Genomic DNA, 118391 nt, shown 5'->3' with positions numbered 1-118391 from the left:
AGACGCTTCTTTTGAGGTATTCATTTAAGATATCAAACACTTTCCTAGCACTTCAAATAAAAAAGTCAATTTTCAATTTTAATTACGTAATTCCGTTATTACAAAAATCTTTTAAATTGCATATCTCCGCCACTTACTAACATTTTTAATTAATTCTTTCGCCATAGTTCCTTGTTTACTAATACCTATCTATATAGACTATTTCCTCCCCTCTGGGAATCCACCCCCTCCCCCTCAACATAGTAATTTAGTTAAGTTTAAGAAACATGAGTGACTAGTGTAAGGGTTATTAAAAGACATTGCGAGCGCCTGTATGGCCTCCCCCTTTCAACCCCAAGCCACTCCTGGCCTTGGCCGAGGACGTGAGTGACGCTGGCTCGCTGCACAGCGTCGTTACAGCACTCGCGGCGACCCTTATCACGACGGTCGTCGAAAATAAGAGTGTCACCTCCGCGGCCAAAACACACATCGTGCAGGCGGCGGAGGAGATAAGGAAGGCGATTTCGATGCACGCGAAGCTGCCTGCCTCCTCCGCCCCTGCGGACTCCCTGAACATGGTGCCCGTAGAGGACGCCATAGTGACATCGGTGCAAGAGCTCTCCCGATCTATCGCGAGCGTGCAGGCCGAGCTCAAGGAGCTCAAGGCTCTGCACTCCCGCCCCGCGCAGGCCCAGCCTGCCCTCGCCGCCGCCGCTGCCCCCGTAGCGGCCGCCGCCGCCAACCCCGTAACCACCGCTGCCGCCGCCGCCGCCTCCGTGAAAGCCGCCGCCGCCGCCCCCGCCAAGACCCGCAACGCTCGTGCTCCCCGCAATACTCCAGCCTCCGCCTCGAACCTAACCCCAACCCAAACCCCCACCTATGCACAACAAGCAAGTCGCCCGGCACAGCCCGTCAGGCGCACACCCCCCGCTCCCGTTCAGCCCAAACCCATCCCAGTCACCCGCCCCGCCATCCTAGTCGCGACTAAACATCCCACTAAAAGTAGACAGGAGGCCGTTGAGGCCTTCAAAAAGAGCATCTCCTTCAGAGATTGCACTTATGCTCCGGCGGAGGTCTCACCGGTCTCGAACAATAAAATCAGAGTAGAGTTCGACACACAGGCGCAATGCGACGACGCTCTCACGAAGCTTCGTAGCAAATCAGACGCGCCAGTGACAGCCGAACCAGCCAGGAAACTAAAACCAATGCTCTTGCTGAAGGGAGTCAGCTCCGACATGGCACCTGAGGATATGGTGAGCACCCTCCTGCGACAAAACCCGGAACTCCATACATTCAACGACACCGACATCACTTTCCGCTTCAAAAGAGGCAACAACAGAAGCACTCACCTTTACAACGCCGTCCTTGTGGCTAATCCAGCTATCTGGAAATGCATAGTAAAAATGGGGAGAGTCTGCCTGGACTTCCAGAAGGTCCACGTGGAAGACTTTTCCCCATTCCTACAGTGTCAGAAGTGCCTCAGCTTCGGGCACGTCAAAAAACACTGCCGGACTGAAGTCACACGATGCTCTCACTGTGCATCAGACAACCATACACTAGACCAATGTCCAACCAAGGATACTCCGCACCCTCCTAAGTGTTTCAACTGTAAGCAACACAATGTCAGATTCAACAATAATCACCCCACCATACACAAGGCTACGTCACAGACATGCCCCATCTTACGCACAGTCAAATCCAGAACCCTGAATTCAGTCGATTATGGATCTACATCAAATTAAAATTTTGCCGTGCAACCTAGACAGATCCAAACACTCTCTTAAAGAGTTCATCACGTACTTTATCAATAGCGAACACAACGTAGCCTTGGTGTCTGAACCGTATACGGGAAAGGGTATCGAGGTCGGGGCCATTAGAGGGCTTGAGATCTTTCAGTTCCCTAGCGGACCTGATGGGAGGGTCAAGGCGTGCATATTGGCCAAAACCAAGACCGCATTCCTCGGGCTCTCCCAATTCTCTACCCCTAACCTATGTGTGGTTCGGGCACTACACAGACACCAACAGATACTCATCGCCTCCGTCTACATCGAGCCCAGTGCCGATGAGGCGGATACACTACACTCACTAGAACACCTTCTCAGCAACAACACCAACACCCGCTGCATCATCGGTGGCGACTTCAATGGTTGGCACCCACTCTGGGGGAGCGAAGGCATGAACGCAAGAGGGAGAGATATCATCGACCTCTCTCTCATTCACGATCTTCAGGTGTGCAATGTGGGCAAAACACCCACATTCGAAACTATCACCCACGGCCACGCGCGCTCCTCCATAATCGACATCACACTTGTCTCGTCACTAATCTACGGACAAGTATCAGACTGGAAGGTGAACCTGGACGCTTGTCCCTCATCGCAACACAACGCAATCGACTACACATATACACACTCCCATTCTCAAAACAAATCACAGACTTCTCAACATCTCAACACAACCACCTTCCTTTACAAGAATAACAAAGCGAATTGGCGCCTCTTCAAGGAGTCAATTCTCACACAATTCACGAGCAGTGACACATCTGAATTAGACATCCAAGCACGGGATACTGGACAACTTGAGTCTCTTATCGACACCATCACCGAATGTATACACACCGCCTGCAGGGACTCCATGCCCGTCAGATCGGCCGGAGCGAAATGCAAACCTCCTTGGTGGACAGAGGCCTTAGAGGCTCACAAGCAGGAGGTCATACACACCCATCACAAATTACACGCGGCCAAGAAATCCCACCAACCGGTGGATGCCCTGGCCCGACAGCTACACACCCTCAGAGAGCGATACGCCGCCGCACTTAAAGCGGAGTCGACCGCCCACTTCAAGGAATTCTGTGAACTCCAAACGAAGGAGAATGTCTGGTCTCTGACCAACAGACTTCTCAGGGAATCGGCTCCACGACGCCCACCAGTCACGCTTAAGGTCGGCGACCGCTACACCACAAATACAGCCGAAACCGCCAAAGCCCTACTTGACCATTTCTACCCTGACGACTCAACAGACACGGACGTGAGACATGACTTACGGGCTCACATGAGGGAACTTCCCGAGACTCCGGATGACCCCCCTTTTACTGAGGGGGAGATTCTGGAGGCACTCAAGGGAATGCACCCGAAAAGAGCACCCGGACTCGACGGACTGACCTCCGACATCTGTTTACAGTTCTTCCGACTCTTTCCCAAACTCATGACAGACATCATGAACAGATATCTGTCACTCCAACACTTTCCTCGACAGTGGAAGAGGGCATACGTTAAGATCATCCCAAAACCAAACAAGACTGACCATACCGACTTGACAGGCTACAGACCGATTGGTTTGCTGCCGGTGTTCGGAAAGCTTCTCGAAAAGCTCTTTATCGGCCGGGTGACTTACGCCGCGGATAAGGCCGGTAAATTGAGCAAGAAGCAATTCGGATTCCGGCCACAGACTAGCACGACGGCTGCTATCTACGCAGCCATTGACTCGATTAAAAGATCTAAGACTGACAAACTACTCACAGTCGCTGTCTCTCTAGACATAAAGGCCGCCTTCGATAACGCTTGGTGGCCTGCCCTTTTCCACAGACTCAGGCATATCGGCTGTCCACTAAACATCTACGGACTCATTCACAGTTACACAAAAAACCGCACAGTCATGCTTGACCATTCCGGCTCCAGGGTGTCTAAGACCATGTCCAAGGGCTGCATCCAGGGTTCGACCTGTGGCCCTCACCTATGGAATATTATCCTCGATGAGCTCCTGGAAATCGAGCTGCCAACTCCAGGCCTTCGCGGATGATGTTCTGCTGGTTGCATCAGCGAAAACCGCGTCTGATTTGCAGGTTAACATTAACTCTGCACTTCACACAATCACCGGCTGGGGCAAAGGAGTCAAGCTCTCTTTTAGCCCCGCCAAGACACAGGCTTCAGCATTCAGCGCCAAAGCCAAACAAATACTCATCACCATGTACTCGCACACAATTGACTTCCAGAAGAGCATCAAGTTCCTTGGTGTGATTCTGGATGATAAACTTAACTTTCGCGAACACATCAACCACATCGTCTACAAAGCAACAAAAATTTTCAACACACTCTCCTTCTTCTGCAGACATACATGGGGGGCCCACCCAGAAAACATACGCATTATATACTTGCAGGTGATCCAGCCTATAATTACATACGCAGCCGGAGTGTGGGGACATGTGGCCGATAAGAAGTGCGTGAGGAAGAAACTTCTGTCTATGCAGAGAGCCTTCGCCCTAAAGGCCATCAGAGGATTCAGGACAGTGTGCACCTCTGCTGCTCTCGCACTCGCCCTGTTCACCCCCCTGGATCTTAAGGTCAAAGAGGCGAACCGGGTGGAAGCTACGCGCCTCACCGGCTCGTCGCCACTACTTCCGGCTCACATCACACTGGAGTCTCCAACTCCTCCACATCTTCTCCTTCATCCAGCCCACAGACATACATACGACTCACACACGTTCTGGACCCAAAACAAGGTCCATGAATTCCAGTCAAGAGCTCACCCTAACACCACCCACACCTTCACCGATGGGAGCAAACTTGAGGATGGTACGGTCGGGGCGGCCTTCGTCAGTTATGATCGAGGACGCAATCCTGTCAGTAAGAAGTTCAAGCTCCACAACAGTTGTACTGTTTTCCAGGCTGAACTTCTAGCCATCCTCAAAGCTTGCGAATGGGCCTCTTCCAACCAACATACACGCACGGTTATTTACTCAGATAGCAGCGCTGCCATTCTCGCCATCCAGAACCGCAGCAACACACACCCCTTGATTGCGAAAATACACTCGACAGTACACCACACGTCTGGGTCCATCGAGTTCGCGTGGGTCAAGGCCCACGTGGGCATAGTGGGGAATGAGGCTGCAGACACCGCTGCCAAGCGGGCGGCTAAGCTTCACAAAGCCCCGGACTACACACAATTTCCTATCACCTTTATAAAATACACGATCACTCCACGCCTCAGTCTGGCAGTCTCGATACGAGAACGAGCCACAAGGACAACACACTAAACAACACCTCCCTACAATTAAACACATCATTAAATTACACTCACTTGCTCACAACACATTCACACTTACCCAAACACTTACAGGACACGCCTCCACGAAACAATATTTACACCGGGTTAAGGTCACGGAGGATGCTGTCTGTCCGTGCGATGGCACCACGGTGCAGTCAATGGGTCACGTGCTCGAGGACTGCCCGCGGTTCATCGCTCCGAGATCCGACCACCAGATAATCTGCAGCCACGCCGGGGTCTCTCCGTTCAACATGGCCTCCCTTCTGGAGGACAAAGAAGCAACCGTATCTTTTATTAAATTTTCCGAATATATTATCAACCACCTCAAAGGTTTTAACAACACCTAAACTCAATGTAAATTCTTTTCCGTTTCTTTCTTGCTCCATCTCAACTGTAAATTATGTATAAAACTAATCATTAACATGTAAATACAAATCGTTACACTTTGGTTGTCACTGGACGTGCACCAGCAGCCATAACCTATTAATGTAAATAATCTTTCTTTGTTTCCTTTTGCTATACACGTATACTTTTACAAACTTATATATCATTTTAAATTTTATGTTATGTTTTAAATGTTATGTTATGTTATCTTATAATTAGCACTAAGGTTTATCGAATTGTTGTAACTTTCCCTTCTCCTGTATTTTTATTTGATATCAGCTGTAGTTATTAGACATAAGAAATTTTGTTAACATTTTACCTCATCCTTAGCTATAATTATTAATTGTCTCCTTATACTTTTACTTCTTTTTATTAATCTTTGTCGGCTCAGACTCTTAGATATTAAGTTAGCATAAGTTCATTCATCTATCACCCTCATTATCACCCTTTGCACTTGGGAGCTGGAGGATCGCTGTATCAAATCGCAAAAGTCCTCGAGCCCCTCGGGCGCCTCATTAGCTCATCGCTTAGTTTTAGTCGTGTCTCCAAATTTAATCAACATTTTTATGTTCATGTGTCTTTTTTTTTTACTATTACCGTGTTTGTTTTATTTACCCTATGTGTACAAAAATTTATTTACCCGTAGTCAATATATTTAGTTGTGGCGATGTCTCTGGATATCGCAAACGCCTTCAACTCGCTGCCCTGGAGCTGCATCCTAGAGGCACTCCGATATCACCGGTTGCCTGCCTACCTCCGCCGTGTAGTCGAGGCTTACCTGATGGAGAGGTCTGTCATCTACCCTGGTCAGCGAGGCGAGTGGAAGCGCAGAGATATGTCGCGCGGTGTTCCACAGGGCTCGGTTCTGGGCCCACTCCTGTGGAATATCGGGTACGACTGGGTACTGCCCACCGACCTTCCCGGAGGAGTCTGAGTGGTTTGTTATGCTGACGACACGCTGGTGCTAGCCAATGGGAGGTCGCACCAGGCGGCGGCCAACCTGATGACATGTGCGGTTGAAACACTCGTTTCTAAGATCCGGCAGTTAGGACTCGAGGTGGCGCTCCATAAGTCCGAGGCCATGAGCTTTTACAGCCAGCGGAATGCACCACCTGCAGGTGGGTCCCGAATAACGGCAGGAGGGGTTACCATTGGCGTCGACCTCTCGCGTTCGGCTTTAGTTCAGGCCATGGTGCGGAGCAAGAGGCACTGGGAAGCCGTCTCCTCCTTTTGCGAAGTCGTCATGCTAGCGCGGAGCGCATGAGGGAACGATCCTCCTCATGCCCCAGACGCTGCAGGGGACGCTCCAGGCGTTGGGGATCGCGAGATGACCTTCAGCCACCGTAAGCGCGGGTCTGCGGACGGCGAGCAAGGGTAGCTTGTCGCCCGATCAGAACCAGACCTAAGCGTACGGCGCGTAGCGTACTGCGCGCACCTCAAAGAGACATCTGACCACCACAGATGGGGCCCGAGAGCCGTTGCCAAGCCGGGTTGCGGGTGCAAGCGAAATGATGTACCGCGGCCTGGCTCGGAGCAGGGGAAGGTACGGGGGGTTTTTAGTCAGTAAGAGTCTGACACTCCCTCTTGCCCAACCCAGGACAAGAGGGGTCATATGATGATTTTCCCACTTATAAATAAAAAAAAAAGATGCCACTGATGAGCTGCTTAATAAATTAGATCGGCTTCAGAATTTAAGTATCCGTTTTATTTTCGGCTTGCGTAAATACGCACACATTTCTGAATTCCGCAGTAAGTTAAAGTGGCTCCCCATCCGCTTCCACCGGAATGCATGTTTTAACGCTAATGTACAATATGTTCAAACATTCTTCTCCCCCGTACCTACTTGAGCGTTTTAAATTTTCCTCTACCAGAATACTTCCTTTTCGCTCTTGTGTTACACAAAATCCTCTTGATATCCCCTCCTTTAATACAAAATTTTTCCGTAAATCCTTCTCTGTCCTGGGTGCACAACTTTGGAACACACTATCACCTCCTGTCTACAAAGAGAGTCCAAGTGCACCTGTATTTAAACATCGACTTAAGAGACATCTTCTGTCACTTTCACTATCTGATATGTAATGTTTATATACCTATACTATTTGTATATATTTATGTGTATATTTATATATATATATATATATATATATATATATATATATATATATATTTTATGTATATATCTATGTATGTACAATATCTAAATTTCCTTTTATTATATATATATATTTTTGTATGCTTATATATAAATCTCTGTATTTATTTACTTTTTTCCTTCTCTATTTTATTGTACCTACTCCACGCTGTCTCATTTAGTTTCTTTTATCAATAGGGTTTCTGGTAGAGATCTCTTTTAAGAGATAACTTATCCTTTGTACATCACTTTCCTTTTGTAAATTATTTTGTAACTCTTGGTACATAAATAAATAAATAAATATGGCGCCATACGTAACTTTACTAAGAAAATGAGATCTTTATTCAAATATACTTAAATATTTCCCTTTTTTTTTCTTATTTCTATTAATTTGAATAAACTAAAAATAAAATCAAATAAATAAAATAAATTTTAATAAATTTAAATTAAGAAAATAGAATAATAATATAATAATAAAATCTGGAGGTTTAAAGTGGGTCAAAATCGCGCCCAAAGAAGTCGGTTACAAACAAACATACACACATACATGTGAAGCTAATAAAAAGCTAATAATAAAAAATTAACCCTTAACCACCTAGCTGAAGTCTCAGAGACCGCAATGATTTTTCAAATTCAAATATTTCTGCGTGTGAGCGTCGTGCATTTTCTACACACCACTAGATGTGGCGCCAGCGCTCGGCGAGTGTGTACGTGCGCCTGTTTGGCCAGGGCAAGTAAAATAAGTTCGCCAGCTGTCTCCATGACCGCACATAGGTTGTAGTGTGACATGACGGCGGTTGATTGACTTTTTATTATAATTATTTATTATTACTGTTTTAGAGTCAAAATGAGTAAAAATGACCAAAATATTGAAAGATGGCTTTAGCAAGAGTTCTCGGACGAAGATGACATTTCTGGCGAGGATTGCAGCGACGTCGAACCTGATGTAACCGTTGATCAAGAGCAGGCTGAAAATAGCTTAGCGACACCAGCAACCCCTTCAAGAACACGATCTATATCCAAGTCTCCAGAAGAAAGCGACTTGTTGGAAGATAATATTCCGCTTTCACGCTTGCAGTCCAGAGGTAGGCCAAGGAAAAAAAAAAACTAATAGTAATCGTTTTCGCTGGTCATCTGTGCCTAACGTCATTCGTTCAAAGACATAATATTGTACAGCATAATATTGTACAGCAAACGCCGGGTGTATAAACAGCATTTCGCAGTATTTTTAATAACTTTACTAGACCACTTGATATTTGGAGTCTCTTATTTACGGATGAGATGTTGGACAAAATTGTACTACACACTAATAATAAAATAAAACTAATGAAATCAAAATATAAAAATCAAGCATGTGTTCATGGATCTTACAGAGCTCAAAGCATTTATAGGATTATTGTTTTACTCTGCTATTTTCAAAGAAAATCATGAGCACCTCATGGTACAGCTCTGATGGCACAGGAAGAGATATTTACAGTTGCATAATGAGTAAGAACAGGTTAGAAGTTCTACTTTATACCATTCGATTTGGTGATGCAGAAACTAGAGAGCAGCGTCGTCAAGTGGATGCCGCTGCTCCTATTTCAGCTATTTCAGAACTTTTTCATTATTTTTTTGTCAGTTTGTAAATCCTTTTTAGTAGGTTCATTTTATGACAGACAATGGACATTCTTTGTTACATGTGTTAAGTTTTGGTTTAAATAGCGTTAGAACTTTTGTTTTAATTGCAACGGTTTCCGCGTTTATTAACAAAACGATTCCATAATAGTGTCACAAGCTGTAATGTGATATTTAATTAACGTTTAATGTCCGGCTTGAATATTACCTAATAGCTTTCAGGTATTTTAATAAAACTAATAATTCTTTATCACAATTACATATATGGTTTAAGGTATAAGATCACTCATTCCTCTATATCACATGTTACTAATTAAGTCATTAGTCCAGTTAGTGAATTGCTAATAGCTAGAACATTGTACAAAAGAGACAGAATATTACTTACAAAGTATAAGCCCTCGTTGAAACACAAAATATACTCAAAATTTTGTGCACACTTGCTGAAGTCTGCGGGGACCAAACGATAAGAATTGACTGACTGTAGCATTAAACACATTAAAACACTTGGGAGTTTTTTTTTAAACTACCTTCTCATAACTTCTATTTATATTTGCAACAGTGATTCAATTCACAAATAAATATTAACTATTATTAAACAACTTACGACTACAATTCATTAAATCATTACAATATCTAACACAACGATATATACTTATAAATATATCGAACACTACTTGATTTTCTAGCTCCAGAGTCATAATACAAGATTATAATTACTTATATATTTATTACCTTATATTAGCTTCATGCCAACGACGTTTTCACTTCCGAATAACCGGAATGGAATTCTTCGTGAAAAATAAAACATAAAATTAAATATAACGACACACATACTTGTTTATTTTTAAAACGTATTTTAATATTAAATCGTTTTTGAAATTTTCAGTATTTCAACAAAAACATCTAAATGATAATAATGCCAAGATCTACTTCATTTAGTTTATTAATTTGTTGGTTTGTTTTTGGTAAAAAAGCAGCCTTTTTTAAAGCTTTTTATATCATTTTTAATTGAAACCATAACTTCGTATACGTCTGGCGAAGTCGTGTGCTGAGATTCTAGAATCTTAATACATTTCATAAATAAATTTAAATTATTACGCACAAATGCAAACGTAATATGTTCAGGTCGTCATTACTTTAATAAGGAACGAAGGACCAAATACTGTTATTGCACTCATTTTCACGCTCTTCATTAAAATATCTTTGATAGCATTCGTTCAAGCAATACTTTCCACAGCTGGTAATAAAGTGGTCCATCCAACGGACATACAGCGAAGTACAACACGATATTCTTGATTAACAAAAGTAAAGCACTCTTTCAGCACCTCATCCCTCTTGTCACTTTTTGAAAATTCTTCAAAAACTTTAAGCTCAAGGCTTTCAAGGCCGCGACGTAGTAAAATAATTTCATACAATATTTTACAGCTTTACACAGGACATAACAATTGCAGTTTGCTTCGACAATTTTATGATTGAACTTTTCTAGTGCTCCGATTAAAGAGTCCATGACAGACTGTTATGTTTCATCAGGTTCTTCATAAAAATCTACACTAGTAGTAAACTACACCGTTTCTGTCTTCAAGTAATGTGGTCTACAGATAATAACTTGTCCACTCGATAAACGATATTTGTTTTCACTTTTCCAGAATAGGATACTGATAACAACAAAACCTTATAAAACAATTTAGGTTTTGGCCTCGAACTGCACTTAAAATGTCCGTTATTTTGTTTGATCGTATTGTGGAGATTCTAGTAAAATTTATTACGAAACAGTAAATAAAATCCTTTGAAGTATTGAGCTGGTGATCATTTTTTTCAGCTAACCAAATGATTTTAATATTTTCACTTTAAATATTAGCAAGACCAAATTTAAGGCATCTGGTTTTCAGATACTAGATTATACATGTACAAAAAAAAACCCTAAACGGTATGTGGCGGACTGCTATATTATTTCTTTTATTATTTTTTTTAATAAGTATATTACAATGGAAAATATTATAAACCTAGGTTCAAGCATATTAACTGTCTTTAGAGACATTTCTCATGAATATAAAATTGAATAATAAATAACAAAAAAAAAATTAATTTTCAAAAGTCATTGTTTCAACTTCATTAAATAAACAGTTAATATTTATTTAATATACTAATTTATTAAATCATATAAGGAGGTCAGGTTATCGAACAGCAAGGGACCGGTTGTAAAGGCGGACACTCAAAACTCACTATCACAATGAGTATCGATTTTTGGAGACGTATGTTGTAGAAACAAAGTCAATTTCATTTTTGTTTATTTAATAATAAAATTTATTACAATTTTATGTACGGATTTAAATATGGTCGTCTCAAAACAGTCTTCTATGAAATTTCAAGATTAATCGAAGTTTGGATTTCCCCGAAATAGAGATGTCTACAAAAGGAATAAAGTAACTGACGAACACACTGTTTTTAAATTTCTAATTACATCAGACAGGTTACAATGTTTGAAAAACAGATGTCGCTAAACTGGAAGGTGTAAGGAACAATAAACGTTAAAGATAAATGTTTATATAATAACATGTGTGTGGTACATTTTATATACGCAAAGAAAGGTTATCTACAGGGCCGGTACCCAAGAGATCTATTTAACTTAATAAAAAAAACATTTTGTCAATATCTTAGGTCTGTTTGTTTGTTGCAATATAATTCTGTCACACAGTGGCGTAACTTTTCAAACTTGCCAGTAATGTTATTACACTTTATAGTTCCACATAAGTCGCCATATTTGCCACCCCGCAAATATTCAGTCCTCTTCTTATCCTTAAAAAAAGTTTATTGGTTGTGTTGGTCATTTATTAATTATTTTTACTCTACTACTATCTTTACGTTCAAAGCAAACAGTCACCTCATGTATCCGTTTTCCCCCCACTGCTCTCCCCACCAGTTAAGTAGTATCCAATAGTCTGGCGTGTATCCCACTAGCAACATGGCGTGGTTGAGGTGCCAGGAGACGCAGAATGGATCATCGTATATGCCACTTCTGAATATCATAAGAACTTATTTAATTTTTTATACCACAAGTAACAGGAACTTCTCCTATCAATGTGAATTTTAATCATCGGCTTGTCTTTGTAATAAACTAATCATGTTAAGTTTGTCTAACTTTAAAACGGTTTTGTTTGTGAGTTTTCTATCATCTCAACATTCTTGGAAGCTTAAAGAGAATTAAACAGTATCAATAGTTTTTGTATAATTTTCTAATGTTCACATTTTCTAATGTTAGACATAAACACATTGGCTCGGGACACACCACCACCCACCAGGGAGGCCCAGGTGTCTCAAAATGAGAGTAAGACGCAAATCACCTAAAATAAATGTTTTATTAATCCAGTTTAAGAAAAATATCATCAGAATCCATTTAGTAGTTTCTTGGTGTTAGTTCTCTGTATCCCTCAATATTAATTAAAAATACTGAAAAATTTAAGGATTTTATATAAAAACACTATACTCTATGATAAACTAAGGGTAAGTTCATCACACGAGAAAAATATACTATTTTTTACATTCGTTATCATCTCTATCATTTATCAACACACATGCTAAAACAAATTAGTCATTTATAATAAAAGTGTATAAATTAATTTTAGCAAGTTTTGTTAAAGTTGGTATACCTTTGATCTGGAATGAATATGAGTTTTAATCGGAGCTCAGTCCCGCCCCCCTTACCTGTATAACTGGAAGGTGAACGGCGCTGCATTGACGGCGACGGCTAGTGGTCCGAGCGTGGCCAGTGCTCGCTCCATGGCTGCTTCGTCTCCCGGAGGGAGGGAGGACCAGCGCCGGACGCGGGCCGACACGGACTCACTGTTGTAATGACAAGCGCCTCTCTACCGCACATACATACATTACATGTGTTTAAATAACAAATAAATTGTACTTGAGTGTTATTGTTTCTGACGTTAAGTGGAAATGTAGCCGTGGCTGGTGGGCATACCATCTCAAGAAAAGTAAATTTTCACCATTTTTATAGTGCGTGTGGCACAAATATTAAATATAATGTTTTTCGATTATTCTACGCGTATTTTATTATTTTAAAAACCACATACTCCCGACCCTTCGTATTTCGTATCACGGACAGACGAGATGTGAATGAAAGGCACAAATATTATACGTAGGAAGAGTATATTTGTAAAGTCCTTTGGAAGCTATCAGGAAACTCTTTTAAATAAAAGATAAATCCTACCCATACACTTTTACAAAGAAAATACTAAATGGAATTAAGGATGTAAAAACTCTTAGTTGTACGCTCGTGGCGTAATGTGAAAACAAAACAAAGGAAAACATTTATGACTTGGACCGATATTCTAGTTCTTGTGCCAATGATTCTCGTAAGACCTCATAATAGACTAAATATCCTCAAATAATAAAAGTTTACCTTAACCTCCCGACGTGCTTAATAAGTAGGCTAGAAGGATGGATTAAATATTAAAGTGGTCTTTATAAAACTTGAATATACCTATAAGAAGTGACGACACGAAGAAGCATCACATATATCAAAGTCTTCACTTACTTGACCGATGTAAGGGTAATATGTCTCCCTGATGAGACCATCCCTCGCCACGTACCTCAGAGCCGCTTGTAAGGAACCTCCGTCGCAGCCGAAGTTGCCATCCTTAAAACTACAATCCACTATCTGCTGCGGGCTGGAAAATTATGTAACCACCTCACTTTATAAGGAAAATAACACGAAAACAATCCACCGGCCTTGTAACAAGCAGTTACTGTACAATAACCTCAACTCCCTCCAGTCTCCGTGTCGCTTGTAGACTTGAGCCTGAACAGCGTGTGTGATGGCGAAGGCGTAGCACGCTCCACAGTGGAACTGCTCCTCCAAACGAGGACGGAAACCCTTCTCCCGCCAGTCCACCTGATCGAGTTATTGTTATTACTCGTGCTTAAGTTATGAACTAACTTCAGATGAAATTATGAAAGAAAAATGTTAATTACATTAGGACGAGCTAAATACGTAGGAAAAAAACAAAACAACATTTTTGGGGCTCAATGTGTTTAGAAAAACTGAATAAATGACTATAAAATTTAAAAGTTAATATATATGTTTTAAATATCAATATATTTTTCGATTGTGTATATAATAGTATGTAGTTGTAAGAGTAACCCTCTCTGGCAGTCGGGTGTCAAAGGTGTTCCGGTAGGTCGTCCTGCGGCGGTCCTCTGCCGGGTCGAACAGGGGTAAGGTTCTGATCAGTTTCAACAACTGCTTGATGTAACTAAATATGGACTGAAATACAAGTAATATTATGTTATGTTATACCGATTTTATTTTAAACACCACAATCCATGTAATATTACAAATCAATAAATCCTTCCAACAAATTTACAACGCTAATGTACCGCTGCTCTTACAAAAGTCACGACTGTCTCATGTGTCCACAGCTTTTAACATTACCTGTTCGTAGTTTGCCTCTCGTAATGAATATATTCCCTCACCCAGTCCCCGAAGTGGTTCAGGTGCAGTGTGTACGCCTGTTTGCCGGCGAGGTACTCCTGGTTGTGACCCGCCACCCTCTTCATATTGCTTCTCCAAGTCGATAACGCTGACCTCTCGTGAAACCTGCTCTGATACTTTTTATTGTATTTCGTCTGTAAGATATTAAACTTTAGTACCTCTCTCTCCGTTAAAGCACACTGTTTGTTTGCTTCTGTATATAATAATATACAATATTAATATTAATGTTCTAACTCACTTTATACTCCTCCCAGTGTACGTCCAGCAAATTTTCAGGAACTCGAACAATATAATCCTTTCTATATTTGCATTTCTCTCGACTTCTTTGCACTCCACTTTCATTGAACGGCGACAGATAATCTCTAGTTCTGGCAGTTTTTTTAAACAGCGGTAAAGAAGTCATTTTAAAAGTTTCTGTATTCGAGTATTGTTCTTCCAAATCTGGAGCTAAGCAACGTTTTATTAATTTATTTCTATTTAGATGACATCTCGGTTTAAACATGGTTTCGTTTAACGGAAAATGTCCGTTTACAAGTGAAATGAACACTAGGAATATAAACATGTTCAGATTAATTAATTATAAACAATTATAGAATAACAGCGTCCGAGTTGTCGCTGAGAAATCCGAGAGTAGTATAATAAGAACTGTTTAGATTAAGACATTTTAAGATTCAGTGAATTCTCTACCTTATTACTGCAATAATATTGAGTAAAATCATTATCATGGTATATCTGCTTACGCCGCGACCTGTATTTAAAACGTAAAGTAAGCAGATACTTACATATTTCAAAAAAACAAAAAGACATTGTTAAATATAATGTATATTTTTTTCTGCTGTCGGTCTCATTTACATTGCCTATATTGTTTGTTTGTTCTTAGCCTTAATAATTATATATTTCAAGATAGTTCTAACTTATCGTCATAACATAATATTTTTATCAGAAAACTGTTTCTTTGTTACATAAGTATTGAACGTTTTAAAGTTATCAATCAAGTACCTAATCTCTACCGCTGTCGTTGTAATTTTACCTTATTTATAAGGACATTTACTTTACTTTCTATGCTTTAGGTGTTAGATTTAACCTTTACATTAGTAAACATTAAACGAGTTTTTATATTGACTTCGTAAGATACTTTATGTATATTTTACTCACATTCTTATGACTTATAATGTACGTAGCAATACCACGATGAATGATGATCAAACTAACCCAAAGTAAGTGTTTTTGTTACATAGTTAACAAAGTTCAAACAGAAGGCAACAGATATCCTCAATACACGATTGAAAATATAATTTGCATCATTCGAAAGTTTTCCAAAGGGTTCTCCTTGACAAGTCTCGAGTGCATCTCTACGGATGAGTCTGAACTTACTATGTGGCACTGGTTTTATCCATGTAGATCAGTATGTTAAAAATTATCATTTTTTTTAATATCATTTCAGACACACAACATTAACTTTTGAGGTTCCAAAACTCTTGTAGAAATGAAGTAAATCGCATCATTTTAGTGAAATTGAAATGCAAAGCAAATAAATATGTTACAAGTTCTTTTTTTCTCTTTTTTTGTCTTTCATTTATCGAGAATAGTTTTATTAAAATTAAGTAAGGAATCAATTTATTTCACATATTATTTTTATATAACAGTATGCCGAGTCCAACTCTTGTTGAAATATTTCCCATTTGTCATCAAATAGCTCAATACAACAATGTGCGAACATTAAAATTAAGAACTGTCAATGCGTCGTATGTAGCGGGACGTTGCAAACTCAGAGTAAGCGTGTTATAGGTACATCAGAATTCGGTTAGAAATACGGAAATCATTTCAGAAACATTGAAGTTATATGTTCAGTGATCAAAATGAAACGGATCTGTCTTAGCCTTGCCTGAACAAAGATTACTTATATCAAGCTGGATGGAGGGTTGAGGTGGACGATTTAGTGTGATGTATACTCAATAGATCACTAATATCCAAACGCAAGTCAAGTAGCGCGATAACAAATTCATCTCCATTGCAATATTGTTCTGACGAATAGAACCATTCTAGTTCATAAATAAGTAATTTCAATTTTAGTGATTTAAATAATATTACAAATTTATAATTTAGTTTCTGGATAAGGCCTCTTCTAAGAAACATTAATCCCACGCGATAAATCCGCTAAGCCACCTACGTGAAAATCAAATAAGCTGTTATAACTGTATAACTTCTCACAATTCTTATCAAAGTAGTCTCTACGATGATTCGAGGTATGCTGAAATGCTTCTGTTACTACTTCATGATCTCACGTTCTTAAGAATTGATAGTTAAAGGTTAATAAATAACTTTTTTCACGGCTCGTCGATTTGTGCGTGAGAATGGCTACGCCTGTTGTGGACGTCGGAGCACCTGATGTATTTACGTAAGACTGACGGTGGACCTGCAATCGTAACGTTAACGAACCATGTCTTACTAAACTTGTAAATACAAAATGACTATATTTAACAAGTTTTGTTAGTTTACTTTACAACGCTTGGAGTTCATTTCGTTGTCGCTATGCCAAGTTTAATCGCATTCTTATTTAAAAACATTACATATCCAATATTACACGGATAACTACACGCCTTACATTTATAAAGCCAACACTACAAACATTTACACGACTATTTCAGAATCATACACAACGAATGCATCTACGTGCCACAGCAAATACTTTTACGTTCAGAAGAATAAATAGCTTAAAAAATACTAATTACAAACAAAACAATTTAATGATTCTTACAATTTATTGAAATAACTTAACTAAAAGGTTTTTTAATCACACTTATACACGATGATGATTGATACCTCACAGAATCTAACAATATGATTATCAGATGACTCACGCTGTGTAATTTATAGAGCTGCGACTGTACCGACCGCAAGCAATGAATAGACTCGACACAGATCTTTTTAAAAATAAGTAGTGGGTAGTTTAATAAATCAAAGCGACGGGTCGCTTATTATACATACTGAACACAACAATACAATTTCTTACTTTAAGTTAATAACTAAATATATGTATTTTCCCCTACTTAAACGGACAAACATATTGCTATTATACCAATTTGTCAAGAACTCCGATCCATTACTATATTTACTATCCGTATTCGGATCTCTAAGGCTTTTACATAATATAGACCACGTATCTGTATCACATTCACAAACCGTAGAATTAAGGCTGTCATAAAATCAAACCGGCGATACAGGAAGAGTCGTTTGCTTTTATGATTCAAAATTGTTAGTGATAATTATTTAAAATTATTTAAAATCTGATGTCCTTTGTAATTCTAAGCTTATTGTTATTTCTTATGATAGTGAACTAGCGCCATCTGGATATTTGTTATAATAGTGTAAATTAATGTTGATAATGTTTCTGTACAGTAATTTAAATATCCAAATACTTAACAATTGGTTTTATAATTCATAATGAGAGCCTCAGCATGTTTTACGTAATGTTCAGTGTTTTTTATAATTTAATGGAAACTCTTATGAGGGAAACTAGCGCCATCTATATGATATTGTAACTTACCTTCACCTAAAATGTTACCTTTGGATATTATAAATAGGATGTAAGTGCTAGACTGGGGATTCTGTTACGAGCTGTGGAGCAATAAACATCTGAGTGGAAGTGCTGCCTAATTTATTTCTAACAAAATATACGTGGCATAAATCATAACATATCAAAGATGGCAGTTCTTCTAGCTCGCTTACATCTGAGTTGTCATATAATTAATATTGACCGACCGTTGGCTTACTTGCACATCTGCCATATTCCTGTGTCATCCGGATATTTTCAGGCTGCAAGTACTTTAATCAAATACAAAATGATAGAGTAGTTGTTTATTACAAATAAAACGTCAACATACCCATTAAAGAACAAATCTTCCTTGAGTGGACTTCCTCCGTTTTGGCCACTTTGGGTAACCGCACGGCAATCTTAAGTTTGTACAGAACACCGCCTCATAGCGACAAAGGCCTGTTCCTTTCCTCATTAGACAGTACTTCGCAAAGCATATTATTTTTTACGAATGTTATAATTAAGGGTGACCTGAACATTTCTATAAATCATAACAACATTGATCGAAATGGGAAACGATACGGCACATCACCAGTCACTCGTGGCCTGCTAGCTGTCCACAAATAAATCACACGACCCAGTAACGGATTTTGTATAAATCATGTCTTAATCAAATCAAATTGCCCATTGTTATCTTAGTCCCCCAAGCAACCCTGACAGATCATCACTCAGTGTCATTAAATATGAAACAAAATACTACCCGGCACCACACTACGTCGGCGTTAACTAAAACTAATTATAAGGGAATTGGCGGACAAATTTTACAAATTGACTTCATCTAGATGCTTCCATCAGAGAACAAAAATATTAACTTGAAACTTTACAACAAATAGTAAAATCTAACACATCTATCTCTCAAATGACGCCAAGAGCGAGCAATGACTAACGCCAGGTTTAGCAATACAGTTACAGTTGTAGAACTGAAGACAACAGCACTAATATACCACAGAGAGGTGATACAGCGGCAGACCTGCTAGAGGCCGCTTGGGGCCGCTAGAGGCCGCTGACCAAACCAGTTGTAGTATATTTGTAAAGACGTAATAATTCCAGACAATACAAAAATAAAACACATTCAACACAATTCAATATTTTATTAGATAATAAATTTATTACACAGATACGTCAGGAGGACAATAAAAATATATAAATAAATAATAAAATTAACTAAAACAACGATCACTACAAAGGAATCGACGAAGTTGAGAAGACGGTTAAAAATCACACTTTCATAGATAAATGCAAGCAAAAATATGTACAAGGAACAGTTGGCATGGTCTACTTACGGCTACCACTAACATCTAGACTAATAATACTTCGTTAATACCAATCTACACTATACATACAGTCTGACTACTGACTTTGTTCACTCACATGTTGTAAACATGACCTTATCCATATACAATAGTCCATGTTCGCAGCTGAGCACATATCATTACAGATTATCACAATTCTGGTGACAGAACGCCCGCTCATTGAATATTTAATATCTTGTTGGTTCGAAACGAAAAAGTCGCCAGCGACCGACGAAGTGTCCTCTAACTAACACTTTATATAAATTATAAGGACAATACACATGTGATTTTTAACCGTAAAATCAGCGATGGTTTTTTTGGCAAACGTCTCGTCATGATAATGTAAATGTAAGTTGCGTAGCAGTTCAGTGATAACCAAGGCCGCATTGAAATACAACGCAACAATAAAATGTTTACTTAGAAATTAAGTTCCGACCTTGCGTTAATCCGCCAACTCGATATAATGAGAATCGGTTCCAGACATGAAATTTGCCAAAAAGTCTAAGCTCTGTTATAATATGAGTTGTATTAACATAATGAGTTCAGATGAATTTTACCTAAAATCCCTTTGACTCCTTGAGTTCAGTCTGCTCAGAGTGATCTTGGAAGCACCTCACATTACATTCGTTCCGTCAATTCGACTAAATTAAACTATTACAGATTTCTCTGAAGAACCTTCCTCATCACAAAGACGGTTTCGTTTCTCGACGCCGTTATAATATATTTAATCTAATTATAAATTATCACTTTGATAGTATACTTCTGATGAGCATCCACTGTTGAGCAGCTTACTGTGTGTGTGACCTTTCCAGCGGTCGGTGCCGACACGCGACAGCGTTTGTGGCGGATGTAATGTGTGACATCTCTATATGTCGAGTGGTGTGTGTCTGGTCAGTGAGGTATCAGAGGTGTAGTCGGTGGCGAGGTGTGTTCATATTCACCGCAGTCTCGTGTCCGAGGCTCCGTTGATAGACCTCAGCTCGGTGTAGGGGCGCTTGAGGAGCTTCAGATCCTCGCCGGTGACGAGGGGAGTGTAATCACGACGCTTCCTGTACACCATCACACTGAAATACACATGCAAATAATTATATTACTAACAAAATATATTTACAGACATAACAAGACGCTTGGCAAATACATAAAGTATCTCTCTTCTCTAGTTGAGGTTCGGTATCCGCATCTTACATCGTCATACATCGGATCTTTACAGATCTGTTTCTTTATTGATACTTAATAAAATGGTAATATTCTTTATACAGGTTTTAAAGAAGCTTTTTCTTCGGATCATAGACATTAGCTTGAAAACGGTTTAACACTTATTCCATATAGTATGACGATCGCATTTGTTTTGACCCAATAATTAGAAAATGAAAATCGTTATGAGAAATTATAACAAAAAATATAAATAACCGATACAATTTGATTTAAATATGTCAATAATAAATACAAATATTGAGATGACAAACGTAAATTACAAAAAAAAATATCACTGTGTTGTAACTGAGCAATGTATTTTAAACTCGTTAATAAGACTCAAATATCAGAAAAAATATGCGCGAACGAGTGAAAATACAAATACACTTTTCAGGGTCACTTGTTGACAGCCAAGTCGAACCCTGAATAGTTCCTTCCACTCTACCCCTACCCCTCGACCGGCGACATGCGACATGCGATAGACAAGTAATTTTGAGACGGTACTGCGGTGTAACCATCACGGATAGTGTCCAGTGTCCAGAAGTGTATTTCCTTAACCGAATGCGTAATTTTCTAGTTTGAACTATTAAAACCTCAGTGCTGTGTGGCACCTGTGTGCTGTTTAATATACAATTCTGCTTTGTGTTGATTAAAAGATAGTAAAACTGATATTTGTTTAGGCGGGGGACGTCACGTGCTGTGTTCTAGAAACTTGTTTATGACAGACGATTATAAAATGGAGAGGAATACTCATAAAATGCGTCAGAGCAGTAAACAATACATTAATATACAATAACAGCGTTATGAGGTTGTATGACGGTGCATATTGTTATGCTGAACCGTTATGATTTTTACTTTTTTTAAATTAAGCCGAATTTTTAATCTCATGACAGTTTTCTCTACATGATTACCACTAAAATGAATGTTTCCTTGTCCCTGTCAGGAACAATATAAACACGCTCACCACAAACATAAGGGTTAACAATCATCCTTTTCGCTTCAATGACTTCTCCCTAGTTGAGTACCAAAGTCAAACACACCGAGGCCGAGACACACGCACCGCGCGAAACATTCCTCAATATAGTTTGACTGGAAGCAGATCCGAACCCAACAACAGTTATGTAACGAACTTTTTTTGCTCTAACTATTTACAGCTATTTTTGAGATCGTGGTTACCATCAACTTGTGCACAAAGGTGAGATAATTGAGCGAGCGACACGCTCCGCTACACTCCTCAGGCCCCGCCCTCCCAGGTCCTCGCCGCTCAGTCAGTCCACGACGGTCCACACGGGTACAAGTCAGCAGTATTCATTGTATTATTTAAATATTCCGTTATCAGCGAGGACTATTAAGATCTACCCATATCATATTACGTGAGTGATCCCTTCTTATCGATAATTTTATTTTTTTAATGAGGTGAAGTCATTCGAAGTCCATCCTTATCGTTTATTAATTATTACTTTTTTAAATTTCGGCGTTTTATTAAAGTCGTTAGTAAGAACGAAAAGCAAAAAACGGAGCCGCGAGTCAAAGGCGACTGATAGTTTCCCGCCTCGGTGTTAAAAATCTTTTGCAAGTTCTCAATAAACGAACACCAACCGTTCATGTAAAATATATACTGTAAAGATTCTGAAGCCTCAATGAGTTACTTTTATTACAGAGACGTCTGTTCCTGAACCTCCGAGGGGAGAGAAACACAGACGAGTCTATACCAGATGGCAATATTTACTTATTTGTTTGATTAAAGGCTGTGGTGTAGTATTATGTATTATTTGTATGTGATTTTGAATAAATATTGCGAGTGTTTTAGTTTCATTTGACACCTTCCCACGAGTTAGTGTGCGCACACGATACGGTTAAGCCCTTGGTCAAATACAGATATCACTATAATAATTAAGGAGATTATGAAAGGTAGAAAGGAAATCATCACAATGAATTACAACAAAGAAAGTATTATAAAGATGAATTTGTTACGGATATAGAAAATATATCGTTGAAAAATATGGGATGAACGTGTGAGGATAACCTAATTTAAACTTCCATGTGATCGTATATTTCCACAATGCAATGAAATAATTAACATGTTAACAGGAAATAATACAAAAAAATATGATACGCTAGATGTTATGAAAAACACCACACATCATTAGAGGGGAAGTAAAAAAAATAATGAAACAGATGACGTCACGACCTGTAGCAACAATAAGGTTGCAAGTAATAATGAAGATAATACTCGAGAGAGAGAGAAAACTACTCCGCAGAGGAGAATATACGATTATGATTATGACGAAGACCTGTTTAATAAAATCTAGTAGCATGGTAAGTACTAAGCTTTGAGTTGTAAACAGTTTACCAGAAAGTCAGGAAAACCAAACGAGCTAGTTCTAATCTTGCAATGAATCAATGCTAACTTGAAAACTCGTGACACTCTAGTTAGAAATACGTGTGTATGCTTAGGACGAGTTTGCTTCTTAACACTACAAGCGATGCGTTTTCTCTTTCACATTCAATAGATTACGGTAATACTGTAATGTGAGGAGACGCTTCAATGAAAACTCTTAACACTTCGTGTGTAGTGAGATAATGCCGAGTTGGACCGAGCACGCTGGACTAAATAGTTATATTTGCACAATAATCTTAACAAATACTGCGTCATATGCTCATATTTATAGCGAATAGTCTGTTATTAAGGAAGGAAAACAAGATACGAGATAAAACATTTTGTTTAAAAAACCTTAAACTTTTTTTACATCTTGAGTATGTCGTAACGTTTCAACGAATATCGCGAGTGGCGATTTTTTTTTGACAGCTGACCGCGACTGAGTTCATGGAACTCTGTATTATTTATAGTATTTCGTACACCAGTCATCAGGGAGTCGAGGGACCAGTTCACGTCTCCCCGTCAGGAGTACTGTGAAGGTGATTCGGTTCGTATGCCTATCATAGTTACAAATATTACGTAGTTTGAGAGTGTGAAACACTTTGTATGCTAACTGTGTAAAGAGTTTATGTAACGATTCGTGTACAATAATATTATATGTTGGAGGAATTTGAATAAGAAAAAGAAATATATTGAAATATAATAAGCGTCTTTTATTGTAATAATTAAGTAGGCATCAGGATGCGCGGACATTCAGTGTGTTCATCAGCTGTTTTTAATGGTTACATATAAATTCCCAGTTTATGTGTCAGTGTCGATGCATGTACAGTTAAAGGATGTGATCTCTTAGTGTGTAAGATGAGCTCTCGACTGTTCTGTCCAGTACCCTATCCATCACTGACTGATGATCCACTCCATCAGTGCGTGTTTCCTGTCTGTCTTTGTCAAGGTGAGTGACGTCATCACTACCTACTAATAATAGATTTCAAACCTGTGTCTGTATATGTATGGGTGTCTGTGTGTCTGTGTCGTCCGTAGATTGACCGAACAATGGAAACTATTAAAGTGGAAAATTAATGTTTTTTATTAATTGGACCTAGTTGTAAGAATAAATTTTATCAAAGTAAAGAGAAATCCTTTATTAAATACGTAATCAAAATGAACGCTAGGTACATAAATCATTAATGTAAGGCGGTTATAAATCGTTGAGATGTCTGATAACAGAATTACATCGAGATAACTCCTATTGTAATACCAATATACACGCGCCAGTTTGTGTGTCTATCTGTTGTACACTTCAAGACAAAACCTACGAAACCAAAATATGTCACGATCCCAAACGATAGCATTAATGCTAAACTGTAGGAGTTCCAGAGTGAACTGAGTGAGTGACAGAGTGATAACCAAGCGAGGACAGCCGGGGGCAAACGTATGTGGTTGGAATTAAATGTAATGGGTTTATAGAACGGGATGAGACGTAGACGATTACGCTGAGGCGAGATGGGGCTCATTAAGGGAACACGTGTCGGATGGAACTTATACGATTACATCAAGATATCAAGAGACAAATAAATGACACAACTCGTCGTTATGAACAATAAATATGATTCAATAAATTATTATCATTCATGGATTTACTCATACGGTACACGAGAAGGGACCGAGACGAGCTGAGCCTCCGTGGACCGCTCTGATGTATAACATTACATACTTTTTGTAATTCATAACGGAGGTCTCTTTGAACTATTTGATAAAAAAACGGCAACGAAATAAAAAATAATTCTATATTTCTAACAGCCTAATATTACACTAACATGAAAATCATGAAGTTAACCTAGTTGTATCGGTAACTCTTGTGGATCATAGTTGTAACGTGTTTATATCAACACATCATGAACTCTCTCCGTGTGTCTGCATTGTGTGTCTTTACTGAACTCTCCTTGCATCAATACACTCGCTAGAATGTACCGGACATATGGATCCTAACAGAGGGATTTCCCACAGGAGGATGAGGGATATAATTAGACTTTATATTTTTGGTGGACGTTTTAGAGAAATATGTTTTTTTTTTAATGTACTCATAAAAACAAATTAACTGATTTAAAAACATAACACAAAAAGCATAAAATGATAAAATTTATCACGTCTGATTCGCAAAATTAAAATTGACAATAGTGTTGGGGTAAAAGAGTTCCTGGGATCTCGATACATATTATCCGCCTCGGGATCCGTATCCGCCCATAACCATGTTAGGACGAGCCCGCACGTCGCTGACCGGGCCTACGTATCAAGGGAACTGATGCAGGATGGCCAGTTACATAACGTTTCGGTAGCTACACGCGGCTCCTCAGTTAATATCTATCATTTTTTGGGAATTTTACATGATAAGTGATATACTCGTAAATATCTTTATATAAACTAACGTACAAACATATAATAATAAAATAAGCTCGGGAGCGTATTGTATCCCCGCGGGCGTCGCACACGATGTGAACCAGGTTTAGTTTTTGTTTGTATCCAAGTAATAAGTGAATAATCTTACATTAACAGCTTCTGCAGCTTAACGATAGCTTTAAACCACCAAAGAATATAATCTGAAACAAGAGAAAAAAACATGTAATCATTTCTAAACGGTTCACAGGAAGGAAGTTAGTAAGGAATCGGAGTACACCCCGCAAACCCTCGGCCCTCGGCAAACCTGCGAGGAGATAAAACTACACAGGAATAAGTCGGCGCTACGACGAGCCCGCGGCACAGACGCTGTGGATAACGAGTCGACAAAAAGCGACATCAAGTCAAGGGCCGGCGATCAAAGGCTTCTGCCTCCACGACTACAGTTGTATGGACTTGGGTCAATCGTTAGCTCCAAAAATAGATCCCATGATATTTCTCTAATATGAACCAGTTCCGCGGGAGAGACGCTCTACGTTCATTGGTTCCGTACTCTCCAGTAAAGCGCTGAAGTAAGATAAGGGTTTTGTTATTTGGTAAGTGAAGGTTAGGTGATGATTATTATGATTAGTCCTCGTAGTACTCCAGCTAGCACTTCCAACACTAATAACAGAAAGTGAACGTCGATTCTGGTCATCAGGAGCTTCTGAGATATGTGAAAATAAGAAGTAGCGATTCGGATCAGGAAAACGGAAAGATATATGTATGAGACGATTTCAATTTTTCCAAAATAAAGGTGGACATTTGAAGTTTCAAGAAGTCTTTATGATCTTCAGCCGTTGTGAACGAAAAAATAATAAGTCGAAGATCACATGATGCAGTTAATATCTGGGATCAACATACCACCAAGGACATAATGTTATACAGAATACAGATTCCACTAAGTTGCGGAGCGTTCTATACCGGAACCCTTAGAAGAAAATATAGGAATATTTTTGTAAATGATCACCCAATCAACGATTTGTTCTGTTTGGCAAATATTCTGAAAACGATTTTGGTGACCAATTCACCTTGAATTTTTTTTTGGCACGATATCGATGGGGACCTTTCAGACATCTTCAGCCCGACATCCGAAATGTTCTTTGCAATGTTTTATCACATCGACAACTTATATACATTAACATCATCTTTTGTTTCGCAAGATTTTTGATCATGGTCTTTAGCTGACAGGATCGCTGCGACTCATTCGATACAGAAATGTTGAAAAAATTGATCATTTTCAATTTGACGATGAAATAAATCTAAATAGAAAAGATTTCGGTACCGACCTCACCCAAGCGTCCCGGCAGCGAGCGACGCCATGACCACCAGCAGGGCGGTGGCGACCCCTCCCGCCCCCACCCCCGCCCCCTGGACGTGCAGCCCCGCTCCCCCTTCCCCTCCCGCCCCGCCTTCCTCGTCCCCTCCGCCGAACGCGTCCTCTGCCGATAACCAATCTGTCAAACACACCACCGGTTACGACGTGCGTCACCAGCGGGCACTGAGGACTTTGGGAGTCTTCGATATTTGGAAAATCGGATATCAGATTCGTTACATTTTCTTATGTTTAAAAATTCTTATACACCACAAAAAAAAAATATTATATTTGAAAAAAAAAAAATGGTAAAAATTGCATTTAAACAGTATGTCATGAAGGAGAGGGCGTCATAAAGTTATAGTATTAATGGCGGGTAGTTGGCCAACGACCAACGACACTCATTGTGACACATGTGTTTATGGGACTATCGGCTACAAACTACTCGGTATAAAGAAAAAATATTTAAAGCTAGTATTGAGAATATATACATTACATTGAATACTATAAAAATAATCCCGCACCGAATGAAATAAAACGTGAAAACTACAAAGCCCGTCCAGAAACCCGCTGTGAGTAAGTATAATAAACATGCAGTGCCTTGAAACAAAAGATTAGTTACGTACACATATAGAGATAGATAAAATATATTGAACGATAATAAAGTAAACACATGACCTAGGCATGTTACAGTCAAGATAACCGAACTGGAGACGAGTAATACGAAGAATATAACAAGCGACCACACACTACTGTCTAGTGATGAATGAGACTCACCCAGCGCTTGGACTTCTCCGACGAATGATTCAAGAAAAAAAAACAATACATTATTATGAAAGTCGATGCGAAAGCGAATGACGACCTTATGTACATATGTATGAGTCTCACCTCCGTACTCGTTGAGCAGCACCATCACCACTCCGTTGGTCCAGCCGAAGCCGGTCTGCACCACGTACTCGCCGCCGCCGCCGAACCCACCGAACACCGTGGCGTCGTACTGGAACACACAGCGACACTCAACATCTACGCACACGCACACGCACGCACACCTCACACTCACACACACAGACCGCACTACCTCGCCGCTGGCCGAGGCCGGTGCACTCCACTTGTACACATGCCGAGGGATGTGTTTAAACACGCCCCTTACATTTCATATCTTAATGTGCTAATCGTCCAAAAATGAGCTTTAGCGACTCGGTACACGCCATGTGTACTCATGACGAGAGTCTGCGGGTCGTGAAACAGAAACACTCAATAATACTTGTGTTTCCGAGGTTTAACGTGTTTTGAAAATTATATTTTGTTGAGGAATCAGATCCGAACACGCCGGATATTATTTTAAAATAAAGTGATTATTAGTTAAGGAAACTACACAAGCCCTCGAAAGGCACAGCTCTTTGGCAGCGGTCGGACTCTGTGGATGGACCGTGAAATACGATGTCGGTAACCGTTTTCCTTCCTGTATTAGTGACCGCTGGCGTACCTTCTCCAGCATGGCGGTCTTGTGTCTCCAGACCTCGTAGTTGGAGCGCACCCACTTGGCGGCGATCTCCCCGGCCAGCCTGTTGGCGGCGGCGTGCCTGGTGCCCGCCAGACCCTCCACCACCATGTGCTGTAGCGGCGGCCAGGCGTTCGGATAGTCCCACTGCTCCCCGGAGTGCTCGAACGTCGCCGGGATGCCGCCCTCGAAGATGTCCACCTTCATACACGGAACATACAACACATACATAAACACTACTGACGATTATCGTAAGTTATTCAAGTTCGTTCTCGTGAATCTCGGGCCTCGTTTGGAGTACATAAGAGAGACAAGATCACGGCGCCGGTGTAATCATGCTCTCTCTACCTCTCTCCTTTATAGAAAGTTTTAGTGGAGTGCACAGTAAGAGCGGAACACTATGTATCGAGCATACCTTGACTTTATCGAGGTAGTTGATGACCCTATTGACGTAGTATTCCTCGCGGCCGCGATCGTAGGCGCCGGTCCAGAGCGGCGCCACGTTCGAGGGGTAGAAGTAGTCCCGCGCTCGCCCCGACTCCAAGCTGAAGTCCAGCCACGCGCCCACCTCCTCGTGCCACAACACCTGACATACGGACACACGTCAAATATATCCCCCTGATAGCATCGGCACGACTGTTCGTGTGGGTGAGAGGCGCCGTGGAAGGTTGCGTCACTCACATAACAACCATTGCATTAAATTTCATTAAAGCCCACAGCGACGCGGCCTCGAGCTCAGGACAAGGTGAAGCTTGTAAATTATTCGGACATTCCCTGCGGTTGGTGTTGTATGAAGTCACGTGACACAGACTGTGGACGTCCCTGCCACATCTCTTACTTTAACACTTCTAATTCATATTCAAGTTTGATCAAACTTAGTTATAATAAAAGTAGTTTAAAACAACAGGATAAGGAGATCCTGCGATTCATTATATTTTTTTTGTCGTATACACAATTATAACAATATTCCATAAAAACAAAAATCAAATCGTGCTCGAGTCTATTCATTAGCGGTCGTCAACTCGTCATATTCAACACATTTATATCTATGGTCATTATTCACATGGACACCAGACTAATTCCTTACTTAAAAACCTGTGAAAGCAAAGGGAATATTTTCTTTACGTGAAACAGTTAATATGTTTTTGTGTTATTTGATAACAACTGAACAAGCCATCCTTCCGACGGTCAGTTAGAAGCTGAACTTTCTCAACATAACGTTATGTTCTTATGTGCGAGACGCCAGCTGGTCTCAACAAACTACCGAGCTATCACAGACTCGAGTACTTTCCTCGGTAATATTAGTTGTGATCTATCTGTAGTTCTGAGTACCTTCTCGATGGCCTCCAGCAGGCGAGCCCTGACCTCCCGGTAGTAATCGGCCCGGGAGGTGTCCCCGAGCCGCGCGTGGAACTCTGACAACAGACCAGCGTTCCAACACAAGATGGCGTTCAGGTCCACCGGGACTATGGAGCGAGTCTTCAGGTTCGTCAAGTTACCTACACAGAATATACACACGTTTTATACAAGAAGGACGTCGCTCACCCTGAATTTTAAATTATTCAACAAGTGACAGACACGTGACACCTCTAGATACAATATGTACTGTTGTGAGGGCAGTGTTTTATTGATCGTCTCGTGAACGCAAAGGATACCTTTATTGGTTCCGTTGAGTATGAACCATCTGGAGGAGAAATCCCACCCTGACTCCGCGCCCGCTTTCAGCTCTGCGTATAGCTCCTCCTTCAACTCGCGACTGTCCAGATGTCTGAGAAAGCGGAAGAAATTACACGTACTGGCAAACTGACATGGTGACTGTGTCTCATGACCCGACTAAAATGACCTCAGCGGAGAGGTAAGTAACTCAGAGAGAATAAATTAGTACTGGGACATTAAGACTGAAGCGTCTTATGTGTGGTGTGGCGTGTAACTCACTTGGCACAATCTATGTCCTCCTTGTAACTCTCGGGTCGCGGACCTTGAGACATGTCGTTGTATCGAGCCATCTGATACCTGCAACGTCACAGAGCCGTGAAGAGACTTATCGCTGTGTATGTCCTGACACACTTTCTGTGGCGGTGCTTGTCGTGAACTCACTTTTTCCCATCATAGTCGACGCTGACCGTGTGGTTGTTCATCCAGAACTCGAACTCTCTGTCCAGCGTGTGTATGTGTGACCGGAGGAAGCCCAGGTCCTCAAAATCATCCATCAGCAGCTTCACCATCGGGATCAGTAGCGGAGGCTGGGATCTGGGAAGTGGGTTAATATAAATTTCATTGAGGTACTCCCAAAAAATGTCTCAGTTTCGTAATTCATGCGCTTAGAATTAAACAGGAGTGTTACTGGAAAATAATACCTACACCGGCGACTATAGTTCAGAAAGTTCACATTTACTACTGAAGATGTTGTGATCGACCTTTACTCGCTCACTTGTGAAACTACTCATGAAAGTTCTTATCACTGGCACATGTCTGGAATCCTTTGAAGACATTTAACATTGTTTTACTCTTAATAAACTTCTGTTGCCAAGAGGAAGGAATAAATACAGTTTCCGTGATGCCAAATAAATCGAATAAACTAAGGATTATGTGAAGAAGATACCTCATGAGGTAGTAGATCCGTCCTCCGTTAGGTATGAATCCGAACCTGTCGACTATCTCCAGGAAGTTGGAGATCATCCCCATGGCGGTGGACCTCATCTCCGATAGAAGCAGACCCTTGATAATCCAGTAGGAGTCCCAGTAGTAGAACTCGCGGAACCTGCCACCTGACATCACATGTTACTTCCATAGAACTGTCAATGTTAATGATAAATATTGCTAATACGACTCGGACATTTCTTCTGAAGTCCGGGCCGGCAACTGGTATAAACTGGTCAAAACCGATAAATATGTGGCTGTGTAAGTATTGTTTTTGTTGGCATGTCTTTATATAATAATACCTGGTACTATAACCGGGTTGTGTACGTATATAATGGAGTAGAGGTGCTCGTTGTTTTTGACGTCGTCCTTCATCTTCCTGCCGAGCTGAAGCCACAGAGCGTTCAGGTCGGACGCCCACTGGTGGAAGCGAGGGTCCTTGATACGAGACAGGAAGGCTGGAAAGATCGGGATTTCACACTAAGAAATATACTCATATAAAGTGGAGAATGAAATGACCATGGACGCGAGCAGGATTGAACCTGCAGCTTCACGGGATCAACTGGGACGCGACATGTCGGGTTCAGATCCCGTTCGTGTGCATGAATGTTTCTTTCTGTATACATAGGTAGAAAATAAAAAAAAAACCGCTTCTGCCAGCACTTTAGATCTAATATAGGATCTCACAGTGTTATACATTATAAATGTGACAGATAAGAAAAAAAAAGTAATATTTTTCGTATTTACTACGCGATTACTTTTCAGCAACCGTGTCACGGGGTTATGTAGTTTTCAGAACAATAAAATTCGCGTAGTAAATCCGAAAAATATTAATTTTATTTTAATGAATACTCGCGAAAGTCTTAGATCTCATTATATATCAAAAAAATAATTAAGCGTTCTTAGTTTTTGTCTTAGTCGCTTCAGGTTTTCTGGTTGAGTATGGAAAATCAGAAATTATCTCTCATTGTATATTTTTAGACAAAATTCTTATCGACATTTATCTTCTTGTTTATTTACATAACGTTAGTATTATTAATGTTAGTAAACTTCAATGTTATCAACTGTTGTTTGAATGTCTTTATCAAATCAATTTATTAATGGTCTGTTTAGTTTCAAATACAAACGCCGCTAGCGGTCACTGTGAGAACTTTAAACTTAGCGTGACCATTTAAGATGGACTGTAGCACGTTGGTTCAACAAGCAGAGATGACAATCGATGGAATCTTCATTATCTGCAGACGGGTTTACATGAAAAGCTACAAGAGAATAACTCCTTCATTACCTGGGTTGTCCTTCCAATCCGTGGGTCTCCACTCTTCAAACTCGGAGCCCGCAGGGTCAAAGTTATTGTCTACGAACTCCTGAATGTCGGCTTTGGTCGGTCGGTCACTCGTCCTGGGAACACATTCAGCGATCAGCTTCACCGTCAATGTTTATCGTTGCGGTGTCGTGGCGTGAGGTGTCGTGTCGTTACCTGGCCATCATCTCGTGGAAGTGCTCCATGGTGATGTTGGCGGAGAGCTTCAGTTTCATATCCACGAAGGTCTTGGAGTCCTTATAGAGGCCCGCCATTTGGACCGTGTCCAGCAGCGGTCCGTGGCAGTAAATCATACTAGACAGAAGTCACTCATCAGTATATAGACTTCTAAAATAGATTACATTAGAAACACAAAATACACGCTAGTGAAGAATCTTAATTGATGTTTGTATCAGTTGTTCCTAAAGTCTCTTCTATCGGGGACACGGACGTCACGTCACTTTATACAGATCTCTACGACAGATTACATGACTTATGTTTCACGCATCACTGAAACGCGTACCTTTTAATAATTTGTGCGTTTTTGTCGGGAATAGTATAAAATTATTTCACAAGACGCATCAGTAAATATTTATTTATACTATATTTTTTTCGAGATCATTTTTATTGTATTTAGCGTTCAATCTTTGAAGAGGACAGTTATGAGCATCATAAAACATGTATTGTTATATAATGAGGTCCTCGAAAACAATCGGAATCATAAATACTATTATTTCTATCATAAAAAATGTTATTAAAACCTGATGTTTATCTGTGTTCTATTGTCATAGTACTCCCAGAGAGACTTGGAGCTCCTCATAAACATTCATTGTACATCTTGAGTACAGCATGGCATATTTTAAGGAGATCCGTTCGGAGCCTAAGACTACCTTCATTTTCCTTCATCTGTAATCTTTAAATTTAAGGGTTTTTTTATTACAAGAAACATTGTGTACAGTACAGTTACACACACACCTCGGACTGTAGTGTCTTCTAAGTCAGCTTCTGGTATTACATGATATAATAACGCGCATCGTTCTAATGAACCGTAGCGACCGTAGCGTGTGCTGTGAGCGGTCTGCTTTATGTTCTGACTAACAATAACCAACATACTCTTACATAACACCGTGTGGCTGTGTTCCAACGCTTGCCGTCACCTGGTCAGTGGTATCGTTTATACACATACCGACGGACACACTTCCGACGCCCAAGGTCTCAAGCGGTTCCGGTAGAGTGTTATTGCATATATTTATCGTATTTGTTCCGCTTGTACGAAATCGGATTCGTTTCAAACTTTGCACCGTACAGATTAATGCATCCTTTTAGTCCGTAGCATGTTAATATTTAAAAATGATAATTTAAAAATGATAATGATAGTTTATATTTAAAATCGTCCTTTGTTCTTTACAATAATGAAATGACTTTTTTTTTGTTCCGGTTCACTAGATAATATTGTTTCCAGCAACCTTCACTTTAAATGAATTAATACATATTTAGCAACAAGCACTGTTATCTTCTTTGTTGTATAATTTAATGAATATTTAAGAAAAAATATGTTATAAATTGAATTTAACGAAATCTCGATCTTTTTTAACGGAATTATTCAAAACACGTGAAATTAAAAATCAACAACATTAATAATGACTATTTGTAAATAAATGCTATTAAGATTACTTTCTTATAACATTGTAAATTTCCCTTCCTTTAAATCATCGCTTTACTTTTCATTGCCTTTATGTCTTATATGTTACAATTATAATTAAGTATTGAAGGCTTTATATCTCGTGTCTTGAGAAAGTACTGAGATCCAGGACACATAAGCACGCGCTCCTATTTAGTGGGTACTTTAAAGGAACTAAACATGTGATATACATTTAGATGAAAAGATAAAGAATAATAAAACCTTATTTATTGAACTTGAAGGCAATTGTTCAAGAGTATTTTGACAGTTATATAGCGAAATGCGAAGATATCATTGAAATCCATCAGCCTGGACGAAGTTTTGTTGTTTGGAACAACTGATACATGATGTGTGATGATGATGTGGATCAGTGAGTCTCACCTATCACAGGTGGGCGGCAGCTTGGTGCGGTCCCCGGCGACCAGCTCCAGGGCCACTAACATTATAACTATAAGTTTCATTGTCAGTATCACTATGGCACTTAGCTATATACACTAATATCACAACAAGGAGGTGCAGGAGATGCAGGACGAAGAGACTATCCTCTCGTCTACGTATTGAGGAAGGTGCTGATGATCCTGCAGGGCGTCCGTCTCCAAAGGTGGATCATTGTGTTAGAAACGCGATCATGAACAGGCCGCAGAGGCTGAAAATAAACATTGTAACACTTAATACTGGATTATACCTTATAATAATTTCATTAAAATTCGATTTTCTATCAAAACACACTTGGTAGATATAGCAATGAGAAATATATTACAAAAACTCAGCAATCATTAAAACTTAAGCGATGCGAGTACTGGGAGACCAGAAAATGAAGGAAGTCAGAGTAAATCAGAATAATTATCGAATTTACAGAAACCTTTTATTGTTTTATAAGTGTCTACAGAACGGAGGAGCAGTTTTAGAATTAGTGTTATCTCAAGGATCTGACTGAAGTTTTATTTATTTATATTGACACTAAGTAAATATTTTAAGGAAAATAAAATATAAAATAATACAAGCAAACATGAATTGCTTTTCCAGACAAAAATCGTTAAAGAACAAAAAAAATCAAATAAATATATCATAAAGGCGAACTGAGAGTTCAAACAAATATATATATATTAAAAACTCAACGTAAAACAGAAAAGTGCGAAGATGTTAAGAAGAGAATTATATCTGTAGACAAGCAAATACCATACCTACGAGTATAAACGAAGACAATGTCAAGGTCCCGCGTATAGCGTCTACAACACAGATTATAAAACGACGGGAGAGAGTTTAGTGACGTTTTAAATATTTAAAACAAAAAAGTAATTTTAAGTAATGTCAATAATCTCTTGTAGGAGCTGTAATAAGATGTTTTGTAAAACTAAATCTATTATTTTCGGAAGCGTAGTGAAAGCAGTCTCCGGGTGTTAGGACGTCTTTCTTCTCTCAGTCGCTCTTAGCCTGAGTGGAGATTTTTTTGAAAACTAGTACAAATCGATATATCACCAGATGTGATGACTTAAATTGCAACATTTTTATTATGCAATAAATACGTAAGCATCCCATATAATTATTATAGTACATGTATTGTACAACGTCGACAGCATACACCTAACATTGAAACGTCTGCGATTTTATAACTCGGTTAGAAAACACGAGTTAATGATGACTCGACTGAATTGAAGACGCCTCGTGGACTCTAAAAATAACTGAAATTATGTTGCGTGAAATTTATTGGCGAACGGTTTTAAATAAATTACAAATATTTAGTCCCACACAAAAATCATACCATGATTTGATAGTCATCACTTAAATGAGGATTTGGGGTCCCGGAGAGGGGAACAGACCTGGCTAGTTGGTCTTCCAGTATTCATGGATCCCCTTTGTAATATATATATATTAAAGACTAGAATGTCCCCTTCAAAAGTTAGGGACTAGCCCGGGGAGTAGTGGTTGGTGTTAGCTGACGGAGCACAGGACATGTGGAGGGGGATCGTACTGAACGGTGCGCGTGTGTAAGTCATAACAGATGATTGCAAGGTGTCACACAAACACTTGACGATTCTAATTTAAGAATTATTGCGAGGAATGTCGTTTTAAAATATCAAATAAAAATTTTGCACGCGGCTCTGCTAACGGTTATCGAGCCAAAAAATAGCTTTGTGCTGCACTGTGTTCTTATTCACAATAATTCAATAAAATCCATTCAGCTGTGAAAAAGGAAACAGATGTAGCGGTAGAGCGAGTTCCTTTGGCTTTTTTTTTAAACTGCAGAGGACACTTATGTATTGTAGTAATTCTGAAAAGTTACAAATATTCGTACAAAAGCGAATAACATTTCAGTAAAATTTGATTACATTACAAGTAATACGAAAGGGTTCAAATTTTCCAAATCATTAATGGGACACAAATCATCATCAAAAATAAGTTAACCTTAAGAAGTGATAGCAGACTGTGAACCGTCTTTGAAGTGTCACTATGTCCAGCACCGCGCCCGTCAAACTTAGCATTCTGGTAGCAACACGTGTTCAACTAAAGGTCACCAGTTAGACCAAAAAAAGATCGAATCAAAGTCATGACATTGACATAATAATTAAATACATATCGAAATATTCCTCGTATTTAAAATATCCATGTTGAGAATAGCTCACGGGAGCGCAACGAGTAGTGTTCCGTTGATTTACGACCAATTGACTCCGCGGCAATTGAAAGATTACTGCTTACCTTTAACCAACCTTGGACGCGAAGACGATTTTTCACATGAACTGGAACACTCTTCTTTTTCATTAATACATATTGTTTTATAAACATGACGGTATGTGTCACGACGATAATAAACTCTATTTTATACGAATGTTCTTTCCATTTGCTTTTTTTATTTATATTAGACTCAAAAGATGATGAAGAAATTTCCATCAAACTTATACCAAATAATTGTTACTTGAAAGGCATGAAAAATTTAATATTTATGACACGATGATGTAAATTAAAAAGACTTTCCTGGAGAGGACTGAACGTTCCGAAACCTCAGATAATCTCAGAAACGAGATGGAACCTCCTGTTTAGGAGTGACTATAATGAAGAGCTCTAAATTAATTAAAATAGCAGACTCACGTCATCAAAACTATTAAGTGCGACAGATCACGTGTGTTACACCCAAATACCGTTCTCACCCACCGCCAGACATCCTGTCACACACCTCTCGACGTCACATCTATTATGGAAATCGGATGATCAAAGGAATTACAACTATGCACAATGTATTGTTCTGCCAAAAACACACATGAATCATCTTTATCTGAACAAAATTTTCCAAATAAAATGTTCACATATATAGCAAATATATACATATATATATATATATATTTGTGTCTTATCAGGATTTCAAAGAATATTTTCTTCATACGTGACTTTATTTGCCATAAAATATTGTCATAATTTTAATTGTCATGAACCGATCATAATAATTATCTATAGTAGGGGGTGTGCTGCGTGTCTGTGTGTTTTGAAATAACGGCTAAGTGTCTGCAGTTGTTGTAACATGTATAATATTGGCAAGTTCTGTACGATGTCCGTTAGTGGGAGCGTCCTCAGAATGAATTTAGAACTGTTTAGACCTGAACTTGGCATCGCCCGCTGGCAAAGAACATTACTCGATACCGAAGATTTGATAAAGCTGATCGTGACGACCTCCTCACACATCGTCAAAGACTCAATGATAGCTAAATGTTGAATACATTAAACTGTTACGTAATAATATAAAGTTTACTTGTTTATATGAAACAATAGTAATAAATCCTTTGACATTGTCATATGAGTAATATTATTTACGCACATAAATATAGTGTAAATAAGAAAATCTTTAATCCTTAACACCTAACACACAAACTTACCGACTGCCTTTCGTATGGATTATACTAGGGGAAAAATATTGAAGCTGTCAGAGATTAAGTAAATCAAATGCATAACGGAATAGTTGATGAAATAAAAAACCTCCATGTGGTGATAGCTATGTATATATTTAATTAGTTATTTTTAACGTATTCTCTCTTGAAAATGGTTAATTATTTCATACCAATGACATTTTTTTCCTACTTTATCTTTCTCTTTCTCTTACTCTTTCCTACCCTCCAAAAACATCAACATCTATCTCTTGTATTTGTTTCATGTATGCAGAGATTTTTAATTTTACTCATCTTTTCCACAGCATTTTGAAAGTCAATTGAGAATGCGTATTCCAGAGAAATGCAGTTCCACTCGTTGGCCATAGTTATACCAGGCAGGATGCATATTAAGAGTTGGGCGGGCTAGTAAGGTAGTCATACCGTACCAACCCCGCTCAGGGGTGCATAGTATTTATTACTCTTGATTTTTAAGCGACGACTCCTAACAATTATAAAGGCACTAAACTCCTTACTTCTCACTCTTTTTTTCCTATAAATTCCTCTACTTTTAAGGCAATATCACCCCCTAAACCCAAAACCTTCTGGTTTCCAGGCAGTAACATCTACAGGGAGAGCATCTACTCTGCTTATCTCTTTTAAAATAATGTAAAGATGACATGCATTTAGAGAGGAATTCGAGAAATGAGTTAATTATATTTTTTTAATGCTTCTGAATTGACTTGTCTAATTAATTGTATTGTTTGATTGACACAGTTACATGTTTTTTATAATAATAAATTTAATAAAATTATATTAATAATAAATGACCTCAGCTACCGAACTAATCGGCAAACAATTTTATTAAGTCACGCTCTAAAAAAAAAATTAAATTTTCTGTGATCCCAAATATTTGTAAAAATTAATTATACTATGTTTTCCTCCAAATTAATCCAGAGATTATTACATCAAAGTCGAGCCAGTCACAATGGTTCCAATATATTTTTATTAGATAACATATTTTTCATGTTTTTGATTTTCGTGAAACTGTAATGGAATGCATCATTACAGAGTTTATTGACACTGCTTCATTAAACGTATGTTCCACATAGTCCGAGGACGTGGCCTTCGATGACCCTCACGGGAATGTAAATATTCAGACATCACTAACGACAGCCATCAAACAATTGTTATTGTAGTATTTGTGACTGAAAATTAGTCTGTTTGTAACAATGAAACACGTAAACAGCACCGCCTCGAGGACTCTGTATGAACCGAAAGACCGATATGCTTGAAATGTTATATTATATGTAATGATCGCGGACGGATCACTGTGTCAATATAATAAAAACTATTTACTTTGAACATTTCATTATCTCACTCGCCGTGAACTTTCTCGAGTAGGATATTGCAAAAATATTAACTAATTACAAAAGTACTAACTACAAGTGTGTCTTAATCGTTCGACACTTCATTAAAATATTCAATTATCGATACGTCGCTCCGATACACATAGGCCTTAAATTAGTTGCAATACTTGAAGCGAAACACGTATCCAAAATAAAAACTGTCGACAAAAATATGACAAATGATTCTTATATTATATAATTTGCGTATTATTCAATTGGAAGGGTATTTATAGAAGACTGGACGTACGGAGACTCGGGCGGAGAGACGTGGGTGTAGACGACGAGAGGGAAATTAGCTTGGAATAATACAACTTGAAGACAATACATAGTATAGGTTGGACACGACTGTCATTAAAATATATAAGTATGTTGATTACACGTTGTGCTCAGTAAAAATATTTCAATTAACCTCAAATATATAATTAAGTAATGTTTTACAAAAAATAAGAGACAAAATTAAAGTTAAGAAAAAAAAACCGGATGTATCGCAAACACAAAGACGAACAAACTAACGTCAACACACAACATGACAGACAATCATCTACATCTACTTATAAGATGTCTTAACTTTTGGTCGGTTCTCGGTGTAAGTAAATTGCTATTTTCTCTTCTATAGTCTTCAAAGTTTCCATCTATCAATGAGTTAGTCGTTCTTTGTAAATCAAGTATATTTTACAAACATAACATATCAATAAGCGTACATCATCTCTCACACACGATAAGATTCTCGAGCTCCCACCATGACACTGCACTATGAGACCAGTACTAGTAGACATCCTGTGACTACTGATACATAGAGAAACATGCAAATTAAATTCTCAGCGAAACGAAAGGCAAAAAAATATAGACTAGCTGCCACTCGACGTCAGAATGTTTAAGTTACAGAACGTTGGTATTTTAATATTTATCGACTAACTATGAATATTTAACGTCATTTTTTTTTTCTATAGTAAGATATACATTTTTTTTTTCTCTATAACCGGTTTTTATCGAACCTAGAACGTGTACAATAATGGATCGAAAACTCGACCGTCACTTCAAATAATGTTTATAAACTCATGTAAAGAGATGGAATAGAAAAAAATCCGATTATAACAGCGTCCTGCCACGTGCGCGAGATTAGACCCTGCGCTGTACGTGATAAGGTTTCAACGGTGACGGCGGGCACGTCACAAACAATAAACAGCGCCCGGCTCAGATCAGGAAACAGAAAACGTGAACACGAGCAGCGGCAGCGGCGGCGGACAAGACCGTGCGAAAATTAACAATATACAAAGAAAACGTATCATATAGAGCTGACGGCGACCGCTGCTGAGGACACGGGGATCAATGCAACAAACGCACAACTCACCTACAGACAGTCGAGAGAACCAACACACACCGACGAGCACGACACACGGGCAGCCACGGACAAACGGACGGGCGAGAGAGAGGCGCGCGACTGGTCGGTGTCACGGACGATTATCAACTGACTCAAATATGATTGTTTCGCGACGTATAACGACGAGGACACACACACACCCTTACTCTCACACTCACACACGTACACATCAACCACCATCAGTAAGTGAGTGAGTGAGTGTCTGTGTGTGTATCGAGCAAATATAGTTATAATGACGCTCTGTGAACATCGTCCGCGGAGGGATCAAGTGGAGTCGGAATGACTAAGGAGGACTAAGGAGCTGTTCCGCGGAGACTGTTACAGGTTAAGAACATTACGTAACTCTATACGGTATTGCGAAAACTTCAATGTCGATACGGGAATTGACTGCACATTAACCAACATCATGATCAGTATCATGATACAACGTCAGTGGAGGTAGGTTTCCACGGCGGAATGTTTTCTTTCCGCTCTCCGAGACGCCCTCTATCAGCAGTCGCGATAACGTTTCCTGTAATCTCGAACTGATCTGTGGGAGCGCACGTCCTCATCTCTGAAAACTTCCTCTGACCATGTTTCTACATCTTGTGTTATCTTTGATCTCATTACCCTGGTCTCAACTCTGGTTACTTACTCTCTGTCAGCCGTTTGTCAAAGTTTTGATCTTTCATAACTATCACTTCCTTTTTCATAACATCGACAGTTTCTGTGAATTATTTTCTGTATAATATTGCAGTCAGTTCATCGTAGACTTTTAATTTTCCTTATAATGATATTCACTCTATTAATTCTATATTTGCACCGAATCGGAAACAAGCCGATGAAGCGCTGTAATTTTCTAACAACTTCTTGATGTAAATTCCTCCAGCGCTGGTAAGGCGCTTGTTTGTCTCTATTTATCTGCGTCAACGTTCTTCTTGCCCATTGGTTCTTATAACCTGCGGCCATCGTACGATGCTCCGACGGTACTCGTATTGTTTTTTAACATAATATTTATTTACTAAATGTCACTAAATTTACGATCGATGGAAAAAAAAAACAATAAAAAATCCAATATATTCATTTCAAATAAAAAAATATTAATGTTTGGTTAGACTACCTGTCAGAGATCGTTATAAAACTCATAAGGAACTTCCTTATAGAGCACATAGAACTGAGATGGGCGCGAATTATCTTGAACCGTTACAACTAGGTAGAGGACCCGTCACTGGGGTCATATATAATTAATTTATATGAAAGGATACTAACACGACATTAACTACTACAGAGCACCGGAACACGGAAGACCTAAGAATTTTAATTGTAATTATTTTACCAATTCAATCCTTATATCATGAGCGACTTCATCAGCACATCAACTGTCACATCACAAGCGACGAGCGACATATGTATATAGCATGGATTCATACGATGGTTGCTGCAACACATTTGATGTCCAACATGCTGGGTGAGGTCCATTTTGAATAACGTGTATGAAAACGAACCCAACTAGCAGAGCAGTTGAACAGATCGACTGATTTGTTTGGTTTTTATCATTGCATATATAACATTGATTACTTCAATAACTATAACGTGTACCTACTGTACGAGCTCGTGTAACCCACGTGTAACTTCCTACCGGGATATGTGTTTGAAGTGTGCGAAAGACACGGGCTCAAGTTACGTGACTGACCGCACGGAGACTCGGCTGACGAGCTAGAGGGGCCGGCAAGGAGCATTAGATACGATAATAAATCTTTAAATAACGAAAGTAATACCACGAATTGAATTACCTTCATAACGACGTATTTAAAACTGAAACCGCAGAAAGTATCTGCCGTAACCGTCGTGAATTAACCGTCGAGAGATAACGTGGCCGGCCCGGCGGTGGCGAGCCCATCGGACCTCGACTCCTCATTGGCGGAGAGGAGCGAGCCTCCTGACGTCAGGCCCGCGCACGCGACCACCAGAACGTACCACAGTTGCATTATTATAAAGCGAACCGTTTGATACTTTCATCTCACACAAACATACGTACAGCACTCACTCGGGCACAGGCACGACATGAGATTGTTTCAATTCACATGTAACGACGAGTACTAACTTGGTTAAGACACATTTTTTTATTAACATATAATCATAGTCGGGTACACCAGGTTGCAGTTGTTGTTTAAATTCGTTCCAGTAGTTGTGAAGTCGTTAGTTTTATCGTTGTAAACATCGGCCCCTCTGTACGCAATAAACTGAAATACAACATGTCGGAGGCGTGTTATTAACACATTACTTGCTAACAGCCATTTTGAATTTCGTTTGAAGTTTTGTATTGATATAATGATACGAGATCTGGTCGGAGGTCGCTCTGTTTCCGCATTATTCCTCGCTCGGCCGATTGTACAACCGGTTTTAAATTAACTTTATTTCATTTAAATCACACAACTGAATATTTAAATTATAGATTTGATATTCAAAATGTTATTTATAATGTCTCCGTCTCGTTATATTCTATTATTTGGCTGATTATGTTGTAAATTCTTGTAATTGTTATTTTTTTATATTCTAAGGAAAACAGGATTCATGGAATTCTATTATAATGATCCATCATAATATTGAGATATGTATAGAGGGAGAGACAGAGAGAGAGCGAGGATGAAAAAAGTGCAAAAATAGGCAACATTGACGGAGGTTTCCTTGTAGACAATATATAAAATACACAAGAAAGTGAGCCAATTCTTAAGACCGATTAAGAGTTCCTTTACAAGAAGCGGGTGTACAGACAAAGAGAAGCGTCGGTATTAGGGCTAAAGAACATGTCTCGGACTTAAAACAAGGTGTGCTTCGAAGTCAGCAGTGTGTGAACACACCATGGACAAACCAGGCCTCTACATTCGGTTTGACAAACCATAGATCCTCGATCGTAAAGACAAGAATGTACCGAAAATAATCCGCGATGCTATCGAAATCAAAAACATCCTAATTTCAATAGAGAAGATGGCTGAAATTTATCTAACACCTCTTATAAAAAATAAAAATCCCATGTCCGTGACCACACTGCAAGGTAAAGAAATCGTTCTCGGTACATGACAAATAACAAAACTAGCTGACAGATACTTTTATCTCGTCTGCCCGTAATCACGGTCGCTGTTAACTGTAAAGGAACCGAATCTTCGGGAACGTGTAGATATAAAAAGATTTAAAATGATGCGATAAATAAAATCTAAGTGTCCTTTATATACAAAACATCCAAGATAGCAACACTTGGATGCAGGTGAACTAATGTGAACAATCACTAGACAAATTGATTCGTAGAAGCATAATATGAACAGTTTTCTTGAAGTAGATCTATTAAATACTTATATAGAGTACTTTAAATAATTATATATTTTAATCGACTTCAAATCTAAGACTATTGAGGACGTTGAAGTTCTTTTATGGAAGTGCACGCGATTATTTTATTTACTTAAATCATTGTTTGTTGCGGTTTTGTTTCGTTTATTTATTATTCTACAGCCTACATACTTGATCGAGGGAACAGAAGATGAAGGTGTAGCGAAGTTAAGCCGAGAAACCGTAGCTTTATTTGAATCAAAACTTTCGAACCTTTTGCGTAATATTTCATATACCTCCATTATATTTTATAAGTTCGTTATGTAAAACATAACACTCTCGACATTAACGATTAAATGATTATCTCATAAACTTTATTTAGTGATTTACAGACCTATGTATGTGTTTGTGTCTACATGTACCCATCTGTCTCGCTGTCTGTGTGTGTACACGAAGGTGCGGTGCAGTTGTCACAGTGGAAGATGCCGCTCTCAGATCGATCATCTGTTGTTGTTATATGACACGACAGCTCACCTCTCTACACTAAAATATTTCTCGAAGATTTAAACCAGCCAGTGTTCGTTGACGGGAGGTTGACTGTCAGGTAGTTATATCATCAGACATTTAAGGATTAAAAGTTGTCAACCACATTATTGGGAAGGTACATTTATAATGTATGCTAAAATGCAAAAAAACTATCTCATCCCGAACACTAAAACAAAACTACGTTTGCTACTAAAACAAATCTTTTATATGCGCTACAATTCAGTAGAGGCTGTTAATAACTCAAGATGTGTCTCGTGTTTAGATTGGTATCGGTTGCTTCTGATTATACATATATCTCTGGCTTGCTGTTTGTAATGTATGGACAGGAACCCCACCTGTCTTCCTGTTCCATAACGCCAACACACCTGATCGTTCAGCTTTTCCATTGTAGAATCACACAGGATTCAAGAAGTCTTCTGAGTCATAGAGGTCTCTTTTTTAGTTTATTGGTTTCCATGGACTTCTTGTAAATAAACTTCAGACAAAACCTTAATTTACCTTTTTTTTAAACTCTTATTGCTGTGTTGAGTAATGTGAGTGGAGTAGTGATAAGCATTCGAGTTGTGAGGCTCGAATATGGCTACGGTGGCTTGGTTTAACAAGTGGCGGGAACGAGATGTTCTCGATGATGCAATGTCAAATCTTATCAGTTTTTAGTCAACATCAATGATTATGTATCACACGCAATCTCTTTTTTAATCATTTTAATATCTAATTATTATGATTTTATTATAATTTATATCAATACTCTTGTGTAGTTGTGAACTTGTGACAAAACTATTGCATAGATTTTAAACAAGTCCTCCTCTCAAATTCCAACATTTAATATAAAGTTATTAATGCTCTCTATTCTATAAGTGTATTAACTTACTAAATATTAAAAACAACGCGGCCAGAGTCCCCGGTGTCGACTGGTATACTCTACATAGTACATATATCGATGGTCACGAATGCTCTTCATCATCACGTCATGTATTAGCTTCGGTTATTGAACTAATGTATGCCATTTTCTGTTTTACGCATCGCATTCAATTGTCTTAAGAAATGAACACTTTAACAATAATAGTCGCTGACGTCAAACGAATCTACATACTTATGTGTGTGTGTCTGTGTGTACCTACTATAGGAACTGCTGTAAGAAGGAATCAATTATAAATGCGGACTATCTACTATCTTAAATTTCGGTGTGCGATTATTAAATTATCAATGAAAACGTTTGCATTACTAGAATTATTTTCCTAAAGGTCATAAAGTCTTTAGTTTTATAAATAAATATACATTAAGGTCTGCTTATATCAACAGGATGCGTCGGAACGTTCACATGGGGAAAACAGTAACGAGGGGCCTGTTCTTATATAAAACCAACATGGAATTTAAAAAATTTCAAAATTATAGTATTTAATAATAATTCAATAATTGGAAACGTTTAAAGATAAGTGAATGTTAACAGTGTGATGTTCATATTGAATACGAGCAGCTGATACAAGCCGGGAGGTGCCTAACCGAACTCTGTCAGCTACTGAGCAGCCGGCTGTAATGCGACATGCGAAAAACAAAAAATAAAATGTAAAAAAATCCTCTCTAATAGTGATTGTATACGTAAATATTATAGAGGAACTAAATCCTTACAAAACCGCGAGTAATTTCTTTGTGTGTAGTTTTTCTGTCTATGCTAGGCTAGGTCTCGTGATGACTACGTTATTGTATCGTAAAGACGAACCGAACCATTGTTTCTTTTCACACTTATCTCATTCATGGAAATATTTGCCAACGTCCATATCATGTTGCGTCATTTTATTGCAACAAGTGAATCGGCGTTCGACACTCACTTATTAAGTAGGGATTTTATAATTAGATTCCGATACTGAGTATCTTCAAATACTGATTACACTCCTCCGAAACAAAATAAAAGCTTCTACAATAAATAACGAAAAAGAAACTATAGCGGCAATTCCAATAATATTATAATGATAAAAACTATGTATAGCTCTCTCAAACAAAAACTACCCAAGTGATTTTGATTACCTTAGACATCAGGACAAGACACAGAATAAAATTAATTGATAAATTCTATGAAGGTGCAGCAGGATCAAGGCATAACAGTTGTATATATTAAATACAAGTAGAAAATTTAAATAAGTTTTAATGTGGCGTGAAAAGCAAGAAACATTGTATGCATAATTTATAATGTAAATATGCAATTCATAGAGAAAAAAATAATTAACGAAAATAACAAATTCTTGATGTCAATGTGAGTGTTATCTTTTTGATACGATATGATATGAAATGAAATTACTATTAAATATAGTAATCAGAATTCCGAACACTCGATACGCCTGTAGTATGTCGTACTGTCAGTCGCCGACCAATGGCGCTCGGCGGTGTAGAGGCGCGGCGGTGACGTCACAGCGTCATATAACGGAGCGCTCGAGGTCACCTTGGACAATCCACTGTTCAAAACTAACACTAAGATTTAAGGCAACACAGGTTTAAGGTCTTTTACAATTATATATTAATATACTGGTGAACTCTACCGAATTAAATGAAATAAAAAGTTAAAATTGAAACGACTGTATTTTCACGATTTATCATGAAATAAATACTTTTTAAAAGCAATCCCTTCCCCCGCCAAGTCAACTTTTTCTATCAAAATGTAAAATCTTCTTCGTCCTACAGTTATTTTATTGTGTATGAGTAATATTAATTAGTCCCTGTACTATATTTATTAAAGTGGGCGTCCAAATGCGGCACACCTCCAAATTATTTGACGTCAATTGACAATTATTGTAAACAACACGTGCACAGAGAACAAATAAAATGTATAGTTTATCTATAAAAAGAAAATAATATTATATTGATACGTATATGTTAAAACTTTATTATAGTATTGGTAATAGCATTGATGAAGAATATGTTACATTCAGATTCTACTCAAATATAACATTGTTTTTGTTCGAGACCATAATAAGCTTGACATTTCTTAAGAGCCGGACAATAGATCGTACTAAATAAAAAATCACATTAATTTATAATTTAAATTATTCCAGGTTTAATAAGAGAAGTAAAAAACATAATATATGTGCAAAAATTTTACGTCACCTGTGTGTCGTGACACAGAATGTTTTTGTAATGTATTTATTCTGTAGTAATGTAGCTGACACTGCCGCGAAACATCAAATGATTTCATTCAAAGGTCTTTTGTAAAATACAATAAACCTACTAATGTTGACGACGTCTGTGGGGTTCCTGTTATTTTGTTTTATTTTTATTACAAGTATAGTATAGTTTTTGTAACAATTCATTAATATTTATACATAAGTTAAACTATTATAATTATGTGATGATTTAATTTTTCATTAAGTTGTGTCAATTTTATGGATTAACCTCTGTAGTGTAAAATTCATTTATATTTGAAAAAAACTAATTACTATTACTATACCGCGGATTTACTACACGTGAACACGGTTGTGCAAAGTAACCGAAACGTCAGGAGTATGTAGTTAAAAATGATAAATGCGTAGTTAATCCAAAAATATATTAGTTTTTTCAATAAATACTCACGAAAGTCTTAGAACTCATTATACATAAACATGTATGTCAATGTACGCCATAATATATGTGTGTAGTCTGTTCAATTAAATTGTATGTCATCGTACTATCTCAAATAAAATTAAAATGTATTTTTTACAATTGACGTCATTAGATGGTCCGAGGTGTTCGTAACACATATCAGATATCTTTACATCTGCTATCAAAAGTTTTCGGACAAACAACTTGTTCTCTCAGACGAGTTGTTTGTCAAAAAAATAATTAAAATGTAAATAATTCTAAAATGCAAAATCAAGCGGAAACACTTGAATTTGACGGGAGTTTCTTTGAATTCATAAATAAATATTGTTTAAAATAAGTTTAATGATCGCTGGGCTCCCGTTCATCCGACGAAGATCCTCAATCTTTACAATCTGAGTGGAGTCACGGAACACCGCCACAGTTATTATGAACTAGTTTCGCATCTTTCTCCACTCGCTTGTAAAGGTTGCTTTCTCGCAAGTAACCTCGCCGTTGCAATTTATTGCACATTCTCTCACAATGGCTATAACCTTCATTTTCAGGTCAATAAAGCGTTCATTTCATCAAAAGTGACAGAGTAGAACGCGTAGCGGAAAGTAAAAGGGTTGACGTGAAAACAGAGACATCTAGCGACAAGTAGTAACAACTAACGACACCTAGCGACGAGGTCGTGAACTTTGTACATCAAACACATTTTAGCCTTATTACTTATTTGGTTTTAAAATGGTTTTGAAAGAATAAAAGTTAATTAGGAAAAGACGACAGACGAGACGAAACCTCTTGGCATTCAGAGGATTCACCGTGCGGGTGCCGGTTCCATTGCGTAAATTAGGGAGAAAATTTATGTAGAAAATATTATAAATTATTCAGTTCATACTCATTCTAATTCCGAAAATCAAATTCTATGAAAATACGCGATGATATATTAACTTTATACTTTTTTAAGTATTTTTTTGTAAATATATCGGGACAGATTCCTCCTTATCTAATATATTAAATAATACCACCTTTTATACGTTTATTGATGAGCGATATTTTATTTGAGCCGAGGTCATGCTACAGTTTTATGTATTAGTAACAGATTATAAAAATAAACAAGTAATTCTTGTAATTAAATGGAGATAAAGATGCCATAGAAACTGAAAGCATACCCTAAAACAATCTATTACTGGGAAAAAGGTCTAACAAGAAAATGTTGCTCAAAATGAAAATGTTCCCAACAGTCTGGGATCTGTCCTACTTTAATCCTGTTACTAAATGAGACGAAACCTCTCAGCATTCCATGGATTCACCATGCGGGTGCCAGGTCAATCGCATTGCAGGGAGAGGAGGAGCTTCATCAGTGCCTGGGACTTGCAACCCAGGGGTAGGTTTAAGGGGCCCCTTTCAAACTGTAACTGTCTGTAAAATGTAACTGTCTCTTGACCTCCATATTATCATAGATTTTAGCTGTCTTTAACCCAGTGATCTTAACAATAGTTTAAAACTAATCTGTGAACGAGCCAGATCCTATACAACTATATATTGGTCGACAGATACCTACAGACAGATCTAATGGAAGGGTAATTAATATTCTTTAATACTCAACTTTCATAAATACATCCAATTATTTAACTTTAAGACTCTCAATCATATGGGAAAGTCTAATGTTAGAGGAATACCTACTTTCCTATAAAATATAAGATATGGTGTAAAATTTGTGAGCAACAGACAAATATTGTAAATAAAAAGTTATCAACAAGCTTTGAAATGCAAATGTGCACTGATCGCAAACTTAAAGAGAGTACACTTGTAATAAATATTGTAACAGTATTACCATCGGTAAAGTTTCAATAACACCTGCAGTTGGTTAGACATTAAAGGAAAGTCATGACAGTTTTATTTTAAGCCAAAGACACAGCACCATAAAAGTTCTTATAACATTTTTTTTTTTTAATATTTCAAATTTATACACATTATAAAACACAGTGCCTTTGACTGACATGTTTAGATCATTAAGTGGATATAGATTTGGAACAGGGTATCAAAAATAATTGAAAAAATTAAAATAGATATAAATAATAAAAAAATATTTTAGCAGAGTCAGTGTACAGCTGATTTGCAGTTAATAACAAAAGTGGCATGTATCTTCATTTCAGTTTTCAGTTTTAGGACTTGACAGAATGCATTACATAGATGAACACTATGTATTATGTTTCCAGATGCCAGAGTTACATCTCAGAAATAAAATTGTGACATAATTTTTTTTAATCATCTGATCATGAAATATCCCATAACATTTTGTTTCTACATTTAAATGTTAATAATTTGTTATAAAAATTTAGAAATTGAAGAGTTATGAATTTACAACACACGCTGTCACTATTAGGTATGAATCATAAATTCAAATAAGATAAATGCTATGTGGTTTTAATTATCATTGAACACTTAAAATCTTATGTTACTCGAAACACACTGTCTAAGAAAAAGGACATAACAATAATGAATAAACAAAATTGAGTACACAAGAGACTTGTAGAATACATAAAATACATTCTAATCGGTGAAAATGAATTGCAATACTTACCAAACATATTTTGAAAAACGAATTTATCCAGACTGTACATACTTAATAACACAGCATTATCACACTTTTTATCTAATTATTAACACAAATTACTTTTCATTACTTTACAGTTAAGTCAATATTGTTAAAGTGTCGAAGATTTAATTCATATTTTCGTTATAATTACGTACGTGAAGCAAAACAGCAATGGTTAAATGACAAGCAGCTGATCAGGAATGCCGGTCCTCCAGTACTAAGTGTTGTCAGCCGAGTAAATGGAATCCTTTGGATTATGAATTGTTTATAATCCGTTTGGTTTTTATATCAATATTGCTTATCCATAAATTTCGTCGAAGTGCTAAAGTCATCAATTAAAAAATTCATTAAAAATAAAGAAATAAAAAGAAGCTGAAAAGAAATATTCTTATTGGTTGAGAAAAAAAAACATAATTTGGTTACAAATAACATTTATTTGAGAAAGTTTATGAGTATATTATAGTTTCCCTTCTTTTTTTGCTGTTTTATAGATATATAATTTAGTTACTAATTTGTTTTATATTGCTGGATCTCACCATAAGTTTATAGTTCGATACAATATATTACAGAGGATAAAAACAAGAAATTTAAAATATTAGTGTCATATTAAAAAAAATGGAACTCCTTTTCATCTTTTTCAGTTATAATAGAGAACAAATATCTTAGTTAGATCTAAGATTTTCGCGAGTATTCATTTAAATGAAACTAGTGTTATTCGGATTTACTACGCGGATTTTATTATTTAAAAACTACATAATCCCAACGTTTCGGTTACTTTGCAGCAACCGTGATCACGGGCAGACGAGGTGTGTCACCACACAAAAAATTAAATAATAAAATCCGCGTAGTAAATCCGAATAACACTAGTTTCATTTAAATATCTTAGTTATTTAAATATTAGTACTATATAGTGCTGAGATAAACTCTCAGATAATGGTTAATTTAAATGTAGCCTTAGATAGTAAACGACCTATCTCCATAAAAGTCAAATCACTCTTTCTTTGGAGGCATTCAAACCTAAGCTAAACTAAACCTTTCTACTATAGAATTTTTAATTTTTAATGTTTTTTCTATTGATTTAATTATTTTTTATTCTCCAATATTTATTGGATGATTCGAAATTCTCTCTTTCTGACATTCCTTAAGATAACATAACTTCGTTAGAAGGCGCCGGTGCCAGATCAGATAGAACGCTTTTACTGTATCATATTACGTTAAATAGCGGAAGTCCAAAGGCGATGGAAATATACTACATCACCAGTTGAGCGACTTTTTCTAATTTATTAGGTGGTAGAGCCTAACTGTTGTGGAGTAACTACAGCTGGAACATGTGCTGGCTCGACCGGAGAAGTCCTCTCACAGAATATAGGCGTGAAGTAGCTTTAATGGCTCCCTTTCGTCCGATGTGCCAGGGAGCCGGTTGCCTTTTCCCTGTTCCCAACCTTTCCTGCCATTTCCGTATTCCCACCTCTCCCTCTTCCTTAATAACTAAGGTTGGCAACGCATCCCCAATAGAAATGGATGTCCATGGGCGGCGGTCTCTACTGCCGATCAAATTGGCCGTCTGCTCGTTGTGCCACCTTTAACATTTAAAAAAAAATACCATATTCATGATTACTAACCAGATCCTGTCTTCTCGTTATGTCAGGAGCTTCTGGTTCATCACACGAACGATCACCTTAATGAGAAAGGAGACTGCGAACATAGACCTGTCGAACTATCACCATTTTTAAAGACGTGGGCAATATTCGACAACTTCGGAATTTGCCTTTTGTGGTAATATAGTGTAAAAATAAGTATTAAGACAGGGAATATCGCCGGACCACACACTTTAAGCATCACTGCGGGTCACGCCCACTCAACTTAATGATTTTAAATTTACCCAGTTCTTGCCCAACATTACTTTGCAAGTCGCTTATTTCAAGCATTGAGCATTCAAATCATTATGCTACTAATACTGTCCAAGGTCGATTTCCAAGCAGAGAGAGTATTCAGCAGATCGGCTTTCTCTGTAGCGCTGTATTCAAGTTAACATAGGCTTTTCGTAGTGTTGGTATAAACATCAAAACAAAATTGGCGCCTCAGCAGGCGACTAGATGTAACGGCCAAAAGGGCAGCTCGCCAGTCGTAAACCAATTCAACCGATGAAATCCGATTGAGCTCTGGCGATCGGTCTTTGACGATATGTCAAGACAGCTTCTGAATTGTATATCGATTCTCGTATAGGATCATATCTTCCACGTAGTCGCTTATTTCAATCAGGTGTCAAAACCGTTCCAACCACTCCTTTTCACAGATAAGCCAAAAATTAACGAGATCTAAGATTTTCACGAGTTTTATTCATTTAAATGAAAGTAATATTTTTCGGATTTATCCGATTTCATCAAAATGCAGGATAGTGTGGAGAACACATTACATCTATCTATGCTATAGTAACCCATAACATCTTCGTAACAAATTAAATAAGCAATCTCTAATTGAGTGTTGAGATATACGTGACATTAAGCTTGTATACAAAACACAAAATCGCTCCCGAATTCTATCTAATAATTCAGCTTAATTTTCCTTTATTAATAATTTATTTTTGGTTAGACTCTTCCCGTTTTTACGCAAATTTTCTAACAATAACAATGAGGAGGTCGATATTCACTATGATAACTGTAAAATATTATACTATCTTTGATCAAACACTATTACCAATAAGTATCTTTTTTTTCTTATGACAAAGGGGGCAAACGAGCAGAGGGCCTACCTGGTAGAGGTACTAAGCGTCCCCCATGGACATCCCCAAAATAATTTTTCGGATGTGTTGCCACCCTTATTTGGGGAAGAGGGAGAGGAACGGTTGGAAAAGGGAAATGATGGGAAAAAGGAAAGAGCAACCGGCTCTCTAACTCATCGGACGAAACGCAGCCGTTAAAGACTGCTTCACGCTGATCTTTTGTGACAGGGTGGTATTTCCCCGGTCGAGCCAGCCCATATTCGAGCTGTAGTAATTTGACCACAGCTAGACTCTACCACTTTAAAAATCTCTGCTATTTTTTTGTATTATTTATTCTTTGTAATGATTTAGTTTAAGTACATTTAATATAATGATTAGAGTTGTATTCTGGTTATAAATATTAAAGTTTATTATTTTTAGTTATTATAATATGGTATATGTGAGAGCGAGGGGATCCTCGTGGAACCTTGGCCAAGACCCTAGTCCTTTAAAAGGCTTTCGAGTCTGGGCGTTAAGTACCGATGACGATGGACAGGCTTCCATTTTGAAGCAAAGATAGTCTTTACTCAAAATGATACTTGTTTATTGCTAACAAATTCTTACAATGAATGTCAAGAATTGTATAGCGGAGATTCTACCACTGTGACTCCTAAGAGCGACCAATGTAGAATGAATTCAGTACGATTATGCTTTGACTTTTATATGGTAAATTCTGTATTACAATTGTGGGTACTTGGAAAAAACTAATCACCTGATGTATTAATAAAATTATTAACATCGGTGAAGTGGGTAATTTGAAAACAATTATAATGAACGAAAACACGAAAAGGAATATTTTCGATACGAGAAGGCTGTCGGCGCGACACGGCCATACTGACGGTTGGTGCGTGCTCAGCGCCAACGTCTAGTTCTCATAATATATTGTGACTTCGAAATCAAATCTAAATATTTCTAGAAATTTCTTTCGATTTTCGATGTAAGGATGCGACTAGAATTTTGGAGAGGTCTATATGTGCATACACTACACGTGTTATGCCATCGGTTTGTAGAATTTTGTAGATGTGATGTGCATACACTACACGTGTCATGCTATCGGTTTGTAGAATCTTGTAGGTGTGATGTGCATACACTACACGTGTCATGCCATCGGTTTGTAGAATTTTGTAGATGTGATGTGCATGCACTATGTGTCATGACATCGGTTTGTAGAATTTTGTAGATGTGATGTGCATACACTACACGTGTCATGCATCGGTTTGTAGAATTTTGTAGATGTGATGTGCATACACTACACGTGTTATGCCATCGGTTTGTAGAATTTTGTAGATATGATGTGCATACACTACACGTGTCATGCTATCGGTTTGTAGAATTTTGTAGATATGATGTGCATGCACTACGTGTCATGACATCGGTTTGTAGAATCTTGTAGGTGTGATGTGCATACACTACACGTGTCATGCCATCGGTTTGTAGAATTTTGTAGATGTGATGTGCATGCACTATGTGTCATGACATCGGTTTGTAGAATTTTGTAGATGTGATGTGCATACACTACACGTGTCATGCCATCATTTTGTAGAATTTTGTAGATGTGATGTGCATACACTACACGTGTCATGCCATCGTTTTGTAGAAGTTTGTAGATTCAGATGCGCATATCCTGTACGTGTCAGAGAACCTGTAAAGTTTTGGAGAATTTAGTAGATGTTGTTTCAGTTGGTATTCGTAAGCTTGTTGTCATCAAACTCATCAATCTGCGACACTGCCATCCGTTCGTGTGGGTTAGTTGCTTTTTGCAAATTTTCGTGGTTTTCCTCTTCCTGTAACATGCTTAGAAAAATAACGGTTATTATTAAATCTCTTAGGGTTCGCCAAGACCTAGGTCTAATGTTATATTCCCATCTATGTTTATAAAATTTAGATATTCTAATGGAGCAGTGATGATAATGGAGCAATGATGACGTCGTGTCAGTAAAGTTAATGGAGAAATGCTAATGTTTTATGACTTGTAAAATTTTAACGTTAGCTAAAGTACAATGCAATATGCCATTCAGAAGTTACCAATTTCTTGATCAACACGAAACAATTTTTCAAGATGGATTGAAGCACTTTACTGATCCATTTGCTCGGCTAATACCTGGCTATACGGAGTAAATACTAATTCCAAAACGATCACAGAAAGTTTTAACCTCTCCTAACAACTTACTACCCCTGTCAACGATTATATTTCTTTTGGTATACCAAGTTTACTAGCAACGTACACGCGGATGACTTCAAATGCCGAAGAGTGATTTGGTATGGAAAGCAATCTGAGTTGTCTTGATACTGACAAACTTAAACATTTTCATCCATATTATGACCCGAGGGTAATAATATTCACCAGTGATTCTTTAAAATGGACAAGATTCGGACTGAACTCAGCATTCTGTAGTCTATCACATTTCTTATATTCAACACCAAAATCAAAATTATGAAGGAAATCTCACCAACGGTGAATACGTGAAAGAAGAGCATCAGTAGTTCGTATTCTCCTATAACCGACAGCGTGCTGTCTTTTGTTTTAGGACTTGAATGAGTACTGCCCTATAACCAAGAGAGCTTGCCACGACATATGTTTCTATAGAAGGGTTTTCTTAAAATATGGAGACAACAGGCTCAGCCGTTAGGAATTATATTATCATATTACGAGTCATCTCTTGTTCGTGAATCGAATTCCAATTATACTTTTCTTGGTTAAGGCGTTATGATGTATACAGAAATTGGGAATAGACTTTCTAAAACTCCTTGCAAGACCGTTGAATTGTATTTCTTGGTTAATGGTTATGGAATTTTTTTTTTGTCGGCTGGGACGCACTTTTCCTTTTGAAATTACGTTACAGAGTTATTCAACACACTTTTTAGAAGAAAGAGCACTCAATATTAATCGAAAAACTACCGAAGCCATCGGCGAACATATGTCCAAAAAGAGCAAGCAGATGATTTATTTTCGTCTAAGGTATTAACTATTTTTATTACGTCTATAAGTCTGAATCAATATCAATATTTATGAATGACTACGTTGAAGTTTTTAAATGGATCATTTTTAAGAACGAAACAAATACCAACCCCATATGTAACAATAATTGTGAGGCCGGTTTTTTTTTTTTTCTAAAAATTTGTTCCCAAGAACATCTCAACAGAAAGGTCATGAGCTGACAAAACATAAATAAACCGATTATAGTATTATCCGAAAGGAATATGACCAGAACCGAACCGACTCCATCTAGTTCGTTAGTAAATGACGACCAAGGATTTTTTTTTTTTTTAAAGATGTTCTAATAACGGCACAACCAGTACCACTATCAAAAAGGGCAGTAAGAGATAAATTTTGAACTTATTTTACCATAGTGGTGAATGTAGGACTGCTATGTTCACTTATTGCGAGGAAATAACTTTAGTAATTGACATTACTATTGCAGTAGCATCCTAAGGGTGACGTTGTTTTGCATCTATAGCAAAATAAGCCCGATCCGATGATAAAATGATAAGATCTAATAATAGTTTGAAGTGAAACGGGAGGTTTCTTGTGATAACCATCGTTAACTCGACTTTTTAATCTTGCAATGGCAGCTACAAAAATCAATTTAGGTACGGAATGAGTACTTACGTTCTTAATTTTTGTCACCTGCATTTTCAATAGCAGCTTCCACAAACGGCATTTTTTTTGACTTAATTTGTCGTTGGTAACTCTTCGCCATATGTTTCGAACTTCTTGAAGAAAGGAAATTACTTTCATCCGAACTTCCTACTCGTTCAAAGATTCTGGTTCCTCAATAGGAAACAAGATGCCCCAACGTCTTCATCTCAAAAATTGTGGTGCAACGGTTCTCGAGTCTTCAAAAACGTGCGGAGTTGTATGTTGAACCATGCGATTTCATGTAGACGATCCGGCGGTTGAAAGTGTGGCGTAAGACGTCCCTGCTTCTGATGTGAGAGCGAGGGGATCCTCGTGGAACCTTGGCCAAGACCCTAGTCCTTTAAAAGGCTTTCGAGTCTGGGCGTTAAGTACCGATGACGATGGACAGGCTTCCATTTTGAAGCAAAGATAGTCTTTACTCAAAATGATACTTGTTTATTGCTAACAAATTCTTACAATGAATGTCAAGAATTGTATAGCGGAGATTCTACCACTGTGACTCCTAAGAGCGACCAATGTAGAATGAATTCAGTACGATTATGCTTTGACTTTTATATGGTAAATTCTGTATTACAATTGTGGGTACTTGGAAAAAACTAATCACCTGATGTATTAATAAAATTATTAACATCGGTGAAGTGGGTAATTTGAAAACAATTATAATGAACGAAAACACGAAAAGGAATATTTTCGATACGAGAAGGCTGTCGGCGCGACATATATTAATAAAATTCGAGATTAAATTCTACTTGAACAATTGATTTAGTAAATTGTTATATGGAAACAAAACTTCTCACATTGTTTGACAAACTGTTATGTACACGTGACCCGTCAGTCGTCACCAAATCCTATGTATCTTTACACTTGCTCATCAAGACGTGAGGTAAACCTTTAAAAATAAAATTACTTATTACTTAACATTTTTTGAATATTTTAAAAATGTTATCTTGATAGTTTTCTATAGACCTGTCTTACCTGCGTCAAAGGCACGATGAGGTTAAGGAAACTACTAACTTCTCACTAAGTACTCTCTTAATATGAAAATGTTAAAAACTAAAATAATAATCATCTATCATAAATATTTCTCTCTGTACCAAATCTTTTTTGTATCATATCGGATCTATGCCTTTTTTACTAAACAACCTTAATATCCAAATAAAAAACAAACCTGCTTCATTCAAGGCAAAACTAAATAGATAGATAATGAAACTAATATTTTCGGATTACTACGAGTTATTTTATTATTTTTAAAACTACCTACCTCCGACATTTCGGTTACTTTGCACCAACTGCATTTCCACTCTCATCTCGTCTGCGCGTGATCTCGGCTGCCGAGTTGAATGATTGTCAAGAATGATAAAACCTCATTTAAAATAAACCTCATTTCTATTCATGTTTATTTTTTCGTATCCGTCTGCAGTTTGTGATCTCATTATTCATATATTTAGTTCCAACAGTATGTAATACACAACTGTCTACTGTAATATTTTAGTAGTTGATGGTCTAACGAGACCCAGTTGTATTAAAACAGAGATTTATTAGCAACAAAAATATTTCTCATTAAGCAATAAAAATTGATAAATCAATTAAAATAAAATAATTCTTCTGTTTTTTTTATGTGAAAGGTGTCAAACGAGCAGACGGCCTACTCGCCGGGTAGGGGCAGTAGTGACCGTCGGCCGCGGACACCCGCAACACGCTCATTAGGCACAGTAGACCAGGTAACAAAAAAATAATAAACAGAATATTTTTTTATATTAAATGAGACGTCACCTTTACAATCAATCATTGCAAAGGAGATCTTCATAAATAGTTGAAATAAAAGGAAATATACGTATTTATTATTTAATATCTTATTCACTTTTTTTGTTTTTTTTTTGTTTGCTTCATTTTCTAATCTAAGCCTATAATATATTAAATATTAATACTCTAAGTATTTATCACAAATAAAAAACATATAATAATTATACATCAGTAATACATACATTTACAACGATACCTACTCTTATTTTTATACATGTAGAGAATATTATATTATAATTATAGAGTAACATTTCATATAATGTAGATACATACATAAATAATAAATATTCATAAACATACATATGTACATATATTGTGATATTCTTTGTCCGTTTTCTAGCCATTATTAATTAGTTGTAATCCAAGTGATATAGGAATTTAACAATAAAAGATAAAATTAGGATTTGCAAGAACTAGGGACTCTGTAGTCTACAGTTCGCGGCTCTCCGCTGACTTTGGGACTTTTGCCTAGTTTGATTTCATCTCTGTAAGATTGGAATTGAGAGTCCAGCTTGGAGCGGCAAACAACTTGTGTCGACTGAATCTTGTAGCTGCCTCCGCTACAGGAAGACTGGCAGGACGGTAAGGAACTGGTGGTTATACAGATCTGTGATTGGTTCTCATAATACTGCACTTGAGGGACTACTTTACATTTTCCCTTACTCTTTCCATAGTTCCTTGCCCTGTATACGATCTGAGAGTCCCAATCATCTTCAGACGAAGAGAGCATAGCACTTTGCCATTTGTTATCAGATTGCAAGATTGTGGTGTATTGTTTTCTTGGCTCGTACGCCTTTCTTTTAGCTTCCGATTGCAATTCTTGTGTTCTGGGATCATTCTCGTCTTCAATAAGAGCGTAGGAAGCTCCATAGTATTCTGGTTTATCTACGAGACCACTAGGTGTTAGGTAGTCATCGCGAGGATCACCGCTCATTCTTCCACAAATTCCCCTGATGTTTTTGCGGTTGTCTCTCGAAAGAACTACGCTCCTTTCTCCGTCATACACGATTCTGAGACGATTCTCACGCAATTTGATCATTAAGACATTGTCGCCAGTACTGTAGTATTCAAGTAACGGACTGTCATTGACGTCGTCCCAGTAGGTTGTAAGTTCTCCTTCAGACACTTTTTTGGCATTGGTCTTGACTTGAACAGAGTGCTTCTGTTGAGTGTCCGGGGCTGGTTGAACTTCCATCTCTATGTATTTGCCAGTGTAAGATCTAAAAAAAAGTACATCTCTGAGCAAAAATTCATTAACAAAATGTATTATAAATAGTACTAATTTATCACTAACTGTTAGTGATAGAGTATTTTTTATAAATTATTTATATAGAAAATAACAGGTTTACCTGTAAAATAAGTATATTTGCATTTTCATTTCTTGAGGTCTTCTGGACAGCACGACTAAATCCTCGTTTCTGCCGGGTCTGTCATCGTGCATCACTACGTGCCAGGAAGGTGACAGCGTGTAATCATATTCACGGTTACTGAAGGTCCTTACCCTGTTACTGTCCACACTGCAATATGCTATAAATAAAACATAAAATAATTATTCTTTTGTAAAAAATAAAACACGACATTGTTTTATTAAGGCAAAACTTACGTTGATACTGATGCCAGGTGTAATAATTTAGAATTCGCTCATAGGCGCTGATCGGTAAGTACATAGACACAGCTCTAGAAGTAACTTCAGGTATAGGTATATTGTTTACCCGCAATTCCCCAAAACGAGAATTTACAATAAGATTTAAATTTCTTGTCCAGTATAAAGCATCAACGTTCAATTCAAGTTTTCCAGCAGGTAACGTCTTTGCCATATTAATATCCGATCTCCATAAATTAAGCCCGTCTAAAATTCTGTAAGCGTAGGCTGCAGCATTTTTAGTCCCAGAGCTGACGTCTTTGTAACTTACACTGAATTTGAAGTTGTCTGGAGCATGGGCCATAACAACCGCTTCATGACAGTCGTGTTGGTAATAATTACCTCTGGCATAATTTTCAAGACATCTCTTTACTTGTGGTTCTTTCTGAAGTTCTTCTATATATCTCTTTGTTCTTTCGGCAGAGCCAAGAATGTGGATATTTTCTTTCTGGTTGTAAAGGATATCGGCCTCAAAATCCATTTTCAGTTCTTTTTCTAGTGCTTTTTGGAAATTAATAGGGGAATCTGACAATGGTTTCGTAACTCTACCTACGGCATTTAACTGATTTGATCCGTATTGATCAGAGTTTCTACCAGCAAATAAAGCAAACTGAATTTTTTGATCGACGACACTCGCGCCGATTGCAAGGGTCGCAGTATACTCCAATTTTTGTTCTGTCTCGAATTTTGCGCTCAAATCAACGACGTGGGCTCTAGATGATTGTATGCCAGCTATAACACGTTTAATTAACTCCTCTCGTCGTGATGGACTGTTGGGTGTCGAGTCCTTCACATCCGATGCAGTTATTGGCATAACGCCTGTTTCTTTCTGATTATACAGTGTGTCTGAAAAAATATACAATTTTGATCAACATTTAACCGAGATCTGTTATTTTATAAATATCTATATTTTATGCAAAACGACATTCTAAAATATTTTGAATCGTCATTATATTTATTTGGTCGTCAATCCGTGGGGAAACGCTCTGAATACTATCTGTATTGACTAGAAGTGACGAAGACCTAAAATTTTTTTAATAAACAATATTAATTGATGAAAAATATTTTTATGTCCTACCGTAAGCTACTGTGATTGTGACTCCTTTGTTCTTAGATTGCTTTCCCAAGTACCTCAGATTAAAGTGAGTTTGAGCTATATCTTTTTGCTTGAACATCCTGATAATACTAGTTAAATAATTGTAGGACTTCAGCATGTCTCCTATGTACCTGTAATCTTCAGAATAAGAATAACCCTGGAGTTGGAATATGGATCCAAAGTTTTGTCCAAACTTGCTATCAATCTGGGCTACTTTTTCGGGTCTCATAATAACTCTTGATATAGGATCCTGAGAAATAGGTGTTAAAGTGTCCTTCTTTTGGTTTGCGGAATATGGCCAAACACTGTAATGAGCTATAGTATTATCTTGTTCGGGTTCCATTGGACTTAAATGGAACTTCGCTTCTCCAGATTTCATTTCAAGATCTATTTTAATTGGAATATTAAGTTGACTTTTTCTCACTAATCCAACGCTTGCAAGTTGATTACCAAGAGTGTCTAGAAAACCAACATTGCCATCATGATTTTCAGCGTAAATTATCCGCAGCTCGCTATTGATTGAAGCACTAGACCTATATTCCTCTCTATCCTTAAAATCAACGTTTCCTTTAGTTACAGTACGAACATGTAGGAGAACCGGTTCCTTATATTTATAAATAAATGGTACTCCTGTAGCTATAGGGAACATGACTGACACTTGGTTCCTGTTAACGACTTTAGTGTATTGCTTAGCAACGTCTTTGAGATTTGTTAAGTACTCGCGAAGTTTAATGCCTAATTCTTTTACATCATTTTCATTGAAAGCAAAGTATCTCCTCTGATTTAGTAAATTTATATAAAATGAGCCCTCTGATGATTCTCGGTCGTCTTTTTTTACGTTCAACATGTCAGCAATCTTTTCAGCGGAGTATTTAGGATTGTATTCGGGATATTGATCGGGTTTTCTTTGTCCAAACATCTGATCTGCGAAGAGATCAAATAGTTCCTGCCAACTTGAAGCAGCTCCTGAGATCTGAAAGTTTAACATCTTTCATGAGAAAATAAATATTCTTTAAACCTTAAGAAGTAATCCGAAATTTAAATAAAGTCAAATGACTCGTAATGCTATGTAAAACGATAAAAAAAACATAATCTCTCTACGACACGTTTCAATAACTCTATTTTTTCAACTTCAGTAATGCTGGTAGCCTTATTGTCTTTAACTTCATTACTGGGGACCGTTAGTTAATTTTTATAAAATTTACCAAATTTTACTTTAGGAAGTTTAAAAACATTACTTACAACTGTTTCTTGATCCCAACCTCCGTCTCTTCCTTTCCATGAATATCTCCAATATTTCGGAAGCAGACTATCCTTGCTTCCCAGTCTTGAGAGTACTGACATAGAACTTGGTTGCTCATCCCTGTCGTAGTGTTCCAGGGAGTTTTTACCAGAGTATTGTAAACCAAACTCTTCACTTGTGAGCATATCCTTAACAGCTGCTGCTGTTCTTGCCCTAAAACAAATTATCGCTTTATTTTATTTCATACTTAATAAACGTCACGTTGTAAAAGAAAAAATCTCTTTCGGATACTAACAGGTCATGGAATCTTGGATTTTTAAGTTCTGATGCAGATGTAATTGCCGATTTAAGCGCTGCACGGACTTGGATACTAGGGTCGTCTTTAGTCATTTGTGCCATTGCCATCATCATCGCTGTACTTGGTCGTGACATAAAGATTTTATCGATGGCTGCTACTCTTACTTCATATGGTTCAGCAGTATTTTTCAAAACGCTAAATAACACAGCACGTACATAATCATCCCTTCCTTTGGCCAGAACATAGAGATGTTCTATGATTCTGGTTCTAAGATAAGTTGAAGCCGGAATTTTGCCTTCAAGGTACGGTTTAAATATATCCAGGATAGCTGGGTGACCAAGTTCGCCGATAGCCTTAATATATACTTGTGATTTTCGACTATCCCCATTTTCAATAGCCAGTTGAAGCTCCTGACTCAGACGGGGAAGAATTTCATTAATCACGAAGGCATCTTCCTTAGGTGATGGACGTCCGTACATATGTGTCGGATAGTAACGATGCACAGTTTCATTGTTTACTTGTCCCATGTTTATTAATTTAGCAGCAGCGATTAGTGCAGTGTCATTAAGGAACATCTGTTTAGTTACCTCGGGGTTCATGGCGAGATCAAAGAATTGTTTCATGACCACCTTCGTGGGATACCTTAGAGATACTGCAAGCACGGAAATAACTTCCGCCGCCTCTTCTCCTTCTAATTTTTTGCTTTCAATCCAAGCCTTTATCTGTTGGAATGCGGGCAGAGTACCGGCTTGGGCGACAGCATCTCTGTAGATCATCCACATGTTAGACTTCACGACATCATTAGCCAACTTAGCAATTTCAATGTTGCGGCTTGTCAGACTGAGCTGTCCATAACTCATACTGGCGATGACACGAACTAGAATATTAAATTTGGATAAGGTATCCGCTTTCGGCATATTGTTCGGATTTTGCAATTGTTGGGCGATTTCTTGTAAAAGCTTCTGAGCATTCATGGGATTCTGTTTCTTATCACCATGAAGATCTGGGTTCATATAGAGAGAAGCATAGGCGGGTTCGTTGATATTGGGAATGTCATCATTTACATATACTGAGTCTGATTCACTGGAACTGGAAGATCCATGTGTTTCAGTAACAATCTTCTTATTTATGGAGACGAAAGATTTCATATGACTGGAGCGACGTTGCCTCGGATGTTTCTCAATTTTTATAGACTTTTCAGACGACGAACTATCACCGATATCAATTGGTTTTGCCGTCAAAGCATATAATAAGTTGGTAACTTCACGCGCACCTTCGGGGTATACCCATGCCGGTTCATTATCATCCCCATACGACATTAAATTAAAACGCACTTTGCCGTGTACCTGTGCCTTTTGTTCCCCATATAAATGGGGATGAGCAGTAACCGTACTGGTTGTTTCAGCTTTGTATATGTGACCATTCTTTCCAACCAGCATTCTTGAGACCGTAGCACGATTTATGAATTGTTCCTTTCCAGTTTTGTGGGCAGTGCCAGACCATTCTGCTCCTTCCGGTACACCGAAGTGATAATCTACACGATGATGACAATGACCGTAGTTCTTGCTTTTAGTTATTTCAATTGGTTCATCGTCGGAAGCAAAACTGGGAAGTTCACGTCTCCATTCAGACGCAGCAGGAGATACTGTGTAAAGAGTTTCACAATCGCCCGTCACATCGATTTCCATCTTGCGGAATAATCCCTGTTGTACTTGAGTATCGTACGTGTCATGGGAGCTTTTTACATTACGATGACTGGTGAGATCTACTTGAAGCGAACCGATTAGACCTTTAATCAAGTTTTCTTGCATGAGTGTTACAGAAAATGGTAATTTTACTGAAAGTATTCTTCCACCTTCTATGTAAATCTCAAACGGTTTGTCCAAATTTGCCACAGGTACGTATTTCAGATCTTCTGGCATGGGATCGTGTTGTTCTAGCTTTTGGTAGACTTTGGCATATTCTGGATTCTCCAACCGTGCCTGTAGGTAGCCGTCTGACTTAGCTCGCACTGTAAACTTGGCTCTGAAAGCGTTGCCCGAACTGAAACTGTCTAAATAACGTGCCAGGGTATGTGTTTCCACATCGTAGCGATATAATTTTCCGACTTGCCAGGGCCATGGCGACTCCACAACAACGTCACTAAGTTGACCGGATGAAACGACCACTGATGGAATTTTAAGAAAAAAATAAATTAAAAAAATTATAATTTACGTATTATTTTAGACGGGCTTAGTGTAATATTATATTGCATTCGATTTTAAAATCAGCATTTGAATAAGTAATTGTTTCTTAATTGCTATTAATTATTTGTAACTGATATACATTAAAATATTAAAATCGAAATCGAATATCGAAAGTACAGACTCACCAATAGTGGCCGCTAGGACCAACAGCTTCATTATTGAAAAACCTTCCAATCCAGTCTGATGTTACAAGATCTTCGAGACTGATCCCTGGTCGTCGAGGCACGGCTTATATAGATTTAAAAACACGTGTAGTCAATACTCATGATAACTACAATGTATTAGATTTATAATTATTATAATACATTGATACGAGATTGATTGACCTCTGAACTTATTGTGAAAATTACTTCAAATTTGCAGAAATGCAGTTTTCAAGTCACATGAACTACCCATATGTGACATAAGAAAAATTAATATATTTTAAAACGTGTAGTCTTATTTAGTCCCGTCCTCTCTTAGACCTACTGCTAAAATTTGAGCATAAACGGATTTAAGAATTCCTTAAAAGGTCGGGCCTCTGCTGGAGAAGTAGGTGGGTGAAAGATTTAAAGAAGGTTTTATTTTTTTCAGCACTTACATGTTTTTAAATTTCATTAAACGATCCATAAAACTCTTTCTTGCAAGGAACTTTTGTTGATCTGATAATATTTAAAACCGGAATACATTCCGACAGTAAGATAGACTATGATAGATAGAAGTGCAACTTTCAAGAAACCCCTTATAATAAGAAAGACTTTATAAAAATAAAACTGACAGCAATATTCGTCGTTAGAATTTATTAAGAATGTATCAAAGTATTAAAATACTGTGGACACAGTGTCAACACATTCACCTTAAACTATCATAAGTCAATCGAGATCTGACATGGAACATTCTTAAAAACTAATCTAACGAAAGAGATTCTTTGGAAAGCATCCAACTTTGTACATTGTCTCAATGATTTTATTAAAACTAAAAATTGTGACAATTCATAAGTACGTGGATCATTACAAGCTAAATAAAAATATTTTTATTTGGTTTTATACTTAGGATATATAAAAATAGACTTGGAAGACAATTTAAGATCCGTTGCCATGTTCGTCAATATAAAATAATAATATTTCTATGACACATATCATGTGACAAGAACAATCCCTCTAAATGATAATTCATATTAAATATAAATGTACAATAAACAAAATATAACTAAACAATCGTAATATTGTATTTAAAACACTTCTAAACTATTGAGCAAATATAGGTGTTACTAGAACAACAATAGAAACAAACTATTTTATAATATTGTTCATAAAACAAATAAATTAACAAAAGCTTTGTGTTATACACAAAATTGCTAGAAAACACTAGCGCTCTGTATAAACAGTAAAATATAATTCATATAACTAGAGTACACATTAGTGCACTTTCATCCGTAACAATATGAACTATGAACTGGTCCCTATGAACCCCGTCCCTCCAACCGAGTGTATCGTGTTTAGAACATGATACTGTGTATAAAACATCTTAAACTACTTGAGCCTGTGGAAGACAGTCTTTGGATTGAGCAAGAGTATCTACAGCCTTAAACATTAATAAACCCTACTATACGAATATATAAAAATCCAATATCGTGAAAGCTCTCTCTACTATAACCATTGAGAGCATTCATAAACATCAGCTTTCCTCTTGTCGTCGTTACAAATAATACCGTCTTTATTCCGTTTCATCATGTCATGATGTTCCTACATGTTCCGTAGTCGGGGAACGGTGAGTTTGTCTCTGATACATCTGAGTGTGTCGAGTTTGGCGGGTGAACTCGGCACAAGCTGTTCCTCGTGAGGAGGAGGCCTGGCCGGGGGGAGGCGCGCGCGAGGGGGTGCATGCGGGTGGGACTTGACGTGCTTCCGCAGCGAGGAGGGGTCCGTGTAGCGCTTGTTACAGCCTGCAGCGCCGCACGCATACGGTCTCTGCCAAACAAAAACGATCCTTGTTTAGACAGTTTACAATAGCCGTATATTAAATTATTCACAGACTAAAAATTAACGTATGTCTATTAACTCTATGCATTTATGCGTAAATGTGTGAAGATTTCAATATAACATGAAATTCCCATGACATTAATGTTAACCTATCTGGGAGACTGACATATGAAGAAAGAAGTTGACTATTATTTGAAAAAATGTTTCGATGAAAAATAAAATAAAATCTAGGAAAATTTTATCTTCAAAACCGATAAAAAAACTCACGGCATTAAAGTGAGTTCGCTGATGCTTGGCTCGGTCTGAGGAATTAGAGAAGGCCTTCCTGCAGTGAGGAGCGGGACAGGCGTAGGGTCGCTCGCCCGTGTGGGATCTCACGTGGATCTTAAGGTTTTCCAGGCGAGAGAACGCTTTGCCGCAGCCGGGATGCTGGATAATAAAGAGATACCGTTAGTTTATAAGAGGGATATAGTTTGAAGTCCCGCTTGTAATAAATAGGTTTCAAGGAAAAAAGCTACATTTTAATAAAGGTACGTTTTGTGACAAGTCTAAGTAAATACAACTGACGGGCTGCTACTAACATGACATCTATTGGGTTTGTGTCCCGAGTGTACTCTCATATGTATGAGTAGCTTGTAACGCGCGTTGAACGGACGGCGACCGCGCGCACAGTCCCGCCACAAACAACTGAACTCGTCACCTGAAAATAATATATACGTTTACAGAAAGAACCTGGAGACGAAATCCTCTAACTGCCCAAATATTCATATTATAACATGAAACATAATAACAAGAATGCAGTTAAAGAGACGCTGATGACTCAACGTTACATTTTTGCCCTTTCAGTCATCACATTTGAATGTGTAAAAATGATTCATTGATATAAGAAATCTATTAGCATCCTTAACACATGCTTAGCTCAGGACTCTTTTATGACACGACTTTTATTAAAAATTTTAGAAGGTATGTATGTAGGTATGTAGGTGTGTAGTGTGTGTGGTTTACCTTTGTAAGTGTTGACGTGTGCGCGCTCTATGTGCTCCACGAGTGTGTTTTGATTTGGATATCTTTCAAAACAGTGCTCCCATAAACAAACCCTTTCGCCTGAAACATAAATAAGCATAAGTTGATTTATAGTTAGTCTTCAGGGATAACAAATGAAACCTTTAATATTTCAACTGAGACGTTTATACTTCTCCATACCTTGAGTTTTGTCTTTGTCATTTCTTTTCTCGGCGTGATGGCTCTTTTCGCAGTTGTTTCCTTCATTCTCCGTTTCAAAGGCGATTCCGAAGTCATCGAGGTTTATGAACAGGTCGTCTTCGTCTAAGTTTTCTGAGTTGTCGTCATAATAACCGGCGCTCTGGACGTCACTCTCGATAGAATCTGATATCGATACTTTTCTAATATTTCTGTCAAAATTAAAATCCTGGCAGCTTGTCGGTGTGTCCGGGAGCTCGTAGTTCTTTGGATTATCCAAGTTGTGAAGAATGTTATTAGGATAACTGTAATGTTCCAAACTGCTGACAGTCGGTGTGTTTGTGTTCTGAGATGGGTTCGCTTCGTAAGCATTTTGTGTGTTATAACTGTCCAAGTTGTTAAAAGCTCCGTATCTTTTAGAGAAGGCGGTCTCTATGGATGGCAGCTGCGTGTCGTTGTTCAAGATGTTGGTGCAGTCATCGCTAAACACGTCTGGCGTCAGACGACACGACTCTCCTTCCTCTCTGCACAGCTCGTCGATGAGACACTCGTCGTCTATGTAGTCGTTCGTTTCATAATTTGCTTCACTTCTCTTACTTCCTTCGCAAGAAGCTGACTTGAAGCTGTTATCATCAAACTCAATGGTGTCCAGGTCTAGAAGTACCTCTTTGATATTTTGCTCGCTGACGTTGTTGTCGATGACTTCGTCTATGATGTCGAAGTCTGTTTTGGTGTTGCAGTTCCAGCCGTTCCAGTTGTCCACAACTTCGAAGTCGAAGCTCTCTTCGATTCCAAACTTGAAGCCGTCACTTTTCGGCTTTCCTTTCCCGTTTTCTAGTTCCAGGTTAAACTGCGTCATGTAGTAAGCGTGAAGGTCGGTGACGTCTCCTCGGTCCTGGAACATGTCGTGGTCGTACGCCATGAGGTCGTATTCCGCCATGGCTCTAGGGTCATTCGCCTGACGAAGTTCAGTAATCCCGAGTGCCTGAGGTGGATGTGTTACAAGTGCTCGTGTCTCGCATATGGTTAGCTATTATTATAAAAATAAACTTTCTCCGTCCAACTCGCGTGGCTCCAGCATCTGCGAATTATAATTTTAATTACTATTATTTTCGCACACGTGTTAAATGCGGTCACCGATAGATGGAAGGAAGTCGTTTGTGGCTCATATTATTATGGAGGAATTAAGTTTGTATTATAATATAATATGCAATAATAAAATAAACTACCAGTAAATAACGTGTGACTTCTTCAATAGGATGACCTTTTTTATTTCGATAAAAAGTATAACAAACTCAGTTAAAATAAAAATAAAAAATTTCAAGAAGTGAAGAAATAGCTTCTTCAATCAGTTTTACACGGATTTTTTTTTATATTTTGTTATTAAAATTTGACCTGAGGTTCCAAAAGGGTTAAAATAATAAAATAAAGACGAAATATATTAATAAAAAATTTTAAACGACTTTTATTTTTGTAGAGTAAAATATATAACAAGTAAAAATACATATCACATCAAAAAAAGCTGTAGATATTAGATAAAAAACACATTAAAAAGATGTAAATATGTAGATATCAGATATTGGATCGAATATAATAAAACCAGCCGAATACCGAATAGTAACCGAATATTCGTGCAAGCCTACTGAAAATGTTTATAATTGAGGACAGTTTTTAATTAAAAATAAAAAAACAATAAGAAAATATGTTCTAATAAATTGGCCTAAAACACTTACCAGTTGCGGAAAATTGTGAAAATTCACAAAATAAAAAACCAAGGAACGTGTTACTGTCTGAATGACACTTGAATAGGGCACGTCTCAGGACACGAGCGGCCTGTTCAGGACGTCACTCGGGAATAACAGGAGCTGACAGGAAAAAACACACTTACTGGAGACACATGTGCTGTAACCACACCACGTACATGACATAAAAACATCTTTATTATTATGATAGTAAGGTTTGAGATGCAAACGAAATATCACCATTTAATTTTAAAAAATTTACTACCTTTTGGCGCCATAACTGTTCAATTATTAAATTTTAGATCAGCATTCTTAGTATAATTTACTGTTTAGATTTCTACCTGATTTTTTCTACCAAGCTAAAGTCTGAAGGTGAATATTTAAAGATTCACTGTCTGCAGACTGAAACTTAAAAAGACTTTTGTACCTATTATATTCTCTGGGGTCGCTTTTATCAGAATTTAATTCGATTGTTATAGCGTTAACAGAGGTGTTGATTTAGTGATAGAGCCTTTATTACGTCAAATAAGTATATATTATAAACAAATATAGATCTTTAACAAGTTGTAAGTTCTATTAGTTGTCTTATTAATGTATGTAGATATATCTGAAACAGCGCCAACATCACCTATATTTTTATTTCTTGCTCATGGAGATATTTTCAGTCAAGTCAGTCTACGATCAATCCTTCTGTAGACTGCAACTGAGATACTGCCTTCACCAACTAAACCTTCATTGCCAGGAACAGGTGGAGCAGCTATTACAATAATAATATACATAAATCCAGAGTTTGAGATATTTTTTTTAACATATTTTAGAGTTCAAACTAAACATCTCTCAACAAATTGCCTTTCATTTTCCGTATCGTCCGCTTACAGACACATATCTTGTATTATTTGTAGGTTTCACTTCCTATTTCCAAGTGCTGGTTATGGTAAATTTATTTTAATGATGACTGACTAAATGTCATATTCAACGTAATTAATTGTCAGTATAACTTATTTTTCTCTTTCATATCGTTAAAATGAATAGTTAGTGACTGAGAGAGTATTTTAAAGACAGCAACCGAATTTATTGATCCTGATATTAATAGGTTAAATTAGATTTCTTTATTCCTTCATTAAATAAAACAGACACAAACTAAGAAAACGTAAATTTGGATGTGACTTGTATTACTGAAAGATTACGGGGCGCTTAACTTCTTGGCGGTTAAGTAATTAAATTAAACTTATAAATATAGTGGCGAAAATTATTGCAAAAGTTTGTTATTTAGGGAATTCTTGCAAAGACATTTCCCAAGAACGGTTCATGCAAATAAAACAATAAGAAAATTTGTTCACAATGTTCAAGTGTTTCATGGTTGCGAAGAAAAGTTTTAAATTTTAATAATTCATAATTAATTGAACGAGATTTGTATTAATAGAATTAATGTGAGAATACTAACATGCCGAACTCCTTACCTTCGTCAGAGACGAGGTTCGATGTCGGTGAAATACAATAAGAAGTGGAATCAAAAAATGACTTTAAACATAGATTTAAAACAATGTGTTGGAACGAAGTATTCCAACGCACAAGTTACTCTGATTGTTATTCTATACTATAAAGATACAATCAAATGTAGCTATCGCAAAACTGCTGCAGGTTCTACTAACAAAATATAATTATAATTTCACGTGTGACATTTAACATGAAATAAACATACACCGTAACGAACCACTAACAGGGATATTAAAGTCATCTCTACACATATAATACACAAAAAATGGAAAAAGCTTAAGAAATATTTTATTTCAGCATCATAATGATTTAAGTGAGTTGTAAAAACTTTTTCGAAAACAAACTTTTTCCATCAATAATTCGAGCGGCCCTTCGATCGTTGCTTTATGTGTTAGAGCGAAGGAGACAAACGCACAAACACGTGTCCGACAGAAAAAAACCATTCCTATTTAGTTTTTTTAAATAACTGTTGACGTCGTCATGAGTCGTCAGGGATCGTTGTTTACAGATCGATGTTAGTGTCGCCGCTCGCGTCTTATTAACATTATACAGATAATTATAATTATAATTAGTACCACACTGATAATACATCTAAAAATTAATGATTTTTACCGACTTTTTATGAAGCGTAATATTGTAGGTAACGTAATATGCCTCTGATAAGACATTTTGGTCAAAATTCTGTTTTGATTTTAAATGAAACCTCTTAAACATTAATCCTTAATTTACCACGAAGAGATTGTTAACAATCCGACATCAGAAAAGGAGGTTCTTAATTAAAAAAGTTTGTAGTTGTTCGTCTGTCACTCCATAATAACGAGTAACAGGCATATCCACACATCGTGAAACTATTTAATCTGCTAGTGTTTTCAACAAGGTCAACATTCTATTTCAATAATCAGTGAGCGAGATGTATTCTGAAACCTATTTACTTTTAAAGAAATAAACACTTTACGAGAGCTCCACCTTTATACGGAACGTTCTATATGTTGGAGTGTGAGCAGACTCGTATTATTATGTCCTTTCCAAATATTTTGTTATCCTCTACGACAGGTTCTCAACACGTCACCATCCCGTGTGTGTCGTGTGTTGTCAGTAGTGTAATCGGCAGTTCAGCGACGTATCTGTATAGCTGGCGCGTGGTCGCGGTCGGTGCAAGCAACCGAATGTCAATACAATGTTGTAATCAGTAAGTTCGTTCTCCTGTTTATTACTAAACATCTCCAACACGTGTAGTCTGTAATCTTTGACAGAAGTCAAGGATATTTAAACAATTAAATCTATTTACTAAACATGTTGCACCGAGTTCACAAACGACAACACAACACTTCGGAATGTGTGAAAGCCACTCTACCTCAAAATTTTTATTTAATTTTAATAAAGAAAATATATTAGATTATGTTAAATGTTTAAATATATAATTTTAATGAGTTAGACTGTTAAATATTAATTAAATACTCGATTAATTCATACGCGCCAAGACTTCGGTCACACGTAGCGTACCTCATTAAGTTTAATGTAAACTAAATAAAGTAAAATCTTATTTTTGTTATGTTTATAATAATTTTAATAAAAACATCTTTAATATAATGTTCCTCCATAAAATACACATGTTATTGTTTAATATCAATAGCAGCATCCGAGATGAAACAAGACGAAAACGAGCGAGACTAAGGGTGCATCTCGTGCTGAGGAGGCTGGACCTCTCACAAAGACTGGCCTACAAATAATATAAATTGATACTTTAGGTTCTTAAACAAAAGCATTCGAGTAAAGATTATAAGCAAGGATATATGTTGGTTTCGTTTTAATCTCGTGGTTTTCTTTTCATAAGAGACATTTTAAGGCATCAGGTTCATACAATCATATTGACTGTACCATATGTCATCCGGTGAGTGTGTGAAGACCCCGGCTCGTGTCAGCAGTGTGTATGACACGTGTACATACATACATAAGATTTAATATATATTTAATATATACAACATACATAATGAAACTTATACACAATACAGTGCTGAGCACCGTGAAACAGACTGGGAGATGACTTTTCCGATGACTGTATTATAATTATCTTTTATTGGACGAAAAACACTATTTATATTTATATATAAGACAGTGTCCGCACTGTATATTATAAGGACGAGTATCTACTAACAATAACAAACGATTTCTTATATTTATTTCTGCTCCTTTATTTTCATTTTACTGTTATTTCTCCAAGTAGGAAAAATAGTTACAAAATATTATGACTAGATATTTTAAAGAGTTTTTCGAATGACATAATGTTAGTTTACTATTGACAGGAAACTATCTCACAGAGATACAAAAATTATCCACATTTTCAGCGGAGAACGACTAGTCAGTAACGATTAGGGAATGTGAAGTGTGTTTCAATAAGAGCAACCTCGACAAGGAACGGCTCTAAGTTATTTTTTCATACACATCATTGTAGTGTCCCCAGAATCTCTTGTTTGAAAAATCATGAAAGATTCGATATTAAGAACTCAGGTTCATTGTTCTAGACCTCAGACACGATCTGATTTTAAAACAACCCTATTTACATAATTCCATCCTAAACGTCAATTACATTTTTTACTCCGTTTTTTTCCGTAGTTATAATGTAAGGCTTTCATATGACAACGAACAGCCCGACGATCGTCTGGAGCTGCCTGCGGAGCTACGTTTCTCTGTTAACATTTAGACTGACTCCACGCGTATGTATATCAATGAGTAAAATCAAAAGAAGTTATTTCGGACACGTTCATCTCAAGGCTGAACGAACGGAGTTGATTAATGACAGTATTAAATTAACTATTGTTTTTATAATTATCTAGGACACGATGGAAATGCTTACACTTGTTGAGATCGCAGCTTCCCAAACCTCTCCGCACAGTTGGCAGCGGCTAAGAACGAGAGCGAGAACCAGATCAAGTAGAAACAACAGGCGACTTGAGGAAACAATTAGGTAGAGCAAAATAAACAAAACAACACCCGAATCCGTGTTTCTTTCTGTCATACATTTCTCTCGTTCAGATAAGCTCTGTTCCTTCTTTTGCCTATGATGCATAGCTATTTATTTTATAAGCATTTCAATGCATCGTTGCAAGTTTATTTGAGACATTCTCTATGATTAGTATTAAACCTAAACAATAAGTGAAAGGCGAACACTTTGAGAGACTGGGATCGTCGCGGTGGTACACTAAATTAACAGTCGCGAGCCGGCGGCGACCAACACGAGGGCCGCTGTTGCGTTAAAATTTACAATGTATTTTATTTATCCACACAAAAATATACTTATCACGTTGTTTCTGTTATGAAATATGGATATTACAAAAAAAAAAATTACTTGAAAATAAATGTTCTTATCAAAATGTAAATATGTATAACCTTTTGTATAAAAAACACGAATGATATAATACAGTCAAGGAGTTAGAGACAAACAACCAGTTTATTTCTTTTAAATCTCTTAATAAAATTAAAATTTATAAGGAATACATTAATATACAGTAATAGTTTGCTCGGACCCGGAGTTGGTAGCATCACAATAATAAGCACGCGCATGTGTTAAGAACAGAAATAAATATCGTACAGTAAGTGATCGCGGCCATCTTCAATACAGCACACAAACAGCACACACACAGCACGCACACAGCACAGAACACAGAACACACCACATGCTACTATATTATAAATAAACTTTCTTTGAAAACTAGATATTATTGTTTTTTTAATATTTCATTTACATTACGATGTTTGTTAAATCCACTTTCGGTTTTGGTTTATTCTTAGGGAAATTTGTAAAAATATACATCATGTAACACTATAGAGACTTCAACAATTTTATTATTTTATGGTTTACCTGCGGATTGTCGATACAAATAATAAAAGCGTGAGTTCTAGACGTAATAAAGACATAACAGAGAACTAAAATCAAATAAAATAAAATTAACTTGGGTCAAATAATTTGTCTGTTGTACCAACAGAACTATGTTTGAATGTTTTATTATAGTAACATATATAGACATACGTCAGTGACTACTTTCGAGTTACAGGTATAACTGAAACATATCATAGTAAGTGTATATTACAACATAGAGTGACAGCCACCCGGACGCCCCACCTGACAGTTTGTAGACAGCACACACCTGATACAGCTTCAGGTGTGGAGACCACCTTGCCCTTTATAAGTCTGCTGGAAATGCAACGTTCTCCTGTGAGAGGGCGTCTGCTGCAGTAACCAAAACTATCAGACAATACAATCAGAAACCAAAACTACGACAGCAATTATATGTTCAAGATACGTGAACGTGTTTGGTGAATTACATGTTATAATCACAAATCAGAAGGACTGACAGACGGACCAAACAAACAAACGGACAAACTTTACACGGAAATGAGTTTAACTTTAAAATTATTATTCATCGATATCCCTTCAATTCAACCTTACAATATATAAGCCTAACCCTCCGCTTCTGGTTCGCGCGGTCGGGTAAACCTATGACGTTAATAATCTCCAAGGAGCTTATTAATACCGAAAGCTCGCAAAGTTACTATCTTTACATAAAAAACGTATTTCTCACGTGCATCGCATGACAACATGATTATTACCACATGTCATAATTTCTTAAATAACTTTCCATTTCATGAAATGACATTTAAGTAAAAAATGTCTAAGTTTAACCCATTCGTAGACATGTGCGAGATGTTGTAGCTTTTTTTTATAAAGTTCAGTAACCAGATTAAAAACAATGTTTTTTGTCGCTTCAGCGGCTTTCGATCGATATGATTAAGTGCCACATGTGTCGAGGGATGGCCGCGTGTCGATACATGAGATATCGATTACTGTGAAGGGATTTCGTTAGTTATTTATATTTTTTAATAATTGCTCTAGTTATGCACTGGTCCTGTTAAATTTGAAAACTCAATGTAATTATTTGTTCAAATCATTGATTAAAGCTAAAGGTCAGATTAGTTTTATAAAAAAATATGTTTCATGACAGAGAAAAACATTTTGTGCTTAAATTAAAGATTGTTGATGATTTTTTTTTCCGGTTTGTAAAGTTGTGGGAAATCGATAGTACACAATTTATCCGACTACATGTGCATTATAATTACAATCTGTGTGTTCTGTATAAAACAGCTAACATCATAATTGCAGTCATTCAGACTACAGATGACTCTGAAAATATGTCAAAAACGTCGTTACTGTTCAATAAGACCAACTCAATATTAATATGTTATAATAACTATCGTAGAAGCGACGGGTATGCAAGTGTCATATGATTATATGACAAGTTCACTGTTACCGACAAAGAAGAAACAGAATTAAATTTAGAGACCATATCGAGCCGCCGCAGTCACATCTCTAAGATGCACTTTTCTGTTACATAAATAAATCAAGCGAAAGAAGCGAGCTCGATAGAATTACAAAATCTCGTACAGAGGTTCAGTTTATTTTTGTAATTACTAATAATTGAGACAGCAGTCAGCGGCAGGAAGCATACTTTTATGAGTTTAAATATTAACAGGTTTATTGATATTCTATGGAGGGGAGATACTTGGATTGATTAAAACTATAATGTGTCATATTAAACGCACACTCGGTAATATAACACAAAGGCTATATGTTTTGTTTGGTTTGATAAGAGTAGGCGTTGGTACCGATTTAGTATTTTATAATTAATTAATACTTGGTTGTTGTGAGTCGCATCGTCTGGTCCTAATTTTATTATTAATGATACAATGCACTGAGCCGTCAGCCACATCCGAGTTCCGACTGAAGACTGAAGGTTGTCCTCGACTGTCGACTGTTTATAACATAAGATATTGTGTGATTAATATTTCTTATCATGGAATAGTTGAGATGAATTGAGATCATTATAACACGTCGAGCAGGAATGTATCCAGGCTTTGTTTTATTTCTTCTGATAACTATAACAATTACCAAGTGAGCTGATATGGTTTATTTTGTATAAATGTGCTTGGGCTATCCTTGTTTTCGTTTCCGTTATACCTAAAGCTTGTCATATCGAAGTGTAATACTTTATTATTTCTAATACAAGTAGCGTATTCAATGAGATACGGGAAACTGTTTTGTATGAAGTGAGACTTGTGAGGGTGTTCATGGTGCTCACCTCCATGTACACGTATCTTCGGAGATTACTATAAACGCTGAGACTGTCAAACAAGAAGCTGGCGAGTAGCAACTTACAAAAAGTTTCATAATTTCCATTCTATGCACTTTTCCTGTCTTCTTCCTTCTCTTAATAGATTAAATAAGTCATGGACGGAAAAAGCAAAGAAACTCTATGAATTATTTAAATAACTAGGATATCGTTATATTAACCGCCGCGCAGTATTATGTGTTATTGGAAACAGCATTCAAAGTATTCCTTCTGTATGAAGCATTTTACTCTTCTTTCTTAAACCAGCGTCGCCTTACTCCTCTTCATCAATAATATGTAACAGTAAAGTCTTTTCAACTCTTTATTTGTTGATCTTATATTCAGGTGAACTATTCCAACCCCTTTTCCTTTAACTCAAACGAAGTTGATAATCCGAGGACTGGTGACAATGCGATCGTTTTCATCAATTCTTTCGCCTTAACTCAAATTTCTTTTTTTGTTGATTATAAGAGTAGGTAACCTTCGCGTGTTTTCAACTACATAATTTACAAAACTCTTTCACTGTCTATCACAGAACGTGCAAAATATATTTTTTTATGTATTTAATAATTAATTATTACATTACAATGAATTGAACTACGCATAGGCTCACTCGACTGTGACCTGACTGTTACCTGACTAGAAATTCAAATCTGTAGATTTTTTATAAATTTGATACAAAGGGTTTCTTTTAATCTACTTAATTTGCTAATTTTATAAAATTGTCAACATAGCGATCACAGAATGAAGATTTGAATTTAGTGAACTTACCTGCCCCGAGTTAACAAAGAAAAATAAATGATGAGTTTCAAAATTATGATAATACAATGATTTATTAGTAAGTAGTTTTCATTTTTGTTAAAAATATATTTTTTTATAATTCGATATACACTACAATATTACTTAATTATGATTTCGCCGGTCGGTTGATTCAGTGAAACAAAAATTCAAGTGACGTAATTTAATTTTAAAGCTAAATGACAATTAATTGGTTCAACTACATCGAACGAAGGGTGAACAAATAGTGACACGACTCATAAAAAGAAATATAAAACTAAAAAGTCTCTTCACACGGAACTACTGAGTGCTGAGTCAAACCCGTGTAGAATGAACAAGTTTACTATTATTCAATTTAACTAACACTATGACACCGTCGCGTAATACCTTTGATAAGAGTTTAAGTTTTTTATACTTTTTCATAATAAAAAATTATTTAAAGCCTTGGACTCCCCAGCCTCGTGACCCTTCTGTCCCTATGGTTGAGCAAACGATTCATGACTTTCCTCCGAGTCCAGGTAAAAACGTGTTGTGAATTGTAACTGCTTTCAAGAGAAAATTGTGTTCAAGTTAAAAGTAAAAAAGGGAAAGCACCTAATATGCAACGAAAAGAAAAGATATAGAAAAAACTTTTCATCATATGAGAAGGGAATTTTAATCGATATTATTTAGAAATACAAAGAAATAGTCCAAAACAACAAAAAGTAGATTTTGTTACTATGGCTACAATAAATCAGTGGTGGGAATTGACATTTGAGTTTTGACATACAACAGATTAACAGACCGCCAGCCTTTTGACCGACCTCCAGGGCAGGAAGCAATATGAATGTCTTGCTAAGACATTTAAACAGACATTAGTGCGCGGTGGGACGCCCGATACATATAGCCGTCCATCAAACGCCTTAACAAGAGGTTATTCATTGAACAGTGTTTGCTGAGACTTGGTCTCATGGAAGTTTTCCACAAATATATCAACCACAGAATAACGCTACAGACTCGCTGTTGTGATCTGACCCTTCAATCTTTTTCAAGTTCTATTCAACATGTAAAAACCCGTTTTTTATTTGAGTACTTTGTCTATGTGGACCACGGAATTGGGGTCCGAGAGGAATATATAAAATGCACTAAACAACATATTTGGAAGCCGACTGTTAGCGACATTAAAATGTTTTGACCCTGCGATGACAACACGATAATTTTAGGATAATTTATAATTTGTATAAGAAACTAAATCCTGAGTTGTGTAACGCGGTCTCGTGTCAGATACACGCAACATTCAAGTTGTCGGTTAAAACTTGTTTCGACAACAGTAAAAGTTTCAATAGTGCAGTCACTACTGCCCCTCAAGTAGTCCGTCTGCTCGTTTGCCACCTCTCACATAAAAAAAGTGACCAGAACCGCATGAAATAGAAAGACCTCGTATGTGTTAATTTCTTTTACTTTATGGTCATCATACGACATCTGATGTCAATAATAATAATATATATTTTATATCATACAACATTTAAGAAGCAAGATCTAGTGATATTGATATAAGTACAGATGTATGTATGTATGCATGTATACTGAGTAGGTACATGGTGTGTTTATATTTGTTGTTGTAGTATATTGATAGTTGTACTTATATATATATGTATATTGACAAACATATAACACTATGTTTACTGAATCATGAGTTAGACTTTAGGTAAACGACAGAAGACGCGTTAATGTTCCCCCTTCATTAACGTTCTTAAGAACTGTAGCAACTTTGTATCTTTATGATTAAAAACTGGAAACGTCCTGTACGTAGTGCGGAGACGAGAACTTGTGATAACTTACTGTGCTTAAAATGTCTTGGTTTGTTCGACTGCAAGCAGAGGAAATGACTTTATAAGAATATCTTTCTTACCAACATGTCGGTAAGATACGGGGCTATGGTTTCCAGCATGAAAATGACAAATAAAGAGTTACGTAGATATACGTTATTATTATATTTTCATATTCCCTGTGGACTTCAACGCCTGTCTCCTGTGATCGAATCACTACATCTTGTGCGGAAATGTTCCACAAGAGTACTTGATTAATAGATTTAAATTTTAAATTGAAATAACAGCAAATAAGTCATGTAAATTATTCTACTCACCTGCAGCCCGTTCTGTCACCTTTTCTGATCATTTGAAGGTTTCTTTACAATATTTATTATAGAATTAAAATAGGAAATAATATGTTCATCATTTTTCTATTGTTTTGTGAACGGAATTAAAAATATAGGTATTTTGAAATCCAGCAAAATTTTGAGAATTTATAGATTGTTTTGGAATAATTCAACTTAGGTTTTTTTTTTATTAACTCTTTTTTTATGTTTTCTGAATCCTCCTTAAATTTTTTTATTAAAAGTAACGTTAATTAAATAATTATTTAATTGTATGAATACTTGATCCGTATCGTTCCTCTCGCCGATGAGCCGTTAGAGATCATTGTCATAGATTTGTTCTCAGTTCACGGTTAAAAGTATATAACCTTATTAAAAGTGTTCACGACACGTGGCCAAGCATATTATTTGCAGGATCTTACGAGCTTTATGACATTTCTGTGTTTGCCTCGGTGTGCCCGTAACTATAATGACAGCTGAAGTCACAGTTGTGGAGTGGTATTAACCCAGTCCCAAACCCAGTCGAATCAATTAGAGCTAGAAAGAGAGTCCATGGCAGGCGCGTTACTCCCCCACTCCAGGCAGTCCCCGAACGGGGCGATGCCAGTCTTGTGAAACGCAAACGAGTCTGTTCAGCGCCGAGAGAAGTTTACCTTAACTCCAACTTTCCGGATGTCTAATTGGAATCCTCAGACCGATTGCAGATATTGGGTATTGAGGTATCCGGAACCTTAACTTCGGCCGCTTCCTTGAGTTTAAAGCTAAGACGGATGCAAGGAAACTCGGGGTCCTCGCAAAAGCGCGGCGATACTACACAAAGCATACATTCGGCCAGGTGTGGAATACTGCTGGCATAACTTACAAGTGTTGATAAACACCACCTTAGGTGCTTGGAATCAGCGGAGAGGAAAGGAAAAAGACTCATGAGTGACCCCTACTTCGTCAAACCCAATCTCGTCGGTCTCCAGCACGGGCTCCAGGTAGCCAGTCTCTGGGTGTTCTTGGGGGTACACGCTGGAGAGTGTGTAGTACTGGCACGCCTTAATTCCTACATCCGCCTTCAGAATCCACAACATTACGTGAAGCATCAACAAATCGTTGTGTTGCTGTTTGTTTCTCGCTGCCTCGTGTCGCGCGACACTTCCCTTGATGCTCTGCGGCCCCACACGTAAGGCCGCTGTGTCCCTCCATCATCAACGGCTCCTGAAAGCCGCCGAGTATTCAAATACGAAGCTCGGATTAATGTTCAATGAACACGTCGAGCGGACCGCAGGCGGGAAATAAAACAAGGGATGATTTGTAATGATCTGTTTTAATACAACACTAATTAAGTATAATTTACAATGACCGTAGATACACGAGCAGGCCCCGGCTCACGGCGGGCTGTGCCGCGCGGAATAAACTCAAAGATAACGAAATAAAAATATAACAAATCGTATAAATAACAAGGACGCTCGGGCGCGCGGCCCGGGATCCGGGTATCAAAAATAATCATAAGCTCCATTGTAAAATAAAACAAAAAAATTGTATAAGTGAATATAAAACTACAATTCCGTGATTGTACCCGGCGAGGCGCAGTGTCCTGCTGCCGCTACTTTAAATGCAGGTTCCAATAACAGTGGTCTCTAGGAGCTACAGTACTCGTACATTATGTGATATGATTATTCCCACCCTCATAATACTCGGACACGCAGACGGCTATCGATCCTCTAGTAAATGCTTAAATACGAACTCCTATAAAAGTCTGAATCATCTAAGTGTGTCTAAGCCGTGCTCCCGCGCACGCGGCGCCGGGGCACGAGCCTACTACGAGTATAGAACAATATACATCTGAACCCCGCTAACGTAATATGTACAGAGACGGAGCCGACACACGCCACGAGCCACCGACCGCGCTGGACTCGCACCGCCAGCACCGGGCCAGCTCCGCGCCGGCCGGAGCTCTGGCGGGCGGCTGCCGGACGCACGCTATATACTGATATGGACCTTTTAAGGTTGCGTGTCGGCGACCGGCCGGAAATTAACCTAGCTTACACTAACGACGCTAACGATTACCGCTTACACATACTCGGAAAATAATAAGTCGAAGGAGAACGGAAATGTAAAGAAACAGTAGTATACATATATGTAACGTTAAAAACTATAATACTTTGAAGTTCCCGTTAAAACCGGGCCAAGGAAAGTAACGAACGAATATTTGGTTATTCCTAAATCGATTCATTGCCACTTCGATCACGACCGTCCCCACCGGACACCCGGCGCGGCGGGTCGCGGGCCGCTACACCCGTATATATATATCGTATTGAATACCCTCGGCTACGTACACTACACTATAAAACGATCACTTTATTGTTGACGCCCCCCCCCCCCTCCAGCTCCTCATCCCCCTACTTGTCGGACCTCTGCTCGTTGAGCGACAGGTTCTCGGCCTCGTCGTCGCGGGCGGGCTGTCCGTGGCCGGGTCGGTATCGGTCGTCTCGGGAGTAGTCGTCGTGGGGAGCGCTCTCACAGGAGCGGCTGCCGGGCTCCTTGCCGGAGGTCTGGTAGTCTCCTGGGTCGGAACAGACATTCGAACGTGTATGGATAGTGGACAGTCGAAAACGAAACGTCGAAAGTCCGGCGGTCACGGCGGCGTACCTTTGTTGGAGTAGTCGGAGGCGTGCAGCTCGTGCTTGAGCGCGTACAGGTTAGGCTTGACGTCCTGCGCCTCGCCCGCGCTCAGGTCCTCGGGCTTGGGCTCGTGCGAGGAGCCGCCGCCGCCGTAGCCGTTCAGCAGCGGAGGACGACTCTGACTGTTGTTATATTGACACACATATTAGCATTCTAACATTCTTGGACTACAAACGCTCCGTGGACACGAACGGTCCTTACACACGCTACAAGAGGCAGAGCCATCCCGCTCACGTTAATTACATTTACTACAACATTCATTCGAACACTCATCTAGGGACGGCGCAGAGGACTCGAGAGTCGCCCTGTCCGAGCTGCGTACCTGTAGTCGTCGTGTGAGGATGGATACTCTTCAGTCTGCATCACGTGGTCGTCACCTGACATGTACGACAGGTTACAATCCTCCATCATACCCTAAAATTATATTCTTTCATTGATATCAGTCTCTGGCGTCACCGGGTGTCCCAAATTAATGGAACATTACAATTAACACTATTTTTTTAGGCGCGGTGGAAATCTGTCATGAACATTTTGCAGAAATGTGTCCGAGTTACGTTCGTGCAAACCGGTTCCCCCCTACCAGGCGCGGCTGACACGCACCTCTCACATCGCATAACCCCATGAAGTATGATGTTCTTAAAGCACGCGATCAGGCGGGATCACGGACACAAGAACAGTACGGAGAGATAAGTTGTTGGACGAGCATTGACAGTTGACGGAGTTCCTATGATATTTCCTATGAAATTTTGTTATGGGACACAATAATCCCTTATTTTTAGGATAATGTCAGCCCTCAAGCAGTGGCTTCATGGGACAGAATGGATGTAAAAAATTGTGTTTATTTTTTTTTGGGAATCTTGGCACTTTACCGCACAAAGGACGGGAATTAAAATCGTGCATACATTTTGGGACACCCTGTATAAAAGTAATGAAATGAAGAATTTCCTTCGATACCTGTAGATTCCTCTTCAGAGCTTCATTGTAACTGTGAGGGCTGGTCATCATCGGCGGACTCTGAGCTCCCATGAATCTGTTGCGATTTAATATAATACTTAAAATTACAGACAAAAAATAAAATTCTATCGAAATAAAATATTAACTTATGAAATTTAATTGATCACTTGAAAGTTTTCGGAACAACAGTAATTTATAATTCTTCAAAATATGAAAAAAAAAATGAAAAGTATCATACCCGGCCATCTCAGACCTCTTCACAAGTAAACCATTAAAATATAAAACCGGGTGTTACAAGGACGAGTGTGGAACTGTGAAGTGTTAAATTTTGAAGGATGGCACCAATCATATGTGACAGTATCAGGTGTGAGAGTAACCAGGTGTATGTGTGTGTATGTTAAAAAGATAAAGATATAAAAAAGATATAAAAAGATATAAAAAGATAAAAAAGGCAAGCTCATAGAAAACTTAGAAAAATATGACAGACTCTAACATGCGACAAAAGTGCAGAAGCGAAGCGTCAGAGTACACACTCACCTCGGTCGGTGGACGGGGAACATGCAAGATATAAAGAGGAGGGACGAAACATGTCCGCAACGGGTGACACGGCTATCCAACGACGATCCGTTACTCATGCAGCAAGAACGTAAGATGTAACGAGACACGTTTACCACTAACGCGGAGGAAGATGAGGTGGCGGCGAGGTACAGCAACAGACTAAAGCTGATCGATAGGTAACTTCTAGACTCATTCTAAGACTAAGACGGCGTGGGCGACTCGGTACATCTAGGTGACGTGGTGATGTGTACATTATATACAGAGTAAATACACCGCGGACGGTCGCGTCTAGATACAAACTAAGGCGACACGAGGCCGTGTCCAAGCTTACACAAGACACTGGTACTCGGGAACAACTACGGACCGAACATCATCGGCGGATCATGTTCGGTCGACAACACATTACAAACGGTCCGCCGGCCCTCACGCGGTCCCGACGGCCGGTGAGGGTCGGCGGAGGAGTGGCGGCGAGTGGTGGCGAGTGGTGGCGGTGGTGGCGGTGGTGAGTCCTTACTGTGCGGCGGGAGGCGCCGGTTCGTACTTGCGCGGTCGGCCGCGGCTCAGATGTCGTCTCTTCACGAACTCGGCGTCGTCGACCATCCAGAACGAGCCGAAGTCGTCCTCGTACCGCACGAAACATTTGTGCAGAGACAGGTTCGTCCGGATCGCGTTCTATAATTCATTGTCTTATAAAGATCGTCGTGGAATCGTGCGGGTAGCCCAAGAACATCCCGGGACGGTGGCGGAGGGGGAAGCGGAGGGGCGGGGCGGGGCGGGGGAGGGGCAGGGAAGCCGGGGAGGCAAGCGTTATGTCCTCGCTTCGGAATCCACGGACACACACACAACCAACCCTAAATACAAGACACGGTGAACGGTCACGACTCGTGTCGCCGTACACGGAACACGACCACCGCTCCCCGGCCCGGCGGCGGAGAGCCGGGGCACCATGCGCCTTAATATATATATCGCGGACGGAGGTCGGTCGGTCGGTCGGTCGGTCGGTCGGTCGGTCGGTTCGTTTACGGCGACACTTACAAAATGTAAAACCATCTACACAAATGATAACAAATTCAAATCTGAAAACGAGAAAACTTTATTTACACAACAAGAGTTAGGTCGGTTCTAGATCGATTACATAGAAAATATTAATTAGGAAGAAATCGATCGGAGAAGTGTTCGGTGTTGAGTGTGGAGGCCGCGGCCGTGTCTGGTGAGGGAGAGGTGCGGGGACTCGCCGGGAGTCGTGAGTTGGTTACTTCTGTTCTCGTGTTCTTCCTTGTTGTTGGTATCGCACGGCGACAGTATTCGTGTTTCATGTTCTGTGGTCGGTGCTGTGTCACGTCGAGTCTCAGTGTACATCTGTTTGTGTCATTGTATAAGAGTCGCTTGTTATATGAGTGTGTGTGTGTGCGTTTGTACGAGTATTCGGTCGAGTATTTGGCCAGTGGTTGAGTTTGTCTGTTAGTGATTACTGTAATGTGTAGAAGTAGTATACAAGGGTATTTAGTGCAATATGTAATTTATAGTATAACATTGTAAGAGTGATATGGGTATCCGTATGGTCAGCACTGGTCTACATCGGCCCACTACATACGAAGCGTCTTCAATTTCTGATTCGAAGATTAACGGATGGGAAACTGTTAACGCCGCGTCTGCAGTGTGTCGGTGCAGAATGGTGGTAAGCACACAGTGTGGAGCTGTACATGTTATGATGAATTAGTAGTAAGTGTATAATGTGTAGTCCGTGCAGTTCGAGTAGTCCGTGTAGTGGACTGTGAGGGGATATACAAAGTGCGTCGATACAAGTGAGCAGTGTGTGCAGAGTAAAAAGGTCTGTAGCCCGGGCGATCGGCTCAGGAGCAGTACCCGGTGTGGATGGCGGCGTGGGCCCGCTGGGGCCTCCTCTTGTAGAACTCCACCTCGTCCACGGTCCACACGGCCCCCTTCACGTTCTCCACCCTCATGAAGCACTTGTGGAGCGACAGGTTGTGGCGGACGGCGTTCTGTCGTTACCAGCTCTCGTTATATGCTCCAACACCACACACGCATACACACACACACACACACACACACGCACGCACACACTCAATGCAGTTTCCAATATTTCATGAGTCTATCTTTATTCTGTACAACAACATTGTAATCATGATCAGTATAAGGCCTCTCTAAGTCTACAGGTCTCTGGCATGAGAGCCGTGGTCGCGCACCTCCTTCACATACTTATGGTATCGGAGGAGGTCTCTCCCGTTCTCACTCGCGTGGGTTGCAGTGTCTAGTGTCGGGTCTCTAACTACGTATTACCTTGTAACTCTGCAGCGATGTACAATATTTGAGTAAACTTTATTAATATCCAATGACACAGTGTATTATAATAGCTCGGATCGCATGACATCTGTCCGTCTGTCTGTGTGTGAGTCGTCATGAGGGGCGGGCGAGGGCGGTCGTCTCTCACCTTCCAGGTGGCGGCGTTCCGTCGGAAGTAGCAGAAGGTGGACTGGAACCAGTTGTAGATCTCGTTGAGAGTCAGCTGTTTGTCCGGGGACTCGATGATGGCCTGGGGAGTGCGTCACATGTGATCACCCGACACACTGATGATGAAGAAGCCGAGGAGCGGTCTCCAGACCGGGCGTGTACACAGTGAGATACACTCCGGATGCTGACACATGTGGCCGGGGCTGGAGAGCGCTCCGTCGGTGTGTCAGAGTGAGGAGACACTCGTTCTGACTTAGAAAACGTGTCAATACAAAGTGTCGCCCGCCGCCCTCGTCACTAACACATAAACAATACAGCTCCGACCGGAACCCCCGGCGCGACCGGACCCGCCGTTATAAGACACTAACTACTATTTATACATTGTTCATAAAAGAGACGATCATCTATACTAGAGCTGTCCAAACCAAGGTCAGAATATTTTTTATTTTCTTGGGGATGTAACCTAACCGAGCGGGGTAGCGGAGATAATATTATAAATTAATGCGTTTGTAATCACAAATACATTATTGGGCTAATTGTTTTTTTCTTCTGGCGACAGGTTTCTAATCTCTATTCGATGGTCACGACGATATTGAGATCTTTAGGGCGCGCGTCGGTTTGCATTTCGAAATATTTTATAATTACAGGTGAAAAGCTGGACTTCTTATCGCATGGAACAACTGACGGCAGCGATACTTTGGAGCAGTTAACAGAACTATTACGGAGCACGCGGGGGCTAGTAGATGATCTCGGATTGGCACAAAAACTATGACAGAGGTATTCACAGGATCGCCCGGGGTTTTAAATCACATGACACCTGTCGCCCGAGGGTCCGCGGCATTACTCTCTGAGAGGCTTTATGTGGAACATCCTTGCGACGAATGAAAACTAGGAAAGTAGTTGTTGGGAACAAATTAGTTACAACACTGACAGAACATTCAGAGACTCTTCGAGTGTAACCGGTGCGAACTATGGGGATTCATTGTTACAATCAGCAATAACACGGCTAGGTGCTGGACATGGCTTGCAGCGCTTTTTCGCTTTGAGAAAAGAGTCACCATTATTTCCTAAAAACTTAAATAGCATCCGACACCTGCGACCTACCGGACTGAAATGCAAGGTTACCTCGTGTCGTTTGTGGCGCCGGTGTCATGTGACGCGACATTGGGTCGAGTTGAATTTAAAGTCACGAGGTAAAAAACTTAATACACGTATCCGACGTGTGCGGACATGTGAGCGGAGCTTTAGAAGCAAACGGAAGTTATTCAAAACTGGTCCAGAACAAAACGATTCTTCTTTTTATCCAAGTTGCAAAGAACATTACTTAGAAATGGAAAATTTGCGATTATGTAATGTTGTACCGACCGATGTACCGACTGAGATGCATGGAAGAAAGAATTGTGGAAATTGAACGACGGCTCCCAGGTATTAATAAAACTCTTAATAGCCGCTTAGCGGGTCCGCCCGGCCGCGACCTGTGCGACGGTCGGGCCGAGCACGTCCCGGTCGTCGCCCTGGCCGTGTACGCCTCCGCCTCACCTGCCGTATGAGACTCGCGTAGGTGAAGGGCGGCCGCACGTCGGCCGTCTTGTAGAACTCCCGGTTCCTCTGTATCTCTGAAACACACACAGCAGCTGCATGTACGTCGGGTTATAATGCCAGTCGGCGCTCCTCGCTCTATGTGTCACTGTACCTTGTTGAACGTCTAATCCGGCTCTTTCGAGCATGTACGGAAGACCTTGGACAGAAATTAATTGGTACATAATATATACGTGAGATGTCGTTCGTCCACACTGACATATATTTACCTCCAGCGATGGCGACTCCGGACTTGTCCGACACGCGGCGGCGCACGGGCCCGGGGGAGGAGCCCTCGCTGGCCGGACCTGGCGACACGGACATACTGATAACTACTGAACAAACGGGAAGAGAAATATACAAGCAGGCGCCGGTGCTGCAAACACATCCCCGCCGTCACCACCATGCGAGGAAGAGAGCCATCGCTAACATTAAAAAAAAAATCTAATAAGAGAATGTATTAAATAACGGACAGGCGTTACTAATATTTCATCTATATATATAAACACTAAGAATATGGTTCTCTGGGGAAATCACAACGGACAGTAAGAAATTTGCGAGAACTGTCACTAACAGGAAGAGCTCAAGGCACGACAACAACTAGAAGGTAGAGATTGTTAAGAACATTTTACGAAGATTCGAGCTCTTTGGAAGAATCAGAAGAATCAACAGAGAGTCATAGAGAATGATGTAGAAAATGTAAAAACTAGACAAGAGACTGTTCAAGCTTTATGTGAGTCCGTGAGGAGAGCAAGGACTTTAAACCGAACTTTGAGTTTAGTTTGAGTTGAGTTAGTGATTCCTGAGACCTTCGAACCGCGCCTTATAGTGTAAGAATATAGATTATAAGAGCCGCACACTCGCTCTCACGTGTCGTGCCCGGCGACACAGACGCTGAGGGGGGGTGCGTCGTAGTGTAGTAAGGTGCGGGTTGGCATCTTACCGTGCATCTTGTTGTGGTTGTCCCTGGCGGCGTGCAGGTGTCTCATCATGGCGGCCAGGCGGTCCCGCTCCCGCCTCAGCTGGAGTTCCAGCTGGGCGACCACCTGCATCTGGACCCGCGCCTGCGCCGCCGACCGGTCGTCCAGGGTGTGGGCCGCCTCCAGGTGTCTAAACACGTGAGGTATGTAATATCGTTTTTTTTTTTCTAATATGTAAGTGTATCATCAGACGCGTGTGTTACTTGAGGAAGGCTTGGAAGTCCTCAGCGAGCGCGTCGCAGCCCGGCCACTTGCACACCCCGCGACCGAACAGAGGGTGCTCCTCCAACTCGCTGCCCCACAGCATCAGACCTGCACACGCTTACGTTCATATACACGAAGGAGAGAAAGAGAAAGAGAGAGGGAGGGAGAGAGAGACTTGGGTGAGGTGACCGAATAATATACAGAGATGGAGTGTTTTTCTTCAAACGATTCTTATTTTATGAACATATGACACGGATTGGAAGTGCCCGCCACTAATTGTGCAAGTCTCTAATTGTCAAAGTGCGAGGGATGTGGTGCAACAGTAAGGCAATTATACTACCTGGAGGAGCGTTTGGTGGGACGGACATAGGAGCGTGCATGAGATACTGCCGCTGGACCGCCTGGAGCTGCTGGACCAACTGCTGCTGCTGGAGACCTGGAACACGAGGGAGGTCATACAGACGACATGTAACGAACAATAGTACGATTAGAAATACGAGAGCGAGTGGAACAAATACTTTTACGTAATTAGTTCAAAACAGAACTTTGTAAACAAGGATAAATGTGATGTACGACAACAACAACCGATTGTGACGTCACATGTTATATTCACAAGGAACTACTGAGATTAGTAAGTCGTCGAGTGTGGAATGTTGAATACTGACTGGGAGAAGTCTCCGGCGGCTGGAGGTGAGACTGAGAGAGAAGGTTCAGGTTGATCTGGTCCTGGAGGCGGGACTGTTCCAACTGACGCTTAGCTGCCTCCGACGACATGTGCTGCGGACAACACATACATACATACATAACCTCGAAGGAGTCACGACCTAGAGGAACACAAGACAAGACACGGAACAGAACTCATTGTATAAGGGGTGTCTATAATAATCAATCAATAAATCAATATTGCAAGGTATGTTCGCAGACAGTTCCCGAGTTGTAAAGAGATATTGTCTAGTTACAAAGCAAAGTCATGAGACAGGACTTGTATTATAATTGAATCCGCTATCGAACTGAACCTGTTTCTGCAGGTGGTGCTGGTGGAAGAGTCTCTGCTTCATGAGCGCCTGCAGCTGGGAGTGCTGGTCGAGGAGCTGCATCGCCAGCAGGTCCGGCGCCAGCAGCGGCGAGCGAGCGGGAGACGGGGACGATGGAGATGACGTCACCAGGGGAGAGGCCGGGGCGGACGCCTAGAACGAAGGCATTGAACAATACTTCTGGAAGATCAACTAGGAACGTTTAGTAGTAAGTTGAGCGAATCGTGACCGTACCCTGGCGAGGGACAGGGGTTCATTTCCGGGCGGGGGCGAACGGCGCGGGGAACTGCGCCGGCGACGACGAGCCGCCTCGCCCCAACGACCGGACTCCTCCCTGAGGAGACCAACAATGATTGAATAAGACTTACTGAAGATGAACAGCGAGATTCAATGTATGTATGTATGGATGTACCTATCCAAACAGCGGTCCAGCTCGAATGAGTTGAGAGGCGGCGGCTTGGCTGCGCCCCCCGGACTTGAGTTCAGTGCCGGCTCCGGACCCTGTGACACACAAACAAACGAACACGTTCATTATACATACTTCATTATATGTAACAATGTCTAACTTTTGGCAATGCCTATCTTGATGTTTGAATTCCCAACTCAATTAAATTCACGACAGCTCAGTTGTCAAAGCTCCTGGAACGCTATATGTCAGCAGTCGCACGTTCGAATCCCACTCGTGACGTTAAATGTACTATTCTATATTATCATTTAGTATCGGAGTCACTATAGTTGTTTGTAATATACTTCTCTCTAATACAACAACAATATAAAGAATGTTTTTAAAACTAAGTTATGTCCTAACTGTAATCAAGCTGGCAGCCAACGATCACGAACTAAAAAAATAACACAAATTGTTATTATTTAACGGGGATTATTCAAACGTTTTCTATGTGTCAAACCAGTTTTTATTTCTATTTTAAAAATAAAATAGCCCATTTAATTTTGAGAGTTATTAAACTTATATTATGGTAACTTTCAAATGGTACGCCCGATTTAAAAAGTAATTTACAGATACTGATGTAGGCTTGAAAACGAAGTATTTTTTTTATAAAACTTAATACCGTATTTATGTAAATAGCTCTCCGATAATCTCTTTAGGAATGCCAATTTTTAAAAGTTTTAAGATGGATATAGTACGTTATCCTTATGGTATAGACCTATGCCACCGCGGACTTTCCACCATATATTATTTTGTTATATCTCAAAGACTTAAAGCAGCGTCTTCGTTAAAAGCTCTCAGACAGCTCATGTTTTCCCGACATCTTCAACAAATATCGTTAATGTACACACAAGTAAATACAAAAACTTAACAAATTATATACTAAAACCTTCCTCGAGAATCACACTATCGAGTGATAACTGTTTGATAATCGGTGCAGTAGTTTTTCCGTTTATTGCGAACAGACAGACAGACACGCGGTGAGGGACTTTGTTTTATAATATGTATTGATTAATGAACGAGTTACGTGTGAGGAACATCTTGGATAAATGTCTTGAACCTTTAATTGAGAAATTAATTTGAAATGTATATAATATGAAGTAATAAAAAAAATAAAAGATGAGACGTCATGACGGACTCCCATTATCTGTATTAATAAATTGCATTGTCTGTTTGTAATTTAAAATAAACAGCTTTTCACTAAACGTATTTGAAGCTGTTTACGATAACTTCATCGAAACTACAAGTTATTATATTTCTGTCGTCAGTTTGTTATGGCTAAGCACAAGAACGACTGAATCGATTTTATGAGAAAATCATTTCCATGCTGGTAATATCATAACGGGAAACTTAGGCTTTTACCGAATTCATAAGAAGAAAGAATTGAATTCAACTGAGTTTGTTATTCTACGGCTCCTTGAATTGAAAGCTCAATATTAAATTATTATTTTTTAATCGAAAGGGCATTGTCATTACTAAGTCAGGGTCTGATGAAGTGCTCTTAGAAAAATATAATAAAACCACATAGGTATGAAGACGATTATCTCAGTGTTTAAAATGCGAGCAAAGCTGCAGACAACAGCCAGTATACAATTAACAGAGTTTATATATGATATGAAGTGTCGAGTCCATCGCTGAGAGCCTCCAGCATGTTCTAACACAAACAACTGTGATCGTAGTAACATGTAATATAACATGTTAGAGAGCAGCTCGCCGGGTTATGATTTGTAAACAAGAACCAGAGGTGAGGTTCTTCAAATAATATTTATAATATTTACTTAGACCCGTAACGGCCTACGTTCAGACGAGCCGCACACCGACTTTCATATAACAATCTCTTTATGTACGGGTACATACTCTGGCGGCAGGTTCGTCAACTGATTGCTTCATGAATCCGCCTTATACACCCGTGTAGTCCGACTCCTATCGTTCCCCAGACCGCATCTCCTGCCATCCGATCCTCCTCAGGGAGCTGGCTCTCCTCCAACTTCTGTTCTATTTTTCTCATTGACCTCATCAATAAGTTAATTTAAGTTTCAATACTCTATCCATCTCAATTAGTGTATTACTTCTAATTGATGCACCGGTATGTATGCATGTATGTATGTATGTATATGTCGTGAGCTGATGTAGTGTTATGAGGTCACAGGGCAGCGTTGTTCTGTAAACAGTCTCCGCTCTCCCTCCTCTCAACTATTGTTTGATATTTTTATAAGGCGACACGTTTCATTAGAGGTGACGTCATCTGATAACATCTCTCACCGTACGTACACCCGGACGGCGGACGACGGACGGCGGATTGCGGAATTATATAAGACGTATCAGATTCAAAAAGCTTCTCTTGTTATAATTCCCGTCTCCTGCTGTCGTGTAACCAACACGTATCCAGAATCCGCAATACTATCTCATTATACACTTTCACACCATCAAAATGGAAAATCTTGAAAATCTATCAGAGCTTTAGTGGCAAATCAGGAGCGAGGTACTGAGCCTATTCCTACCTTTTGAAGTAACTAAACTCACCAGTTCCGGTTTTCATCGTTACCGGAACTACTACCTCATATAAAAATACTTCTAAAACATTTAAGTAAGCCGAACGATAAACAAGTGCTCGCTAATGTTAATGAAATCATACAAATAGAAATTAAACACAGATTTGCAAATATTCAAGAACACGAACAGTACACGGGACACATTGTTATATATCAGATGCCGACTGATTATTATCTTTTTTATACATAAAAATAGTAATCAATTGAAAGAACCTTTTAAGAGAATATATTACAGGGCATTAGAGAAGTAATCAAGTGCTGGCGGTGAGGATGAGTAAAACTACCATTAGGACAAGTGACACAAGTGAGAACTCGACATACTCAGAGCGATAGGGATACTCATCTAGGGTTTCGGAATCGGTATGAAGAGTTAGCTGCATCAAGCAGCCGGTAGGAGCAGCTGTCCGAGGAGTGCTGTGAGTACAGTACAATGAAAACTTAGCAGAAAGCCTCTAAAGGATGCGCCTTTTAGATTCATGAAGGACCTGACACCATGAAAAATATAAAGTCCTGGTTATCTTTGTCAGAATTGCTTTATTCTTTTCAAATTGCTTTGCGTACGTCTTGTTCTGTTTCATCATAATTGGTCACTCTTAGATTTGATATATTTAAAGGTGTTAATTATCAAAAACAGCGTTCCCGTGTGTTCAGAACAAAAAACTTATTTAATGTTGATCTTTATACAAACACAGGACATAACATAGTGTTTGTTTCATTATCAAATGTTCCATTTCTGCGACGGCCAGACAACATTTTTCATTTTAAAGTCTTACTTTCTATATATTCGGTAATTATTAGGTAAATTCACCGTCGGCCGAATATGAACAAATACACAGGAAAAGCTCCGTATTCAAGATGCAGACATATGCTCAGCATTCTATGTTCCTGGATGTTAGATGATAGAGAGCGCGTTGAACTCTCGTTTCCTACAAAAGTTTATATAGAGAAAACAAAACAACACAAAATAATTTGATAGCTGGAAGGTCCACATAATCAGTAGTGACATGTAAAGTAATTAATGTTTAATAGAACTGTTTGAAGAAGTGTCTTTGATTTGTAAAGTTCAAAGGAAGTCTTGAAGTCCGGCACACCAATGTCCGCTCTGAACCAGATCGACGGTTATATTATTAAAGTCTAATAAGAATTTTTGATCCAAAAACACGTAATTCCGACTTAAATTCATATAGTTGAATGTGAAGGCATTAGTTATGAATGATGATCAAATATGAACACACACATGTAAGCTGACTATAGTTACTATATTCCAAGCCGTATACTTATATCGTATTTTCTATGTATAGATGGTTGATCAAATAAATCGATTGATCAAAAAATTATCAAGAGATCTATTAAGTTAGCATACATAAGGCTTGTTACGAGTTCGCATCGACACACTACAAACGGAGCGTTCACAGTTTCCGTTTCATGTAACGGGAAACGCTTCGTGTGTAGTGTGACCGTACTAACTTTTGTTAAGCGTACCTACTATTTCCTAAGTAGCTTCTTTTTAAAATGTTCCCTTACGATACACAAAGAAGCGAGTGGATGCAACTGAGTTAAACACACATACATGATACATCACGTCTGTACGTACAGTGATCAGACAAATACTAGAGTAATAGCAAATACGAAGACGATAATAATCACTGGGAAATGCCTGCATGTTCCACATGTTATATATATATAATATATTGTTATATAATCTCAGTATTTAACATATTTCTTTGTAGGCATGCGTATTTGTTATCTAGTGAAGAAGATATTTTTACGTCTTAGTGACGAATTTACGTCACATGTAGTATTAATATATTTAAGGTATGCATTGTGTACGTATGTTTGTGTGTTCCGTCACGTCCCGAGTGTGTCTGTACGTGTCGCCTGGTAGTTCTGTACGCGGAAGTGCTACGTTGGAGTTGTTTTGGTGAGGTTTTATTTATAATGTGAGTGACGGCGTAAGGAGTAAAGACACGTCCAGGGACAGACAGGACGGCCGTATGTGATGTTTCTAAACTGTTTATATTTTTATAAACATTATGTGAGTACATAGTGCCAGTTAATGAGTAATGTTTAGTTTCCGAGTTAGTCACACGCCCGTTACACAGACCGACACGTAACAATAACCTGATCATTACTCATAGAGCGACGATGGTACTATTGTATTGAACACCCACACCCAGCGGGCTGGACATGTTACACAACTAGAGCGAGCTTGTACTGGACTAACTCAAATTAAAAAAAGATCATTAGTAAATGTAGATTTAAATGTTCATGTATCATACTGTACGGATACACCCGAGCGGCCGTCCCTGACCACTCGCCATCTGTCACACATCATAAATCAGTTCAGGTTTTCATTCACGTGTGCGTCGCGCTGAGTCCATGTCCTGTCCTCTCACCTGTCTGACGGCGTACAACATCCCTGCTGCTCCGTGTGAGGTGGCGCGCGCGTGTGTGTGTGAGTGTGTGTGTCGTCTGCGGGGCTCACGGCTGGGGCTCACAGCTGGGGCTGTCAGCTATCAGCGGTCAGCGGGCGGAGGAGAGTGGAGCGGTGGCCGGAAGCACTAGGAACGTTCATCATCAAGTCATCTCCTCGGTATCTATACTCCGCGAGGACACTGGGCCCGCCCGTCCACCTCGTGAGGTGCGGGGTGCGGGGTGTATATGAGCGGGGCGGCGTGTGTGTGTGTGTGTATGTCTGTAGCCCGCAGGCTGTACATATCTCCATCCAATAAAGCCGGAAGCCTCCTCTCCGAGCCTGTCCGCTGTAAAGCGACCTCCCGCCCTCTGTACAGCGGACACGCCTACCCGCTCTTGAGAGACGCCCTCCCTCACCCGCTACGTACTCTCGTATTATAACGACTCTACGGAACATAATATCGATTCACTTCGTATATATATTATCCTAACATACAATACAAAGTTATTATATATTAAGACGACGTGGCATTTTTATGAACAAAATCTAATTAATATATTATGTATTTTTATAATATTAAATGTATTTAAACCAGGTCGTGAATCGTTTTAATATTAAATTGAATCTTTAATTGTTTTTTTTTATATTTTTTAATCCTTTATCTCCGAGGTAAACTCATATCCATGACAACTAACTGACTGTCAGACAATTATATTAATTAGTTATTTATTAATTGTATTTTATAATTTTACTTAATTTTTATTTTATTACTGAATATAAGATTAAAATTTTTTGTTCGTCTATACATTGATGTGAGTTCGATGAATATTTAAAAGGCAGTTATTTCCGCGTTTATTTGTTTAAAAGGTTAATAATGAAGATTTAATGTCACATTATTAAACAGATATATGCTCGCTATCATGAGCTGATGGAAGTCATTGAAAAAAATAATAAAAATATGTAAACTATTTTTTTCTTAATAATACGATAATTTTAATTGAAGGCAATTTATATACAAATATATGTGTATGTTAATGATTTGATAATAATTATTACACATTATATTCCTATTCAAAACGCGTCTTCCTCGGTCACGTCATGTTTCAATGATTTTTTTCTTTTACGTTAACCAATCTCTGCAACTCGCGGCTTGATATATTTTAATTTTAATATCTCACATGTCCATTACATTCCGTAGTACATAACATCTCTATGTATATTGTGTATGTGTGTGCGTGTCGCTGATGAGCGCGGCCGGGTCGCTGTAGAGCGGAGGCCGGTCGACGCTCGCTCCTCCATTGGCCGGTCGCTGATGAGCGCCGCCATTGGAGGAGCGAGGAGCACATCAGCGACACGGGAGCTGCTCATCAGTTACACTCCCCGCGGCCCGCCGCCTCGCTCGTGTACACCCCGCGAGCCACCACCTCGGCGTCTCCCGAATATTATAGACTGTTCTACTTACTGTTGAAAAACGGTAAGGCGGTCCCGGTCACTATGTGAGGGTCGCTCTGGTGACGGCGACTTGATATATAAGATACAGAGAAACAACAACAGTAGGGACCCAGGACACGATCACCACCAGCTCCGACACTGAAAGGAGGCTGAGAGCTGGCGACAGAAATCACGAAGACGGAACATCCACTGAACAGCGACGAGCCGATCTCTCATCAGGCAACACGGGACACGGGACTGTCACTGGCGAGGATGCGGCCCGGTGCATCCGACGAATCCGCCCGCCCTCATACAGAACACCCGGTAATATATAACAAATAAATTAACAAATATATATATATATAAATATATATATAAATATATATATATTATAATGTCCGATTGTATATATATAGCGGTCGCAGTATCGGCTAAACAAAACACAACAGTCTGGCACGCGGCGGGAACAACAATGCTAGGTCGAAATAAGCAAGAAATATTTAACTACCGAAGTGGGGAGGGGAGGGGGCGAGCACGGGGTGTGGGGGGTGAGGGGTCGCGGGGGGTCGCGGTGGCGAGGGGAGCGGGGGGCGCCGGCCTCGGCAGCGAGAGCCGGCGGTGTGGCTGTGGTAGTTATAGTTTACGAGATACAGAGATCAAATACAAATAATATAAACATACGGCGAGCATGCGCCGTGGACGCCAGGCGCGGGCACGACAGAGACGGACGACGGTCAGGACGAACAGACACACACACACACACACACACCGGGGAGGGGGGGCGGTGGTGATGATGGTGACGGTGATGATAGTGGTGATGGTGGCGAGCGTTGAAGCTGTCACCATCAGTTGTCGACATGTTAATTTCCATAGGACCGAGTGTTCCTGTGAGAGGACGCATGCGCGACGAGGCCCACCCTATTGACGATGCAAAATATTTATTTTTTGGCGCAACACCGCACCGACTGCTCACAGGATGCCATGTCGAGACACGGACGACAGACGGACACAAACATATTAAAAATTGATATTAATATATATCATGAAACATATCAAGAGAGAGTGTAATAAATACACTGACCAAAGCTCGAGAGGATTTCGTATAAATCATCATCTGAGTTCTGACCATTCCAGGTTCATAATGTATAATGTCTAGTAGTTCTTACGTAACGATATTTTAAAACGTATAGTAATCGCTATATATTTTTTCTTATTGTTTATTACAATCAGTATCCAATAAGTGCATACGACGCATGCGCCCGGCGCCGCACACCCGCAGCACTCACACCGAATGACTTACATATTGAACATGCAACATATTAATATGCATATTAAAAATCAATGAAAATTTATATTCTTATGAAACATTATTTAGTTGTATTGTAATTAATATTTAATAAATATAAATAATCTACGTTTATTACAATACATAAGTAGCGCGTGTCGGTGTGAGTGTCGGCCGAGGTTCTCTAGGCCATTGACATTTTTATTGGGCGATGATTTAAAGGCTATCGATTCCTCCTCCGACGTCATAACATCCATCTTCAGGAGCTGATCTCCTCGAACGTCAAATATTAAGGCAGAACAATAATAATAATAATAATCATATTAATTAATAAACATAATATTATTATATATTAATTTAAAAAAAATCTACTTTCATACAATCATGTGTTCTCAAGTGTCCGATTAGATATAGGTAATGAATTAATTCTTATTGGAAAAGTCGTTTCAATATTTTGAATTGTTTGTCCGGGGTGGTAGCAACGATTGCTGGACAGATTTTAATGTAGTTTTCACCGAATTACAGACGTACGACTAATGCACACACCACCCCCATCCATGTAGCCTAGCAGTCGTCCAGTGTTCTGCTCCACCTCTCATGAGGGTGGTCGCACCTCGCTCATCAGCGACTCGCACACCTCTCCCACCTCTCACACTTTATATAATACGATGAGTTCTTATCTCCTTCATTCACATGTCGTGTTAGCGTATCTGTCTATAATAAGTATTAAAATGCCATCCGACTGTCGTGGAAAACAGGTCGCTTCTTACAATGAATGTACCAGCCGGCAGCCGTAATATTTTTATTGGAGACTATGTGATGTGCGTTACTTGTAGGATACAATAGAATAGTTGATAAATAATCATATTATTTAATAGACACGAAGCGATCGGGTACGCAACACTCGGACGACATGTTTTTTATAATACATATATTATAAATAACATGGACGCTCCGATTTGAATAATTAGTAAAATGACAAAATTTGCAACATAATTCATGTATGAGGCTGCTGTATTCTTTGTATTTTTTCTTTCAATGCAAACTAGTTGATACACGCGACGTCGCCCGCTTATTTTGATATAATAATCTTAAGTTTACATCAGTTGACTACACCTGCCTGTCTAGTTATCAACTGTCTATATATTTAAATTAGTATATTTTTGTTAAGTGCTATAACTTCCTTCTCCTATACCGCCTTATTGTTTTGCACAACTGTTCTTTCTTCTGTGGTGTCTAGTCAAGAATGCTGTTAGTATTATATCTAACTGAATAAATCCTGGCCTCGTTATAAATGTTATGACATATAATGACTCTGTTCACATCTATATAATTTGAAAACCTCCTAAACTGGTCAGTGTTCTGATATAAGATATCCACACTTAACTTCTCCCATACAGTGCGTCTGCTGGGACGAGTATTTTTGATATCCGAGGCTAATGATGATCATGATCGTATATTCCTATGAGACGGCACCACATACAAGAGTCCAGGTAAGTTCAGATTGTCGGAGGTGTCCTTGAAGTGAAGTCTGCAGTTGCACTCCTCATATAATATATAGCAAGGGTGATCCGTCTCCAGGCTAGTTGTATCTTTACTGAACGTGATGTACTCAGTGCCTCCTAAACCAGACCGGATGAGGTTCAGTTTGCGCACTCAGCCTGCATCACCAGCCCGTCTCTGTCGCCGGATATCTTAATGTAAGTAGTTTAACCAAACATCTCAACATTAAAACAGTTCGTTTTATGATCCCTTTTCCTTAACGACTTCGTCTCAGCAGTTTTTTCAGACAAACATCTTTATTACGGGTATTATTTTTAATCACGTCGTACTTACAGTACGATCGATCTCACAACACTTCTGACGTCACTGCTTCACATATATTTAGATATTATTTTATATGTTGTATATCCGTCTGTATGAATACGATGAAAAGTTTTTCTGCTGTAAGTCCTCCAGCACTGCCCTTATTTGTTTATAAGATTTTTCTTAACGTAAATTTTAAACGGAACACAACTCTATCTGCACCACAGTAAGGTTCACAATAACTTATGCGTCTGTGTAATGTCAAGTATAATGACATCCCCCAACATTAATCGCCTGTCCGTAAACAGTCTGATCTTACAAACGCTGCCTTCGATGACTATATATTTTTAACGTTTTTTATATTTTGTAGTCACATTAAGACGCGATAAAATAATTTAGAGGAATCAATCGAGAGTAATGTTATAGGTGTAAAGTTTGTTTACCCGTTTGATTGTACGTCATTTTATCTGAAACTAGTGGGACCATTTGTAACATTAATTTAGGGTCAGAGAGCATGTTAACGGAAGACTCTATTCTATAAATAGACGGATTGTATGTGACAGCAAAGACACAGAGAGAGAAAGAGAGAGAGTAAAAGAGAGTGTTGAAGTATTCATTAAATAAATTTAAGTAAAATGTATTATTTTAAAATGTAATAACTTTAATAAACTTCTGAGTTCAAACATGTTAGTGAAATATATATTAGCCTCGGAGCCTTAAATATATCGTGAGACAAACGACTGCGTCATCAATAATATAAATCGAATAGATACGAACGCATCCGGAAGTCAGGACTAGTGAACGATATAAATGCTATTGTATAATCGGTAATTTATGTTCATGTTAATGAAGCGAGCTGTTACATTAATAAATATCAAATGACTTACCGTTAGTGGTAGCTGCACCATTGGTCTCTGGAAATGAAATTAGAAACGAGTCAGACATCTCGACATACGTACCAACATAAAGATATATATACAAATATGGTCAGGAGATCCTTGATATGATTATATATATATTGAGATTGGATGCAAATATATTTATACTATCTTTGTTCCCGTCTTCGTCGGCGTGAAATGTACAGTAAGAATTACGGGCATGGTAACCGACCGTCAGCGACATCTGTCACGCGACCGGTAGTGTTATTCCTCGATCCCAAGTGAACTGCACGGAATCGAGAACAAATGGTGTCGTATGTGTTACTCCGCGGTCCGAGCTACATGCCTGTAGAGTTCCATCAAAACCCGTAAAGTAGTTTCCGTGTCAAACGTCACCGACTTTGTCATTTTATATAATATGTAAGGCACATGAGCGTGATGTTATATCAGAGCTACTGGTGATGTGCCTCGGCTCTCGACTGTTGGCGGGTCATTGTTAGTAAACATTCAAAAGCCGCTCGAATCGTTTAGTTTCGTTTAATATTTTTCCGTTACGTTTTAGTTACGTTCCGTCTGCTGTTTGTTAAACATTTTGTATTGTTATAACGACACCCCCTCCCCCTACCTCCCCCGCCCCTCCCTCATCCACCTCTGAACTCTAAGCTGGTGATGGTCTCAGTGAGCCCTCGGTCACATCTTCAGTGACGAGTGTCATCTCTTATGAGTGCATATCTTTTATTTGCTGGACATATGCGCCAAACTAGATTCCTCTAAATATTAAAAGTCATTAATATATTTAGTTTCATATATTAAATGTAATATCTTCGGAAGTTCGTAAGGATATATACTGTTTTTGTCGGATCAGCCTCCTCATTGTTCAAAACGCTCTGTTCTTAGCATTCTATACATTATATTGTGTAAGGTGATGGGCTTAGTAAAAGGTTGTTTCACGATCGCTCCTTTTTATAAATGGTTAGACATAGGTATATGATATTTTATTTAATACAACTGCTATACAAGACTCGCTTCACCTTACGAGGATCATGATCATTTCTACATGTTTATTGACAACCTAACTACCAACTGTTGATAATAAAACTGAAAAGATAATAAAAGGTTCCGAGGACCCCTAGAACAGACCCATCAGAATCACAGAGGACTGGCTCAACGAACCGGGGCTGGATATGTCTAATTTTGACGATTGAAAATGATTTGTCCTTAGAAATTTCACTAATATTAAATAGTATTTTATGAAGAAACAAAGGAATAATGCTTTATATATGGTATATATTAAACTTAGAGGATTAAATTATATTAAAGTTATAATAGATGATAAACTAAAAATATTTGAGACATTCGATTGTTGACCCTCGTCCACAGATGGCGTTGTTGTTAAACATGCGTTGACATGCGACGTTACTGGTATTAGTAAGGCTTTATATACATTATTTAAGAGAACTGTAATGAGCTCATTTGTTAACAGAATATACGGTATGTTATGTACCGGCAGACGGATCCGACGAGGATGCCGTCTGTGCAGTAACTAATAATAAAATTAAACTTACAATCACTGTACTGCGTCTGAACGCTCCTATACTTCTTTACGGAATTTAATTAAAATTTATTATTATATGTAGTCTGGTTCAAAACCATCTGTTTATGAAAAAATCCTCTGAATATATATTCCGCTTCAACTCCTGTGACATCTCGCCCTATATAATTCCTGTACTCATTGTATATTGCGTTTTAAACATAACGGCTGAAACGTTAAAGAGTCTAAAAGGCTGAACGTATTTTGATGTAACTTTCATTGGATTATAATTCATCTTGTATAGTACCTGTCTAACATTTTATTCCAATTTTTCATACTTCCACTTGAAAACCAAATATTTTCTAATTACCCAATAAAATTAATTTAAAGCCTTTAGTTTTATCATCCTAAGTGGCATGTCGTAGATTACTTAATATTTTATTTATTTAAAATTATGTAAATAATCGAAATGACGTAGTGACGAGTTTAAGACGTGGAGTCGTCAGTGAACACGTGTAGAGGACTCCCGAAGTGAGCGAGGCCGCCCGCTCACAGACCACTTATAATATGATAATTACAGCATTCATTAAACCATACAGGAAACACAACCAAAAATATGACATCCACTACAAACTGGTTTAGATTTGTTGCCAAAATGTACCTATTTTTATAAAAATAAATACGTTCCGTGACTCCACATCAGGGATACAGTTAAGTTACTCGGTCATTCGTGTAAGCCTAGTCCAAGTTAGCACACACGATACATAACGCACTCATAAAACACTATAAAAAAGACAAGTAAACTTGACCTATTATTAAATTAAATGTATATGTAAAAAATACATTTGTATATTCTAATTATAAAATGCTAATGAAATTACGAATGATATTGATCTCTGAGGTTATTAAAATATCACGAGTTAAGTTAAGGAGTTAAAATAAACCGATACAGTTAATGTATAAATAAAGCGTGAGTCATTCATCACGGGTTAGTCAAACTGATGTTTTTTTTATGAAACTATTATTTTAAACTATTTTCAGATCATAATAGATCTCAAGTGACGCCGGGCGATGTTAGTAGTGTAGTGTTATGTATACACATATATACCGCTTCATCTATGTGTACGTCATCTTCGTCACGCTGAAGACACATCCAGGAGTCACAGGTGCTCCGGGAGTCGGGCGAGGAGCGCCGCCACTGCGGTCCGAGCCGGTCGGGCGACTGTCGCGGTATGCCTCCTAATGTTTTGAATACAATCTGTAACAGTACAGAAAAACAATAATAAACTCGTCAGCGGCGGCGTTAAGTACGATAACTTGAGGACATGCTGCGCGCCGCGGCGTCGCTCGCGCCACACACGCGGACCCTATGCCCGCGGAGGACGGACTGCCTCCCGGCGAGTTCGGCAGCAGATGTTCCTCCGACTTTTATGGAATGCTGGCTCAACGTTTGTTTAAACAGAGCCCTCGACTATTATGACCGTGTTACAGTTCACGAGACACTTCCCTCGGTACGGATCTTTATAATCCCGATGGAGCCCGACGAGCTCTCTAGCAAATATTTTTTCTAGCCGGCGTGTGTGTGTGATTGTGGATTGTTATGTTAGACAGTGGCGAGTATGAGTCCTATGAGTTGTATGAGTGTCGATGAGGTCATATTAAAACATTTTTGTTTTGGCCGTCACCCGATCCCCTCGGTTTACTTACGGAGCTTGTCGTACCTCGAGATTTTCTAAACAAAACATTCAACATTCAAAACGATCTGTAAGGCGACACTCCGACACCGTTTGTAAATATATTAACAACAATATCGTTATTTGTGTATTCAACAGAAATATAATTATATCAAACAAAGTGTCTGGATATATATACATATATACATGAAACGAATTTATAATGTGACATACCAAAATAAATAAAACATAGACCATATTATGAGTACATACATAGTGTATGTAGTGTTACATCTGAACCGCGGGTTCGCTCTCTCTTCCTCCTTTATTTTATAGACTATAAAACTATATTTAAAAAGATATAACATTATATTATCGAGGGAATTAAGTTGACGGTTACGGATAAACACCAGCATCAATACTTATAAAATGATGAGTTGCATCATAGATAAGGAGGTATAAAATGTTGCGCTGTTCATAGTCATCAGGGACAGAAAGTAAACATATCGGCTATAAAGTAATTAGCATTTGGATAGTCTCAAGACTCGACTCCTGTTCTAGTGTTCGGGTTCTGCTGTTTGGGATCCGTTTAATGCAAGCGTCCTCTGTGCGAGGAGTCGTGAACTACACACCCAGAGCGGGTGCCTGGAGCATTCCGTGTACAGCGCCACCTGTGTACCGTTAGCGGAACCTTCCTCCGTCACGCCTGTTGCTCGTACGGGCATTGTATTGTTTACACAACAGCAACACAAAAGACCCTTGTTTGTTTTTAGCTAGACGTTTCCTGGTGTATTTTGTGTGAAGTCTGTTTTGCTTGTGTGCGTTTGTGTCTCTCTGTGGTGTGTGTGCGTGTGTGTATGTGTGTGTGTCCACAGTCAGTACTCAGTACACAGAGTGTTGTCGTTTGCTCAGTGGACGGTCGAGTTAGTAATAAATCCCCTCTGAAGAGACTCGTTCCACTCAGTCATAACTTACTAATTGATGAAACTATATTTTGACGACTGACTGACGACGCTTTAAAGTCTAGAGTAATAGAAATATCGATCATAATGACATATTAGAACATAGAATTAGCAGAGACAACCTGACTTATATATAATGACTCATTATACATATGAAGATCCGTCTCGATACAACCACCGAGAGTTTACGAATTTAATAAAAACAAAACTCAGCATGAATAATCGATTAAATATCGATTGAACCGAAACAAGTGACGGAAATCGTTAAACATTCAGAGAATTGTATGATTATGACGGATTTTATTTCATACTATGTTATATAAAAAACATTTAGACAAACTAATATATAGAATACAGAGTACGAGTTATACATACGTCACGTCACGTCACGAAGTGATCAGCTCGCTGTTAGAGGGTTGAAGTTCAATGACCGACATCTCAAATATTAGTTTAGTATGTATTATATTAAATATTAATTAAAATAAGGTGAGAGTAACGCTAACACTTCAATTTATATAACGGTTGTCTATCGTCAAACACATAACGTATGTGTATGTTTGTTCTTGTTATGTTGCTTTTTATTTTACTTTACGGATATCCTGTTTGTGTGAAGCTCGGCCTCATTCGGGGCACAAGAGGACCGCAAAACGATTCTATGGACGCGATGGCTCAGCGGGGACGACGTCGGCAATGCGACGCGAGTTCGAATCCGCGGAATATATATTATAAACGATTGAAATAAAAACTGAATGAAACTTACAGATAATACCTATTGATGAACACGATCGATGCTCTATCAGGGCGTGATGTGATGCAAACAAACGTTATCTCTGACCTCCAAAAACTATACACGTTACGTACGACACGACACGAAAAAACAATATATATATAAAGCTGTTTATATATAATGTGTTATCAAATGTTTGAGTGCGAATAATTAAAGACAACAAACACACTGAGGGTTCGATAACGATAGATTTTTGTCATTATATGTGTAGTTGTTACCCGTTAGAGTTTAGACGATATTCAGAGATGTTCATTCACCAACACGCTCGTAGAATATAAGTCAAAACATCCCACTATCATCTGAGACAGATCTCTTCATTGTGTTGTATTTTATTACTATTCTGTTGTGTCGTACCGAGCGCCACAACTCTCAATAGTATAATCATCGCCTTGCCTTATTTGTTCATGTAAATTTTAGTTCTTAAAATTGAACACATGTAGTTCAAACGAAAAAATATCTTAACAAATAATATTAACCAATAGTGAACACACCGTCGCTGTGTGTGTATGTGTGTTAAGAAAGCCGAGCGCCATTTTCCCATCGCTCATTGTTTTTGAGTATTAACAAACAATGTTTTGTAAGTAACATACAGTCGCTGTTTCTGTTAACACACGTATTGACAAACGTGTTTACTATATATTATAATATAGATGTCGACCTATATTATATACGTAACAGCATCAGTTATCAGATTTCTTAGCTATTAGCGATATTACTGATGGTTTTTATGAGTGACGTCACACTATATAAAACTTAATGTATCGCTAACTAGCGCTGCCCTGCGTCTTTACTCGCGTATTTCTTTCTCCTGTCCTTTTAATGTCTGGGTTAAGTTACACGTTTAATATTTGTGTGTTTCAAACTTTACAAAGTAAACACATCACGATGTGTTCAAGTTGTCTTTTATCCACATCATGAAGTCTAAACGAAGTCTGACCCGAATAATTGGAAGAGGGAGTCAAACAAACCAACTTCACCTCTATTAAACTGTACCCATATTTGAACCTAATGGTTTTAACTAAACCAACTGTTGTGGTTGTGTTTGTAGGTTTAGCATGATGGTGTTTTCGTGAGTTATCATGAATGCTATTAATATATACAACATTATTTGTACATCGATGACGGTTCTCTCAGCTCACACGAGTTAATGAATTTTATAGTACATTTGTTGATACTTCGCCTGTTTCCGACCGAGCTCAAGGATCTCTAAGACTTTCCAAAATATAATGAAGCCTATTTTAGTGAAATGTATTTTTTATAATGGTTAATGGATTTTTAAGATGAATGAAGTTGCTTTTTAAAGAGATTTAAAATCAAATCTTTACTAATATTTTATTACTAATATAATTACACTCAGTATAAAATCTTTTGTATAAACACATCTCTCTGTGCCTCAGGTCCGAAGTCCACGCGAACAAAGACGCGGACAAAAACTAGTAACACAAGAAATGCCCTATATGTTTCGGTAATTCTAAAATAATACACTTTTGTTATAAAAATAGTTTCGCTCAATAAAATGTTTTAAAAAACTTCCTCAAAACAAACACTAACTGTGTATGTGTGTGTTCTCTGTTCGCTGACAGCTCCGTCACTAATTGTTTTTTTCGTTACGTATAGTTTTACATTGTATTTATTTTGTTACATTTGTAACATTCGTCGAGCTTCTAATATATTGAATATAGATACACGTCATACACGCACCACGTTTATAAATATAAAAAAATTACTTGAAATTTCACTTTAAGGAATTTGTTAATCAGATCCGAGGATTCTTTACTCTGAATATAACATTTTAATTTGTTCTATATTTTCCTCAAAGTATTTTTGAAATGAACACACTAGTTTGTATTACTGATGTTGAAACATAATAATAGTAATAATATCTTTATTGTACACCCTTCAATTAACAACTATTAGGATTACATTAGATAAAAATGTACAACGATCGAAAAATGTACAAAGAGCGATCTCTTCCAGACAACCAACAAGGAAGAATAAAATATACATATTAGGTATTTAGTGGACGTAAGCATAAACAAATCGTAAAATAAAGTAACGACTTAAATGAAAATAATCTAAATATTTCACGCTAAATCTCAACTAAATAATATAAGCATATCATATATGTATATAATAAAAAAATTAATATCACATGTTAACATTGATTGAGGTAGTGAATCTTTACCAAACGCTTAAATGACTTTTCTGACTTCGCAACTTTAATATGTAGAGGAAGTTCAGTCCAAAGTCGAATAGCAGTGACTGTAAATGAATTCGTGTAAAAGGAAGAGGAGTGGGGGGAACTTTTAGGGTAAAGTTTTGTTTAGAGCGAAGAGGACGATTGTGAGAATCACGAAGAAACTGGAAACGTTCTTTTACACAGAATAGAGTTGAAGGATTGAAGAGTATACCGTAAAGAAGAGACAGGATTTGAGTGTACCGTCGGAAACGTATAGGAAGCTACTCTACGGTTTTGAAGGCGTTCTAATATCATAATTGTTCTTCTTTAATGTCAGGGTAGCAAGTGTCTGCGTAATCTAAAATGGGAAGGAGAAGAGATTGAGCTAAGGCAATTTTGGTAGAGTTTGGAAGAAAATTACACAGTCTTCTTAAGGAACCCACAGACGCATACATCGTCCTGCTCAACTCAGTTAGTTGAGGGCCCCAGGACAAAGTTTCATCAAAAATGACTCCAAGGTTCTTTACTTTTTTGCGAAAGGGAATAACAATGCCATCAAAGATATAACCGTGATATAAGCTTTGAGCTTCCAAGTACAATTACTTGGGTCTTGATGGGATTGATTTTAAGGCCGAAACAATTACTCCATTCAGAAATGCATTGCAGGTCATCATTATCCAGGACAATGATTCTGGAGAGATCAGTGAGATTTGATTGCGGTTATATTTGAGATCGTTAACGTACAGGTGATAAAAAGAAGTAATATTTGAGCAAACTGTGTTGATAAACACTGAGAACAGCAGAGGAGACAACACGCCACCTGCGGCACACCAACATTGACATAATTCCAGTCTGAATAAATGTCATTCAACCGGACACGTTGTCGGCGGCCATCGAAGTAGCTGTGAAACCAGCCAATGGCTGACGGAGATATGTTGAGAGAATACAATATTGCAAGCAAGATATCGAAGTCCACGATGTTATTTCTACATAGTCTGTTGCAGCGATTTCCATCCCTGTTATTGTCGGAGGGGAGAAACAACCCCTATATCTTGCTTTAGCTCTAAGCTTAATAATTTGTAGCTTCCTAATATCGTCAGTTAACCAAGGAGCAGGAAGGTGCTTCATGCGGACTGGACGAACTGGCGCATGGAAATCATAAAGTTGTATCAGAAGGGAATTGAAGACAGCAACCTGATCGTCAACGGTTTCTTGACTCGTCGCCTCAAGCAAGTTAATATTTCATGCATCAGTCCGCAACCGTGATAGATCCATCCCAGCAAAGTTGCGTTGGTAAATTGGTTTTAGTTCTAAACTTAGGAGGTGTTAACTTATAAGAAAGATAAAGAAGATCATGGTAAGAAAAAGCTAAAGCGGAACACTGACCATGTTTTTCAATATGATCCAAGGAGGAAACGAAGATAAGATCTAATAGTGAAGGAGAACAACCTGGAGCATGATGTGTCCGTAATAATGGAAGAATGTGCGGATTTGAAGCGGCGACTATAGAATTTAAACGAGACGATCTGTAGTCATTTTTAAGGAGGCAAGTAATGAAGTCACCCATTATAATTGTATGTTTATAATATGATGTGAGTTGGTCTGTAAGGGTTGCAAACGAAGAGAAGTAATTAATTGTAAGGTTAGGGCTGTAGTACACGCCTCAAGAATTTTAGTGTTTGATAAAGTAATTTCAATAAATAAATGTTCCGGAGAAGCATTATGTTGCGAGACATTTACAATATTAAAGGGAATATGAGAACATAAATAAATTGCTACTCCACCTCCAGACCGCTGAATACGATCGCTTCGTATTAGATGATAGCCAGGTAAAGTGTAGGCCATGGAAGAGAGTAACGGTTTTAACCAGAATTCAGAAATAAGATGGCGGGAATATTATTATTTACAAATGATGAAAGTATGTCCGGGAAGTGGGCAGGAATACTCTGGGCATTCATGTAGCAGAACTTCGGCTCAGTTGTTAAGGGGCGGTAAATTATAAAGTAAGGATCGAAGTTCGTTTAAGACACGTCTTGTATTGTCATCACATATAAGGGTGATGAATGGAATCCGTTTTACTGAAAACTATGTATAGTATGAAAAACAAATAGTAATGTTATTGCTACCATAAAGCAGTGTAAATAAAGTTATCAAAAGAAATATTTGCTTTTATTGTTTAGATTATATGAGAGTTGAACCATTGGCGCTTGTATTGTAAGTTGTAAGTAGTTCATAGAAAACAGATTATATTATAATGATTGCATAAGAACAGGAAGGGAGAAGCTTCGGGGAGAACCGAGGAATGGGATGGAGGAGATAGACGGAGGAGGGAAGTAAGAAGACATTAATGACCTTTTGGGAAAAAATTATTACGAGCATAAACAAACAAGATGATTATTATAAATCTATTGTTTCTTTCAAATAGAATAGTGTGAGAATGTTAGTTTGTCTATCAGACTACAATTATTTAAACCCGCTGTATCTCTCTATAACCATGACACAATCTTGTCCCATATCTTTTATTTCGTATATTTTTAATTGTCAATCCGGAAAAGTCTAACTGATAAGTTGTTTAAAAAATCTGCCAAAAATATGTAAATATTTATAATAAATAATAAAGTCAAGGTGTCTCCGATAGTCTGATCCATTGAGGTCGGAAGTATGATACAAGTTATATGGAACACGAGGACGCTAGTGTTGGGCCGGTTTGGTTTTGTCATTGGCGACTGGCGAGGCGTGTGACGACTGAGACGACCTCATGCACTACGTCGAATAATATAAAAATTTATATATATTCACACAAAGCTTCAAAGCGATACATAATATACAAAAAACCTAATATATTAATAATTAATATTTATATGTAATATCAAAATATAATTTCCATATGTTCAGAGTTCAGACGTTGGTCGCTCCAGTTTCTATATATCTTCGTGAATTTATAAATGACACGTACATTATGTTGAAGCCTGTGTTTCTCTTGTACTGTTTTGTTTCTTGTATTTTTTGCGAACCTTTCGATAACGCTATCGCCGGCTCGCACACATACACACACACACACACACACACACACACACACACACACAGACACACAGACATGAATAAAACTGTTATCAAATGTCAAAAATTAGTAAAAATGATATGTATATGTGTGGCCTAATGTGTAAATTAATATAAGTCAATTATTAACTAAGTTTATTGATCATGACAGTGTTAGACATACCTATATATAAATTTATTATTTTTTACTGACGATTTTACTTTACTTTACGACCCAAAATATATAGAATATTTAAAAAAAGCGGAATATATTTTAAAACAAATACATGTGGATGATGAGTTCAAGCTCTTTACTATTTATTTAGTGAACCCTAAAGGAAGTTTGTTCCTCATATCTACATCAAACAGAGTTAAAAGCTAGACTCGCAAACAAACAACTGACACGCCACATATATACATGTTATATACCTCCCAGACCGTTAGAGACGACTTTGACTCAATTAATATAGTTGTATGTTTGATTGTTACATCTCATCACTGTCTCGGTGCATCACCACCTCATCATCTAGGATCTTCAGCCCTAGCTAGCTCGTATTCCGGAGCCCGACTTAAACATCATCTATTCACACATGTGTTAAACATTCAGACGATTCATATTTTTAACTGAATGCCTTCGACCCTCTTTTTCTTCCCCCTGTTTGTATTTCCCAGTCCTCCACAACCCTCATTAAATATTGACAATTAAAAAAATTATATTGAACTACAGAGATAATAGGTTCTCTATGTCCTACTACAAGTTTAACACTAAACGAAACGAAAACTATCACACTCATCGAGTTCGATCACGGGACACTAACGACACGGATACAATAAGTATTGTCATTTAATAACCAACATAACACTAATATACGAAGCTTTATAAATGAAAAACCGTCAACGCTCCGTATGTAGTATCAAGTATGACGATACACACTCAGACTAAGCTTACCCACTGATATATAAATAAGTTGTTGAGGACGTAAGGAATAATCGGCAAGAATTGCTTAACTTTTATAGTAAGTGACATTCTATTAGAAAAATTGCGTATATTATAAAATATATAAAAAGTAGACGGCATATGAGAATCATAATATATATACATGCTATATACCATGGAATGGTCGGCTTAACATACTGGTGTATTAATTAAAATTGATTCATATGATTCAGACGACAAATTACTCGGTTGTTACAATAATCCATTAGAAAGATCCGCGAACAAATTAAACTACACACAAGAAAACATGAAATAATTAATTAAAATGAATTTAAAAAGACAAAATTATGATATGAAAACTGTCGATAAAAAAAAAGCTATTTGAATTCTCACGCGCTTCATATAAAAAAAATTACACGAGTCTAGCTCAAGGTTTCTATTTACATACAGAATTTGCCGAATATTTTGTAAATAATTATTTATTTTACACGTGTCCGTAGTTCGTTGACGCGTGTTCCGGTCGGCCGGTGGAAACTCCATCAGTATCGTTACAGCCGACGGTCTCCATGGAGAGCGGCGACAGAAACCAGTAGCAGCAGTACTAGCGGCCGCGTCAACGAACTGCGGATCGTATTCGTCACTCAGACACGTGTAAATAATTATTTACAAAATATTCGCCAAATTCTGTATGTAAATAGAAACCTTGAGCTAGACTCGTGTAATTTTTTTTATATGAAGCGCGTGAGAATTTAGATATCTGTTTTTTTATCGACAGTTTGATAATATGATCATTATATTGTTTATTCAAATTCATTATAATATGTATGTATGTATATGATCCTATGGAAATTAAATAAAAAACAATACGATACTTACTAAACATCAAATAAAAACTATATTCTTCTCGCCTTCTCCCTGTCATAAGAATGTGCAAATGCTCCTTAAATTTAAAGAAATTCAGCAATACTTAACATCTACATATTGTGAAGTATTAGTGTTGGTATCTGAAGCGATCTCCTTAAATACTACAACTATATATCTATTGAGAATTATTATTTGAACAATTAATACTCGTATAAAGCGAGGAAACAAATTAAAATGTATTTACATACTTATTTCAAATTAAATAATTTATCCAACAATTGTACCACCTTTTATATAATATGAATAGTAATTAGGTGAAAGTAATGTACATATGATTTACATTTTTGACATCATCACTTTTGTATACATCTCATGATCTTAAGCGGACAGCTGCAGCCATACTGAAAGTTCAGTTTATTTTTTACAGTTGTTTTGTTTGTATGTGTTTTAGTTCCCCTTAGATTGTTGCCTATAGCAAAACATCGATCAAGAATCCTTATGAAATTTTCTGTGAAAATCAATATTTTACAAGTAAACGGTACGATGAAGACAACTTGGCCTCATACAACATTTATCTGTAGTACAAAACAGTCTCATATCAACTGGCTCCAAAGTTGTCGGTTGGTTTTCGAAAAATTCCTGCATAAATTGCTCAATTTTCACTAAAAACTGCATCGTATTAGCGTTGCTAAAGATCTATTGAACTGTGTGCGTGATGACACTAATTTTTGAAAGATGCTCCTGACGGATGACAAACCATGCGTTTATAGTTATGACCTGGAAACCAAAGACTAGTTACTCCAGTATATCAACGGAAGCTCATACTCTATGTAAGAACCAAAAAGCGGGTAAAATTAGGTAAAATTTGAAGGTATCTTTTACAAGTTTTACAAATTATACAAATTAAATCACCAGAGAGGAACGAATTTGTGGCAGAACTAAAATTTTCTATTGGACTATGACAACCGAAATGTTGAGAGAAGAGATACTGACAGAGTCATGATTGTGGACAAATTATTGCCAAGAAAAAACACACAAATAAATCCGTATTCCATGAGACCCAAGAAAAAACGTCGTGGACCAGATCACAGAAAAATGTTTTTGGAGTGATTCGACAATTTACCAAATTCAAATACAGACATACATAAAAATTGACAAAAAATAAATCAATCGGATGGGTAAGAATTATATATATTTATTATCAATAGAGGAAAAACCGAAGATGATTCCGATACAAACCAAGACTTGGATATACAAAATGTCGGGCGGAATAAAACAATTGGTCACGATAAAAGAAAAGTAACTCCGGCCAATTATAATTAACTTATTTATCAAACAGCTGTGCCCAGGACGTGTGGCGGTGTGGTCGTGGACTAGGTAAAAAGGCTCCAACAAAAATTACGTTTACAATGAAATTATATATCAATGTCAGAAATAAAAATAAAAATTTCAATATACTGTTTCCTTGCAACATGTCATCTCTTAGTGTGATATGGACGGATAACTACAAGCGTTTAAAATAATAACTAGGTACTGTCACCTCACACCATAATATAAAAATCCTAGTGAAATAGTTTGTAACTTTTATTAATTATCCTGGAACTCGTCTCTGAGCTGTCTTCATATTCATCATCTGTTATTTTTTAGTGAAATTAAACACATTTACTTTTATATGAATTCAAATATTTATGGATTGCTGCAAGATTTCGTGAACAACCCCTTCAGATTGTTTCCTATTGTAAATGTATTAATTAACCTTTGTAGCGTTACTGAACGAACGAGCGAGCCTTGGAAGCGCCGCAGTCGCTGGATCATTTGGGGACAGCAGTGGACCGATGGTAGCTTTTATCATGGTCACTTATGAGGAATAGGTGGATGGATGGATTTCCAGGCTTCGATGCCGGGGGGGAGGGGGAGGGGCTGGAAGGACGGGGGAGTAATTAATAGTAACGTATGATTTTTCATTGAACATTTTCCTTTAAAAGCAATTTAGTTCATCGGGCGGCGGCATATTTATTGATAGCTTCAGGACGTACGTTTATATGGAAGTATTCAGAATTGATTATGAAGACAGGACGTTTAGAAATACAAACAGACGTATGTATACGTTCATTATAAAAATATTATTTAGGAAACAGTACGATCAAAATTAGACCGGAAATGAATGAAAAATATGTTAGTTGGTATGTTTGGGTCAACACAAGAACGGTCCGGAGGGACATTTTCTTTTCCTGGTGATTTACGTTTTGGAAGGATAAAATCATTTGAGAAAAAATCACTAATAACAATTATTTAAAAGTCGATGATGGTCTTAAAAATGATAAGAATTGAATGTAACAGTCGCAGTCGGTGTCCTGCGATATAATGATTCGAGAAATTATAAATGTGATAAGGGTTTTGTGAATTTTATTATATATATGCAGTCATTTTTCTTGTTCCTAAAGATCCGAAGTATTCTACCAGATGCAGTTTATTTCACAAATTTAATAAAAGTTACACATTTTCGATGATCGCTTCGTTTCGTCCAGATTTTTATTGTCCGACGGGAATTTCTATCAGCGGTTATTCAAAAAAATAGTATGACTGTTTTTTTAAATATTAATCATTTAATATTTTGTTTACATTTTCCTAGTTAGTTGACATTGAATGTATCCGTCGTGTGTAATACACTCTATAATCGTGTCACCAAAAAATTATCAATAAAAGTACCAATAAAGACGTATTTTTCATTGTTGAGGCTGACTCTTATTAAAAAAAAAACAAGGCCACTTTCATAAAAAAGATTCCTATAGAAATGAAAAATATGCTTGTAAGTCCATTCTGATAGTACAAAAAATATAAGGTTTATAAAATGTTCCAAATGTTAAATAATTACATAAAATAACAAAATTGTAAATAAATTGATACAGAGAAAAGATAAGAGAACGTTAAAATAAATAAAACATATTCTTTTGACTTTGAGTTATCGCGTTCACAATTTACATGTTGAAGGCGTGTATTTCCTTCTATGCGTAATGTTTGCAGTTTTTTCGTCATATTTCATAAAAAGAATACAGATGTGTCTAAAATATATAACAATCTGTTTAAAAAGAAAATGTAAACGAACCAAGTCACGGATACCCGTTGCAAATTCAAACTTTGATTTAGACAAGGATATATGTCACTAATTAGTTTTAGCACAGGAATAAAGAATTTAGTGAAACGATGTTAGAATACTTTAAGTAAACCAGCAACCACTTTAAAAGTTCAACAAATAAATATGGAGAAAAAATTAACTCATCAATGCCTGAACACATGGCAACTGAGTTCCCAATCCCTCCGCACTCCTGATTCCCTCTTACATAAAGTAAGAGGACACACACACACAAGGGCACACACAAGCACGCACACAGACACACGGTGTTCGGTTTCCCGCCAGTCGCCACCGCGCGAACACTCACACAAAACACCAAAGCAAACAATACAAACACCAACACACAAGTAAATTTAAACTCACCTCAAAATAAATCCATTAGAAAACACACTTGTTCAAACAACTAGCGCTTAGCCTCGAAAATGCGTTGAAAAAACACTGGCTCCGTCTGTTGTGTGCTCAACACTTTTCAAAACTTTCGATCCAATAACAGCTCTGTACACTCCGCGCGAGTCCCGGTCGCTTCCCGCCAAAAGTTCAAACTTCACCGGCACGCGAATAACTGAAGCGCGAGGTGCGACTCGCCAATACAATAAACTTCCGCAAAACGAATTCGAGAGACAAACACTAGATGTACATCGAGGAACACGCGAGGCCCCGACAATTATTAGCGCACGTTCCGCGTTAAAAATAAACTATGATTAACAACCATTAACACACGACGGCGGGCGTGTGTCGCGAAAAAATATTATAATAATAATAAAGAATGTCAACACGAAATTAATTTAACGCGGCACCATTAATAATATGACCGAATATCGGCGAGAGAGCGGACATAGATGTAGTTTCATAAAACGCACGTTAAAACTGAGTCGAAAGGCTCGCCCCGTGGCGGAACATAGCGCCGAATAAAATAAACAACAATATACCTAAATGAGTACGACGGGAGCGGCTCTGTGTGAGTGGATGTGAGCGTGTGTGCGTGTGTAAACAAGGGGCGACTCGGCACGAATCACTTAACAATTATACTTACAGTATGATATTAAACGACGACACTTGTTACCATGGGAAGGTGTTCTCGCAGAAGACTATTAGCGAAAAGAAGAACGACCTCATCGCGTGTGTTTCTTCAAAAACCATTGTTATCTTTCTTGAGGTTGTATGTAGTGAAATTGGCTGAATGTGTCAAAGTC

At 38.2% G+C, this 118391-nt stretch overlaps 5 protein-coding genes and 1 long non-coding RNA gene across 17 annotated transcripts; 1 reads left to right on the top strand and 5 right to left on the bottom strand.

Annotated features, from left to right (window-relative positions):
* Positions 1-11367: 11367 nt before the first annotated feature.
* Positions 11368-15385, bottom strand: LOC116775958 (procathepsin L-like). Its single transcript, XM_032669027.2, has 8 exons — positions 14893-15385; positions 14636-14788; positions 14304-14426; positions 13921-14054; positions 13698-13830; positions 12854-13014; positions 12033-12167; positions 11368-11947 (listed from the first exon to the last, which is right to left on the bottom strand). The coding sequence occupies exons 1-8, from the start codon at positions 15214-15216 to the stop codon at positions 11887-11889; spliced, it is 1224 nt and encodes a 407-aa protein (XP_032524918.2). The 5' UTR covers positions 15217-15385; the 3' UTR covers positions 11368-11886.
* Positions 15386-19325: 3940 nt separating this feature from the next.
* LOC116775912 (trehalase) lies at positions 19326-50632 on the bottom strand. 4 transcript variants are annotated; one of them, XR_009753102.1, is made up of 16 exons: positions 40597-40744; positions 34364-34628; positions 32479-32616; positions 32287-32399; positions 31304-31459; positions 30964-31129; positions 30459-30611; positions 30297-30374; positions 30017-30129; positions 29694-29860; positions 28777-28947; positions 28347-28562; positions 27749-27857; positions 26835-27002; positions 25658-25709; positions 20497-20605 (listed from the first exon to the last, which is right to left on the bottom strand). XR_009753102.1 is itself a non-coding variant. In XM_061524331.1 (15 exons), exons 2-15 carry the CDS (start codon positions 34441-34443, stop codon positions 20479-20481), a joined length of 1950 nt encoding a protein of 649 aa, XP_061380315.1. In that variant the 5' UTR covers positions 34444-34628; positions 50612-50632; the 3' UTR covers positions 19326-20478. The 4 variants fall into 4 exon arrangements, 3 of the variants coding, with proteins under 3 accessions (XP_061380315.1, XP_032524853.2, XP_061380316.1); XM_061524331.1 differs by lacking the exons at positions 25658-25709; positions 40597-40744 and adding an exon at positions 50612-50632 and having other exon boundaries at positions 19326-20605; positions 26840-27002; XM_032668962.2 differs by lacking the exon at positions 25658-25709 and having other exon boundaries at positions 19326-20605; positions 26840-27002.
* LOC116775913 (uncharacterized) lies at positions 20994-23821 on the top strand. The gene is made up of 2 exons (XR_004353871.2): positions 20994-22108; positions 22396-23821. It is a non-coding gene; the product is annotated as an uncharacterized LOC116775913 (long non-coding RNA).
* Positions 50633-58858: 8226 nt separating the features above from the next.
* On the bottom strand, positions 58859-65571 carry LOC116775941 (vitellogenin-like). Its single transcript, XM_032669003.2, has 7 exons — positions 65481-65571; positions 63107-65276; positions 62811-63024; positions 61551-62541; positions 60434-61318; positions 60180-60357; positions 58859-60050 (listed from the first exon to the last, which is right to left on the bottom strand). The coding sequence occupies exons 1-7, from the start codon at positions 65509-65511 to the stop codon at positions 59228-59230; spliced, it is 5292 nt and encodes a 1763-aa protein (XP_032524894.2). The 5' UTR covers positions 65512-65571; the 3' UTR covers positions 58859-59227.
* Positions 65572-66128: 557 nt separating this feature from the next.
* On the bottom strand, positions 66129-71586 carry LOC116775942 (histone-lysine N-methyltransferase PRDM9-like). Its single transcript, XM_032669004.2, has 6 exons — positions 70250-71586; positions 68520-69597; positions 68322-68420; positions 67898-68016; positions 67584-67745; positions 66129-67304 (listed from the first exon to the last, which is right to left on the bottom strand). The coding sequence occupies exons 2-6, from the start codon at positions 69454-69456 to the stop codon at positions 67080-67082; spliced, it is 1542 nt and encodes a 513-aa protein (XP_032524895.1). The 5' UTR covers positions 69457-69597; positions 70250-71586; the 3' UTR covers positions 66129-67079.
* A 10537-nt stretch (positions 71587-82123) lies between these two features.
* Positions 82124-118114, bottom strand: LOC116775885 (forkhead box protein P1). 9 transcript variants are annotated; one of them, XM_061524199.1, is made up of 19 exons: positions 117562-118114; positions 104733-104882; positions 102103-102129; positions 91693-91781; positions 91515-91614; positions 91263-91433; positions 90912-91023; positions 90587-90682; positions 90246-90354; positions 90006-90172; positions 89293-89370; positions 89178-89222; positions 89024-89100; positions 87465-87566; positions 85527-85684; positions 84455-84530; positions 83823-83914; positions 83468-83622; positions 82124-83381 (listed from the first exon to the last, which is right to left on the bottom strand). In XM_061524199.1, the coding sequence occupies exons 2-19, from the start codon at positions 104775-104777 to the stop codon at positions 83218-83220; spliced, it is 1863 nt and encodes a 620-aa protein (XP_061380183.1). In that variant the 5' UTR covers positions 104778-104882; positions 117562-118114; the 3' UTR covers positions 82124-83217. The 9 variants fall into 9 exon arrangements, with proteins under 9 accessions (XP_061380183.1, XP_061380185.1, XP_061380184.1 ...); XM_061524201.1 differs by having other exon boundaries at positions 85554-85684; XM_061524200.1 differs by lacking the exon at positions 85527-85684 and adding an exon at positions 86879-87015 and having other exon boundaries at positions 117562-118111.
* Positions 118115-118391: the final 277 nt, after the last annotated feature.

Source organism: Danaus plexippus, chromosome 24, assembly GCF_018135715.1.
Source record: "Danaus plexippus chromosome 24, MEX_DaPlex, whole genome shotgun sequence".
Lineage (NCBI taxonomy): Eukaryota > Metazoa > Arthropoda > Insecta > Lepidoptera > Nymphalidae > Danaus > Danaus plexippus.
The sequence above is the reverse complement of the archived record's forward strand: the minus strand, read 5'-3'. Positions and strand labels throughout refer to the sequence as shown.

Excerpts from the sequence above, each read along its gene's own strand:
- LOC116775942 (XM_032669004.2), bottom strand. The coding sequence starts at position 69,456 with ATGGCGGAATACGACCTCATGGCGTACGACCACGACATGTTCCAGGAC. Across the intron at positions 68,017-68,321 it reads ACACGTCAACACTTACAAAG|GTGACGAGTTCAGTTGTTTG; the intron begins GTAAACCACACA and ends TATTATTTTCAG. Across the intron at positions 67,746-67,897 it reads ACAAACCCAATAGATGTCAT|CATCCCGGCTGCGGCAAAGC; the intron begins GTTAGTAGCAGC and ends TTTATTATCCAG.
- LOC116775885 (XM_061524199.1), bottom strand. The coding sequence starts at position 104,777 with ATGTGTCTTCAGCGTGACGAAGATGACGTACACATAGATGAAGCG. Across the intron at positions 102,130-104,732 it reads ACGTACACATAGATGAAGCG|AGACCAATGGTGCAGCTACC; the intron begins GTATATATGTGT and ends TTTCATTTCCAG. Across the intron at positions 90,355-90,586 it reads CCCACCAAACGCTCCTCCAG|GTCTGATGCTGTGGGGCAGC; the intron begins GTAGTATAATTG and ends AAGCGTGTGCAG.
- LOC116775941 (XM_032669003.2), bottom strand. The coding sequence starts at position 65,511 with ATGAAGCTGTTGGTCCTAGCGGCCACTATTG. Across the intron at positions 62,542-62,810 it reads GTTGGGATCAAGAAACAGTT|ATCTCAGGAGCTGCTTCAAG; the intron begins GTAAGTAATGTT and ends TTAAACTTTCAG. Across the intron at positions 60,358-60,433 it reads CACCTGGCATCAGTATCAAC|CATATTGCAGTGTGGACAGT; the intron begins GTAAGTTTTGCC and ends TTTTATTTATAG.
- LOC116775912 (XM_061524331.1), bottom strand. The coding sequence starts at position 34,443 with ATGAAACTTATAGTTATAATGTTAGTGGCCCTGGAGCTGGTCGCCGGG. Across the intron at positions 31,460-32,286 it reads GGATTGGAAGGACAACCCAG|CCTTCCTGTCTCGTATCAAG; the intron begins GTAATGAAGGAG and ends CGATCTTTCCAG. Across the intron at positions 28,563-28,776 it reads ACTACCTCGATAAAGTCAAG|GTGGACATCTTCGAGGGCGG; the intron begins GTATGCTCGATA and ends CCGTGTATGAAG.
- LOC116775958 (XM_032669027.2), bottom strand. The coding sequence starts at position 15,216 with ATGTTTATATTCCTAGTGTTCATTTCACTTGTAAACGGACATTTTCCG. Across the intron at positions 14,789-14,892 it reads TACACTGGGAGGAGTATAAA|ACGAAATACAATAAAAAGTA; the intron begins GTGAGTTAGAAC and ends AATATCTTACAG. Across the intron at positions 11,948-12,032 it reads GGGGAAAACGGATACATGAG|GATAAGAAGAGGACTGAATA; the intron begins GTGACTGTTTGC and ends ACTTTTTTTAAG.